The 144,179-nt window shown below is 40.7% G+C and overlaps 4 protein-coding genes and 1 pseudogene across 8 annotated transcripts; 1 reads left to right on the top strand and 4 right to left on the bottom strand.

The window, feature by feature from the left end:
- Nucleotides 1–8,083: 8,083 nt before the first annotated feature.
- LOC122644602 (protein FLX-like 1) lies at nt 8,084–30,623 on the bottom strand. 2 transcript variants are annotated; one of them, XM_043837985.1, is made up of 5 exons: nt 30,010–30,623; nt 29,602–29,765; nt 29,379–29,461; nt 27,473–27,478; nt 8,084–8,385 (listed from the first exon to the last, which is right to left on the bottom strand). In XM_043837985.1, the coding sequence occupies exons 1-5, from the start codon at nt 30,570–30,572 to the stop codon at nt 8,293–8,295; spliced, it is 909 nt and encodes a 302-aa protein (XP_043693920.1). In that variant the 5' UTR covers nt 30,573–30,623; the 3' UTR covers nt 8,084–8,292. The 2 variants fall into 2 exon arrangements, with proteins under 2 accessions (XP_043693920.1, XP_043693927.1); XM_043837992.1 differs by lacking the exon at nt 27,473–27,478.
- Nucleotides 30,624–50,627: 20,004 nt separating this feature from the next.
- Nucleotides 50,628–51,606, top strand: LOC122667838 (LOB domain-containing protein 12). The gene is made up of 2 exons (XM_043864289.1): nt 50,628–50,849; nt 51,209–51,606. Exons 1-2 carry the CDS (start codon nt 50,691–50,693, stop codon nt 51,560–51,562), a joined length of 513 nt encoding a protein of 170 aa, XP_043720224.1. The 5' UTR covers nt 50,628–50,690; the 3' UTR covers nt 51,563–51,606.
- A 7,284-nt stretch (nt 51,607–58,890) lies between these two features.
- Nucleotides 58,891–106,429, bottom strand: LOC122667817 (cytosolic endo-beta-N-acetylglucosaminidase 1-like). 3 transcript variants are annotated; one of them, XM_043864262.1, is made up of 11 exons: nt 105,981–106,429; nt 104,094–104,231; nt 94,597–94,706; nt 94,388–94,499; nt 94,183–94,290; nt 81,069–81,187; nt 76,211–76,292; nt 75,610–75,690; nt 73,639–73,694; nt 61,606–61,741; nt 58,891–59,851 (listed from the first exon to the last, which is right to left on the bottom strand). In XM_043864262.1, exons 1-11 carry the CDS (start codon nt 106,359–106,361, stop codon nt 59,084–59,086), a joined length of 2,091 nt encoding a protein of 696 aa, XP_043720197.1. In that variant the 5' UTR covers nt 106,362–106,429; the 3' UTR covers nt 58,891–59,083. The 3 variants fall into 3 exon arrangements, with proteins under 3 accessions (XP_043720197.1, XP_043720204.1, XP_043720212.1); XM_043864269.1 differs by lacking the exon at nt 104,094–104,231; XM_043864277.1 differs by lacking the exon at nt 94,597–94,706 and having other exon boundaries at nt 105,981–106,124.
- Nucleotides 106,430–110,344: 3,915 nt separating this feature from the next.
- On the bottom strand, nt 110,345–112,570 carry LOC122649833 (UDP-glycosyltransferase 87A1-like). 2 transcript variants are annotated; one of them, XM_043843083.1, is made up of 2 exons: nt 112,028–112,570; nt 110,345–111,249 (listed from the first exon to the last, which is right to left on the bottom strand). In XM_043843083.1, the coding sequence occupies exons 1-2, from the start codon at nt 112,560–112,562 to the stop codon at nt 110,369–110,371; spliced, it is 1,416 nt and encodes a 471-aa protein (XP_043699018.1). In that variant the 5' UTR covers nt 112,563–112,570; the 3' UTR covers nt 110,345–110,368. The 2 variants fall into 2 exon arrangements, with proteins under 2 accessions (XP_043699018.1, XP_043699025.1); XM_043843090.1 differs by having other exon boundaries at nt 110,345–111,243.
- Nucleotides 112,571–119,732: 7,162 nt separating this feature from the next.
- Nucleotides 119,733–132,214, bottom strand: LOC122649848 (annotated as a pseudogene).
- Between the last annotated feature and the right edge of the window lie 11,965 nt (nt 132,215–144,179).

Below are 144,179 nucleotides of genomic sequence, written 5' to 3'. Positions count from 1 at the left end.
AAAGGAATTGTCCCTTACAGCCTATTATGTTGCCTTGAATGCTCTCTCGCAACAACTGGATTTCTATCATCTGGTCCCCAAGGCTTGTACTATTGATGCCACTACTTTTCAGCATGAGTGTGAAATGGAATGCATCTATGACTTTCTTACAGACCTGAATCCGGAGTATGATCAGACTCGTATTCAGATTCTCAGCAGAGATAAGTTTCCTATACTCCTTCAAGCATACAATCTACTTCAACATGTAGACCGTCGTCGTTCTGTCATGATGCCATCTATTGTTCCTGCTCTTCAACTCTAGTTTCTACATCTGCAAACACAGACTCCTCTGATACTATGTTTGCACCTATTACACGAGAACCTGTCAAATGTGACAATTGTGGCAAACCCCAACACACCCGTGAGACATGCTAGAAACTCCGTTGTCGTCCTAAGGGGGGTGTGGTGGCAAACAGGGATCTACTCGCTACCAGGCCCATCTCTCTGAGACTACTGACAGCTCTCCACTTGGGCCTGCTCCACCAGACTCAACATCTACAGCGCCTTCCTTTTCACATCAGTTACAGGCACTTCAGCACATGATGTTTCAGATTGGGACCACTTCTTCTGCGCATAGCCCTGCCCCTACTTCTCACCTTGCCCAGTTAAATGTTCTACATGTCTCTTCCAATTCTAGTTCTTCTAGGCTCATTGACTCAGGAGCTTCAGATCATAAGACTAGTTCCTCAAACCTATTTTGTTCATACCTCCCCTATTGGGATAAGGACAAAGTTCAAGTAGTTGATGGCTCCTTATCATCAATTTCTAGTAAAGGATCTGTGAAATGTTCTCCTACTATTTCCTCATCGCATGTCCCCCACGTTCCTAATCTTTGTGCTAACTTGCTTTCCATTTATCGCCTTATTGTGGAATTAAACTGTTGTCTCATTTTATTCTATCCACTGTCTTTTCAGGATCTGGTGATGGGAGCAATGATTGGATATGGTAGGGTTCAGCCATTCAAGACAGGTTGTATTATCTGGATCCAAGTCTGACAATTATGCCTCCCCGACTTTCTGCTCATACTCTTCGAACCGACAATGTTCTCCAACAGTGCACCGGTGGCATCAGCGTCTTGGTCATCCTTCCTTTTGTACCTTGGGTTTGATGTTTCCTTCTTTAATAAAGGACTGTAGTCCGTACAAATTTCATTGTGATACTTATGAGTTGGCTAAACATACCCGTGTTTCTTATCCCCAAAGTTCTAATAAAAGTGATATACTTTTTTCTATTATTCACTCTGATTTGTGTAGACCTTCTCGCATTGTAACTAGAGATGTTTTCAAATGGTTTGTTACGTTTATTGATAACTGCACTCACCTCTCCTAGGTTTATCTTCTTCGGCATAAATCTAAGGCCTTCACCTGTTTCCATTCCGTTCTCACCATGATGCGGACCCAATTTGATGCCAAAGTTCGGATCCTTCGCAGTGATAATGGTACTGAAGACATTAATACTCCCATTCGTCAATATCTCGATGAGATTAGTATTCTTTACCAAACTTCTCATGTGCGCACTCCGAAAAAAAATGCCATTCCTGAACAGAAGAATCATCTTATTGATGTTACCCGTTCCCTTCTTTTTACCATGAATGTTCCTAAATTTTATTGGGGGGGAGGGGGGAGGGGGATGCTGTCAGCTGTCCTCACTGTGGCGTATCTTATAAACAGGGTCCCTTCCAACATTCTAGACTTTAAAACCCCTATTAGCTACCTTCTGAATCCTTCCCTAGCCTCCCATCTCCCTCATCGGGTATTTGGGCGTGTCTGTTATGCTCACTACTCCATACCATCCTGGTTCAAACTTGACTCAGAGCTTTCCATTGTATATTCCTTGGCTATTCTACCTCCCAGAAGGGCTACAAGTGCTATCATCCTCCCTCTCATGAACTCTTTGTTACCATGATGTTTCGTTCCATGAATCTGAACCTTACTACCAGTCATCTCTTGAGGGGGAGAGTATATTGCCAGAGACTCCTTCAAACCCTTTTGCTATTGACATTGTTGGTGTTGAGGGGGAGAAACCTCAAGCAAAGGGGGATAATGTTCCAATTCAGGAATTACAAAACCAAACTTGCTCACATACTCAAGACGGAAAGATTAGTCTAAGCAGCTCGTGACCGACCTATCATGTCCATCAGTAATCCCTGATCCACCTATTTCATCTCAGTCAGGTAATACGGATCCTTCCATTGATATTGATGACATTAATATCCCTACTGCTATTAGGAAAGGAGTTATAATTGTACTAAATATCCCATTTCAAACTTTGTTTCCTATGAATCTTTGTCTCCATCTTATCAGGCCTGCTTTTCATCCATATCCTCTGTTTCTAACAGGGATGGAAAGATGCTATGACTGATCCTAAGTGGAAGGATGCTATGTTAGAGGAAATGCAGGCTCTGAGGAAGTATGGCACTTGGAAGCTTATTGCCCGTTCAGAAGGGAAGAAGCTAGTAGGCTGCAAATGGGTATACATCATCAGCATAAAGCAAATGGAACCATCGAGAGGTACAAAGCAAGGTTGATTGCCAAGGGCTTTACACAAACCTATGGAATTGACTATTAGGATACTTTGGCTCTTGTTGCTAAAATGAACTCAGTCCGTGCCCTATTATCAGGTGTTGCCAATCTGGGATGGAACCTCGAGCAGTTAGATGTCAAGAATGGCTTCCTGAATGGCGACTTGGAAGAGGAAGTATACATGGACATTCCCCCAGATTCTGAAGCATCATCCACATCCAAGAAGGTATGCCGATTAAGGAAATTCCTCTATGGCCTGAAACAATCTCCAAGGGCTTGGTTTGGTCGGTTTTTGAAGGATATGCAAAAATTGGCTACAAGCAAAGCCAGGCTGATCACACATTGTTTGTCAAACATGGGGATAGTAAGGTCACTGCTCTCATTGTGCATGTTGATGGCATAGTAGTGACAAGTAGTAATGATGCCGAAATCTCCAAGTTAAAAGCCCATTTAGCAAAGGAGTTCGAGATTAAGGATTTGGGATCTCTCAGATACTTCCTCGGAATAGAAATTGCCCGATCCAGTAAAGGAATCTTTATTTCCTAAAGGAAGTATGTCCTAGATCTTCTCAATGAGACATGTATGCTCGGATGTAAGCCAGCCGACTCTCCTATTGAGGTTAACCATCATCTCAACGGCAAAGGTGGTGATCCAATTGACAAAGACAGATCACTTATAAAGACTTGTTGCTAGACTGATATATCTCTCTCACACCGGGCCCAACAATGCATATGTTGTAGGAATTATCAGTCGGTTCCTTCATGATCCCCAGATTGCTCATCTCGAGGTGTATTGGATCTTAAGATACTTAAAATCTGCTCCTTGAAAAGGAATCTTATTCTCCAACAATGGTAATCTCAGACTCGAAGCCTTTACAGATGCTTATTGGGCTGGCTCAGTTGATGATCGCATAGTTACCAAGGCGTCGCCCTGGGCTCCTAGACAGACGCCTTGCCGCCATAGTGATGTCACCTTGATTTTTGGCCCTCTACAACTCCATGGTCGCCTTCCGGCCTTGATAACTATGGATGCCCGGCTTTTGACTTCAGGATATTGCATATTCCTTGGAGGTAACCTATTTACCTAGAGAAATAAGAAGCAATCAGTGGTCTCTAGGTCCAGTGCTGAGGCAGAATATCGAGCAATGGCACAAGGTGTCTGTTAACTTTTATGGCTCGAGGTAATACTCAGTAATCCCGGGATAACTACTGATGAGCTTATGCGTCTTTATTGTGACAATGAAGCCGCAATCAATATAGCTCATAACCTGGTACAGCATGACCGGACGAAGCATATTGAGATTGACAGACATTTCATCAAGGCAAAGCTTGAGCAATGCTCCATTTGCATTCCTTTTGTCACCTCGGAGAATAAGTTAGCTGATGTGTTTACGAAGGGCTTACATTGTAAAGTTTTTACCCTGCTATATGCAAGTTGGGCATGCGTGATATATATGCACCAACTTGAGGGGGAGTGTTAAAGTGTCTAAATATGTATGTGTTAAGTGTCTAGATACAACGTATGCATCTAAATACATTGTGCACATGTTAGGATAAGGATTGTGACTCATCCTTTACCTCCCTTCTCCCATCTCTCTCCTCTTCAACTCCTTCTCTCATGTAGATACTGATTACCAGTGCCTGTATCGCCACATGGTATCAGAGCATGTAGGTACTGATTACCAGTGTTTGTATCGCTACATGGTATCAGAGCGCTCTTAATCGGTACCTAATCTCTGTTATTCTCTGGTTTGAAGTCCTCTTGGGTTCTTCCCTTTGTGGTTGCAGCAACCTATGCTGCCATGTCTACCTTATGGAGCCCTAGTTATGAACCACATGAAGATAAACTATGATTGGTCTCCACTTTTGTCGCTGCTTTTCTTCCCCCTTGCCTGAATCATCATGGGTTATACATCTACATCAAACTATCAGTTGTATGAAGGTTATTCCAGCAGATTTTACTTGCCATATTGATTCCATGATGTTCACTCTCTGCTGGTATTAATTTCTACTTTTTTATGTCCTAAGGTAATCAGAATTGCCCCTATGTGATACTCTGTTTTTTAAGCCTTTTTAACCAGATCGAGATTCACTTTTTTTCTGTCCATCTGATCTGGCCAAGTTTTTAGGGTTATATTCCTCTCATATCATGAACTTTAGCCCATGGTATGGTGTCAATCAGACACCTGAGTCTAATACTTTATGAACTCTCCCAAATCTGGTTCTGTATCCATCGCCCTTTGATAATTCAGTAATTTTTATTTGATTAACGACCTCATTGCTGGAGCTGTTATTGTCCACTTATAAGAGGCCTAGGTGTTACATGGTAGAAGTTCATGCCTAAAATTTCTGGTTGGTTTCGAGATCTGTAGAGGGAGTTCTTCCACCAGAATCAATCTCTCCTTACCGCTACCCCATGGTTTTTAGCCTTTGTCAAAGGTTGAAGGAGGAGTTAAATACTTCCATTAACCTTTACACCCGTCTCTTAATATTACAATAAATCCCTGATGCTGGAATTTTATCTCTAAATTGCTTTCCAGAATTGCCTTTTCCTTTTAGATTTAATTCCATATTAATTCTCAAATTCTGTTATTTACTTACAAGGACAGCTTCAAATATCACTGGTTTGCCACTGAACCCTTAATTTTAGCTATTTACTATTCTTGCGGGCCAATAGCGATCCATTTTGAGGGTTTCAGAATCTGGGAACGCATCAATTTGGATCCATCAAAGAGTGGTTTCTATGATCTCTGTTACAGTGTTGGTTACTGATCAGAATTCACCTGTTGATTTACTCAATCGGTTCCTCTGTTATTGGCGCTATTTGATTCTTTGTCTGGCACATTATTGGGTTGCTGGATATTATCTCTATCAGTGTGGTTGTCTATTGGCTGCTGGTTATTTTGCTTATATTTGATAAACTTCATCTATCATGGGTGATTCAAAACCCTACATGGACTCTGTCAACGTCCAAATAACTCCGTTTGTCAACTCAGGCAATCAGCTTGACGATTTGTTCACTAAGGTGTTATTTAGACCTGCATTTCCTAATAGTGGTTCCAAGCTGGGTATGGGAGATATTTATACTCCAGCTTGACGGGGATTGTTAAGCAAGGTACTAAAACTCGGATCTCGGTACCAACTCGGTCCCTTGAAAAACCGAGTCGAGTCGAGAGATCTCGCCGAGTTGGTGCATTTTTTTTTCCGACTCGAACCCTCAATTTGGTGGGTTTTAGACCTAGTTTGGGTCTGAAACTTGGTATTCAGCCTATTTTAGGCCATTTAAACACAATGGCACTATCAGATTTTGCAAAAACAAAGTCCAAATAGGAGTTATGTACCGGTCAAACTTAATTTGGTGTGCACGAATCCTGTCAAAATCGCTCTGAATGAAAATATTTTCTTGGACATCAAAACAAATGAATATTTTACTGCACTTTTGGTTTTTAGCAATGTTTTACCATAGTAAGATTTATGGAATTTTTAGATTTGAGAAAAACCCCAGCATTAGAAAGTTGAAAATTGCACCTATCGCCAAAAATCCAGTTTTTGTTCTTGAACTGGGGGGTTGACTTTTTTTCCTTTTGGAATTTGATTTTTTAACAATTTTCATTGGATTCAACTAGGGGGATATTTGCTTATTTATGAATAATATCTGAAGTAAATGAAATTCATTTACTTAAATGATATTAGGCATAAATAAGTGTCTGTCTTAGTTCCTGGCCTTAATAAGTGTCTGTATACCAAGGTTTGCATAGAAAGGTGTCTGTATACCAAGATTTTCCACCAGGATCTCGAGATCTGACACTCACATAAAGGAGTTTGGGTTGAGATTCTCGACATCTCGAGAACTCGGCGAGATCTCAGTCGAGTTGTTGCACTTTTGCAACTCGTATGCCAACTCGTCTCGGTTTCTCAAAAAACCGAGAAACTCGCTGAAATCTCGTGAGTTCTCGAACTATGGTGCTAAGTGTGTACCATGAGGGAGAGTTTTAGTCACTGTTAAGTCGTTTGTTAGAGTAGTTTGATGTTGAGTTTACTTTCAGTGATTGTTATTTACTTTCAACTGTAATGACTCTCAATAGGTTTCCTACTCTTAGTAGATTTCCTAATATACCTTGGGAATAGACCCAAGTAGGAATGATTCTTCTTCCTATCATGTTCCTATCATGGCTCTCTCATGTAGGTACTGATTACCAGTGCTTGTATCACTAAAGAAGGCAGACCCGATAATATTACAAGATATAGCACTACCTTTTACCATTTATTATATTTTATTTATTTCCTGGTGAGTGGAGGGGGAGTATTGGAGCAGGAAAGCAGGGTAGTGAACGAAGACAGTTTCTGAAGAGGTCTAGGATAACCATTAACTACCAGAGACTTTACCAGAAATGCAAAACTGTTAGAGAGGTTGTTGGAATATCTTAAGCCACATAACTAATTGGCAAGTAACATATTGACAAAGAATATCAGGGTCAAACAGCTTCCTGCATTCTTGTTTATAATATATGCTCACACCCCAAAAATGAGAAATTTCTGAAATTCTTCTGCTTGACAAATTCTGCCAAACAGTTAGAAATTTAAGGCATCCATGAAGATGGGTAGCAACTGCACAAGGTTTAAAACTCAGAATTGAGATAGGTCAGACAGGATTCCGATCTGAATCGGTTCAAGAATCAGGAATCTAAGCTATTTTATGGTGAAAATCAAATCGGTTCAGGAATCGAGAATCGGTCCGATTCAAGATGGATTATAAAGAAAATGACAAGGAATCAGCTGATCCAATTCCAATACAGGAAGCAACGATTAGTAGTAGTGGAAATCGGGATCAGTGTCAGCCAATTCACCTATCTGATTCCTGATTTTTAAAACCATGCAAGTGCGGAAGAACTGTCTGAGTTCATCGCCGGTTAAAATGGCAAAGTAATTGCAGAGTACAGAAGTGCCAAACTCTTTCAAAGGTCAAATACATAAGACTTGAAATGATAACATGTGATAAAGAAAATCCTTTTTAATAAAACTGGTTTTTCCAAATAATGAAAACAAACAACTACCTCACACTTGTAATATTAGAACCGATGCAACCAATAATCTGGAATGAACAAACTTGCTGGCATGAAGTTTCACATCATCCATTAAAGGATGTTGTTTCATGAAATGATCCTTGGAAGCAGCTAGATGATTCTATAGACTCTTTTTACTCAGTCCAGGATCATAGTTGGGGGAGAAGTGAATCAAAAGAATGCACCATTTTGGAAGAGCACAATAAGAATGAGTGAATCCTTAGGTCAACTAGACAGATCCTAGACAGTGAAGTGCTAAGCGATACAAAATTTAGCAAAGACATCCACATTAAGTCCAAAATAATTATTAATGATCTAACTCTATGAAGGAAAAAATGAGCATGCGAGAGATACAAACAATTCCCTTACACGAAGAAAACAAGCAATATGCATGGCTAAAACAGTTATAAGAATTATAGAAAAAATAAATAAAAGTGCAAAAGAAAAAGACAGCATCTGATTTTAATTCACACAAAGCCCATCTTTATAAGTCGATGAAAAGTTAAGGACATAAAAATAGTCACATAGTCACATATATTCTTGCAAACATGAAACTATGAAAGTGCCTCCAACAGAACCTGAAGACACTATGGAAGCCTGAGCTGATCCCAACTACCCCAAAACAAAAACAGACTTTGACGCCAGATTGTCACAACACCAACAGGGTGTTCATCTATGAATGTGAGTTCGCTGTATATCATAAGAACCATGGATTCCCGCTCCAGACCCATATTGAGGGCCAGCATCAACACCACCTTGAACCTGAAATACAGAACATGTGATATTTAGATATGTAGCAAGACTGTCCATCTATTCTAGAACTTGAACAGTACAACATGCTTTGTTGAACACTAAACGACATGCAAACTAGGGAATTTTGAGTAAAGATTTCAATTAAATCTCTCTTTTGTCACAACCTACTACTGTTTGTAAAGTTTAAATTGTCTTAAGTACAAGCTGAAGCAGGACTGAGTTTGAGAAGAATAATTTATATCTAATTAAATTTTGTAAGGATTTTATCAAGAAAAGACAATAGTACATGAACAACAGGGACCGAGGGGGGAACAAACAAAAAGAGAGAGGCAAAAAAAAGAGGTCAACTCTAAAGAAAATAGCTGCGGAAGTGTCAATATTCTGGCAAGTTAATGAGACGTATTGCTAGGTTTGGGTCATGGAGAGAAAGAGGCACACAATGAGGCATGAACAAATCTAGCTCTTTTGATACAAATGAGAGAACCTCCAAGGAATTTCAAAGGGAAATAATATCTAGCCAATATCCAAGAATGAATCACCCTCCAATTCCCATATAAGGTGTGAGAACCTCAAACTACCAACCAGAATCTGAAGAAGAAGAGAACCAAGAGAGAGAGAGAGAGAGAGAGAGCAATGGGATAAGGAGGGGAGAGTAATTGTTAAAACATGACAGGATAATTTTCCAATATATATAAATGCCAAGTCAAAACAGCTCTTAGTAGGGAATCCTACATAGACATCGAGTCTGATTACAAGTAGTTATAACTATAAAAGGAAAATAACAACTAATGAGCTAACCCAAAGCAAATCGAGTTATAACTAAAATACTATCCCACAGAAAACCACACTACCCACGAGGCCACGATACACTTTAACACTCCCCCTCAAGCTGGAGTATATACATCTCAAAAGGCTCCAGCTTGGAACAACAAGAACAGATATTAAAAGTAACACCAGTCTTGAACATATATAGCAATCATAGACGCCAATGAGCACATAGAGATCTTCTAATAGCAATTAGCAAATCAACTCAAGCACACCAATCATCAGCAGCAATAGTAGAGAAGTGGCAGAGAACAGCCGCAATCCAAAATATTATAAGCCCTTCTCAAAGAAGGTAAGTAGTAAGTACTAATTTTCACAAAGAAGACAGATAAAAGTGCATCATGCAACAGCTAGTCAGCTACATCATAGTCCCTTCTCAAGCAAGGCATGTAGTAAGCTTCACAAAGAAGACAGATAAAAGTGCAAATATTGATACGCTTATGAACCCCCCCAAAAGAGGTCACAGATAAAATTGCAGCATAAGTTGCTGCGAATCAGGTAAAAGTGCAGTATAGGTTACTGTGAACCAAGCATAAAGTTGCTGGAGACCAGACAGCATAAGGTTGATGTGAACCAAACAGCATGTTGTTGTAAACCACTGATAAATTGCATTGTTGCTGAATACCACAAATAACTATCTTCATAGATAACATTGTTGCTGAGGACACAAGCGGATGACACAGACAAAATAATAATAATATTCAGGTGATGATTTGAGCAGATAACAACAATAATCTTCAATCTCCCCCTCACATATATCACTACACGTGAACAAATAATGCAAGGGAGGCAATAAAGGATAACCCATCATCATATGGCAGCAAGAACCAGCATCACATAAATTCCACACCAACAACAACGGTCGCATATAAAATCCCAGATAGGTCAAATTGAAGCAATTTTGAGCAAATAACTTCCAATAATAACAACAGCAAAACAGTGGCACAAGGAGAGAACCAGCATCCAATATAATATAAACAATGTGCAGCATCCACTTAAGAGCAGCAACATAATCAACTCCATGGAAGTATCAGTATTGCAACACCAAACTGATGTAATCTAGAGGTCCAAGACCCTAAATTAGGTGTTGTGGGCCCACAAATGGCAATAGAAATTCATGTACAATGTAGAAATAGCAATTTCGTAATTATTGAGAGTAGATAGAACGAATTGAGAGATGAAGAAAAGAGTTTGTGCACAAAGGGTATATGATTAATGATTCAGGAGGCAAGGGTAAATTTGGAAAAGGAGCACAATAGGGGCAACTCAATAAAATGAAGTAAATGATAGGGGCATATCTGGAATAAAAAATATCATAAAAGGGTAGATATGTCTTTAAATAACAAGACGAAGAATCGTGAAGGGGGAGGGAACGTAAATCGTCTTCAACCTCTAGCTATTGAACCAACGGCGAAAGACCTCAGCTTCGACCAAGAAGAGGCGTTCGATGCTAGGGAGCCGACCACTCAAAGGAATGGAACTCGATTCTGACAAAGGTTTTCTAAGACCAGGTACACTATATGAACATTATCAAAATCTGGAACTCTTAGACAGTGGAAGGGAACTCAGCTACAGTTGCAGAGCTACATCTCACCACGTAGGGGATATGTCTTTAAATAACAAGATGAAGAATCGTGCAGGGGGAGGGAACGTGAATCGTCTTCAACCTCTAGCTATTGAACCAACGGCGAAAGACCTCAGCTTCGACCAGGAAGAGGCTTTCGATGAAAGGGAGCTGACCACTCAAAGGGATGGAACTCGATTCTGACTACGGTCTTCTAAAACCTGGTACACTATATGAACATTATCAAAATCTGGAACTCTTAGACAGCGGAAGGGAACTCGGCTATAGTTGCAGAGCTTAATCTCACCACATAGAGGTTTTGGGTTTGCAGAACTATATATATATAGGGCGTACCCAGCTCCCGCCACTGGGGTCTGGGGAGGGTCATCATAATGTACACAGCCTTACCCCTGCTTACACAAAGAGGCTGTTTCCAGACTCGAACCCGTAACCATTTGGTCACAAATTCACAATGGATCAACCTTTACCGTTGCACCAAGGCCCACATATATATATATATATTGTGACTTTTATGATGAACATGCAGAGAAAACGAAGCGGAAAATAAAATAAAACTTGAAGTAAATAACTTGAAATGTAAATTTGCAAAAGTAAACTTTTGTGTGTGCTTAGCAGGTACTGCGATCCTTAATTTGGACCGGTCACCGTACTCGGAGGGGGTAACCCTCGTTGGTCTACCGTTTTGCAGATAGTCTTCTGCTGTGCTTTGAAGGCGGCTTAGCCGGCCAATTTGAGATATGAAAATATTTGAAAAATAAAACTTGATTTATTACTTGGAGAGAATCTTAGTTATAGAGCTTGGGGTAGAAGAAGCTTGGGTGTACAGGTAAGGTTACAGGGTAACTTATTGGTGTACGTTGAAGAACACTTGAAGCCTGAGATAAAGGCTTTGGACTTTGAACACTTGAATTTTGATGAAGATCCTTTAATGGAGATCTTCAGTTACAGGACTTGACGGACACTTGACTTTGAGATTTTGAGTCTTTTACAACTTGAAAAAGAAAATTAAAATTTGAAGTTCTACTTAGAACTTTTGATTTTGTTCGAAGGTTGGAGACGAGTTGCAGAGCTGCTTCTCTATCTTCCAAAACTTCCTCCTCCTTCAACTGAGACGAAGAGGTCCTTATGAAGGCAACTTGGTCTTTGGCTTCAGCCTTATCCGAAACGAATATTCGGAGGCACGAGGCTCTTGTCGGCTGCTTTTGGACTTCGGAGGCAACTGGGGCCTACCCACCGAAAGCAGATGGTATCTTTTGACTTAATGGGCAAAGCCACCGAAAGTAATCTTGTCTTGAGGTGAAAGGAATAGTGGGGACACGTGGCATTCCATGTCTGAGGGACAGACTGTTTTCCACGGTGTGTCAACACTGTTTGAACTCAATGGTTTTAATTGCAGAGTTGTGGCAATAGTATGATAGGCACCAGCCTTACGTCATACTAACGTAGTCATCCTTTTCCCTTTCGGGTTGCCCGGATTGACCTTTGGCTAGGATCTATGACCCGGGTCCACGGGTTTTGAAATAGTCCCCTTTTTTTTTTTGTTGGGGCCCTCATCGGGTCCTGTTTGATCTGCGTGGCAGGTGGCTGACTGTGCTGCCACGTCCTCTCCCTCGACCCCTTGTTGTGGAGTGAGCAGAGGAGACAGATTCTCCTTGTTGGGTGAGCAGGTCATCCTGTTCATTTGGATCTTGGGCAAACTGCCCTTCATGGAGATGATGAGAGGACAGGGAGTCCATACTGAACCTTTCTTCCTCATCGTCTTCTTCTTCACTTGCTGGGCCTAGTTGGGCCAGTTCTTGTTCCAATTGCTTTCTTCTGAGACGAATCTCCTCATTAGAAGCTTGGGATTGGGTCACTTTTGGAATGGATTTTAGCCCAGTGATTGCCTTAATGATCTTGTCTGTGGTATAGTGGGTGATATTGCACCCATCCCACCATTTGACGTAGAAGATCCTGGCCAGGGTTGGCAGGGTCACCTCTTGCGTTTCCATTTCTTGGACTTGGTACTCCCAGTACATGATCCACGCGAGGTGGCACTGTAGGAAGAATCTTAGTAGATCCGCCTGTCTTGGGACCTTTTGGGTGATTTCACAAAACTTGGCATACACCTCCATGAGAGATGCAGGTAGGATTTCTTCTATTGGTCCGTAGGTGTGCCACCATCTCGAGAACCAATTTGGGATTTGGCTATTGAACTTGTAATCGAAGCAGAAGAACCACGAGTGTCTTCCCTTCTGATTTTGCCATAAGAATGCGTGGTGCCAGGCATCCACGTAGTCAAAATAATGATAACTTTTGGGGGTGAAGAGTTGGGAGAAATTCCTTTGAGAAAGGGGACCTGTACCCCAGTCTTCAGCACTAAGGATCTTGAGGATGGTAACAGAGGAATGAGTTACCAAAGATTTGTCAGTTTTGTCGAAGTTTTGTTTGATCCTGATCGAATCAGTATCTACAAGAATGAACTCATAGAATTCTTGGGTCTTTGTATGATTTGGGGAGTAGAAGTGCTAGTCTTGGTAGAAAACCCTCCTTGCAATGTCAGCTGCGGAGGTGCATTTTTCGATGTAATGGTCTTCTAAGATGGTAAGGTCTTGGAAGATTCCTTTGTTGATATACTGGCTTTTTGGAGTAGGTTTTGGTGGTTGATGGACTGACCTTTGAGTGGGATATTGGCCACTGATTTGGAGGAACTTGGTTTTGAAACTGTTTGGGATGTCCCTACGACCACATGAGAGAAAGGGACAAGTGCGGTATCTTGAGAGGAGCTTGCTATTTGTTTAGGCGGGGGAGCCTTGGCATAGGTAGCTTTTGATTTGACCCTGGAGAGGGGGTTGTCTTCTTTAGGAGGCATTTTGCAGATGAGATTTATGCTCTTTGGGCCCTGTAGGAATTCCCGGGTGAGAAAGTCAGGGATGGAATTTTGCTCTCCTTTTATATATTCAATGTCAAAATCAAAACTTGATAGTAAAGCTTGCCATCTTGCAAAAATTTGTTTTGATGCAATGTTTTGAACGTCATTTTTTATAACTTGTTTGGCTGCACTGCAGTCTACTCTAACAAGAAATTTTTTATTTAATAAATCACCTTGAAATTTTTGAATGCACAAGACAACGGATAAAATCTCCTTCTTGATTATGCTATAGTTCTTTTGGGCTGTGTTCCATAGTCCAGAGGTAAACTGAACAGGGTTCTCTTTTCCTTGGTCTACCTGTTTAAGGATACCTCCATAACCTAGGTCTGAGGCATCAGTTTCAACAACCTTGGGGAGGTCTGGGTTTGCTAAGGTTAAGCAAGGAATCTCCTTAACCAATCTTTTTATTTCTTGAACGGCTTTTGTTTGTGGCTCTCCCCAGGCAGGGGCTTTCTTCTTGAGCCTTTGGTACAATGGTTCACATATTTTGCTTATTGATGGGAGGAAGTCCCTTACATAATTTAGGCTTCCTAGGAACCTTTGTAGTTGTTTTCTTTCTAAGATTTGGTCAGGAAACTTGTTTGCGAACACTATGGTTCTTTCTATGGGGATGATCGTCCTTTTGTGAATATAGTGTCCTAAAAATCTGATCTTGGGTTGGAAGAGATCCATTTTCTTTTTTGAAAGGACCAATCCATTTGTTTTAACAACTTGGTAAAAACTCCTAAGGTGTTTGAAATGCTGGTTTATTGATTCTGAGAAAATTAGAACGTCGTCTATGTATACTATGGCATAATGGCCATAGGGATTGAAGATGTCGTTCATAATATTTTGAAACTCACTAGGAGCATTTTATAGTCCAAATGGCATTACGTTTCATTCGTAATGTCCAAAAGGTGTTGTGAAGGCAGTCTTATACCTATCTTCTTCATGGATTTGGACTTGCCAAAATCCAGACTTAATGTCAAATTTTGAAAATACTTTTGCTTGGTGTATTTTTTGGAGCAGGTCTTTTTTATTGGGATAGGATACCTGATCCATTGGAGGACCTCGTTTAAAGGTTTGTAATTGATTACTAGCCTAGGAGTTCCTCTTTCAATTTCTGAGTTTTTGTTGACGTAGAAGGCCGCACAGCTCCAGGGAGATCGGCTCTTCCTTATCAGTTTTTTGTCTAAGAGATCTTGGATCTCTTTTTTGCAGGTCTCTTGGAGCTCTTGGCTCATCTAGATTGGTCTTGCTTTGGTTGGGATGTTCTTCTCGTAGAACTCCTTATCGTAGGGTAACTTGACTATGTGTCTTTTCCTGTGCCAGAAGGCATCAGGGAATTCAGAACATAGGTTGTTTTCAATTTGGGTTTTTAACTTGGTTATTTGATCTTGAACTTCTTTCTTCTGTAGGGACAGTCTTTATGTGCATTATTTCCTGTTTCAGGAGTTTTAAATGCTTTTCTTTGGATTTGATTCTATTAATGGAGGGGTCTTTTGTTATGGCTAAGGTTTTTAAGTTCTTTATTTGCTCCATATCGGAGGGTTCTAAGAACTCAAAGCTAATTTTTTGTCCTCCTATCTTGGTAGTTAATCCTAGATTAGTAACTTTGAAGGGTTTGATCAGCTCTATGAAGGGCTGTCCTAGGATTACCTGACTATCAAGATCTTTGACTAAAATGAAGGGTTATTTAAAACATACCCCTTGGTTGCAAATATGGACTTCTGGAAGTTTGTATTGGACATCGAGGTAGGCTCCAATGGCCGTAGTTAACCTCTGTTTAGTCCTTTGGTAGTATTGGGTAGGGACAAGCCCCTCTTGGATACAGTTTAACTGTGCTCCTGAATCAATCAGGGCAACAGAAGTCAATTTGTATGATGAGTCAATAGTCATATTGACTTTGACAAACCATTTTTTAGGAGAGATACTCTCCACGTAACTTGTTTCTGTCTCCAGGTTTTCTGAGGTTTGTTTGGCTTTTCCTTTGAGTTTGATTAACTCTTCTTTGACTTCTTTAATTTCTCTTTTCAAGGGGACTTCTTTAATTTCTCTTTTCAACTCTTGAGTGGTTAGTTCAAGAGTTGTGATTCTTGTTTTATCTGATTTCTCAGCAGTTTTTTGTTTGTCAAACCTTCTGAATACTTGATTAATGTCATATGGTTTTTGTCTCTCCTTGTTTTCCTCAAGGGCTTGTCTAGCCTCTTCGAGGCATTGTTTTCTGACTTGGACGTCAACTATTTGTTCGATTACATCAAAGAATGATTGCTTGATCATTCCGACGCTTTTGGTCTCTGAGTATTCTTCAGAAGAAGAATATTCATTTAAGGCATTTGTGACACAGTTGCATGCAACTGCATCGGGTTCAGAGTCACTGCTGGACTCAGTGTCTTGGTTGATTTGGTTGACGTCATAGAAGATTTCATCTTCTGAGTCATCTGAGTCTGAATCAGACTTGGCGAAAATCTTGAATATTTTTCGCTGGGTTTCATGGTCCAAGTTTAGCAGGCTAACCTTCTTGGCTGCCTTGCAGTACTTTGCAATGTGGCCTAATTTGCCACAATTAAAACATTTTCTTTTGTCGAAGCTTGTTGAAGGTTTGTCCTTGGATTCTTCTTGGGGTTTCTTTGACTGAAACCTCTTCTTCTTTGAATATCTGGGTCTAGTATAAAATTCTTTTGTTGGTTCCTTAGAGTATTTATCTATGAAGCTTCTTTTGTTTTTGAAATGTTTCTTATGTTTTTTATCCTTCTTGTTTGAAGGAGGCTTTGGAACTGGGAATCCGTATTGTTCACAGAACCCACCTAGTTCCTTGTAAGACTTGGTTTCTTTTTTCATTTGTTTTGCTAATTTGAGGTTAGTGCAAAGAGCAATGCCTTCTTCATGGATGGTGTTTATTAAATCTCCATAAGTTAAGTTTTGGTATGGGATTTCACCGTTGTTTTCCTTCCTAAGTCTTTGTTTGATCTTCTCAGAGAAGACACCTGGAAGTCCAGTGATGAACTTCTCTTTCCAAAATGGAGAATTTGCATCCTCCCTTGTTAACACCTTCGTCATGAAGATGTCCTTGTACCATTTGAAGTCATGCAGTTTCCTGCATCTTAAATTTGTTAATTGTTCAGAGGACCTATCTTTTAATCTAGATGGGTCTCCTAAAAAATATTTGGTTATGTTGAAAATTAAGGTATTGACAGCGTCTTCAACGACTCTGCCATTTTCAATGATAATCACCCCGTCTTCAGTAGTCTGAACGGCGGTTAGAATATCAGTTTTTTGGTTAATGGTTAAGACATAGTCCCACCATCCTTTGAGTTGGCCGGTGAATCCTGAATCCAGGAGATCAGCGACAGTCTGGTCTGATGTTTCCTTGATACGGTAAGCATTGGCTACCATAGTCATTTCTTGAAGTTTATTGATAATGTTGTATTCGGACATGCCATCTATGTTCCATTCATAGACGACTCCGCTTTGATAGGAGGCCTGGGAATAAATTCCCCTGTTCTCCATTTGAAGGTCTGGGAAAGTTGGTTTAGGGTAAGACCTTTGAAAGTTATCTACTACTATTGCATTGATTGTATTTGATTCTTCATCAGAGTCCTTGTTTATGACTCCAACGGTTTTGGTATTGTCAGAAACTTGAGATTGGTTTTGAGACTCCTTCTGAGGTGTCTCAGGGATGACTAAGGATTTTAGTCTTTGTTCAATTTCCCTAAGGGCATCTATTTTGTTCAGGGCCTTAGAGTTCTTTTGGTTTATGTTGTATGGATTGAATAGAGGTCTTGATGAAGAACTTGGGAGGTCTTGTTTTAAGGAACTTGTTTTAATTCCTGGGTCTGGATCTGGAGGTTCAGACCTACGTTGAACTAAGTCTTCAACTCTAGTTAATTGTTTTCCTAAAGTTAGAAGATGTTGATTTGTGTAATTTGATAAACCTATTAATTTTTTCTCACCTTCAGAAGCACCATGGGTGGATCTAAATGGTGTTGCAGAAATCTCTGCGTCATTGATTGTTAATTTTAAATTTGCTAAGGGAGGAAGTTTTGGAAGATAGAGAAGCAGCTCTGCAACTCGTCTCCAACCTTCGAACAAAATCAAAAGTTCTAAGTAGAACTTCAAATTTTAATTTTCTTTTTCAAGTTGTAAAAGACTCAAAGTCAAGTGTTCGTCAAGTCCTGTAACTGAAGATCTCCATTAAAGGATCTTCATCAAAATTCAAGTGTTCAAAGTCCAAAGCCTTTATCTCAGGCTTCAAGTGTTCTTCAACGTACACCAGTAAGTTACCCTGTAACCTTACCTGTACACCCAAGCTTCTTCTACCCCAAGCTCTGTAACTAAGATTCTCTCCAAGCAATAAATCAAGTTTTATTTTTCAAATATCTTCATATCTCAAATTGGCCGGCTCAGCCGCCTTCAAAGCACAGCAGAAGGCTACCTGCAAAACGGTAGACCGACGAGGGTTACCCCCTCCGAGTACGGTGACCAGTCCAAATTAAGGATCGCAGTACCTGCTAAGCACACACAAAAGTTTACTTTTGCAAATTTACATTTCAAGTTATTTACTTCAAGTTTTATTTTATTTTCCACTTCGTTTTCTCTGCATGTTCATCATAAAAGTCACAATATATATATATATATACACCCTGCGAGGTTGAAGTCCTTTACCTCAAGAAACTCCTCTCCCAAAGATGAATATGTCATGCCCATAGCAGATCAGTTGGTAGATGCCGCAGCCAGACATAAAGTACTCAGTTTTGTGGATGGGAATGCCGGCTACAATCAGATTTACATAGCCGAGGAAGATATCCCAAAAACAGCATTTCGGGGCCCAGGAAATTTTTATCCACTTTGAGCCCTTCGATCTCGAAATAAATAAATAATATATATATATAATGCCAAGTCAAAACAGTTTTTAGTAGAGAATCCTACTAAGTCATTGAGTATGATTACAAGAAGCTATAAAAACTAACGAGCTAATCTAGATATAACTAAAATACTATCCCCACGATACACTTTAACATGAGGGACATAAAAAAGAGAAGGTTAGCTAAAGCCTGGAATTAATCTCTAAAGGAATCTGCCACATTGACAAACCTAGAAAAGTCAAAAGCAAAAGCAAGCAGTGGAGAAATAAGGCCAACACCATTGTTCCAGCCCTAGACAGAAAGTTAGGGCAAATTAATCTACCCACTGACCTATCCTCAATGACTATCAACACCAAATACAATAACGCAGCACATATCCAAAAAGAGGAAAGCCCCAACAACCCCACCCCACCCCCGCCACCCAAAAAAAAAAAAAACACGGCCACCACCAAGATATGCAAAAAGCGAAAACATTCAGCCGGGACTCTGGCCCAACACCCTCTGCCTTCACCCTCACCATGGAGAGTAGAGAAATAGAAACATAAAGGTCAGGACTGTCAGGAGGATTGAAAAAAATAAAAAGGAAATTTGATCAGCCTATACTTTAAATATGCTTCTTTTCTTAAAAAAAAATATGAAATGCACATGAATAACTTGCGAATTTTCACAACCATGGCCCCTACCGGCCACATATCTGGGATGCCTTCCAATCCACACAAAAAGGCTGCAGAGTCAACATTAGATGCCAATATAGGGGGACAAAACAAGTAAAGAATATAAATTGGGATTCTATTGAGTATTGGTACCTCCTTACCTTACAGTCCCTCTCTTAAAGGCTTTTAAAGAAGTTGAAAGTGTGTTCCTCCCTCAAAGGAAAAAGATGCCCATATCTTCCCATACCTTTGCCGCACTATGATGGTGTATGAGTCACTTTCTTCTGAATGCTGCATCCCTTATCGATCATCCCCTTAAAACATCCAAATAATTTACCTCCTGAAACAGATTTCTTTGTTTGATGTTCATCTCCTCCCCAGATTCAACTTACTGTAGCCCCAAGATCCATATCACTCTTGAATCTACTCAGATGACAGCAGTTTCTCAGCGACAATCCCTGAAATTAAAAGAATCGATGTTGCCAATGTAGCTCCTCTACAAAAAGAGGACACCCCAACATGATAGCAGGAGATCTTCATCAATGCGGACAACCTTATTTCCCTCAAACACCATCCAAACCTAACCCATTCCACACCCCCAAAATAACTATAAACATCAATTGCCTCAACAGTTGTCAGACCAAATAAAAGTTTCAAGTTCTAAATGCTCCCACTATAAAGATTTATAATCTGTCTTTAAATAGCTATCACATTTATTCCCCTAATAAAATGAAAATTTAAGGGGACAGGAATGGAACCCTCAAACCCAACAAAATCCTGTCTCAGACGAAATGCGGGTTGTGGGAATTAAGAGAAAAAGCCATCCAACCATCACTGAGATGATGAAACCTGCACCAGCAAGTTCAACCCACAACAATTGGATACCGAAGGATTGATTATCACTGGGAAGCAGTTCTGAATCAAGCAAGGGACCCACGGAGCATCTCATAAGAAAAGTTTACTTATCCCTAACCACCACCACGGTTGAGGACTCAATAAACATCTCTCTCCTTGATTCTCATCATCTTCTTCAAATCTAAGGACCATGGTATAACTGTATAAGTCCTGTTCAAACCTTCTCACTTGAGTTAGGTGCCTTACATCACCATTATGTAAGGCTCACCATCTTCTTCAAATCTAAGGACCATGGTATAAGTCCTGTTCAAACCTTCTCACTTGAGTTAGGTGCCTTACATCACCATTATGTAAGGCTACATTTCCTGCATTAACTCCCAAATGCCTTGTACATGAGGGAGGCAAGATTCTTCCAAATCACTCAATGAGAAAAAGAATTTCTAGCTCTAGTATGCCAAGAGAAAAAGACATGCATGAAGGGAATAATATACCTAGCTCTCCTCATGTCAAGTTTGGAAGTCTCCAAAGAATATAATGCAGTTAAGGTTTAACCTTTGATTTATAAACAAGTATTATAGAATGTGTAGTAATACAAGTCCCCCAACCCAGTGTTTGAAATATCTTATTGGTAGCCCTGCCTGACATCCAAACTTCATCTGTAAACTGACAAGTCCCAAAAACCTGCTGACTGATCCTTAATGCCTCTATTTCAAAGTTCAAAAAGGCATACATTAACCAGTATAATGGTTCAGTCAGGTTGAATTTGGTATTTGCTTACCAGAACCAACTAACAGACCTGGTTCTCCTGTCCAGGTTATCATATTTATAAAATGACCTTTTTCATAACTCGTAAGTACAAATCATTATATTGGCAAGGGGTGAGCTACACGCAGATCCTGTAAGTTGTTCCTAGTGCAGACCCCCAAAAAAAATCCCTAGCTTTCGAAACCACCCTATTGGCTGGTCAAGTTCCGTTGGTGGTGATGTTATCATAAGCCAATTTCCAGTCAAGCACCTCTAACTTTGAGGGGTTGAGAATTTGCATCCTGTACGGAAATAACTTCCACTGAGGGTTATCACCAAACAAAAAACTTTAAAGAAAGAACTTGCAAGAAAGCAGTACTCGATCCAAGAGTATAAAACACTACATAAAGGAGATATGCACCTACAGAAAACTTAAGGAATGAAGAACCCAAGGTTCCAACACATATACAAACCTCACAAATGAAAGTAATATCCAAGGTTACTGCTCAGGAGAACTCTCCATAAGCTGAAATCCCAAGACTTAAAGAAGGGGAACAACACAATTTAAAATATATGTACTATGTTCTTCGATGTTGAGACTCCACAAAGATGAGGAAACTCATTATCACAAAGATTTCTTATCCTATTCTTTTTCCTTCTTTTTTTTTTTTTTTTTTTTGGAGGGGGGGGGTGTGGATGGGGGTGTAAAGAAATTGGTATCCTCACTTCCATAGTTATTGCCAGAACTTTACCCAACTTCCTGACCCACAATTGCTCCCTACGAACACTACAATGCAGCAGATAGATTTCTAGATAAATTCAAATTTCCAAACAAGTATCCCAACCCATTAGAATCTATCCAATATGGCAATATTTGGTTTTAAGTAACCAGAGATCAGTTCATAAGGAATCTCCAAATAAATTTGCCTAACAATTCCATATTCCTTTGCTGACCCTCCTCAACCTATTACCACAATACCACCTTGGTCTTTTTTTTAAACACCTCCAACCACAAGATGAGTTATCAGTCCTCACCATGTTCTCAAATAATAAACTAAAAAAGACTAGTAATAACAATAATAATGGCAATCCCGTGCTAACCCTTCTTCTTCTTATCCTCCAACCACACACTTGACAAAAATAATAGTAGTAGTAGTAGCAGTAATAGTGCCATCATCATCATTGTTGTCATCATCTTGTTCCCACTTCCCAGCATAGCTGGCATGATGCCTAGGCAACCCAAGGCTATGGAGGGATCCTGGACGCAAGGTGACCAAGATGACCAAGGCGCCCGGATGCCTAAGGCGTCGCAGACACCTTGACAGTTGATCGGTTTCTTGCTTCTTTCTACAGAATTGCTTTGAAAAAACCAAAGGACCATTACTTTGCACTCAGGATAAAAACATGCTATTCATAATAACCACAAGAAATGCCTTTAGAGCCTAGACACGTGAACCATATGGTCACTATTCTATGACTATGGGACCTAAAAATCCAGCAAAACAGGTCTGGGACCCATAAGTTCAAGAGAACCGCAGCAATAGAGAAAAAGTGGGGAAGACAGAGGCAGGCTACCAATAAAAAATCTTGGGCAATAAGCATATGAACAATGAGGGGGAAAAAAAAGATCAGATAACATGTGCTCGTTATTTCAGTAAAAATTTTAGACCTGCGATCCGCAAATACTGAAGCAAAATATCATTAGAAAGAAAATAGAATAACAAATCAGTGAACCCATATCCCAAAACCGCAACTCAGTTTCTGTTAAAAATCCACAATGCCAAAACTATTGAACAAAATCCAAAAGCCAAACTTGAACCCGATTAGAGCCAAAACTACAAACCAATTAACAACCTCATCTGGATCTCTTTCAAAACTACAACGTCACAGGTGACTCTACTTCATCTGCATTGCAGATCACACTGAAGAAAATAGAGATCCACCGGAAATGGCAGATCTGGGAGCCATAAATGATCAATTAAATAAAATAAAAAAAGATTCATCATTGGCATCGCAAGTTTCGCTTAAATGGGGATAGGCAGATCTGGGAGCCAAAGCTACAAGGACAAACCTTAGCATACTCTCCCTCCTCAGCAATTGTTAGGCACTCTATCAAACTGCCCTGGCCCCTTTTATGGAAGATCTGGAAATGGTGCGCCCTAGATAATAATTTACCTCCACTTTATAGTACTTTCTCGAAAACAGGCAGCAGAAAAAATTAAGGTCCCGTTTGTTTGACGGTGATTTCGGTGGGGTGGGAGAATTGGGGTGGGAAAGTGCTGATGTGGCACTTTAAAATTCCACCCCAATCTTGTTTGTTTAACCTGAGGTGGTGAACTTACAAAAGCTCAGGGAACATCATTAAATACTTTGTCTGTTGACGTGGCACTTGAAAATCCCACCCTATGCTATCCAAAATCCCACAAAAAAAAAAACAAAGGACTTTGGTTACTGTTCATGGGAAAAGTAAAAATCCCAACCCACTACACAGTAGGACCCAGTCCCACAACATTCCCACCCCATTCTCTCCATCAAACAAACGGGGCCAAATAATTTATGGTAAAATTTTCCTTTCTGCTTTTTTAATGTTGAAACAAATGAACCCATGGAAACCTATTGATTACGTACTTAAAAATTTAAAGGAAAAAAATAAGGAAACCTATTGACGAGAAGGTGAAATAGAGGCCCCATTACATTGTACAAGCCTTTGAAAAACTGCAGAAAACTGCAATAACAAAACCAGAGGGGGGATTAGAGTCCCCCTAAAAATAGAAAACAAATCCTTCCCTATAATGCATGAAACATCAATACCCTCAAAGTAGGATTCCTCTAACATTTCCCAACTCTCAATAAAACTAAGTAAATCAAAACTCAAGTTTTATCCGAGAAGAGTAGGCCAGCATTAAAATGCAATAAAGAATACGAGTATGAGATTTAAGTAACAAGCGAAACCCGATGATATAGACTAGTCATAACGAATCTCTATAACATCTTTCTCCAAATGAAAACAGGGGAAAATAAAGCATACTGAAATGAAATAAACCGAATCACTACGAAAGAAAGAAAGAAATAAAGGAACAAAAACTTCAAAAAGTAAAGCTCAATATATAATACCTTTAAACGAGACATGGGGAAAAAATGCAACAACCTATATGCCATTAATGAAAATAAATGTGGAAGGAGAGAGAGAGAGTAATGCAATCCAGGGTTTGGAAACCCTGGTTCGGATCACTCGTGGGCCCAACCAATCAACAAAACTCCAAGTTTTAAAAAGGAATGGTAGTTTAGTAAATAACAAGAAATGTTAAGGGGTTGTTAGGTAGAAAGGGATTAGCATTTATCAAACAGGGACAGGAAAGGTAATAACACAAAGTAAGGATAAGGGCTGAATTAGAAATAAAGGGGAGGGGCATTGTTGGAAAGGGAATGGTATGGTGACAAATGAAAGACTGTCACCAGCTTCTTCTTCCAGCTCACAATAAAGGGCAACAAACCAGTGGAAGAGAAGATGCTTTCAAATGAAAGACCTCATATGGCCACTGTTTGACCTGAAAATTCAGGTGACGAATCGTTTCACTCAACCCTACTGAATCCAACAAGTACCAGTCCGGGCAACAAATGATTACTCTTAAAATAGACTGCTGAAATCATAGTTCGAGAACTCGCGAGATCTTGGCAAGTTTCTCGGTTTTTTTAGAAACCAAGACGAGATGGAATACGATACAAAATAATACAAGATCTCGGATCTCGGGTTGCCCCATGGAAATGACCAATCTACTATGTATTTATTTACCTAACTCGACATATCTCGGCAAGATCTCGGCTAGATCTAGAGTTGACCCATGGAAATGACCCATCTACTATGTATTTACTTACCTAACTCGACAGAACTCTTATATGCTTGTTGTGGAGAGCAACATTATGCCATGGGAAGACTATGTGACACTAGCGGGGACTGAATACTTGATTCAAAGTCATTTTATGTGATGATAGTTGTAACACTGTTAAACAGTTTAATGTATCACTTTAACATTTCTAATTCTTATTTAAGTTGTTTAGATATTAATTGAATGTTTTGCTTGCTTTCTATTACTAAATTATGTGTAAAGTAGGGCATTTTAGTACGTCATCGCCGACCAACCCATGGTCCGAATTGAAACTCATATTTGGACTTTGTTTTTGCAAAATCTGATAGTGCCATTGTGTTTAAATGGCCTAGAATAGGCTGAATACCAAGTTTCAGACCCAAACTAGGTCTAAAACCCACCGAGTTGAGGCTTTGAGTCGGAAAAAAAAATGCGCCAACTCGCCGAGATCTCGACTCAACTCGGTTTTTCCAAGGGCCGAGTTGGTACCGAGACCCGAGTTTTAGTACCTTGGCTGAAATCACAACTGGTAGAAGAGTTCAAGTCAATCTGATTGAAGGTTTTGATTTGCGTGGTAGGGGTGGTCTTTAGAAAAAGAACCCTAGGAGTAGGATCACCTATTGAAGAGAAACTAATGTAGGGTGGCTATGAAGCAAGAGAACAACACTAACACTCCCACAGAAAATCAGGATCTCAATGAACTAACACACTGAATCTAAAAACAGAATATGAGAAATTAAATAACATGATAACCAGCAATCAGATGTGGCTGAAAATCAGGTTGACTAGAATAGGGATCCTGCTGATTATATGCTCCAAAGATGGGGCTGATCTAACGGACAGATTTGCTGTAAACTCACAAAACCAGAATAAGAAAGTAATAAGAAACAAATCAAACTCCCAATCAGCTAATCTGATGAACTTCAAATTTTAGACATCATTAACTCCAACAGTGAGGAACATCATATTAAAAGGAGGACTCAACCCAAGGGGTGGATTGTCCATAATAGAACATTTAATCCCTGCTGCCGAAAATAGTAAGTAACAATAACAGTATTCAAAACTCTTCTGAAACAATGGACAACATACAACATAGAGCATTCGATGGACAGAAACTATGGACTGAGAGGAACATAATCAGTCAACACATGCAGGTTCAAGACATGTCAACCAACTCAACAGATCAAAGAACTTTGAGCTGCTGAACCGAGATTGGATAACCCAGAACAGAATCCTGAAGCAAAGGTTAGTTAAACAGCTATGACAACAGTTGAGTAAACCAAGGAAAACAACATAGAACTCAAAGGATCAGTTGCAGGATTGCCTTGCTGGAATGTTTACCAGAAAATATGAAGAAAAAGCAAGAGAAAATAGAAGATAAGAAGGATAGGGATAGGGAAGGGCCTCTCACTGTTAACTGTCTCTCACAGTAACTGTATCACAAAGCCATTCTTTTTTTCAACATCAAAACCGAAGGGGTTAATTCCCTTTTCTTGTATTTATAAAATAAATTAATTACAAAGCTGGACGCTTCCATGCATAAGCCATAGGCTGCCAAATTCAATCTAAATTCCCCACATAAAAAATAGAAAGTGAAAGAAATAGAAACTCCTAATTGCTATTTACTAACTAACGATCACAAGGAATTAGGAAGTTATTGAAAATAGAAACTAAATTAAAGCAGAATTAAGATAGGATCTTCCTCCACTCAATATCTCCCAATGGAGCCCACAAGATATTCTAGAGATTTTCCCCAGGCAAAGGTAGTTTTCATCTCTTGAATACCTTCCATGCAATGCTGTCCATATGGGCCCACACCACTGCCATGTGAATGGTAACACGTGGACAGTGTTCCATGAACAGTAACCTCCTTGAACTGCATCAGAAACTTATGCCCAAAATTTCAAGGCATACCGATTTGAGTATCAAGGAGATCGAGATCAAAGTATATGGATGTAAAGTACCGTCCAACAGAATAGGGACAAGAATGACAGTATAGAAAAAGAAAAGAGGGAAGATGGAAGAGGAGTTGTACCTAACAAAGGATGAAGAGAGGTGAAAGCAAGAATAGGAGGAAGGGGATGATTGACCAACCTGATCACAAGCGACTCCACAACGGGAGGTAAAACCCAACTCAAAATTTCATTCCATCATTCATTTATCTCCATCCATTACATGCATATAAATAAGAAAAGAAAATGACTCCAATACATATTCTAAAATAGAAAATATAGTAAACTCAGTAAACACCTAAAACCAAGAAAATAATCTCCTACATTATCCTAGTCCCCATAAAAATAAAGATTGAACGAAAATTTCAAAAAATAATAGAACCTCTAAGTATCCTACTAGACCAAAACTAAATTTGGACCCGGATCATCCCAGTTTTGGCTTCCAAACGGGTTTGGGACGGTCCATGGAAATGCTACTGCATCAGAGAGAGTAGAATTACAACTTGGTGACCTCTCAGAAAATGGGAGATATAGAGTTGTAACCATTCATTATGAAAAAAGAAGGCTCTGATCAGGGAGAGAGGAGAAGAAGAGATGAGGGAGGTGGGGAAGGGATCGGCGGATCGCACAAACATGCCACACAGGCACTCACAAGACTCAACTATCAATTCATTCTTTCAATCTGTTTGTATCATCGGTTACAAGCCAATATATAGAGATAACTCGGAACAAGAAATAGAAATTAACTCAACTAAGGAAACTACTATCTCACTACCAAATACAAATAATTAAAAGATTGCATATCACCCTGATAAAGAAACTATCTAATCTTTCCTACCAGACCCAAATCCCAATTCGGACCTGGTTCTCAGACGGAGCTCTTAAACAAGTTTGGCCCGGTCCAATGAACTGCTCCTGCATCAATAGGGATTTTCCTTTTTTCTTCTAGTTTGGCTACTCTAGAAGGTTAAATAGCAGTCATGTCTAATTCTACTGCCAGATTAATAGGCTCATTAATTAGACCTGCAATTAACATTCATAATTAGCCCCTTCCACATAAATGATCTCAAATTCAAATTTCTGACAGCTTGCCTTGAATAAATTGCTACCTGTTAGTTGATATTAGTAGCTTCATAGTTATAGACATTTTACCCCCCTTTATTTAGAAAGCTAAATCTAGAAAGTTTAATAAGATAATGTAATTTATTTTAATTGAGTGGTAAGATCTGTGGATTTTTTACATGGGTCCATGTAGCCGACCCCATTAAGTTGGGGTCAGGCTGCGTTGTTGTTGTCGTTGTTGTTGATGGTGGTGGGGGTGGTAAGAACAGTGGACTGAACCCCTCACTAATATCTATTTGTTGAACCCCAAGGGGGTAGCTCAGTTGACAAGGATCAACACCTCACAATTAAAAGGTCATGATTTCAACACTCCTTGGGACCTACCTATCAAAAAAATATCTATTTGTTGAGAGAGAAAAATGGTATACAAGTGCAATTGCGCATTAAGAGAGATAATTGGTTAGTGAGAACTAGCACATTAGTTGTCTTATCCCCCCCCTCTTCACAAAGATGATCACAAATTAATGAAACATGCATATATAGTATTTTTTAGTTTGCTTATTTCATCCGGTCAAGTAGCTTTGACTGAAACCAAGACTTTTGGGTCCGATCAGGTCTTAAAACATTGGGAATGAAGGAAATTTGATGAATTCTGTAAATTGATTCCATTTAAGTCACAGAACTATTCATTACCATTCATATACTAAGGAAAATTGTAAGCTGAAGTAAGCATTGGGAACCAGTTCATTGCAAAGTATAACAAAGGATACCCGAGCCAGATTTAGAGTGAGAACATCAAGCCAAAAAGGAAAACCAAAAATTAAGACATGAAAAAATATTGAAATTTAAATGTTCAAAATAGTCTTGGCTTAAGGAAAGCATTCTGTGAAAGTGCCGCTAAGAAATTATCACGATCATAAAACCAAAGTTCAAAAACTCGCCTCGACTCGAAGTCTCGATCAGGTCGAGACAACCGAAATCTCGAGATCTCGGCGAGATAGTTGTTTGTTTCTAATGAGATTTGATTTGGACCTATTAAATGTCCAATGTCCAATGTTGAATTCATTTCAAAGGTATTCCCTGACTTTGCCATGTCAAAAAACAATTCAAAACTACCTCAACTTTTTTAGACCAGGTCCAAGTCAAGAAGCAATGATTAAACGCATTGTTTTATCCTATTTAATAAAGTTCAAATAAAGTCACTAGGATCTCTTGAAAACAATATGATCATTCAAGATTCATCCATCCACAACAAAGTTGCCAATTCAACATATTTCAGGGACAAATTCAGCAAAACAGCCGACAAAAATTGGAATATGAGATTCCCATGCGAACTTCATGAGTACCTAACCTCAATATGAATCTCAGCTCCACTTAAGTGTTTTGTATTCAGAAATGTCCCAAGTGCCGTGCAAAGGTGGCCTTCAGGTTTGATAGTCATAAATACCACTGAACAATATGGAATGGACATCTAGAAAAGTACAGTACTATCTCTATGGTACACAGTACACTCTCTTACAAGTAGATTACGTGTCATCAACAGATGTTTCAGCATTTCAAGTTCTATAATCAATGTTTCAGACATGAATAAACCTTCTCTGCATAACATGGATACGGAGTTTTCACAGCATCAATAAGAAAAAGTTTCTGGTTGATTATTATTCATATAAATGGAGAGCAAACTGAGGAAACATTGAACAAATACCTGGTGCATGCCATGAGGATCAGCATATAAACTTCCTCCATACCCCATGTCGGGATTTCCATAATTTCCAACAAATTCAGGACCTATTATAAAAAATAAAAACAAAATAAAAAAGAAATCATAATAATGTTGAGAAAATCCAATGGCCACCAGGTCAGACAAGACATCAGTCACTAAAAGGTGTTCCCTGGAGAAGAAACAATAAAACAAGGAAACACCATACCGGGGTTCCCTGCAGCAGCAGCTGCACGAGCTCTCTTCTCCGCGTTTGCAAGCTCAGCGCGTAACTTCTCAGCTTCACGAGCCATGGAAGCCATATTTCCCTCCATCGCCCGACCATGTTCCAGATTTTCAGCATGCACCTTCTTCTCGTACTCAATAGCAGCCCTAGTATATTTTACATTCAAACGGGAAAAAAAATAATAGCCCTGGTTAAATCGAAAGAGTTAACAATTTAACTGATTACTAAACCGCAGCGATCGACAGAAATAGTAAGTTAAATATTATCGTATCTGAATCATCTGATAATTAATCTACAATCATGCAACGACAGCGACATCAGAATGCAGTGATTAAAAACCCTTGACAAAGCCAATGAGATGTAAAAATGGAGAAATGAAAACGAACTTACCTTCCCCTTTGTATCTCGCGACGCATATATTCGATATCGGCCTTGATGGCGGGCGCCTGCTGCAAGTCCGCACGGGCTCGTGCGAGGTCACTGTCGATGGCCTGCAACTGAGCAGTGAGGTCGTGCCTAGCAGCACTCAATTTCTGAACATCAACTCTGACCTGAGCCAACTCCGCATTAAGAGCATCAATTGATCGGATTTCCGACTCCATCTTTAAGGACCGCTCGTAGACTTCTCGTATCTCGGCGTCTCTCCCGGCCTTCACGTTGGTAGCAGCCGCCGATAAGTGGCGAAGCTCCTGCTGGGAGGCGACGAGGTCCTGTTTGAGGGCGACATGGGTCGCCGCAAGCCGTTGATTGTCGAGGAGGAGGGCCTGTATCTCGCGGTTCTGAGCGACGAGGTGTTCTTCGATGATCGCTGGGTGGGGCCGACCAGCACCGGCGGATAAGGGGACGCGATGGTGGAGGGGTAAGGGCTCTTCCATTAGGGAGGGATGGGGAAGGGGTCTCCCGTGATATGGCACCTCTCGCAGACTATGCGGGAGACGATTTCTTCCGGCCATTTCCACCCGCAGTGTTGTCTCTCTCTCTCTCTCTCCGCTCCCTCCCGTACTGTAGCTGAAGCGCGACTTTCCTAATGCGGACGTTTTTACGTTCTAACGCTAACGTTTCGAGATTTCTGGGGCTCCGATTCTCCGAATTCGAGTATGGACACTCTGAGACTCTGCGTCGACGTTATGTCGGTACTTTGGAGTATGTGTGTTAAAACCTAATCCAAACGTTTCATCAAAAAAAATTAAAAACCTAATCCAAACGTGTAAAATTGATCGAACCCGACCGAATAAATTCAGATTGAACCGAACCAGCCCTTATTGAATTACTTTTGGATTGAATGTGACGGACCGGTTGAAAACTGGATTGCACCGAATCAATCGATATCCGGATCAAAAACAAACCAAGTGACACCGAAAAAACAAAAAAATAACCATTGAATATGAAATTATAAATAAATGATTTGATTATTTATTGATTTCAATTTTTATTTTTATTTTTTTGGTAGAATATTGATTTCAATATTAGTGAAACAATTTTTAGTTACAAGGGGAATTGTTACAAATCAATGAAAATGATATTATGAATAAGGATTTTTATTTTTTATTTTTTTGTAAGGAGGAAATTAATTTATAACAATGCTTCCATTGATCTCCTTGTTCGCTACAAAATTAGTTGGCCAATTAAATTATTGTTTTGATAGTATAGTTCATTTTGTAATTTCAAAACTAGTTATCTTCTCATTAATTAGTTATTCATTGATTTCAATATTAGTTATCTTCCTTTTATAATTGCAATGATAAACAATGATTTGATTTGTTATTTGTTACAATGATTTCACTACAAAAATTTTAGTTATCTTCTACTTACAACTTATTCCTCTTTGTTTATTGGTTGTTTACTTGGGAAAGATGATTTAAAGTGTTTTTACCGAATTTTTCCTCGATACCGATTAAGAACATAAGATTTCATTGTGGTTCAAGCCCGAAAACAAATTGATCTAAATCGATATTAAACCGATGCTAAAAAACCGAAATAAACTAAAAATGTACCAGACCGAAAATCGAAGTTCCTTAACCGTTTGGTTTTAGTCTCTCATTCCCATATCCAAACCGGTTCAGCCCAACCAAAACCGGTCCAAACCAACCATTTGACATCTCTTCTTCGGAGTAGGGTGTCAACTAGTCAATCCGGGACGATTTCGATCAAACCTATTCAGTCCTCCCCACTTTAGGATCCCGCATAATAAGTTCTCATAGATTAGGCATGGTCCCATATTTATAAACGATCGGTCGGATACCGGTCTTTAATCGAGCTTCCACTAATCGGGCATTTGAACCATTTATCTCTAAACGAGCCTTAAATGAGATATTTATTAAATGCTTTAATTTTCAAAAACTAGTATTAAAAGATAATAGTCTAGGTGGTCTGTCCCGATTAGGCAATCGTTGGGCTGGACCCTTGCATTGGGAAATATCTGAATTTTATTCGATTGGGGCCGGTCTCGAGTTTTCTCAATTGGGATCAGTCGGGCTAATAAGTGCGGGCCTATCATTGACACCCTTGCTTTGGAGCATGATTTTTTTTTTTGGGGGAAAATTACATGCTTAGCTACATTTGGGTTTTCATTTACAAAACTATCCACCCTATGTTTGAGTTAACAAAAATAGACAAAAACAAGTTTAGTTTACAAAACTAGACAAAACAGTGACTCTCCTTCCTTCCTCGGCAGTTCCCCTCTGAAAAAATCTCTTTTTTTTTCCTCTGTTACTTGGGATAGCAGAGAATGGCGGTGGTTGAGACAAGGGTAAGGTTGTAGGGAACGGAGGATGCCTGAGCAAGAAGGCAATGACAGGGGTAAAAATGTCTAAAAAATTAAGTGTGGGAGGGAGAGACACCTTAACTTGTTTTTATCTATTTTTGTTAACTCAAACATAGGGTGGACAGTTTTGTAAATGAAAACCCAAAAGTAGCTAATCATGTAATTTTCCCCTGTTTTTTTTCCAGACCAGATATTGTGAGATTTAGAATCGACCAACCCAATGTTCATTTCCTTCTCATGACATTAGAAACAAATTGGAGGGAGACCTACATGCTAGTGGAGTGTAATGGATCTCACACCCCCATTATCTTATTGACCGTCGGATGGGATGAGAGGCATCTTAGTTGTTCTTGTCTCTGCCTGGCATCATTCATGATCCACCACATTGCATCCTTCGCAACTCCATAGTAATGAGCTTCATGCCACCATCGGAGTCTACTTAGGCATCGTCGACACATCCTTCCTTTGCGGACATGGTGGACATCCATGCTTTAGTGTGATGCCATTGCATCTCTCTATCTCTCTGCCATCGATGCACCCTCTGCATATCTCTCTCTATCCCTCTCTCTCGCACTCAAAACCCACCTTGGCACTACCCCTTGCATCCCCCTTCTCCCTTGCTCTCTCTAAGGCCCAGCTAGAATGGATTTTTATCCTCTCCATTTATCAATCTGTTATTTCTTGTAATTTCCCCTTTAAAAACGTGACACCTATCCATCTATAATCCAACAGTTAAAAGTAAAGACAAGTTAAAACCCAACCCAACCAACCCTAACTAGGGTTTCAAACCCAACTCTCTCCTCTCTCCCCTCTCTCTCTCTTTTGCAACTCTCGACGACGACAACCATCGTGGCGGTGACCCAACCCTCCTCTCTCGCTACCTGTGGCCCAACAGCTGCCTCCTATCTATTTATTTGTCCCTTTCTATTGATTCTTCGTTGTATTTTGGTGTTTTGGGTACTAATGATTCTTTTCCCCCTTTCCATTTTTTTTTGTTTTAATCTTTGGAGGGAAAAGTTGCTAGTTGAGATGGTTTAATCAGTTAGATCCTAGGATTAACAGGAAATCTTTCAGTGAGGTAGAAGAAGAGAGGGAAGAGATGTGTAGTGATCAGAACACAATATCACTTTTTCATTTGGAGATTGTGCCTATTCCAAATGAAAATTTGAGCTTTAGATTTAAGTCGTTCGCAGCCTTTCCAAAGCCGATGCGTAGTGATCAGAACATAAATCCCCTGCTTTCTTTCCCCCTTTCCTTACTTAACAGATCTATGACCTAAACGCCAATGATTCTTCTTTATTTAGTTTTCCTCTTTAATAATTTTCCTTTAAGAAGAAGAGGATGGAATTTACCCATTGGAGGGTTTTTTTTTGGCATCTTCAGTGGTTTGAAGCAAGAATTCAAGTCCCCAGTTGGTTTCACTCCAGAGCTGTGCTTTCGTTTTGATGGTGATAGAGAGGTCAATCCCTCCCCAGATCCTTATATTGGCGAAGGCATTCTGGCTGATGACCCTACCCTGTGGCTCCAACACCACAAGGATGGGCTTGTTGTGGAAGTGCCACACCTCCTTTTTAAGTTTTGATAGTTTTCCTTTTTAATGATTCTCCTTTAACCTTGTTATGTTTCTTACTTTCCAGATCGCAACTTAGAAATCTACAGGGGATCGTTCCTTAAAGGAGTTTATGTGAATCGATTGCCATCAACTGCCAAGTGCGAAGAAGAAGTCGGTGTCTCCTCTCCGAATAGTAGGATATCAAGCTTTAGCGGAAAGCGAAGATTGAGGGATACAAACGGAGAAGAGCTTGAGATTGAAAGACCCTATTTGAGTGGAATCAATGATGAAGAAGACGGTGACGGATCTAGGAAGAAACTCAGACACTCGGACAGAGAGAGAGGAAGATTGGGTCGTCATCACATTGGTTGTCGTCTCCAAGAGTTTGAACAGAGAGAGAGAGGGGAGATGAAGGTTGGGTTGGGTTTTAACTTGTCTTTATTTTTTACCGTTGGATCATAGATGGACAAGCGAAACTCTGCCTCTCTTCTTTCTGTCTCTAGATTTCTTTGATGGCTCTTCGCAGACGTCCTAGACATTCATCGCACGGTCCTCTATTGGGCACGACCGGTGGGGATGCACAGGCCGGCTGGTACGTGACTGGGGACACTTTGAAGGACACCAGTCACCACATCTGCGGCGTTATTTGGGGGCAGTCTCCATTGGTAAGTTATTTATTATCATTTATTTATTTATGCAATTGCAATATTCAATTTATGCCATTAATTCTAGCCTAGATACCTTTCGGCATGTAAGACAAACCCAGGCCATTAGATGCCACCTTAGGCTCCTTTTGGCACACAAAACGAGGCATAACCTCCAAACACCACCTTAGGTACCCTTTGGCACGTAAAATGAGGCAAAAATATGAGATATCATCTTAGGCACTTTAAGGCACATAAAACGAGGCAAAACCATTAAATACCATCTTAGGCACCTTATGGCACGTAAAACGAGATAAAACCATTAGATACCGTCTTAGATACCTTTTGACGTGCAAAACGAGGCAAAACCATTAGATAGATCTTAGGTACCTTTTGACATGCAAAACGAGGTGAAACCATTAGATATCATCTTAGGCATCTTATGGCACGTAAAACAAGGTAAACCTATTAGATATCATCTTAGGTACCTTATGACACAAAACGTGGCAAAACCATTAGGTACCATCTTAGGTACATTTTGGCACATAAAACGAGGCAAAACCATTAGATATCATCTTAGGTACCTTTTGGCATGCAAAACGAGATACTTACAATTTTTTCTTTCTTTCTTATATTGTCACTTACAATGATGCTTTCAAATTTTTGCAGGAGGAACCCCTTTCTAATCTGAAGTACTGCTACACCGATAAGGTGCTCTCCTAATACAAGGAGCTTTGCCCTGAGGTCCGATCCAGAGTACAACGGACTGGCCTAGGGCACATAGCCACCCACAGCTCACGGGATCTGGACAACGCGACTGCTCGCGTGCTTGTGGAGAGGTGGTGGCCGAGTACCCACACTTTCCATCTACCCGTAGGAGAGGTGATCACCACACCTCTCGACTTCTACATGATTACTGGTCTGTCTTTCGGAGAGCAACCCGTCACACTGACGGCGGAGGATCAACTCGAGACTTCGGATCATCTCAAGTACTTTCACAGCATGTTGAGGATCCCTGTGACTAAGAGAGGGATGTCCACCAACACCTTGAGGGGGCATTGGAGTGGTAGGATAGTGACTGATGAGTCACCTCCCGAGGAGCATGATCAGCTGGCCAGGTGCTTCCTGCTTTACCTGTTGACAGAGGTCGTGTTTAGCGACATGATCAAACTAGTCTCTGATCTCACCTACTGTCGCTTCTTCGAGGACTTTAATCAAGTGGAAGAGTATGATTGGGGAGGCTGTGCATATGCACACTTCTTGTGCATGATGGACTTCTTGGTTCTGGGCTCCCCGAACCTCATTGGATGTGCCTACGTCCTATGGGTAAGACCAGTACTAACATTTAATATTTTCTTTTTTTTTTCTATTCTATTTTCCTTCATGTGATTATTTATCGTTTCCCCTTTTCCCTTTCTTTTATTGATGTGTAGACATGGAGTTATGAGGTTCTCCAGTTCCGGATTCCCTCCTTCAAGCCGGGTGCTGATCCTGGTCATTCTTTCCCTCGAGCAACTCGTTGGGTCAAGGGGATTTGCCCCAAGAGCGGTCGTCACAAGGACCTGCCCTCAGTGTGCATCCTCTTGAATGAGTTGAGATTCGAGGATGTAAGTTCCAAAAAAACATCGATCCTTACTTTCGTTTCTTTTCTTTTATTTTGATTTCATTATTCCTTATTATTTCCTTTATAGGTTATTTTTCAGCCTTATCTCCTAGAGTATCTCCCTGAGCCCGAGATGTATGACAGGGCTGCCATACTTTGCTCTCGATGGATTTTATTTCAGGGGCCTTGGGGGTACTCTTTCTACTTGGAGGAACGAGTGTCCCTTTAGTGGTATGAGGTGAGACTTGTCCCTTGCCTACCTCCTGCTCAGATGCATAATTTTGAGCTTCTCCCGCCTGAGGAGATTCTTCATTTGAGAGTAGGGGAAGAGGCGACACATTTGAACATTGACGAGGATGATTATGGTACCTTCCTCGTCAAAGAGACTATCTGCATTCCTTTCCACTCGAGGTCCTCAGGTAAAACGAAAACCTTTTCTTGTTTTTTTTTTTTTTTTTTTTTTTTCCCTTTTCTTTATTATTATGGATCTGATCTCTCTTTTCTTGTAGTACCCTAGTCGTACTCTCTATCTTGGAAGCTTTGGTGGCGGACAGTCATCTCATGCCTCTCAGACTGCAGCTGGTCACTCTGAGGCGGGACCTCAGGGCCTCAGGGGGAGGGCCCCATTATTGGATAGTTGATATGGATGACCATCCTCAAACTCCCGATAGTGACCTCGCCCTTCCTCTCCCCTATGATGGGGTAAGATTCCCTACTCCTCATTTATTTTATTTCATTACAAGGTCAAAAACTTACTTGTTGAGATTTCAGGTTAGTGCTGCGAGGTATGCCGATATGCGATGTATGATGTGCAGCATGGATGAAGCCATCATCTCGAGGGTCGAGATGAACCAATATTGGGTTAGCCTCCTGATGAACTTTTATTATTTCTTTTTATTCTTTGCTCATCTCCTTATGTGTTTTCTTTTCTTTTTCAGAGGGGACAATCCGCATTCCATCAGGGGGAGGCTGAGAGATATCGGGCCGAGTCTGAGAGGTATCAGGCTGATCTAGTGGAGGCCAGGCTTGAGATAGAGACCCTAAGATTGTGGGGGAGCGGATCTGGGAGCGGCAAAGTATATGGCAGCCTCTTAGTTGATGATCTAGACGTCTGACTTTCTTCCCCTTTTCTTTTATTATCTTGTAAAAACAAATTGTTTACTTTTGTATTTTATATATATTATTTTTTTTTGTTTTTTTGTTATATTGTCAAACAAAACAAGTGTGGATGTAATTAGAACTTTCTTCTTTCTTTATAGAGGCTCAATTCCCATAATAAATGCATTCTTTTTCCTCAAATTTTGATTACATGGACAAGGGAGGGGATTGATTAAATATCAACCCGATATCACTTGTTTACAACATATTTCCACCACAATTCAGATAAAAGGATCACCAACTCTTCGGTTAGAATCTCTGGAGTCTTGAAGTTCTTTAGCTCAACTTGCCCTTGTTCTTGAGGTATTAGAGAAGGTATGTAGAAGCTGGTGTGAGTTAAACCCATTAGTCTCACATAGTTACACCCTCGTGTACGTTTCTAGTACCTTCAACTTTGTCCTCATCCAATGGTAGTCCCATTGAATCTCCTGAGCAGTTCTCTTACCCAAACAGTCTTCCCAGTCTTGGATCTTATAGAATTTTGTGTCTCTCTCTGTGTCTGATAATGTATAGGTTGGAGATGATTACATGGAATGGGTTCCACCAGCCATAATTTTTCCACTAAATACATCTGGAACACTGCCGGAGATCCATAAAAGAAATCTGTTATATTTATGAGAATGACACATGAAGTCCAAGCCTTTGAAAGTTTTTGCTAATACCGTGGGAACAATGTCGCATCCTTCTTCGAGTTGCTTGACGACTTCTGCTATCATGGGAGACATGGCCTTCCCTGGAGTTTTCAAGAGATGTCTTCGGATCATGCAAAAGATATAAGCCCTCTTCCTGCTTTGGATTTGAGATTCTTCTTCTGATCTATTGCTGCTGAAGATCTTGATTACTTTACTACATCCACATTGTCATAGTTGAGAATTTGCTTAATTTCCTTATTATTCATTCTGAAGAAGTTTTCTAAAGCTTCATGGAAGTGGCCTTTTTGTACTATTGGGTGAAACAATCTTCCCTATGGATGTGACAACATGCAAGCCCGAAATTCTTCAATGGTCGAGGCTATCTTGATTTTTTCAAAATGAAAAACATGCAGCTGATGGTTCCAACACCTAGATGTTTTTTGAATTAAATCGTGGAGCTTGAAACACCTGATTCTCCTTAGTATGGGTAATTTGACATCTTCTAGCAATGTAGGGCCATCCACGTGCATACGAAGAGTCCATTGACGCAACTGTTCGTCTAACCCTTCTTTTTTCGATTCTCTCATGATACCTGCATCGAAGATCCTGTTAGTATCCTAGACAAGGGCAAGTCTTTGGTCAATAACCAGCTCTTAGTAATCCTAAACAAACCATAGGTCAATACATAGGGAGGGATTTTGAAGGCCAATTGGCAGAACTTACCGTTTTTACAGGGGGAATGCTAGTCGGCAGAGTCATGAAATGAACTGACACTTGCTCTTTATTTTTATTATTTTTTAGACCGCTCTTGAACATGCCAAGTTGCCTACGTATCCCTTGAGAGGAATCAGGTCAAACGTAGTTCAAATTGATCAAATGTTCAGCTGAAGTATTTCTTCAATTGATTAATATTGACCAATCCTCAGAGATCTTCTCCGTCTAAGTCCTTAAGGTGTACTGCGTTGCCTGGTAAGACCACCTTCACCCTGTATGGACCGCTCCAATTGGGTCGGAATTTTCCTCTTAGGTCATGTATCGGAGCCCTTTACTCTCTCAACACCAAATATCCCACATCAATGTTCCGAGGGCGTACTCCTTTATTGAATGCTTTGGCCATCCTTTGCTGATATTTCTTGAGATTATCCATGGCTTTCATCCTCCTTTCATCTAAGAGATTGATTTCTTTATACTTGGCTCTCATCCATTCTCCTTCAGGAAGCTGACTGTCGAACAGTTTTCGGAGAGAAGGCACTTGTATTTCTACAGGTAAAACAACCTCTACTCCATAGACTAGAGAATACGAGGTTGCCCCAGTTGAAGTCCGGATAGAAGTCCGATAAGCCCACAAAGCTAATGGAAGTTTATCTGTCCAATCCTTATGTGTGTTAGCCATTTTTTGCAATATGACATTTATATTCTTGTTGGCGGCCTTCACTGCACCATTGGTTTGTGGTCTATATGTTGTAGACCTGTTACCAAATTTGGTATAAAGTTCTTCTGTCTTCCCTTGGAAGTGCTTTCCTTGATCTGAAATCAGCTTATAAGGCACACTATATCTGCAAATGATGTTCTCTTTGATAAATTTTACCACCTTGGCAGCTGTCAGGATTGCATAAGACTGAGCTTCCACCCATTTTGTGAAGTAGTCTATGGCAACCAGTATGAATTCATGACCATTAGAATCCTTCGGAGTTATCTTCCCAATTACATCTATGCCCCAAGTTGAGAATGGCCAAGGAGCATTTAACAAATGCAGCTCTGTGGGAGGGATATGTATGACGTTGGCAAATATTTGGCATCTGTGACATTTGTTGACAAAAGTGATACAATCTGCTTCCATGATTGTCCAATAATAACTTAACCTGAGTATTTTCTTGGCGAGCATTCTTGCATTCATATGTGGCCTGCAGATTCTTTGATGGATCTCTTCCATGAGGGTTTGAGCTTGCTCCTCATCTACGCATAGCAATTGTATGCCATCATAAGATCTCTTGTTAGCAGATTCTCTTGAAGAATGAATTGTGTGGCATATTTCCTCAACCGCTTCTTTTCCCCTGTTGTGAAATATTCAGGATATTTCCTTTCCCTGATGTAATCAATCACAGGCGCGAACCAAGCTCTCCCATCTGCTGTTAGTAGATTCATGGATTCCCCATATGCTGGACTAGTCCTTCTTTCGACCAAAAAGGGATATTGTTGAGTTGTAATGCTTATAGTTGTTTTTTCCTTTTCTAGTTATTCCTCTTTATTGTAATTAGACTTAGACTCTTAGTAGGATTCCTACTAAGAATTGATTCTATTTCCATCGTGTTCTACCTCTCTTTCCCACTTCTCAGTCTCCATCGTATTGTCCTCTCTTCCTCTCTCTCTGTTCTCTTCTTCTTATTTATTTAATTTTGCTACAATGTCGATAGTAGAGATATCCATCTCCTCTCTGCATTCCTGAGAGAGACAAGAAACCAGAAGCACTTCTCTCCAAAACCTTCTTGTCTCTCTCTCAGGTAAGGCAGAAGATCTGATGCCATCCTTGAGGAGGTAAGTTCCGTGACCCTCCTCCTTCGGTAAATTTTCTTACACCATAATTTCGTCTCTTCTCTGATTACCTAAGTAGAATGCAGAAGATCTGATGCTCAACTTTTGGGTTTGAGCAATCTCCAAGTCTTCTCGGGAAGTCTGTGGACGCTTTCTCAATTCCTTATCCGTGACAGTTATGGTATGATATTAATTTGGTCTTTCGTATTATCTTTCATTCTCTTGGTTGGTATTAATTTGGTCTTTCGTATTATCTTTCCTCTGTTTTCAGAAGACCTTGTAATCCATTTGGTGATTTTTGCTGATTCTTCAGTTCAGGCACAGATATCCAAATGCTTGAATGAGAAAACAGTTCAGCAGAGCATAAGTCATGGTTTATGTACAACTAATAGACAATGTAAAGCAAGTTCAATGCTCAGAAATGGAACTAAGAGGTGAGACATGTGGAAATTGCATGGACATCAAAGCAGCATGGAGCAAAGTACTACTGAAATATATTACAGATCATCCAACATATTCTTGGGATTTTTCATAAACTTAAATGTTTTTTTCTTGAACATCATAACCTAGATCTCTTGGCATAGCTGTCACAATGATGAAATGGCTGTCTTAATTCAAATGGAGGCAATCGGTAGGTAAAGTTGTAAGGAATTGAAGAGTCTTGAAGGTGTATTCACCTCTGGATTAATTGTTTAAGTGGTCAGGATTCTCCTATCATCATTATGGTACATGCAGCATACATGCAGAGTTGGACAGACCAATTTTAATGGTCAGACCTGCAGAATTGCTAGAGTTAATCAGTTAAAACCAATCAGAGATTCAGATGGCTGTCAATGTCCATCTTCTATTCTCATGATGTGTTATTGACATTCTTTTGCCTCATTGACATTGTAAAGAACAATTTAAACATGCAGGGCCATATACTAAAGCCTCCAGACAGCATGGATAAAAGCATGAAGTGGTTGGGTTTGGTAGGAGAGCCCATGCAAATTGTTTGGATTAGATGCCTCTCTTTCCTCCTCTTCCCTTACCTGCCCTGATTTATTTACTTGGAATCCACTATTATGACATCTCTCTCTCAAATGTTTCCAAAATCTCCTCAAGGAATCCAGTCTTGTAAGAAACCACCCATGGTTCCCCAATTGGAAATCCCTCCCTGTGAAAACCTCTGTTGGTTTGGAAAGCTCTCCATCTTTTAATCATTTACTAATTTATTGTTGCAAATTCTAATGCTTGGGTGTATTTCAATAGGCAATTCTTTGCATGAAACTCTTTATGCAAAAAATGATAAGATAATGTTTTTATTAAATAAAATACTAAGAACTTGGTCATTGCTATCACTATTTTTCATGGATGAAAGCTAATATATAATATATCTAATAATTAATAACTTCTGTGTGGAACAATTATTAGTTATTATTGACACTATTTTATTTGAAATGTTGATATATTTGGTTTAAGAGTTTAGTTCCATTTTGATAAGAGTTAGTGGTGAAAATCAACACTCTTGCTTTCAAGAACACACTCTCACATCACAAAGAGGTACAATGTTCAAATTATTGGGATATTATCATTATAGGGAGAATGTTTTTTGTGCCGGTGACACAGGCTGTTCCCAGACACATTGGGGTGGGCAAAATGATCAACCTGTCCCCTGAATGGCAGACTCATGCATGTGTCTAGGCACAGGCTACGCTGCGGCATAGAGAACATCACCCCCATCATTATTTTATGTTTCTTTGAAATCATGGACCACACTTGCATTCTAATCAGTATAGAGACTCACAAAGCTACGATTTGGAACCAAACAGCCCTACATAAATATCATATACACATTCTAGCTTAGAACTTGTATATTGTTTGACCTGCAAATTTTATTTATTTATTTATTATTTTTGGGTTTTGGGGGGTTGTGGTGGGGGGAGGTGGTTGGTGGGGATGTGGACAGATATATATATATAGAATGAGTATTGCTTATTCTCATACATTTCATGTTTTTTTTTTTCTTTTCTTTTTCTCGATTGAAAGGTCAACTTTCTTACATCTAAGTAGATTAATCAATTGGTTACTTTGGCCGACTTAATTGGTCAAGAGTAAGTATTCAATCTAGAAGGTGGTTTATGGAGAAATCTGACAGATCTTTAATTTATATAGCAAGATATGATTCTTTAGAGTTCAGCTTTTGGAAGACTACTGAAAACTGTTAAAGTTGAAATCAACAACAATTTGTGGCATTAACAAATGTAACAAGTTGTCTAACCTATACAACCAAATGGTCTATCCTATTTACCCAACCATATTGGGGTTTAGTATCCTCCAATGTCCTGGTAGCATGGTTTTAGTGCACGGTATCGGCTGTATTGGACAAAAATATTCTTGAATTTTTAAAAAAAAATGAGTTTTTTGACCATTTTACTCCTTGTTACCATGCTACTGATATAATATTGGCAACTAACAAAACCGATATGCATCATCCGATACGAACGATACCATACCAATACATAGAACCATACCTGGTAGGATGGAAGGTGAGGGAAGCAAACGACATGAAAGAATTAATGGAGAATGAGATTATGCAGGTACTGTGGCCTTGGGTCATGAACGAAGTGCATCTGAACCCCAAAGGCCAGGGGATCAAACAATTAACTGATTGACATCTATGGTTGTCAAAAAAGCTTGGCTAATGGGTCAACTTGAGCCATGTACACGAACATATAAAAAGTTGATTCAAACATGCATGGTCAGTTTTTTAAATGTGGGAAAATTTTTTGTATCAAAGTTAGGCGAAAAAGTTCTAATCTCACTCTTTGTTCTTCAGTACAATTGGTAGATTCTGAAAATAACATAATGGCAAGTGAGACTAAATTTTTATTGAAGACCTTTTTTACCCATGATTTAAACAACTTTGAAGAATAAGATTAGGGAGAATTAAAAGAAGTTATAACTTTTGGTTACTGCCCGGTCAGGTTCGTAGGTTCCTTTCATAGGGGGCCAGAAATGACGACCTCACTCCCTGCCCAAACACATTGCCCGGGTGGGATGAGGTCGTCATTTCCGTCTTTCCTATGAGAGGAACCTACGAACCTGACCGGGTAGGGAACCTGAGAGGAGAAAAATTCATAACTTTTTTATTCAACAATTTGGTTACAACAAGATGCATCCTAAATATTTAGAAAACATGATAAAATGTTGTAAGTCTGAATCAATTGCGAATTGCAAAAATGCATTATGCTGTAAGGTTGTCAGCTCGGACCGAATAAACCGAACAAAAATAAATTTGGTCAAATCTTGGTTATGAAATATGGTATTTTACTTTGGGATGGTTTGGTTCCAGCTTAGGAACCATCAGATCCAACCTAAACTGTACCAAAGTGGGATATTAATATATAATACTATATTAATATAGGCGAAAAGAACTACCTGGTCGCGTGGTCCGTGTGGCTCCTGCGTCTAGATGCCCTAGAGAGACACATGAGTGCATGAAAGTACTGCCCTGCTCTCCCATCAAATAAAATTTGTCATCTCTTGACCCCATGCTGCGTACATTTCTCATTGGCCTGCACTAGTGCAGTCGTTCGAAGTGCAAACAACGATCTCTTGCCCATTAATATATTATAGTATATATTACTACTATTAGTATTAGAGTTTATAACTACTATATTATACTATATATATATAATATATGGGTGAGAGAATGATGCTTGGGCCTCCAGAGCTTGCACGCGCACGCTGGCCTACGGGAGCACACGTGAAAGCATCGACTTGGGTGGAATTTTTGTCTTTTTATGAGGGTAGGACGGTACTTTCCATGGGAGCATTGTGGTATTGTGTCTATGCACAGACAACACGCACTTAGGTGGAGACCCACTGCCATGTGACCAGGTAGCGTTCTTTTTCCCATAATATATATTAATATTTTATAATATTATTACTTTTATTTTTGTTTTCCATTGTTTATTTATCACTTTCCATTTTTTATTTCCCATCCCTCTTTTCATATCTTTGTATTTCCTTCTTTTGTCTAGTCCTTAGTTTTACCGACTTTGTTTGAATGGATACATGTAGTCGATCCCATTAAGTTTGGATAAGACTGAATTTACTGTTGCTATTGTATTACATATAGTATATGAATGAATACAAGATTTGGGAAAGAACTGTGTAAGAATCAAAACCAAATCGAACCGAGTAAAAAATTCAGCTTGAGTATGGATTTTCAGAATCGATTTAGTTCTCGGTTCGGTTCTGGATTACACCAAGGCTCTCTGGAAATCTGGACCGAAGATCCGGTTCTGACTTAAGATCTCATGTAAATATAAAAGACGAAATGAGATGAGATGCTTAATTTTTAACACCTTCCTCCCCCACCTCCCTAAAAAAAAAAAAAAAAATGATTAACAAAAGAATCTCGAAAACGAATCTTTATAATCACAAGTGCATTTAAAGCTGCATTGAAGCTAGCATGTTTTCTTCTTCTAAGATGGTTAAAGATGTCTGTTTCTTCTCTTACTTTATATTAATACACAAGAACAAGAAGCAACAAGGTTCTCACCCCTTTTAATTTCTCTTCTTCCTAGAGCTTTATAGAGGGAGTTGAAACTTGAAACACTTCGAAAAACGTAGACAATTCAGCCATGGATGGGGACCTGATTATCTTATTTGTTTCTATAACTGAGGTGTATAGAGTATAGACTAGAGAGAATCAAAACAACTCAGTTTATAAGATATAAGATATTTCTACAGTTGAGAAACGAGGACAACAAGGAAAGGAGAGCTGTTCTCCTCGGAAGAGAAGATTGTTGAGCTTAGAATCATGTGGAGTGCATTAAATGCAAGAGGGTGGAAATACGTAGAGGCTTAGGGTTCTACAAAACTCTCATTTTTCAATTTCAATCTCCCTCGAAAATGGGCTTTATTTTAATTAATCTTCACACCTTCCTTTGTTTGATGTTGGATCTCATTAAGTGGACCTCATTAATTACTTGGTGGGTGTTTTTCTTCGGTTGGTGTTAAGAATCTTGATGGTCTGTGCTTGAGCAGTTATTTTCTGTAATATTTTAGGTTGGGAGAGGATGCTGATTAGTGGTTAGTTTGTTAAAAGGAAGACGGATCTTGAAACCTGGTCTATAATCCATGGTACGATTCACTGATTTTTCAAGCTTTTTCAATTATTCATGGATGCATCATGGTCATTGATTTGATTCATCTAAGATGTGGAAATAAAAATTTGGGAAAAAATTCTGTGTCTGGGAGTGTGGCCTATGCCTGCACTTCCTTGAGTCTATCTCTCTCCTCCTCATTTGAAAAGACACCTCTGCTCCCTTGTTTTGAGGAGGAGAGAGACAGACACATGTGAGTGCTGGCATAGGCCACACTCCCGGACAGAAAACTACTTCCCTAAAAATTTTTAGCACTTCGAATTGAAGCTTTGCAGAAAATATATAAGGGGTGTCAATCGGCCGGTTAGGATCGGTTTCGATTCGGTTTCACTGGTTTCGTTGTGAGAATGAGTGAGTCTAAGCAACGATTTTGATTTGGTTTTGATTTCTTATAGATTTCCTATTGATTCAGGTTCGGTTAGGATTTGGTTTACTAAGTAAATATATTCTTAAGTATGAAAAAATGTGTTGTGTGTGTTTTTTTTAATGAATTTTGGGGTTGGTATTTGTTTTTTATTATATCGGTTGGGTTTGATTCTGGTTTGATTTTCTAAGATTGGTTCGATGTCTTATTTGTTTCAATGCAGTCTGATTTGGATTCGGTATCGCAAAACCCCAATCCAAAACATGATTCAATGAGCTCATATTGGTTTCGGTCGATTCGAGCTAACTTTTGACACCCCTACTGAAATGTTATTGATAATTAGAAATTGTTAAAATATATACTATTAAATCAACTTATAATTGAAGAGAGAATCTCTTTATCAATAACTTTTATTGTGCTTTGATGGAACTCTAGGAACAGTGAAGGGCATTTTAGACTTTCAACATATAGGGTCAAGAGTAATTATAATCCTTGATACTTGGGCATTCTCTTCAACATGGGTGAAGGAAAACTTTCACCTTACTAGCTTATTTGTGCAGCAAAAATCTCAAGAAAAAAGATTAACAATTCTCCCCCTACCACTTTAGCTGGACAGCTAGAATTTTCACCAGAACAAGGATAAGAACAAAAATTAATGATGAGTTGCATGCAATACCAATAATTATCTTTATTAAGGTTTTAAAGTTCAATTTTGGTTAAGCTAAAAAATGAATTCTTTCTGTAGTTGATAATATTCCTTAATAAACCATCATCTTAGTGTTCCAAGGGATCTGAATTGTGTAGCGGATACTCCGGCAAGGAGGACTCAGTCAATCATGTGTCTGACAGATTGATCTATTTTCACTCTAATTCCAAGATTATTTGTCTAGAGCTTAAGGTCTTTTATATGATCATCAATAAATCTTCTTTGTACAAAAAAAAAATAAAAAAAAAATTGATGATTTGTTATAAATTAAAAAATGTTTCACAACTATAGTCTGATCAGTTCATCTACTCAAGAAAAGAAAATATAGAATTATGTTGTTCATAATTCTACAGGAAAATGAACTTGTATTATCTTGCAAAAATAAAAAATTGATACTTATCTTCGAAAATTGATGGATGACCGGTCCTAGTTTACTGCTTTACTCACTAAAACAAATAGTGAAAGAACAAAATGAAGAAGAAATTAAGGTCTAATAATAAAGTTGTTCAATCACATCCTAGCAAGCAAAGACTTTCATTGATATGAAAGTTCTTATTTTTGTCTTTTTTTAATCAAAAGCTTACCAACCCATAGGAGAGAAACAATGTAGAAAAATTAAAAGAATTGAATAATGTGGAGGAATTAAAAGGCAACGATTTCCATGATTTATATACCCATTGGTTGGTACACACTACACACCCATGTGCTCTTGTGGTCATGTGGGAGTGCATGTGCGTGTGCGTGTGCGTGTCCGTGTGATGTACGTGCATGTCTGGACACCCTCTTGAAAATTAAATAAGAATTAATAATGGTGACATATAATGTGGGTGGCATTTTAATTCCTATATTGCCCTTGTAGGCCGGAATTGATGATTAATGTCACTTAATTGAATAGTTCAATCAGCTCGATCTTTGTTGTTTGAAAAGACCCTCTACTTCAATTGTCGTAAAATTTTAAATTGTTGTTTTAAATTTAAATTGATTATGTTTCGCTTCTTCCTCAGAGAGACAATCAAACAATCCTCAATCATGATTCTTATAGATCAAAGGCTAATTCAGTCTTTTCAGATGAAGGTAGAACCGTAAGGTTAAGTGAAGAATTTAAATAGGTCGGATCTAATGTTGTACTTGCACATTCAAGTCCATGGTTTAGTTGCAAGTGTTTAAGAATAGACTCGGAACTAGAATGAGCTTTATTTGATTTCGATCCAATTCCAACGAGTCGAACAAAGACAAAATTTGGCTACAAAGCCCAAATTGCCAAACTCTTGAAGGGTTTGGATAAGATAACTAGAGATTAGGACTTTCCACTTATTTCTTTAAGCATATTTGTTTCTTTTATTTGAACAATGTTTATTTTTATTTTTACATGGATCAAACTTGATTGTCACTTCATCAAGTTGTCTACGTATCCTTAGATGGATGCAATTTGAATTGGACTAAATTGATCTGAATCGATCAATTCTTCCAGCTTAGTAGGTTAGACTAAAAGCAGTCAATTTTTTTTATAAAAAATAAGAATATAAAATAACTCAAAAAAGAGGAAATTTAGAGATCAGTCTATTTATATGTTTATGATAAATTATAATTATTAAACATATGTAAGCATGGATGCATAGGAGAAAAATCCTTCAAATTATGTGGGGTGATGTAAAATTTGTCTAAGGTAAACAAAAATTACAAGAAATACCATTCAAAAACACATTCTCACTGTCTAATCCCATTCAATTTCATATTAAATTATTAATAAATTCATAAATATAGCCGAATGGGTTCCATAGCCTTTCCAAGAAAACTTACGATGCCAAGTGCACACAATGTAGGAAATTAAATTCTAAGTTATGCCATTATTACATTACACATCATTATTGCATTAATTTTATATTTTTAGATTTAAAAAAAAAAAAAGAAGCAAAATTAATATTCATTTTGTAAGAAATATTTAAAATATCTTCCTAATATGACCATCAAAAACATGATTTCATGACCTAAACATGTAGATCTATAATTTATGGGAAAAAGATCTCTACTTGGTGGTGTCTCCTATGCCATCTCACAGGACACCGTGAAATGATGCTTCTGCCCCTGGGAGAATACCCAAGTGTACTCCCCCATTGGTCCAGACGCTTGTGTAGACACCATGTTGAATCAGGGGATCTTTATCCTCTCAGGTTTCCTATCCGGTACAGTCATACGGTTCCTCTCATAGGGGGTGGAAATGACCACCTTATCTCTTGCCCGAACACACTGTCATGGTGGACTCCACCCCGCTCTTATCAGAGGCACTAGGGAACTGTACCGGACAGAAAACCTGAGAGGAAAATCTTTCAAACCAGGGGTTTTTGGTGGATTTTGATAACATAGATGCATAGATTAGGGAAAATGACATGAGCAGTTTATATTGTCAAACAAGGGAGAAATCGGTGGAAAAAAATGGTGTAGATACCAATTTTTAGGGTTTTTGACGTAGGATCGGTCGAACCGTCCTTAAGTAATTGGGTAAACTTAGAATCGAGACCATCCAATTCAAGTCCGATTTTGAAATATTGCTTATATTTTAGTTTTGTCAAAGTCCAAAGAAGCAAAAGCATTGATTTGCAAAAAAACTCCTTGCTTCTTCTTTCCTTTTCTAAGATTCAAAATCGATTTCGTCTTAATTAAATCAAAATCGTTAGAGACATTCTAGATTTTTAAACTTTAATTGGAATGTAGAATACAGAAGGAAAAAGTTCATCACCTACAGCTGTATGCCACATCATAAGTTTAGTACTATAGTACTTATAACGGGTGAGGGTATATTTGTCACAAAATTATATTTATTCATGTGCATTTACCAAGATACCCTTCAAGACGTGGGGGAGAGAAAGAAAAAGAGAGAGAGAGAGAGAGAGAGTGTGTGTGTGTGGTCGTGTGGATGTGCGTTCACGTGAATGTCTGTTGCAAACATTCACGTCGAGCCCTTGTCTCTCGGGCCCTAGTAGGGTTTTTTTTTGTATCGAGGATTTGATTATAGTCTTTCAACGGCCTTTAAAGGTCCTAAACCCTAATTACTCTTGTCTGATCTCATAGGTCTCCTTTTTTCATTTCATATATACGATCTAATCTAATTTAATCTAATCTACTCTACTTAATAAGTCTAATCTACACTCTACACTGTACACTCTACACACACACACACACACACACACACCGCTTTGCTGCTCATTAATAAGTGTGTGTCGTGTGCGTGTGCCAGTAGTGTGTGCGAGAGGAAGAGAGAGAGAGAGAGAGGGTCAAAGGGGAACGTGGAAGCCAAACAAGTGCATGGATTGCCAACCTTTCACGCGCATCGGCGGCGGTCAACCTCACCTATAGGCCCTCCCCCCCTCCGGGCTTTTCACGACCACGACGTGTCTCAAACTCACAATTATTATATATATATTCAATTAAGATCTGCTTAATTAAATGATCAAAATACCCTTTGTAGTTCTTATTAAATAATCTTATATTCGAGGTTAGAATGGTAAAATCGAGTGAAGCTGAAACATGGTTATTGTTAAGTGTAAAAACGTTTTTAACTAAGGCTAATTATACGTAAAAGCATCACTTCTTTGTTAACTTTTAATTTAAAGGGAAAGTTTAACTTTTAAATTACCCTTTTAGAAGATCCGTTTTCTATGTTTCTTTTTATATTTGGTGGAGGATCCTTTTGGAAGGTAAATTCGGAATTTCCCTTTTGAAGGCAAATTTTCCATTATAAATACTCGTTCAAATCCCCTCCCCCACACCTCCCATGTTATCCTTGGTAAGTCTTCTTCTTCTTCTGCTTGTGTTCAAGTTCATCATAATAGGACAGGACATAGACAGTACCACCAAAAGCATATTCTCTTTTTTTCTGCTCTCCTTCCCCCACTCTCTTCTTTCATCGAAACCAGTTCTCCTCCTTCCAGGGTTAATTTTCTCTGATCCATTTTTTCCATAATGGGTGGTGGCAGTTCCCCTTGTGCTTCCTGCAAATTGTTGAGACGTCGCTGTGCCAAGGACTGCATCTTCGCTCCTTACTTCCCTTCTGATGATCCTCATAAGTTTGCCATAGTTCACAAGGTCTTTGGTGCCAGCAATGTTAGCAAAATGTTACAGGTTTCTCTCTCTCTCTCTCTCATAAATCATAGATTCATGTTCATAACTTGTTTTAACAAGAAACCCATCTCACAAATCTTTGTTAGAACTCATCCTTAAAAAGCTAGATTTTTAAGGTTGAGTTCTACCAAGTCCCTAACAAGTGGTGGTATTCATAAGTAGTTTTGACAAGAAACCTATCTCGTAAATTTTTAAGGAGTTCTATTAAGTTTCTAACAAGTGGTATCAGAGCCATAGACGGAGAGAACGAGTTTTACACAAGTCCCAAAAATCTTAAGTTTTTTTTTGGGAGGGTTATTAATTTACATATGGTTTCTAGGGTAATTGTTGACTTATTTTTCTGTGTTTGTATTACACAGGAGCTTCCAATTCATCAAAGAGCAGATGCAGTTAGCAGTTTAGTATATGAAGCGAATGCGAGAGTAAGAGACCCAGTTTACGGTTGCGTCGGGGCTATATCCTACTTGCAGAACCAAGTCTCTCAACTGCAGATGCAACTAGCAATGGCTCAAGCAGAGATCCTTTGTATTCAGATGCAGCAAGAGCCTGCCTTACCTACTACTACTACTACTCACCAGATAGACCACCCTGCAGATGACAAATCTCTTCTTCTTCATAGTAATAATCTCAATAACTTTCCCCAATTCCTCAACTTTGCTTCTTCCAGCAATGTAATTCAAGATCCACCTAAGAGAGAGTCTCTCTGGACTTGACTTGGTTTCCTAATGAAATGGTTTATGATTTCAAACTCTTTGTTCTCAACTATACTGAACATCTTTCATATTTAATATTAGAGAGAGAGGGCAATAATATAAACAATAAGAATAGAGGTAAAATGGAGGTGGGGTAGAAAATAAGATAACTGGATTGATCAGGTCAGGTCAACCCCAGCTGCATGTGAGAGGTTGAGTAAATTAGGGTTTTAAGAATTGCTTGAAAAACAAACAAAAGCTAAACAGGTTTGATTAACGCGTTGGGGAAGGAGTCGGTGCCTGCTCTCTGTCTTCCAAACATTTCAAGAACGAATCTTAGTTAGTATTTCGGTGAAGTTAGAAATTTTTTGGTGTTATATATTCACGTGGAGGCCAGTGCAAGCAAGTGATTAACTCTTCTTCTTCTTATTAATTTTTTTTTCTGAATGATTCTCTCTCCTTAACTTGTACTGTTCCAGAGAAATTAAAACAAAAACCATCACCTGACTTAAAGATTCCCTCTTTTGATTTCTTTTAATTTCTTTTAATTTGGAAGCATTTTCTAAGTCAAACCCAGCCTCCGCTCCCCTCCTTAACCTTCTTCGTCTTTTTTTGCTTTTTGTCTCTCAAATTTTTCTTCAGAGTTCTATCATTTTCATACCTGATGGTGATGGGAATGTGACTTCCACTAGTCTTCACGCTCTTTGGTTTTATCAATAATTTTGAAATATTTGTAACTCTCTCTAGCTATGTATTAGCTGTGTCTAAAGTGTAAACTATTAAGGGTATGAACCCTCAATTTGTCACTAACTAGTTTGCTAGTTATTTTATTACATTAGATTATCCTTTTTCTGACCTAGTTATATATGTTGAGGAATTTTTAATAATTTTCCCCACCTCCTCTAAAATTTGTTTATGTCTTAATGCCCCCACAATAAACATAATTTTAATCCAATATAATAAAAATGTGTTCTTACAAATATATCTTTGACCATTAATCTATTTGATTTTGAGACATTTTACTTCCTTGATTTCAAAAATAAAAAAAAATAAAAAAATATCAATGAAATTGGATAACACTACAAAAGGTATGGACCGGCCAATCTAGGGTTAATGATTCATATGAAGCTTCCTGGTGGGGATTGGTGCATGAGAGGGTGGGGTGTGGTGTGGTGTGGTGTGGGAGTTAATGAAGCTGAAAATGATTAAGAAAAGACATATCTGAAAGTACATAACAAGACAAATTAGAGCCTTCTCTGTTTCAATCTCGATCTTTGCTTCTTTTCGAGAGGAGTCAAATATTGCAGCCCTTTTCCTCTTTTGAGGGCTCGAGGATAGTGCTTCCAATGGGAAGGTTGCTTGCTTGCTCCATGTCTCTTCTCGTTATTCACCTTCTTCTTCTTCTTCTGCTGCTGCTACTATCCTGCTACATCTTCTTCTTCTTGTTGTTCCTCTTTTTCCTAAGCTATTAAATTAAGCAAATCGAGGCATTTGCTTCTAGTAATTAAAGGATAGCAAAGTGGTTAGTGGCCGTTAAACTAATTTATTTAGTTACCCTCCATTTTAAATTGTTAATCAAACCATTCAGTAGTGATCATATGCTGCAAGAAAGTAGTATCAAATGTCACAGCTTATCCTCTCTTAAAAAATGGGTAGATGTTAAAAGATGGAGTTATCCTTCACCCATGGTGAAGAGAGAATCTCTTAATCAATGGGTTCTGATGGTTGGATGAGAGTCCTAGAATAATGCCAATCAAGGGCATTTCAGACTTCTTACGATACAAACGGAAGGAATAATGACACCCTTATTGTTATTTGTTTTCCATTTTCCTTTTCCCTTCCCCTCCAGTCCTCTCTTCTAAATCTTAGAAGTTTTTGGTTATGAAATTAATGGTTACTTGGTATTATGGTCTTAATTTAAGCACCACCACTTCCATGGTCAAAGAAAAGAAGCATAGGACCTCCATGGCTATGTTGCATATAAACTAAACTATTAGGTAACTGTTTAATTCAAGCCGACATTGCCATTTTCCCTCAGCATTCTTTGGGAAACCCATATAGCTCCATACTTGACCTAATTTTGTTTGAATGAGAGGCAATACATTTATCTTAAAAAAAAAAAAATCATACTTTCAATAAGTTGTAGGATGTCATAGTTGACAAGGAACATTTGTCTCTGGTCTCATTATAGTATCCCACTATATATTATTTGGGGTCGAAAGGAATCGTTATCCTCTTCTGTCCGTTGCCCGGACAGGACCGTTCTGTCCCCTCACATGGGGGCGTGAAATGACAATTTAGCCTTGCTTGGACAGTGTGTTAGGGCAGGGGGTTAGGTCATCATTTCGTGACCCCATGTGAGGGGACAACACGATCCTGTCCGGGCAGCAGACAGGAGAGGAAAAAATTTCAGGTCGAAAATACCCCTCCCCTTGGGTATGTACCGATATTCATGATAAAGAAATTCTTCTTTCATTCGACCCTATTTTTTTCTAAGTCAAAATTTCTTGGGACAAAAAGTTTTAAGTCTATATCCTTCATAATTATATTGGGTTTTGAGTTTCCTTTAACTTACCTAAACCCGGATCTTGGACTGCTTTTGGGCATGGTAGTTAGTCAGTTTTCGTTAGTTTTTCTTGTCTTTTTATTTATCTTTTAGGGTTTTGTCTTTTGTCCTTGTTTGATCAGTAGCAATTAAAGCAAGAACTTAGGTTGATATCTTAATCTAGAACTAATTAAACATGGGTTTTATTAATTAATCACAAAAGAGTTGACCTAAGATTCCATATAAAGGTTAGGGGGTCCAACCCAGTCAGGGAAATTCAGGTTCTGTAGAGTGCTTTAAGACCTAAGCCACTCCCTTTCCCCTACCTTCTCCCAATTCACCATCTATGCATGCTCAGACATTTTGGTTCCATTCTTGTCCACCATCTGATTCACTAAATTTGCACTTTCATATAATTAATTTTCTTTTCTCCCTATTCACCAAAGTAGTGGTCCTAAAAAATTTGAAGTTAATGAGTACTTAAAAGATAAAAGACAAAAGTTTTGAATTTTCTAATTTTCCCTTGATCTACTAAAAGTGATTTTTGTTTTTATATTTAATTATGGTTATTTTTAACTTAAAATTCAGAACTTAATATTAACATTTTAGATTATTAATCTAAAAACTCCGCAATTCTAAGTTTCTTCAAGTCTTACAAGTACTGACTAATAGGTCTAAAAAGGATCAAATCGATATTGATAGACCGAGTATCTGCTACTACGAAGTATTCTAGAGATCCCCATTATTTGAGTCTGAGTTATTGGAATTGGAATAAGTTCGGCAACAGATCACGAATCTTGGCGATCTTTTTGAAATCATCCGCCCCTGCACACACCCCCTAAGTATATATTTCAATAGGAATCAAACAAGGGTGGATTGATACAACAGAAACCTAATCTTGTTGATGGTACAACTCTAGGCCTCTTGTTCACATGCCAAGTTTGAGTCCTAGCAGAGTTTTCCACGTGAAAAAATAGAGCTTTTAAAATCCAAGGCTATTAGAGAGTGCACAACTGTGGTTGGAGTACCATACATATGCACAGACATACATAAAAAATACATACTTAGAAACGAGAGGGTACTTGACTGAGTTAGGCACTAAAATTTAGCACGTGGCAGTATTAAAATTGCCACATCATCTATCCATGTGGCAATGTTTAAAGTAGGCATGAAGGAAGGTTCTTATGACAAGCATGTGGTAACCTTTTTCCAAAACTCTTAAAATAAAAGAAACATTCATTAGTCTGGTCTGGCCTTGATAAGCTTATCAAGGTGGTCCATCTCATTGTGCCACTTGAAATAAAGATATGATAATTATGACGATTGGCTAGCTAAGACATGCCCTGGATTAGCCATGTGTAAATTTAGCATTCAATCCAACCAAATACCCTCTTTGTCCATGCATTTTTACCCTATTCTAATCACTATTATGCACTCTCCCATTGTAATGACTTTCAAACCTCTATTTTGTCATTTGACAAACTTTGTATTAGTTGAAAATTTACATATGAACATGGTTCTTGGGATCTACTTGTGCACAAAATTTGGGACTCTCTTTTCCACGTAGCAATTATTCTGATTGTCTTGATAAGAACATAAAGTTTTGCCTTAAAAATAAATGGGAACTTCTAGCTGTAATCGCATTAGTACAAATTAAACTATAACAATAGCCCTGATTCTACTACATACATGAAAGGTCAGATGAGGCTGAAAATTTACAGACAAATAGACAAATAGATCCTAAGGTCTCCCATTCACATATCAAGTTTTAAACTAGTTAGAGTTTTGCCATGTGGCCAAACAAAATTCATGACTACTAGAGGGTGCATGGGACTACAGTGGGGTACCTGCATGGATATACATGAGAGAGAATGATATTTGAGTCCAGATCCCCTCCCCTGTAGGTAACCATCCCAACCCATCTCAAACCATCTATGGGGTATGGTCCGAGGGAGTTCAAATTCATCAATGGCATAAGATAGAAAAGATAAATAATTGAATTTGAGATTGAAATTTGACACGTGGTCAAACTAGGTAATTCCCTGAATATCTAATGATCAAATTTCCTACATCATTCTTCCATATCAGGCCATAGTTACCAATGTAATTATAACCAATATGGTTATAATTGGATTTTTCCAAAATAAATATAGTGGGAGCAGTTTCCATAAAGGCATGTTTGGGTGGTACTCTGTTTTACTGAAACTTATATTAATGTAAGTAAACAAACAGTGGTAGGATGAAAATTGTAGAACAATAGACTGAATACCTTATGAGCCAGACTATCACTCCAATGCATTAAATGATGATAGGTATACTTTGGAAACACAATTTGCTAAGACAAAATTGGTCAAGGGCAATTCTTAGCTATAAATCATTAAAATTAGGACTGTTTTCTCACCTTAATCCTCCCATGGGCCACCATAATGCCATCTTCTTGCTGGTCCCAGTATGGTACCAGACAAATATGTAACAGAGAAAAAAAAGTATATATAAGACCATAGAAGACTCTAGGTATTCCCTCAAACTCTCTGCCATCATATTCCACAGGCACAGGGCAGCTGTGACTACACTGTTGGTTTCTTTTGAAATCCTCAGGAAGCTCTTTTGATTCCATTCATGCCAAAGGGTCAATCCACACAGTTACAACAGGAATCAAACTAAAAAAATTGTCAATTGCCTACTCACTCTGTCCCAGAGTAATTCTGACTGATTCTTGCTGATTCGAATCAGAATTTGATCAGAATCGGTGGCAAACACATAAGCAGACAAGGGTCTCTATCTTTCTATGTCCGAAAAAGGAAGAACAACAAGTGCATGATTTTGTTATTGCCGGATCATCAGCAAAGAATGGGAAAGATGGTAATCATGTTTTGGATGAATTGGAACGTATTTTAGGCAATCAAGAAGATGACAAGAGAAGCATCATTTCAGATTTCCTAAAAAATGTATTCTAACTACGACTATATCTACTTCAGCATTTCAAACGTACAAACAGTATAAATGTAACACAATTTCCTCACCAAAACTCAGATGAGCAAGAATCTTATTTTTTCATAGCTAAATAGGTTTTTTATGACATCAAAGTATTAAATCCATTACATTAATAGTACATTTGTATAAGGTTACCCAGAAGCATGTACTGCCACTCAACTGATGGTCAACCTGTAAGAGGGGATTTACCGCCCCCCTCTTTAAAAAAATTAAAAAAAAAAAGAAAAAAGGGTGAGAAGTGAGTGTTGAAATAATCCTATGTTAGAAAATTCTGGGACCTTAGAAGCCTTTATATACTGGTTTGGTCTCTTCACCTAATAACTTAAGCTTTTAAGGAATAAGACAAAAGAAGCACAACTCAAAGAAGAAGAAACAGACCGAACAACAACGACAATTATTACACTAGAGTGTGACATTGCATCACAAGGTTCTCCCACGTGGTTGCACCAAGTGTGCAAGCTGTTAAGTTGCGCTATTGCAACCTATTGGTAAGGTGCACTGTCAAGTGGATTTCAATAACCATCTCTCATAATTTCATAGTATGATTCATTAGTTCTATGCCTCTATAGTTATTGCAGCTCTGAATATCACCTTTATTTTTATAAATTTGAACCATGATGCTTCTCTTCTATTCATTTGACATTTTCCTTGTGCTTATAATCTTATTAAACAGCTTGGTTAGTCAAGATAAACCACATATTCCTAAGCTCTTCCATAATTCTATTGGGATTTCATATGGGTCTTGTGCCTTGCCTGCTTTTATCCTCCTTAAGCCTTCTTTTACTTCAAACACCCTAATTCTATGTATATATCTACGGCATGTGGTCTTGATGGATAATGCAATCTTCTAGAACACTTACTCGAAGTGTCTTCATTTAGTAGGCTGCAAAAATAACCTTTCCATCTCTTCTTAATGTCATCATCCCTTATTAGTACTTTACCATTTTTACTTTTAATACATCTAACATAGTCGAGATCTCTATAGCCTTTTCCCCTTCCTTTGTGCTCAGATTGTTATAAAGATCTTAATATTTCTCCGCCATTACTTTTCCCACAATCTTCTTAGCTTCATTTCTGACAAATTTATACCTTTATAGATCCTCTACATCCTTAGTCCTTTGCTATGTCTTAAAAGCAACTTTCTTTGTCTTAATAGTCGTTTAAAAGCAACTAATCTATGTTGTGTGCTTAGGCTCTCCCCTGGTATAACCTTACATTACAGTCTTTACATAACAATCTATCAGACCTTATAGTTAGGAAGAAATCTATTTGACTACATTGATGTCCACTTTTGAAGGTAAATAAATGCCCCTCTCTCTTTCAAAGTAAATATTTACAATGGATAAATCATAAGCCATGACAAATCTAAATTGAGATCCCCTCCTCATTCCTCTCTCCAAAACCATATCCTCCATGTACACCTTCATATCCTCTACACAAATTGCAGTATGTGCCAGATTAAAAACATTATTAAATGCTTCCAAAATTTATACAACACTTAATTACAAATTACAAATACGTAAATCACATGCATAAATTTGTTTTAGCTAAGCCACAAAACAAAATAAAATAAACAAAACAGATACGGAATTACTTAACCTGGAATGTTCTCACTGAACCACACTCCCATTAAAAGAAATAGAAATAATATGTTTAAATCGACCAGTATGTAAAGATAAAGTTACATATACAGAAAGAAAATTTAAAATGTACTTATGGTCATGTTATACACTTATTTTAGACCTGATGGTTCTAAAATTATGGCCAGATCAAAGAATTGTATATACATCAGAATAACTTGTACCACTATTATCCTGCAGTATGTGCCAGACTAAAAACATTATTAAATGAAGAAAGATCAAATAGACTTTGTGAAGGGAGGTAATCTAAATCCAATCGCACCTGCTTTTATTCACCCCAAGCTTGAATTGGCATAAGTCAACTCGTCTAATAATTGGATTGGGTAAAACCACTAGGGTTCATTTCCGACCAACAGAAGGCTTTTATATACCTTCGACATCCAATAATAATGTTGGAGAATTATCGAGCTGCTGGCAAACCCCATCAACACAACAAACTTGAATGAAGAATTTGAGACTGGAAATACCTGGGGGAACCACGAGATCAGAAACATAGAAAGCTTGCACTCGTGCTACACCCAGATAGTCCTTGATTTCTTCACTTGTGGCATCTGCAACCACATTTTCTGCAATTCTCTGGACATACATAATATATTTAGGAAACACAGAACTATCCCCTCCTTTCAACATCCAAACAATCTTAATACTTACTGTCCTGACACCTTGAGAGTTTGAGGCCCATGAAATATACTGACCCTTGACCTCCCAAGATAAGGAAGGTGGGAAATCTTTCTGCTCATAATGTCTAATGCTGATATGACCAAGAGAAGCATAATACTCTGATGGACTAGTAACCAATTTTGTGGCTTGGTCATCTGACCTGTGGACTTGCTGTAATCTCAAATCATTAAATTCAGGCTTTAACTTATAGCAGACAACCCCGATTTCTGTTAAGGTGTAACCATTCATTGCGATGCTAGTCTCATGTATGACCCATCCTGGGACCGCCTCAGTTTCTTTTGTCATATGTCTAACTTGGCGTGGCATAACGACTTTATCGAATTTGCTTGAGAACTGGTTCATGGTTTCTAAGGTGCTCCCCCAGGAAGCAAGAAGGACCAACTCTTTTCCACTTGTGCTAGAAACTAACTCAAGGACGAGTCCCAAACAAGAGCTCCCATCTGATCTCACCTGCATGGAAATATGATGATTGTTCAAGGGACTGGACAATGTAAGTTACTCAACCTAGACAGTGATTGTGCTCAAGTACTGCTAGTTGAGAAAGTCAAGATTTGTTTCTTGAGAATCAAAGTCAAATACTCAGATTAGCTTAAGCGGATTTTTAATTTATATTATTTTAGATTTTACAGTATTTAAAAGTATTGGTGGATGGGACCTCCTCACCAGAAATCTACATGAATTCTAATATTAGGACTGCAGAGCGGTAGGGTAGGGTTGGACATTGGCCTTACCATTTCCCTCTTAGGTAGTAGAAACCTTTTACCCTTACCATGGGAGTAGGGTAAGGGCAAAGGTTACAAAATGCCACTGCCCAGGAAGTAAACGGGTAAGGTGGGTAAAGCTATATTAAATTCTGATTCACCTAATGTCCTAATACTAGTTACCAATATTACATTATTCCATCATGTATGAGCCTTGGGTATTACTAGGGATGGGCCTAGGGTGGGATGGGCTAAGGAAGGGCCTAAAACATGCACGTTGGGTTAAATAAAACCTGGGCAGAAGTTGGGCACGCTGCCTGCTCCAGGTATGCAGGCGGCCTTGACCAATGGGTTGGGTGGGATGGGACGGATAGGGAGGCCCTTTCCATGGGGGGTGGAAGAGATAGACAGAGGTGGGCACCCCGGCAGCGTGCCCACTCTTTTCCCATAAAACATAAATATGATATATGGAGAAAAGTTCTCTGTGAGGGACACAGGGGACACGCCCAGACACAGTGCCCCCCCCCCCCCCCAAATGAAAGGCGGAAATCCCGCCCCCCGAGATGCCTGCGCATGTGCTCTCATTGGCTGCCGCATGCGTGTGGCCCCTGCACTCCCCCACAGAGAACACTCCCCAATAATATATATAATAATTTACTTACTTAGTATTATTAGGTGGGTAAATGGGTATTTAGGAGGGTCGGAACAAACCTTTTACCCTTACCCTCCATGGGAGGGTCGAGTAAACAGGTTACTTACAGCCCTAACTAATATCCTTTGCAGCTGCTGATACAGGTTAATGTTCTACACTTATACTACAGATCAACCATTCTGGTGGGGGTAACCTGGTCCCCAGATGGACTGGCGGCATTGAAAGAGGCTAACTTCATTACTAGGCAATGAAAAATGACACCCTCCCCCCCCCCCCCCCCCCAAACCCCAAAAAAAAAAAGATGTAATCATATTAAGGTCCAGTACATTGGTTTTAAGCAAACCGTTTAACTAGCTCACTGGTTTGACTGGCTGCAAAGTTGAATCCAGTTAATATAGTGTTTCCAGATCAAGGATTGATCAAACTGCATAAGAGTTCAGTTCCAGGGCAAAAGGTCCAACAGAAGGAATAAACTGGGTTTCAAACACTAGTACACTAGTTATTGCCGTTCGGAGGAAAACTGTGGTCTTGGGTTCAAATTCCAAACCAGCTGACTGACATGTCAATAGACATGTGAGTAGAACTCTGGTTAAGATGCATTATAATACATGTGAAAATCGAGGACTTTTGACATGCCCATGTTATATGCTGGGTGGACATCTCCATTTGGCACAGTATAAAATCATTCCAAAGGTTAGACTTTGACAAATCAGGGCATGAGATCCATTAAGTGACGGAGAAACTTCCATGGAATTCCTATTTCATCTCTTTGTATGTCAAGGACATGTTTTTTGTTCAGTTCATACCAAAAATGTACTAGTCATAGCCAGTACCAAGTGCTTAGTGCTTACAGAATATGTAAAATGAACTGGTAGATCAGCCAACGGTAGTTTCCCGCAAAAGAGCTGTGTTGTGAAATAACCACTGTCTTCGAGAGTTCCTTTAAATGTGATGTTCCCTCCTCCACTATAAGATGCATCTTTAAAGCTACCAAATGCAAATAATTACTTATTTAAACATAAATTTTCCATTAAAAAAAGTTTCCGAAACAACAAAGCAAAGATGGAAATAAATCTCCACTCACAGTTAATTCGCAGTGTGATTTCCTTTTGTTTTCCAGGAAAGCAAAAGATAAGAAAAACGTTGAACAGAAAACATAAAATTTCCTAATGAAGAATTCTCTGACACACACTCATCATGGTAAGGACCAAGGAACAGAGAGACCAAATTAAATGTTAGTTTTGAGTGTTGTAATATGAGTTCAAGGGTAGTTTGGTCTTTTTTATTTTCAGGGGTATTCTTGTCCTTGTACCTATTAGAGAACATTCTCTCATCTATTATAAATAAGAGTAATTTACATGGACCCCCCTTGACAAATGCCTAAATTACACTTCCCACGTGTTTCTAAAAATTACAGAGACTACCCCTACTTTCCAACTTAATTAACACTTAAACCCAGGCCGTTAGTAAAATCTGTTAGTTACTAACGGTAGGAATTTATATTAGTTTTTATGACCATTCTACCCTTGAGAGGGTAGAATTAAAAATTTATCTTTATACTTACCCCTAACCCACCGCCACCTTTGCAACTCAACCGCACCCCCAACCCCTGTTCTTCATCCCAATCCACCACCCCACCTCCATCCCTGCAAAACAGCCCCACTCCCAACCCCTATTCTTCATCCCAATTCACTTTGACTTGTAAGATGGAGGAGGTTTTGGCGATGGAGTCTGAGAACCCAGGGAGGCGGTGGTGTTTTTTCATTCTAAGCGTAGACCAGCGCAGGTTTGATGGAGATGGCTCATCAATCCATCAAGCAGAAAGAGCGTTGTAGTATTAGGCATTCCTTTACATGAAGAACCACAGCTCGAATCCATGGCCTGGTCTGTGTTATTCCATTAACTCCCCACAGTACCGAAAATTGGCATTTTGTCAGGGCTGCGGCTCTTGGGTAAAAATGAAAACTGAAAAGTAGCATCATAAGTTCTAGTAAATTAAAATGGGACCCCAAAACCCTAAAAGAGAGAGAGTGAGAGAGAGAGAGTACCTATGCTCTGGTTGGGCTATGATCTCTGGCAAAGAAGAGGAGAACTAACTAGCGGCAACAGCCGTCAGAGGAGAAGAAGAAAAACTAGACAATTAAAAACCCCAAATATAAAGTGAGAAACAAAGAATAATATAAGCATAAGTTATCAATTCATATCAGAAAAAAACTCCTATTTATTTCCTTGTTAAAGACGAAACCTCCTCTCTCTCCGATCCGTCACATACCTTGATGTGTTCCTATTCAAAACGTCCTCAGCTCTCTCTCTCTCTCTCTCTCTCTCTCATGGAAATGCCGGAGGAGCAGAGGAAAAGAGCTGAAGCAAACTGACTTGCAGCTCTGGCAAAGTGTCCTCAGGCAGCAGTGAACAAGAGAGAAGACCCAGAAGCCGAGAGCTCTTCAAGTGCTGCAAGATTTTGCTGGAACCTAATCTTCTCCAAAAACCTGAAATTGTGTCCTGTGAAGCTATGTGCAAGATTCTGGCTGCTTCTAGGCTGTTACCAAACCTTGAAATTTTTTCACTCTCCAAGATGAAAGCTCTCAATTTGCAGGAAGAATAGAGCTGGGAGGAGTAGCAGCTCTCAATTTGCAGATTGCCGAAACATTTAAACCCAGGCCGATGGTTAGTTGCAGGTCACTGGAGAGATTGGTGGTCGCCTGAAATGGAGTTGTAGGCAATCCTCCACAGTCGAGAGGATGGGGTTGAAGTCATTTAGAAGTAAGGGCAATTTGGTCATATATACATTTAATCTAATGTTTTGGGTCCCAAGGGGGTACTAGGGGTTACGTCTGTAATTTTGAGAAACACGGGGAAAGTATAATTTAGGCATTCGTTAAGGGGTCCGTGTAATTTACCCTATAAATAAAGTAGGGCTGTGATCTCAAAGACACAAGTCATTATCCCAAGAATTTCATCATGGTATCAGAGCTAGGATGACCCTCGAGATCCACACCCTAATGCCTCTAGCCGCCGCCATTCAACCCTAGCACCATCTCTCTCTCCCTTTCTTGCCTCCGCCTCTCTCTCTCTCTCTCTCTCTCTTCTTGTTTTCTTCTAGCGCCACCATCACCTATCGGCACCTCCACCTCTCACCCTCAGTGGTGATTTTCTCTCCCACCGAGGGCTCTTTTCTGGTTCCCTTCTAATATTTTGAAGAGATCTTAGGGTTTCTTTCCGAGATTCATGATTTCTATGATGTTTCTCCCGAATCTGTTTAAGATTTGAAGATTTTCGGATATTTTGTTCTATTGTTGTTAGAGCCTTTGTTCGTGATTCTTTCTAACCAGCAGCCATGTCAGACATTACTACTGCACCACCTGTCCAGGACAGAGTCAACAATCGTGCCTTTCCTTCGTTCCCTATCAGCTCCATCAAACTTGATGTGAGCAATTATTTGATGTGGTCTAGCTCTTGCTTCCTTTCTATTGATTCCTGTCGTTTTTCTGGTTATCTTATCTAGGAATCTGAGAAGGCTACTGCTACTGGTGCTGCTCTGCGAAAATGGAGTTCAGACAACTCCCTTGTCATGTCCTTTCTCATCAACTCCATGAACCATAACATTGCTCGGGGTTACCTTTTGCTGGATTTGGTTGCCAAGATCTGGAAGGCTGCCAAGGATACCTATTATTAGAGTTGGCAATGATGCCCAGGTGTATGAGCTACGCAAGAAGATCCATGAAACCAAATAGAAAGAGATGACGTTTTCCCAGTACTATTCCGAGTTGAGAAGTATGTGGTAAGAGTAAGATTATTATGATGACTTCTCTGCTACTTGTTCCATTCATAGTTCAAAATCTCGCGAAATCTCGATCGAGATTTCGAAAATTTCGACCTCCTCAAAACAAAATGCCACCTCGAATAAAAAAAATACAAAAATTCGATCGAAATTCTCGAAATTTTGAGATATCTCGAGATTTCAAGTTTCTCGAGAAATTGCTTTATATACATGAACATGTTTCGTCAGTCTCGGTCGAAATTACAGCTCTGGTTTTGCACTTTTGCTTGGTTTTTGAAGGTTTTTGCTCATTTCTTCTCCATTCTCCCACTTCCCACTTGAATCCTTGCTGCATCTACGCCGGAATCACTTGGAGAACAAACTTCTTAGCACATCTGTGAAGCCTTTCCACTATTCCAGGTAAAATCATATTCTCAAAATTGATTTTTTTTAGGGAAATGCATGATCAACATGTTTGTTTGTGATGAAATAAATATATGTTAGACACCGGAAGCCGATCTACGACTTCACGGTGTCAAATTTTTTTTTTGGTATATATATTATTTATTTATTTTTCTGCTTCAAAAATTGGATTTATTTACAACAAAAATAAAAAAATAATAGGGGTTATGTATATTGTATGGTGATGAATTAAATATATGTTAGACACCATTGGGATCTACGGCCTCATGGTGTCAAAAATATTTTTCTGCCAATAATTAATTATTTTAATTTTCGAAAATTATAAAAAATATTTAAAAAATTCAAAAAATAGAAAAAAATAAGAAAAAAATGAGGTTTTTGTTTTAAAATTACTGAAAAATATCAAAATAAATTGTACATACTTCTTATTTGCTGCCCATTTACATATCTTTTCAATTTTGTTGTGCTAGGCCAATAATTATTTGAAAAATATTTTAGAAAATCATTTTTAAATATGAGAAAAATATGAGGGTTAGGGGAAAAATACAAAATAGCTATAAGTAAATTCTACATGTTGTTTTATTGCTGCCCATTTGCATAAAATTTCGGTTTTGTTGTGCTAGGCCAATATTCATGTGAAAAATATTTTTAAAAATTGTTTTTAAATATGAGAAAAATATGAGGGTTAGGGGAAAAATACTAAATAGTTATATACTTATATACTTGTGTTAGTGCTCTTAAATCTTAATTCTTAAACATTTAAACTAAAAGAATTGATGTGCTTCAGTGATTAATGAATTGTCTTTTATTCATGCAACAGTAAACTAGTCCGATTATGGCGAACCGTGGTAAACGACAGAGCCAGAGGCAAGAGGGGCAGAGGCAGCCGGCCCAGACCCAGGGGGAGGGGAGCACACCCAGGCGCACTAGGGGTGACATTGCATGGTTGCATGGCACTCCAATTGATGGGGATAAAAGAAAATCCCAATGCAACTATTGTCACATGCAGTTTTTGGGAGGTGGTGCCACTAGACTCAAACAACATCTAGCTGGGAATTCTCCTGAAGTGGTCGCATGTCATATGGTCCCTGTGGAGGTATCTAGGGCTGTCATTGATTACATGAAGGGAGGGAGTAAGAGGAAGGCTCAGAGGGAGAAGGCAAGAGTAGATCTTAACGAAGCAGTGAGGTGTACAGCGGGAGGCCAATCAGACCATCGTGATGATGATGATGATGATGATGACAGTGATGATGTCTATGTTCCTAATGATATAGAGACTGAGCGAGAGGCTAGGGATTGGAGACAAGCACAGATGATGAGCAGAGCCAGTTATCATAAGGATCAGGAGAGACAGAGAGTAGGTTGTAGTGGAGGAGCTGGTACCTCTAGAGCTGGTGCTAGTGGTAGTAGAGGAGCAGGTACAAGTGGAGGAGGTGGGTTGCCTAATCCCTTTAGGAGATCACAGAGTACGAAGGCAGCTCCCCCTCCGCCTCCACCAACATGAGATGACCCAGCACTTCACCAAGCACCTGGTGTTTATAGAAAGAAAGGCAACAAACAACCAAAAATCAAGGGAGCATGGAAAAATCTGAAGGGGATGGTGAATGAATCTATAGCTAAGTGGATGTTATACCATACCATCCCGGTAAATACAGCACAAGGCCCCTTTTATCAGACTATGATAGATTCCATTGTTGAGGCTGGCCTAGGGTATAAGGGGCCTACCCCATATGAGATTATGAATGTGTATTTGCCCCAGCAGAAGAGAGAGCTTGAAGACTACATCAATGAAATGAGGGGGCTATGGGAGAACTATGGGGTGACCATAATGTGTGATGGTTGAACTGGTCCTACAAGAAAGTCCATCATCAACTTTATGGTGTATTGTGATGGGAGGACAGTCTTTCTGAAGTTTGTTGATGCATCTAAGGAGAAAAAGGATGCAAAACATATCTACAAATTGCTGAAGGAAGTGGTAGAAGATGTAGGAGTGGGGAACGTTGTCCAAATTGTAACGGACAACGGAAGCAACTACAAGAGTGCCGGTGAGAGGTTGATGCAAAACAATAAGTACCAGTTGTTTTGGACTCCATGTGCTGCCCATTATATAGACCTTATGTTGAAGGACATGGGAAAGATCAAATTGGTACAACATGTTGTGGAAAAGGCAAGGCATATGACCAATTTTGTCTACAACCATGGGTTTGCACTAAACCTCTTGAGAGAGAAGTGTGGGGGTGACTTAGTGAGGCCAGGCATAACTAGATTCGCCACCAACTACATTGCACTCAAGAGTATAGAGACCAAGAAGTCTGGACTGAGATCAATGTTTGCTTCTGAAGACTGGTTCAACTGGAATGGGTCCAATACCCGTGGTGGTAGGGAAGCACAAGCTACAATTTCATTAGATGATTTTTGGTCTAAGTTGCATAAAGTGGTACAACTTCTGGACCCAATGGTCAAGGTTTTGCATATAGTTGATTCTGCTCTCAAGGGACTAACCATGCCACATCTATATGCTGCCATAGACTTGATGAATGAAGGTGTTTACAATGCAAATCCACGAGGTAGCAAACACTTTCTCAAAATTATCAAGGAGCGCTGGGAAAATCAACTTATGCATCCACTGCATAAGGCTGGTGAATGTACACTCTTTGTTTTTCATGCAATTACATCTTTTAAAGTTAATTTGAAGGATATATTACTAACTAGTCAATATGTAATGTAAATTTCAGCATATTATTTGAACCCCAAGTACCAATATAGTCATAGGCTTGGGTTGAATAATAGTCTTATTAATGCAGTTAAAGAAGTAGTTGCCAAGTTGGAGCCGAATTGTAAATTACAGGCGATATGCAATAATGAGGTGAGTCTTATAAGTTATAATTCATTTGAAATTACTCAATTAAATACTAAATAGTAATGAGTCATTACTAATTTTAAATATTTTCCAAATGATTACAGTTGAAAACTTTTAGGGATGCATTGGGAAGTTTTGGAACCGATGCTACAGAGCAAGGCCGGACACGCGGTGATGCCGGTACTCATTAGTCATTACTTCATTAGTCATTACTCAATTCAATCTCTTATTCTTTTGAAATGAAGGTGACATGTTTCTTTTGTTGTAATGCAGCTGAATGGTGAGTGTGGTATGGGGGTTTGGCAGACAATTTAAGAAAAATAGCAATCAAGGTTCTCTCCCAGACATGTTCAGCATCTGGCTGTGAACGGAATTGGAGTACATTTTCTCTCATCCACTCCAAGAGGAGAAATAGATTGGGTTCTGAACGTCTCTTTGACTTAGTGTATGTGCATTATAATTTGAGGTTGAAGATGCAACACATACGCATGGGACAAGAGGGTATCAGGGAAAATATCGATCTCGCTGACATTTCCAGGTGGAGTCAGATGATGAAGATCCTATTGTTGATTGGGTGAGGGATAGAGGTGAGCCAGTGTTAGATCAGCCTGGAGGTAGACCTGACCCCATGATAGCTGAACACATAGAAGCTGATGTGGATGACTTCATGGCTGCAGAGGGTGAGGTACATGAACGGGACGCGTCACCCATACCGTTCCAGCCTATTGGTGGTGTTGATGAGGAGGATGAAGATTGGTCTATGTCATTTGGTGGAGATGGTGGTGGTGGAGATGGTAGTGGTGGTCCTGGTGGAGATGGTGATGATGGAGGTGATGATGAAGGTAATGATGGACGTGATGATGATGGTGATGGTGGTCAAGCATATGAGGGAACTAGAGTCCCGTTTGTGGTACAAGAGCAGTAAGAGGCAATCTGTGCCCCCACACCAGCCACACGGCCCTCATCGTCCACCTCGACCTACTCGAGAAAGCAGCGTGGCCAGTCCCGTCCTGGTGGTCGTGGTAGTTGTACTAGTAGGCAGGCTGAGCTTATGGGCATTGATGCCCTATCTGGCTCTGTTGGTGGACTGAGTATTGGCGATAAAGACAGTAGATCGAGTGGGCATTTCCGCATTCATCTTTTCATGTAGATAGCAGCCATCTCCATCTTTCATCTCATTCACATCCATATGGCGATAGCAGGCCAACGCCCGATTGTTGTGTTGGTCATCTCCGACTCAAGGAAGGGGCTCACACCCTCCACACCCTTCCTGATCATAGATGCGACATGTTCACGGTTCATCTCCTTCCGCATTCACATCCAAATGATAAGGTTCAGACTTCTGCGAGGCGCGCGACCGCCCGCGCCGCGATCCGAACACTTCACCGACCATTCATGGGTAGGAGCGCGTGTGTACAAGGGTAGGCGAGTCAACGCGAGCGATGACTCGCGCTTACTAGGAATTCCTCGTAAGACCAACAATCGCAATGATCTATCCCCATCACGATGAAATTTTCAAAGATTACCCGCCGTCGCCAAGGCTATAGACTCGTTGAATACATCGCGTAGCGCGCGCGCCCGTAACATCTAAGGGCATCACTGCACTGCTATTGCCTCAACTTCCGTGGCCTAAACGGCCATAGTCCCTCTAAGAAGCGGCCGTGGAGGGTACCTCCACATAGCTAGTTAGCAGGCCGAGGTCTCGTTCGTTAACGGAATTAACCGAAAAATCGCTCCACCAACTAAGAACGGCCACCACCACCCATAGAATCAAGAAAGAGCTCTCATCAATCCTTACTATGTCCTGGGGCGTGAGCCTATATTTTCTCCATCCATTCCCGCTTTGAGTATGACTCCCACTCACAGGGATATAGTGGATTGTCTTTTGTGCATAACTTCTTTTCCTACCCTGGCTACCCAACCCACCAGCTGCAGCCGTACAACCCGTACATGCTCCCAGAGCCATTATATGACTCATATCATAGTGGATCAGTGGGTAGTACTTCTTCACAATTTGGTGACCTATATCCTAGGATAGGTTACCTTCAGCATGTTGATGATGCAGTTTACATGGCCACTGTGGATGACTACACTCGCTTCTTCTCCCAGACTATGACATGGCATGCATTTGTCCTACAGTCGGAGAGCAATACACGTCGGCTCCAACGGACCATGAGTGGGGTTGATCCTGGATGGCGGAGTAGTTATTATTAGCAAATTTGTAAACATTTGAGATGAATGATGACTAGTTGATTACTTGACTTGTAGTCTTGTAGGGGACAATTGGGGATATTGACATATTGTGATTTGAAATGTTTGATATCATCTTCTTAAATCTTAACTCTTAAGTTGTTATTTGTTAACTTGTTATTGACTTGATGTCTTATGTACTTAATATTATGATTTATGACTTAACTTATGAGTCATTATGTTTCCAACTTAGTTCCAAGTCAATTTACTTGTTTAATGTACAATGTGTATGTATAAATGTGTAATTAACTAAGTTATACATTAGGGTTCGACCGTACGTTGCCAATCAATGGTGCACATCCAAAACACCATTTTGGGTGACTATTTTTGCAATTTGAACATTTAAATGTGTTTATATAGCCTAAAATAGGGTTTCCATGAAGTTTCAAGCCTTAACTTGGCCTAAAACCCACCGAAATGACCTATCGAAACATACCAGAAAAAATACAATATTTTGATCGAAATATCCGAAATTTCGAATATTTCGGATATTTCGGTCAGCCCGAAATACTGAAACGAAACGAGTTCTCGAACTATGGTTCCATTCCTGCCACAAACTTCAAGCAACGGGAAGACAAGCTCCGAGTGTTTGATTTTTTGGCTGGTTCAGAATCTTCATCTCGTGGGGGGTTTCTCTCGTGGTTCTAGTGATCGTCCCATTTCAGATAGGGAAACGATGAAATGTGATCACTGTGGGAAGGAGCGCCATACCAAGGAATTTTGTTGGAAGCTTTATGACCGTCCTACAAATGGTCGTGGCCATGGTTCAGGATCAGCTTAGGCACATCATACCAAGACCTCTGACACTACTCCCACAGGGGCGTCTCTATCTCAGGAGAAGCTGCTGACTCTCCGTCGTCTGATGACCAAGTTCGAGACATCTTCTTCACCCTCTGCAGCCTCAGTTGTCTCCCTACCAGGGACCTTTGACCCAAACTTGTCCCATTCAGGTATTCATCTCCGGTGACGTATTCATAGAGGCGTTGTCCAGTCAGATAAGGGACAACCTGTGTCTTCCAATAAATAAAATTTTTGGAAGATTATTTAATGGATAGGTAGTGATGAGCGCCAGAATTAGGGGTAGGAGGGGCGGTTGTTGAAACAATGGAGGTATTGGGAATTTGGGTCGCCCATAGCTTCCACTCATTGGAGATGGAAAAGAAAGAGAAGGGATTAGAGAAGAGGAGCTCGTTTGAGCATATGGCTCTGAATACCATGACAAGATTTGAATTGTGATTGATTTCATTAACCTTGATTGTCTCCACAGTAGTAGAGATATATGTAAGAGAATACAAGAGATCCCAATCGAATAGGAAGTTACATCTTGTGAGATCTTTAGAGATCCACATGCAATAGGAAACTAGAGATTTATACAATAGGAAACTATAAGGGAATGCACCACATGTGATAATAATATAATAGGAAACTATAATGCACCACATGTGATAATAACCAATTAGGTAAGATCCACTTCACCAAGGAAACATGTAAGACTATGGCAAGGGATTATCTCGGCCAGCTCTTGGTTGTTAGAGAGAAAATAGGGAGAGAAGATATTGACCTCTTATCTGATACTCGGTCAGCTCAAGGTATCTTCCTTTCTCAACGGAAGTATACTTTTGACCTCTTATCTGATACAAGGATGCTAGGCTGCAAACCAGCGGATACACAACTCAAGGCAAATTCCCGTCTTAAAAGTAAAGATGGTGAGCCGGTTAATAAAGGAAGCTAGTAGAGATTGGTTAGAAGATTTCAATCTCTCGCATACTCGACCAAATATTGCATTTGTTGTCAGCCTAGTTAGTCAATATATGCATGATCCCCATTCCATGTTCTTGGAAGTTGTGTATCAAATTTTGAGGTATCTCAAGTTGGATCCTGGTAAAGGTGTTCTTTTTTCTCCTCATGATCACCTACATAGATAAGCCTTCATTGATGCTGATTGGGCTGGTTGTCCCGACGATAGAAGATCTACCTCAGGGTATTGTACTCTTGTTGGTGGCAATCTAGTCACCTAGCGAAGAAAGAAGCAGGCAGTAGTTGCTAGATCAAGTGCAAAGGCTGAGTTTAGGGCTATAGCCCATGGTATTTGTGAACTCCTGTGGCTCCGAGGTCTTCTTCAGGATCTTTGTGTTCCGGTTCAATTGTCAATGCAACTAAACTCAAGGTTTAAAGCATCGGTATTGCGTATCGTATCGGTGTGGTAATTTTAAGAGACACATTGTATCGGATCGGATCGGAGATACGTATTGCATGCTATAGATACGCATTGAAATGGTCAAAATATGCATAGACATACACTTTTGAAAAAAAAACAATATAAATAAGCAATATTGCAGTTTGTTTTCTTGATTCAACCAAAATGCAGTTTGTTTCCTTGATTTGATTCGTTTTTCAGCAAGCAATCAAAGCCCCAAACATGAAATTTGAAAGATGCCACAAAATTGAAGTTTTAGATGAAACTTGTCAGTCCAAATGCTGTTGATGCTTTCTGGTTTCTGGAATCACGATTTTGAAGTCACATGTGCCTTCTAATGTACGTATCGGCCGATACAATGTGATACATACCGATACTTTAAAAAAAAATCAACCCCTAAATCAATTGTATCGAGAGTGTTAGTACGTATCGTATCGATACCCTACGATACCGATACGTATCGGCCAAGACAAGATGAGACGAGACGGTGAGATACATTAAACCATGGCTATACTGTGACAGCAAATCAGCCATCAGCATCGCTCATAATACGGTGCAGCATGATCGAACGAAGCATGTTGAGATCGATCATCACTTTATCAAGGAGAAGCTAGAACAAGGAATTATTAGTGTTTCCTTTGTTAAGTCTGAGAAGCAATTAGCGGATATGTTTACTAAGGATCTTAGTGGCAAGATTTTTCACCCAATCATATGCAAGTTGAGCATGTGGGGCATCTATGCACCAACTTGAGGAGGAGTGTTTAATATGGGTTCAAGGGTAGTTTGGTCTTTATTTATTTTTAGGGGTATTCTTGTCCTCGTAACTATAATAGAATATTCCCTCATCTATTATAAATAAAGTAGGGCGGTGATCTCAAAAACACAAGCCATTATCCCCATAATTTCATCAGAGAGTTTTCAATAAAAGGTAGATTAATCAACATGAGCTTATTGATTATGCTTCTAACTATAGAAAAGAAATGCATTTCTTCCTAATCTCACAAACCATGCATGAAGTTTACTACCTGCCTCAACAGTCAGCACTCCTGACATTTTCAGTAAGTAAGCCATCTCATGGGTGAGGCATGGTTGAGGGTTAAAAATGTAACAGATTTTGACCATCCAATTTAAGGCACAAGGTAGGAAGGCTAAAAGGTGAAGAGGCTAAAGTTCAGGAAAAGGTGCATGTCAGCTGTTAGGATACATCCAGGTGGAGTAAGTTTCATACAACAAACTAAAAAATATTTCTGAAGCATAATTTCATTGGCTTGTTTATCAGTTTTACCACAAGAATAGATCCCATATAATTTTGACATGAGAATCATTGAGTTGGAAGTATGATAAGTAGGTAAATATCATAATAAGAAGGATATCAATGGGCAAAAACATCTTACTTGACAAGGACCTGTAATGTGTTCAGTGTAGAATCCACATTATTGTCAAGGACGGGCTGCAAACAATTAATAAATAAATGATTTAGAAAGTTTGAGCTTTAGGTAATGGAAAAGTCACTTGAGCATTATCAACAGCTTCACAGATTCTTGTGTATACAGTTTCAGAGGCAATAGAACACATGCTAACTAAAACTACCAAATGCTTATAATTGCAGCTGATAGCAGGATTTAGGAGCAATATAGCAAATTAAAGCATTTCTACAATGTGATACATTATGTTGTTGTTTTCAAAGACCACTAGCCCAGAAAGCAAGGAATAAGTTTTGAAGTATAAGCCTCATGCTTGACTCGACTAATGTGAGGTAAGCTCATGAAAATCAATGAAGCTCAAATTATTGATAACCCTGCTAACGACCATCCCAGTAACAGTTGACATACCTCAATGACATGATACGGACAAATTGGGTTACAGGCACTTACCTGTAAGTGCATGAAGATCAAATGGTTATGTGTGTATTTGGACACATATTGATGCAAACTTGAAGGTCTATCGCAGGAGGTCCAAGAGGGCAGCTTAACATGGCCTAGTAGTGTCTCTTAATTTTGCTTTTAACACAGTTTATTTTATGTTAAGTTGTTTTGGTTCAGTCCAATTGAACCATGGTTCAATGGTGCTTCAATTGAAGTTGTCTTAATTATTGTCTTTATTTATTTTATTGTCATAGAGTCCACATCACACTTGAAGTTATAGGCATGTTAGGACTTTAAGTTTGACTAGGTTTTTGTGAAGCGGATTTGGCTAGGAATCGACCAAGCCCACTCCCAACTCCAACTCCAATTCTAGTTTTTTTTGTCAATAAAAGCAATGTGCGGGAGGCTCATTAGCTCACCCACGATTTTAAGAAAAACCCCGCTGCTAAGAACTCCTTGTGTCTGATCAAAGAAACCTTGTGTTTGATCCATCCAACCACCTTGCAATGTAAAGCCCGGGCGTTTCTCTATCTCAATACTATTCTTCCATCCTTCTTCCCTCCATTAACAAGTAAGTTCAAGTTCTGGTTATTTTCTGCAATTCATCTTCTAGTAAATTCTGCTCTAGTTGAAATTCATATGCAAGACTTTTTTTGCATGAATTCTGATTAGGAGAATCCAACCATTAGAATCTCTTCAATTTATGATCAGTTGTTCTTCTTCCTTAAGAAGAACTCAACCAGAGTTTGGCCCAGATCAGACCAGCTGATCTGGACATATTTTGAAATCTCTATTCTGCCCTTAATTGTCTTACCTACCGTTATGTGCATCTGAGTACTGATTTGATTAACTGTTATTACTGATCTGTTTTGAGCAATTTTTATACCCTATAAGAATTAAAATACCCAATATCATTCTGTTCTCTGATCTATATTTCGATTGGCCAATTTACAAAATTGCCTTTCTCCTAGTACTAGTAGGATTGGTCCATACTTGCTGATCCAACCTGTGGATCACATCTGAAACTTTCAGCACGTATTCCATCATCTGAATAGGCAACTCGATTTGAGTTTTAGCCTAATCTGACCTTTTGATTTGCTGCTATTTAAAATCTCCCTAACCAGAACTTATTCTTTGATAAAAGATCTTGTTAATTGGTACTGTTTTGAGTCTACAAATACAGTACTACATTACATATGTTGAATGTTTCATACTTTCAGATTCATATTGGAAAATTGGATAAACTTTAAAGTCTGTGTGTCTATTAATGGAGCTTAGTGATTTTCAGGATGTCAGCATCTTTAATAACATAGTTAGGAAACTCATTGCAAACGACAATAGTATATTTCAATAAAACAACAAGGTACAGTTTCACTAGTCTCAGAGATTCAGAAAATAAATAGATCTACAAATACAAATGCCACATATATATAAATGAAGGTATGGTTTCATGTCACATTAAGATGTGATAGAGAAATAAGAGAACTATCAGCTAGATACCTGAAAGCTTTGACAAGAAATGTTATACCAAGGATCATCTCCTACTTGCGTTCCTTCGACAGAGAAATGGCAACCATGACCCTGACCAGAAACAAAGACAAAGAAAGATGTTCATAGATTGACCAATAGCTGACTCATTCCTCATTATTTTGTTTTTTCCTCCTTTTTCCCCACTTTGGAGAAGTTCTGTTCAGATGACCAAATCCTTCCATTTTCTGTATCTCCTACTGTTCACAGTTACCATCCTTGATACTATTCACTGGTATTGTACATGCGCCACTATTCATTTTCTTTCACTCGTGGTGTTTTCCTTATTCTTTAAATCCTAGAATGATTCTCTGTTTTCCTTTGTTAAGAGGAGGGGAAGAAGAGAACACACACACAGACACTCAGAGTCATCCTTGATAGAAATCCCAAAGAGAATAATTCCCTTTTTACGGGGAAAATAAGGATCATCTGAAAATGGAAATCTTAAAAGTTTCTCTCTCTCTCTCTACCGCATGCTAACAACTCCCTCTTATATGGTTCTGTGGCTGTGAGAAGTTTTGTTACTGAGAAACTGTATAATAATACAAACAGTGACAAGAAGGGAATCAGTTACCTGATCAAAATTGGAGTAGAATGGTAGAACCTTTGGGTAGAATTGAAGTATTCCCCATGATTGCTCAATAAGGTCCCACCAACTGCGAAGTCAAACACAATGGAGAAGGTAGTCAAACAATTTATCAAGCCTAAGAGATAATCATAAATAAAGATAGACCAAAAGGCTAGACAGTTGACATACTGATAGGAAAATGAAAAACATTAACAACACCATAGGGAACAAAAGATGATCAAACTCTTAACACCAAAATTGATGTAACCAAGAGTTCATGTAAGAACACCAAGTAGTGGTCTTTATTTGTTGTGGGTCCAAACTACAATGTGATGAATAGAGTATATCATGAAATGAGGATGGTATCAGACACATGATGATGTAGATCAAAACCTGGAGAAGAAGAGGCCAAAGCACTGTTCACATTACTGTTCACGTGAACAGTGTCACAGCCCCTTATTGTGAATATTACTAGAAGATTGTGGAGGCAGAATAGTCTTTTATTTATTAGAGATTCAAGTTTTAAAGTGAAGGGTATATTTGTCTCTTTGAGTCTAAAGTATTTAAAGGCTGCTGGTTAGAATCAATGGAGCTTTATTCTAAGATGGGGACCACCAATTAAAGGAGCCGGCAGCATCACTCAACACTCAAGATGGGGCCCACAAGAAGCAATGCATCGGGTGGAGATTTAGAAGATTCTTTTGAAGACTTCAAGATTATATCTAGTTTCTATTTTTGAGTCAAACCTAGTTACTATTTTCTTAGTTTATATTTTCAAGTTTAGTTTCTAATTTTCAGTTTTGTAGTTTCTATTTTTTCTTGTAACTTGAGGTGGAAGCATAGCCCTCTACATATTATGTAAAGGCTGTAGAAGCCTCCCCACGATTTATGAAGATGAATAAAATTTACTTTGCTTTGTTGCAAGTGAGCTTTCTTTCTCAAGTTGAGTGTTAACTTGAAGGGCTGCAGGAGCATTGCTGGGAGAGCTAAATCCTCTTATCCCTATACCTTCTATTTTCCTATTCCTTTCTTCCAACTCCCTCCTGCATCCAATCGAGCTTACTTCTGCTGTGCTGCTGTGTTCTGTGATTTTATTGCAGCTGAAGATCAGAAGAGTTCCACCATTCAATCAATTGATTGCTGCTGCTGATCACCACCAGAAGAAGAATCGAGGGCCACCACTGCAGGTCCCTTTCTGCTCCTGCGATCCAGTCTGGCTGCTGCAACTTCTGAGTGTGATAACTCCTTATCTCTCCATCAAACCCTGCTGGGTTTTTTAACACCATACCATCCCACCATCCACTCCACTCGATCTCACTTTCACTCCATTCCACTGGCTGGATCTCGCCTGCACCTTAACCTTCTATTTTGGGATCAACCTATATATCTCTCAATCACACCATCAGAATTGGCTGGGATTTTCGGCAGAGCTCCTTCCCTATACACATTTCCTCAACCTCTCTTCTTCTCAACTTGGTATCAAAGCCCAATACTTTGGGTATTTTTTATTTTTTTGCTACAGGACAGCCCTACACTTTCAAGGCTTAGGCCTCCAAGGCTGAGCATGATCTCCTAAGGTCGTGCAGCCTCCATTTACCACTGACCACATCATGGCCCCACGCCCTCACTTTGTTCCTTCCCACTAAGGGCTCCTGCCCTTCGTACCGTACACCACCAAGGGCGCAAGGCCCAATTTTTTTTTCTTCTTCGCAACTCACCTTAGGCCTTCTCGAGGCCCCACAGCCTGTCTGACACATCCAGGTCCTGGCATCTTATCGTGCAAGACTCACAGCCTCACCGAGGTGTTGGAAGTTAAAGAATGTACAAGAAAAAGGAGAAGGATGAAAGTAGAAGGCTAGAGAAGAAGAGGGAAGACGGTGGAATGCTGTGTGTGAGAGACTAGTCTCTACCACACCAATATTACTTCAATAATAAGATGAAAAGAATTACATACACCTCCCTAGAGAAGTAAAAGGTAAAAAAGATAAAATACAATATAAAACAACTAGACAACAAACTAGTTCCCAAAGTACCCTTATTACATAAACTCTAACACTCCCTCTCAAGCTGGAGAATAAATATCATGCACTCTCAGCTTGCATAATAGGGTATCGAACTGGTGAGATGTGAGTCCTTTGGTGATGATGTCTGCCAATTGATCACCTATCTTCACGAAAGGAGTGCAATGCAGCTAGTGCCTATCTTCTCCTTGATAAAGTGTCAGTCCACTGCTATATGCTTTGTTTTGTCATGTTGCACCGGATTGTGAGCAATGCTCATAGCTCCCTTGTTATCACAATAGAGCCGCATAGGTCCTTCAATATCAAACCGCAACTCCTGGACCAATCGTCTCAACCATATGAGTTCACAAACTCCATGAGACATTGCCCCTGAATTCTACCTTTGCACTGGATCTAGCTACAACGGGCTGTTTTTTTGCTTCTCCATATGACCAAATTACCACCTACAAATGTGCAACAGCCAGATGTAGACCGTCTGTCTGAAATGGATCCAGCCCAATCAGAATCTGTGAAACCTTCTATCTTGAAGTGGTTGTGCATGGCATACAATAGTCCTTTCCCTGGAGAGGACTTCAAGTATATAAGAATGCGGTATACAACATCCAAGTGCCCACTCTTAGGAGCATGCATAAACTGGCTCACCACTCCCACTATCTAAGAAATATTTGGGCAAGTCATAGACAAATAAGTTACGGCCGCCGTTCACTGGGGCTTCGGTCGCCGACTCCCCTATCATCAGGTCACCAACTTCCTTGACCTTCCTGCACTGGACAGGCGTCAAATGAGCTTCACCACTAGCCTCTGGTACTTCCCTGCTTTAACAAGAGAGGGACCACAATCTTCTCCTAGCTTATGATTCTGCTCAATAGGAGAACTTGTTGGTTTGTAGCTCAACATCCCTGTCTCTTTCAACAAATCTAGAACAAACTTCCTCAGACATATGTTGATTCACCTCTTGGACCTTGACACTTCAATTCCCAAGAAATACTTCAAGGGTCCCAAACCTTTGATTTCAAACTGTTGGGCCAGATAGGTCTTCAACCTAGCTATCTCAGCCCCGTCATCTCCAGTCACTACAACGTTAATCAACATAGACAATTAGGGTTGTAATGGTGCCATTGCCTCGCCTAGTAAATAAAGTGTGGTTAGCTAAACTCTAGGAATACCCATTCTTCAGGATAGCCTGGCTGAACCGCTGAAACCATGCCTTTGGGGACTGCTTAAGACCACATAGTGCCTAGTAAACAAGGTGTGGTTAGCTAAAATCTGGGAACCCCTATGTTTTATGTTTGTAACATTGAAGGATATTTAACAAAATTGGAAAAAAGTGATTGCCTTGGTGGCACTTGTGAACAAAGTATGGAGCCTAATGCAGCCTAATGCCAGGTGCAATCAAGTAGTCCACAAAGATTTTAAAAAAAAAAGAAAAAAAAGAGAGGAAATAATCGAGCTCATTAGGGGTGTATACACATTCTTCAAGGCCAACAGAAGATATTTGGAAAGATCATTATGGGGTGCTTCTACATGCAAAGAGTTCACAAATATGACAATTTCAGCTATTAGAAGAGACTGGAAAACTCTTTATTTAGGGTATTGATAGCATAGTTGTCAAGGCGTCAAGGCGCCAAGGCGATCCAAGACGATGGAGGGGTGCCTAAGCGCTTAGGCGACAAGGCACCCGCCTAGGCGGTGCCAGGGCGACCAAGGCACCCAAGTGTCATTATTTATTTCCCCTCTTTTCTAACATTATTTAGTATGTTACAATATATACCTTATATCATCAAAAATCAACATTAAGCCACATCAAGTCATTAAAAATAAACCTTAAGCCACATCAAGTCATCAAAAATGAACATTAAGCCATCAAGTCATCAAAAATCAACATTAAGTCACATCAAGTCATCAATACTCAATATTAAGCCACAAGAAGTCATCAAAAATCAACATAGAACTAGAAGACAACAAAACTAAAGAAGCAAGCTATTGGAAGTTTGAAACAATCAAAACATACAGTCGGTTTATACTGTTTTTGGAATTGGTCATTGTCATGGAATATCTAGCCTCACATTTGGTTTATAATGTTCTTAGAAAATATGATCTTATCTATAACTAATTAAATTGCTCTCGATTTAGAGAAATGTTCGTGCTCTCTAAGAAGTTTGACTGGTCAAATGATTTTATTTTTACATGAGACTTTTGTATTATGTAGGGCACAAAACCAGCTTTCCAACAAATGCAAGATTGCTTAAATCTGATTTATATTGAAAGAGTTATTCTCCCATCAAACCTTATCTGGTGTGCTTGAATGTTGTTAAAATCGCTCTAAATGAAAATATTTTTTTTAGATATCAGAACAAATGAATATTTTACCACTCTTTTGAATTTTAGCAATGTTTTACCATATTAAGATTTATGGAATTTTTAGATTTGAGAAAAACCCCATCATTAGAAAGTTGAAAATTTCACCTACTGCCTAAATTCCAGTTTTTGTTCTTGAACAGGGGGGTTGAATTTTTATCCTTTTGGAATTTTATTTTTTAACTATTTTTATTGGATTCAAATAGGGGGTATTTGCTTATTTACGAATAATATCTTAAGTAAATATTTGGCATAAATAAGGGCCAAGGTGTTCGATACCACAAAGGTGACAACCGCCCAAACCCCAAAAATCTGCCTGAATGCCTAGGCGGTCATAACTATGCTTGATAGTATTCTTCTTAATAAATTTCACTGACACAACAAAAAAAATAGAAAGAAAAAAACAACTGTGAACCAACTGAAACATAACAATAAACTTTTACCAATTGGTAAAATTTTGCAAAATTAAAAAAGAGGTACATTACCGGCTTTGTGCAGTTTGAAAGTCAGGCAATTGCTTCGTTTCGTAGACCCATCCAGGAGCAAATATGGCAGCTGAGACACCATCGCCATCCTTCTTTAGTACATCGAGTGCAACTTTGCTCTGATGCAGAAAAATAAAGAGTCATTCCAATTGCAAAAACTCTCCTTGAAAGGGAAACTAAAAGTTTGAAACCTAAAAATGGGGAAAACAAATAAAAAATTGATCTATTACACGTCATAAAAGTCCCTCACCCACCCCAAGAGTAAAAGAAAAGCCTCCTGAAGGACACTTGAGTAATGTTAAGAGGCAAAATTTAAACAAAGCACTTTGGTTGCAGAAGCAACAGTCACCCATCACCAATAGGTAAACTGTGAGGATTGTCTATTGTTGATGTATTGACGCTGCCCTTCCCTTATAGTTCGAGCTTTTAGGTGAACCAGTAGCAAACATGGTATCAGAGCAGGGAGGTCAAGTGTTCAACTCCTGGGAAGTGCATTGGAAGAGTTTTCCCGACATTTCTTCTCCCTCGGTGCCACGCGAAGGAAATGTCATGTTAGCTCCATGTACAAGGACCATGGGATCTTGGCCAGCACGTGCAAGAGAGTGTTGATATATGCATTGACGTTGCCCTTCCCTAATAGTTCGAGCTTTCAGGTGAAACAGTAGCGAACATCAACCTTAGCCAGTCTTTCATTTTCCATTTTAAGAAATAATAATATGAGCCTTTCTTGGTGTACTCTCTCAGCCAATACTTGTTTGTTAGATACCCAAACTAGTATTCTATTATTCTAACTTCCACGTCCTTTACAAGTTAACTCCTTTGGACCCCTGGATCACTTAGCTACTCATGAATCTTCCAGTTGGCAGCCGAAATGTGCCACCCGATGGCAAAATAAATCTTTCTTCGTTGCAATTTTTATTTAAGAATCTGAACGTTGATAATGGGTATTATAAATGGTCCAATGGATGGTGGCCCATATGGTTGATATGCACAAGAGAACTGGACACGTGTACAATCTAGTTGGCCCTATCTTACAGATGGTCCAGAATGGCGACAAAATTGCTCCTTATGTCCACAATAGGAGACGTCACCAAGCAGCACAATCCAGATCTTCCCACATTTTTAGGCGCCTGTTGCGGGTGAAAACCTCCGATGCCCAGTTCGCCCACGGATGAGCCTGCAAAAACCAAGCGATGAGCACAAGAGAGCCGGTGTGGCTCCGGCCTAGGACTCTCCGATGCTCAAGTCAGGTCTCCACTGCAACAGCGTAACTGCGTAGTAAAAGCAAGATGAGAAATGGTGCTCCATACCTGGGTATTTATAGAGTGAGGATGAGATGAGGCGGTTGGGAGAGTCCTAGTATGGTAGGAGTCCTTCTTTCGGAAGGTTCTCTCGCGTAGAGCGGAGTGGAGAGCTATTTTCGGGGTCGGGCTCTTATTAAGGTAAGAGTCCATGTAGAGTGCGATTCCGTGTTGCGCTGGGATTGTGGCTCGATCCTTATCCCGTGATTCTCGAGATGCGGACGTGGCCGGAGATCCCCGGTGGGGCGCTATGGCGACTTGGTGGAGGAGGGCTCGGCCTCGGAGAATGCCTTAGGAGGCGGCTGATAGGTCGGTCTTGGCCGTCACCTCAGCCTGGGAGGTCGGCCTTGGCCGTCACCTCGGCCTGGGAGGTTGGCCCGAGAGGTCTGTCTCAGCAGTAAGCCCGGCCGGGAGTATATGGCTGACCTGTATGAGCTCGGCTCAGAGCTCGGCCTCAGCCACCGGCTAGCTTGTGCGAGTCTGGCTCTGTCAGGTGACTTATCGGAGATGGGGTAGGCCCGGTTTCCTGCTCGGCCCAATTTGGTTCTCGGACTGAGGTCAGGTCGGCAATGTGGCAGCCTCTGATAGGTAGGCTGTTTTATGCCTCATCACAGGCCCCCCCCACTCATCAGGGGTCGGCTCGGCACTGATGAGTGAAGTTTCCTGGCCTGTTTGCCTGGAAGATTTTTGAGGTCGCGCCGAGCTTATTTTTTTGCCGCGGATTTGACGTTGCACGGTCTGACGGTTGGGTGTCAATGCCACGTCAGCAGAGTCATTATGGTAGGCTCGGGAATTCGAAACGTCCTTTGATCTGGGCCGTTGAATTATGCTGAGCTCTGCTCGGTCGTTGGATTAGTTCAACCCAAGAATTATAAATAGGCGACTCCTAACTATTCATTCTTCACTGCTCTAAGTTATTGACTCTTCGGCAAGCTCGGATTCTTGGCTCAGTAGCGCTCGGTGTTTCTTGGTTCGTGATCGGCTCGGCCTTTGCTTCGTCCGCTCGGCTCACCTCGCTCTTCTTGACGATGTAAGTCTTCTCCCTTGAGTATGTCGATTGGTAGTAGTCTCGTGGCGAGCTGTTCGCCGGGGCGGCAGAGGGCGCTAGTCCGAGCCGAGAGCTCCCTGCTCGTTCTCCCACCATAGACTTGTTGGGCTCGACTTCGGATGAGCCCGATGTAGTAGAGCCTCGTCAGGCTGAGGTGGCCGAACCTCCGTTGCTCCTGGAGTTCTACCACGCGGCCGAGCCAATTGCCACGGACCGAGCCGAGAACTCTGGGTCGTCCTCATCCGATGAGGAGTCAAGTGAGGGAGATTCGTCCGAAGTGGGGGTTGGCTCGGTCAACTCGTCCGCTGACGCCCCTGAGCTCGAAGAAGGGAGTGCTGGCACCGTTCCGAGCACGATCACGGATGCCGACCTCGACTATCTGAGGACGACCTATGCCATCCCCGAGGACATCCAGCTCCAAGCTCCTAACCCAGGGGAGATGGCCTGCTACATCAGGCCCGGCGAGGTGGCTTTGTACGAGCTGCCCTTCAGTATGCGTTCAGGCTCCCCGTCCTCGGCCTGGTGGACCAAATCTTGGACCACTTCCATTTGTCCCCGGGTCAGCTGGTGCCGAACTCCTGGCTGGCCGTGTACGGCTTCTACGCCTTATTTTGTGAGTTGGGCCAAGGTGCAAACGTGGCGCTCTTCTCTTGGCTCTTCTTCTTGAAGAAGTCTCCAGAAAAGGGGTGGTATTATTTCAACCGCCGATCCGGGAAGAGTGCGTCCCTGGGCGACCCACGAGTTTTTTGACGCACGCCGAGCTGATAAGCGATGGAAGCCCCTTCTTCTTTGCTTCGATCCCGAACAGCCCTTTCCGAGCCGAGTGGAAGGAGATCCATTTGAATTATGTCAACAGGGTACTACCCCTGACCGAGAACGAGATGACCTCGCTTGACCTGATCCTCCAGCGTCCGCCCTTCGATGTCCTCCAGCTTCAGGACGAGGGGTTTCTTTAGAGGTGGCATATGACCCCTGGTAGGAGCCCGAGCCGAGCCCGTCTCTGTTGTCCGAGTTGACCCTTTTACTTAGTCTTCTTTTCTTTTTCGACTCATTTTTTATGTTCTCGGTTTCTCTTGCAGTGGTCGGCCACATTCCCCCTATGGATACAGCTCAGCTAAGGGCCGAGACCCTTGCGGACCGAAGGAAGAAAAATACAGAGAAAAAGTCCCGGGGCGAGTCCTCCAAGGCCCCCAAGGGCAAGGCCATGATGCCGGGCCCGTCAGACGCTGTGGTCGGCCTTGAGGCCGAGAAGAGTACGGGCCCAGCGGGGTCTCCGAGGAAAGGGAAAGGCCGAAAAGGCGAGAGGAGCCCGCCGAAAGACACCAAGCGTCAGAAGCTCTCGGTCAATCTGACGAGTGGTGGCCTTCCGCCAGTGGCTTCACCCCCTAACATTTCCCGATATGTCTTGGGGAGGGCCTCGGCAAGCAACATTCCTGTGAGGCCGACCTGGCGCCTCTTCCCAGGGGACTCGGCATTGACGTCGGCCGCACATGCCAAGGAATGGCCGACGCAGCTCATTGTCGTCACCGACAGGGAGAAGCTTGAGGCGCTGTCTGACCCTGAGCTCCTCTCCACGCTGTTTCAGGATTTCAACATGGTGAGTTTCCTGGTCGGCTCTTGTGATTAGGTCCGACCTGTGTAGTCTATCCTAACTTTTATTCTCATGCTTTTTTGTAGTGCTTCACCAAGGCAGTGGAGACCATGCTTCGCTTTGAGCGGCTCCTGACCGAGAACCACTCCTTGGGCGTCCAGTGCAAGAAGGCCTACCAGGATGCCCAGGATGCCGTTCAGAGGCGTCAGGAGACCCAAGAGAGGCTTACTGCCGCCGAGGCCGAAGTGGAGAGCTCTCAGGCCGAGGTGATCAGGCAGAAAGAGAAGGTCCGGGCTCTACAGGTTCAGCTTGCCGAGACGAGGGAGAAGGCCAAGGAGGACCTGGCTATGGCTCGGGAAGAGGCGATCAGCGACTATCTCCAATCGAAGGAGTACGCTGATGTGTGCCACGAGATCAGGAAGCCTCCCTTCGCCGAAGGCTTTGAGGCAGGCCGGGCTGATCTCTTGGCTGAGATCAAGGCGGTTTATCCCGAGCTCAATCTCTCACGTTTTGATGACGACGCGACTACCTTTGCCGGGGAGTTGGGAGATGAGGGAGCCGAGGTCACCCAGGCTCTGCCCCTCGAGGAACCTCCACAGGCCGACGTCTTCCCTCTTGACGCTAAACCCCAAGACCCACTTGCCGAGCCTACCGCCGTGGATACCGCCAAGGTCGCCTCCAAGTCCAACGCCGAGGAGATTGAGATGTAAATTTTTGTTGTTTTTTTTTTATTTTTTTTGTTTTTTGGGCCGAATTGCCCATCTTGTAACCATGCCGAGCAGTCGGCTTATAATGAATGAAAAAATCTATTTTTGTCAGAATTTGTCCAAGTGTTTTAGCTCAGCACTCTTAACCTTCTCTTCCTTGTGTACGTTGTTCTATTTGAGGTTGTGGCCGAACTGCCAAGTCGTTCCGCTAGCCAAGCTTAGGAACTTGTCTCTTTTTTACCCATGCTTCGCGTGGTCGGCGGCTCGGCCATGCCATGCCCGAGGTCAATGTGATCCTTGCTTTGGTTGGTTAATTTGTCATTCCCATCGGTCCTATTGGACAGGCTATAATATAAGCGGACGCGTGGCCGATTAGCCTTCCTGGCAGAGCGTAATGCCTTAGCTTAGTTTCAAACTTTGTTAGGCTCGGCCAAAGGGGGGGTTTGCTTTTGAGAGGTCGGCCATGTCTATGAGGACCGGTCTTACGACCTTGCTGCCGACCTATGAGGGTCGGTCTTCGAGGTCGGCCAGGTCTATGAGGACCGGTCTTACGACTTGGTTGCCGACCTATGAGGGTCGATCTTCAAGGTCGGCCAGGTCTATGAGGACCGGTCTTACGACTTAGTTGCCGACCTATGAGGGTCGGTCTTCGAGTCGGCCAGTCTATAAGGTGGTCTTACGACTTGGTTGCCGACTATGAGGTTGGTCTTGAGTCGGCCAGTCATGGCGGTAGTCTTACGACTTGGTTGCCGACTATGAGGTCGGTCTTGAGGTCGGCCGGTGCATGAGGACCGGTCTTACGACTTTGATTTAGGAGCTTGCAAATACGTTAAGTGGTGGAGAAAGACTTTGACTTTATTTAATTGAATCAAATGTCGGGGCTTAAGCCGAATACAAGCATGCTCAGTTATTGAAAAAACTTCTTCAAATTTTCCGAGTTCCAAGGTCTCGGTACCTTCTTGCCCCCCGGAGTCTACAAGCGATACGTGCCAGGGCGAATTTGCTTGGAGACTATGTATGGGCCTTCCCAATTTGGTGCTAACTTTCCTTCTTGCCTTGGTGGGATGCGTTGAGTTTTACGAGACAGGTCCCTTGACGGAAGTGCCGCTCTTTGACTCTTGAGTCGTAGTACTTTCGCCGTCCTCTGTTGGTATGCCGTGTTCGGAGTAGGGCATTTTCTCGAACCGTCGAGAAGTCCAGGTTGGCTCTCGATCCATCTTCGCAGGTCTTCTCATCGAAGTTGGCGCTCGGACGCGATGCCATAATTTTGACCGGGGTGAGGGCTTCGGTCCCATAAGCGAGGCGAAAAGGACTCTCCCCGGTTGGTGTTCTTACTGTCGTCCTATATGCCCATAGGACACTTGGGAGCTCTTCCACCCATCTCCCTTTGGCCTCGTCTAATTTTCTCTTAATGCCGGCTAGTAAAGTTCGGTTGGACACTTCTACTTGTCCATTTGCTTGCGGATGAGCTACTGAGACGGGTCGGAAGTCAATAAAGAAGTGTTCGCAAAATTCTCGAAAGGCCGGGTTGTTGAATTATGTGCCATTATCTGTGATGAGCACTTTCGGTAGCCCGAATCGGTAGATGACCTTATCTCGGAAGAATTTCTCCATGTTCTTCTCGGTGATGGTTGCAAGGGGCTCGGCCTTGACCCACTTGGTGAAGTAATCGATCGCCACTACCACGTACTTCTGTTTCCCGATGTCGGGGTGAAATCTCCGAGAATATCCATTCCCACATAGCGAAAGGGATTGGGCTCGGCGTGGTCGGCTTTGTTCTTTGGTCGGCTTAGGATTGGTGCAAGCATTGGCCTTCTCGCACGTCTTCACATACCTCATGGCCTCTTCTTACATTCTTGGCGATAAAATCCTTGCCGAAGTATCTTGTATGCGAAGCTCGGCCGCCCATGTGACTCCGCGTATTCCCTCGTGCGCCTCGGCGAGGCATACTCGGCTCCCTTGATCCTAAGGCATCGGAGAAGAGGGGCCGAGATTGCTCTTTGTAAGCGCTCCGTCGATCGTGGTATACTTGGCGGCTCGGATATTGACCTTTCTTGCTTCGTCTCGGTTCTCGGGAGCGAGTCATTCTCAGTAGTTGACAATGGGGTCCAACCAGGTCGGCCCGTCCTCTTCAATGTGTTTTACGCTTTCTTGTTGTAAGGAGGGCTTCTCCAAGATTTCTATGTATACTGATCGGCTCAGATATTGGAGGTCGGCCTTGGCCAACCTAGACAAGGAGTCAGCCGCGGCATTCTCTTTTCTCGGTATTCGAGTCATCTCAAAGTGCTCGAGTTCGAAAATCAGATCTCGTGCTCGGCTCAGGTAAGCTATCATCCTTTCGTCTTTCGCCTCATAGTCTCCATTGACCTGGTTGACCACGAGTTGGGAGTCTCCTCGTACCTTCAACCACTTTACGCCCATTGCTTTGCTAACTCGAAGTCCAGCTAGGAGGGTTTCATACTCGGCCTCGTTGTTCGAGGCGGGAAACTTGAACCTCAGGGCATATTGGATCAGAAACCCTTCGGGGCTTACCAGTATCAGGCCGGCCCCGCTTCCTCCGGAGTTGCTTGAGCCGTCGACATTCATGGTCCAAGTCGGGTCGGCCGTAGTTCCGACCTCTTCTACTGTCTATTCTTCCCCGACTTCAAGGTCGGGCCCTGTGCATTCGGCAATGAAGTCGGCAAGGACTTGTCCTTTTATCGCCGTCCTCGGACGATAGCTTACATCGTATTCACTCAGCTCAACCGCCCAGGTGATCAGCCGTCCCGAAACGTCGGGTTTGTGCAATATCTTCTTGAGTGGCTGGTCGGTCAGTACCGCGATCGGATGAGCTTGGAAGTATGGCCTTAGTTTCCTTACGGCCGTAACAAGAGCGAATGCTACTTTCTCGAACCCAGAGTATCTTGTCTCGACATCAACAAGAACGTGGCTGATGTAGTATATGGGTCTTTGAGTTCGACTTTCTTCCCTAATCAATACCGCGCTGACCGCTACAGGGGTAGCAGCTAAGTAAACTTGAAGCTCCTCTTTTGGTTCGGGTCGGCTGAGAAGAGGCGGGTTCTCCAAACATTTCTTGACTCTTAAAAGCTTCCTGGCATTTGTCCAGGCCGGAAAAGTCCTTTGGGTTTCGGATATTCTTGAGGGCTTTAAAGAAGCGGTAGGCGCTTGTCGCCCGATCTCGACATGAATCGTGCTAATGCCGCCACTCGTCCGTTTAGCCTCTGTACACTTGGCGGGCTTTAGCTCTGATTTTTGCCGGATTGGCTTCGATGCCTCTGACAGAGACCATAAAGCCGAGGAACTTTCCCGAGGTCACGCCGAATGCACACTTGGCGGGGTTCAGCTTCATTTGGTTCTTCCTCAATACGCCAAAGGCTTCTTCCAGATCGGCCAAGTGGTGTTCGGCCTTCAAACTTTTCACCAACATGTCGTCCACGTAGACTTCCATGTTTCTTCCGATTTGCTCGCGGAATATATAGTTCATGAGCCGCTGGTATGTCGCTCCGGTGTTTTTCAATCCGAACGGCATGACCTTGTAGCAAAAATTTTCCTGGTCAGTTCGGAATGCCGTGTATGACTCGTCCTCCTCATGCATCATGATTTGGTTGTAGCCGGAATACGTGTCCATGAAACTCAGCATCTCGTGACCTGCCGTGGCATCGATCAAGAGGTCGATTCGAGGTAACGGGTACTCATCTTTTGGACAAGCCTTGTTAAGGTCGGTGTAGTCGACACACATTCTCCACTTCCCGTTCGGTTTGGGGACCATGCCGACGTTAGCCAACCAGGTCGGGAATTTTTCTTCTCGGATGAACCCTGATCAGCGCAACTTCTCCACCTCTTCTTTGATCGCGGTTTGTCGATCAAGTGCGTAGTTCCTTCTCTTCTGCCGAATTGGTTTTCGACCTGGATCTACGTGGAGCCGGTGTTCAGCTATATGCCTGGGTATGCCCGTCATGTCGGCAGCCGACCAGGCAAAGACATCGGCGTTCGCCCTAAAGAAAGCTCCGAGCTGATTCCTTTGATCTTCATTCAGTAATGATCCCAGCTGGATCACCTTTGCTGGGTCATCTTCGCTGAGATGAAATGGGGTCAGGTCTTCCACGGGCCGTCCTCTCCTTTCGATAAGCTCATCCCACTGATCCTCGGGTAGGTGTTCGACGCACATTGCCATTCCTCGGACATTACCTTTGTTTTGCTTGACAAAAGTAGCGTAGCACTCCCGCGCCTTCTTCTGGTCGCCTCGGACCTCGCCGACACCGTTCTCGGTGGGGAACTTCATCTTCAAGTGTGTCGGGGAGATGATGGCTTGGAGAGCGGTCAATGAAGGACGGCCGAGTATGGCGTTGAAAGCCACTACCGACCGTACTACCATGAATTTGACTTGGATCGTCGCCTGGCATGGAGCTTGCCCAATCGTGACCAGCAGGTCGATTGAGCCCCTGATGGTCGCGGCAGCTCCCGAGAACCCGTGTAGTGAGGTGCCTTCCGGCTTAAGCGCTTCGTCGTCGAAGCCAAATTGTCGGTACGCTTCTAGTGACATAAGGTCCACAGATGCGCCGGTATCGATCAATACACGGTGGACGGGTCTCTTCGTAATTTCTACCTGCACCACTAAAGCATCATCATGACGTAAACTTATACCTTCAAGGTCGGCCTCGGTGAAGGAGATCGTCGCCGTTGGCTTGAGCTTCTTGGTGGGCATCTCGGCAACTCCGATGAACCGTGCGTTTGCCTTAGCCTTTCGAGTGGTCTCTTGCCCGGGCCCTCCGAGGATAGTGTATATGGGAGCTCCCTTGTCACTGCTCGGCCCGAACCCGTCCTCTTTCTTCTCAGCTCGGATTTTATCTTCATCTCGTTCGACTCGCCTATTTTCGGGCCTCAGCTCGGCTCTTCTTCGCTTCTTTGCTCCCGCTCTTCAGGCCGCCGACCCCCACGCTCTTCTCGGCCTCCTTTGACATATTACTTCAAATGGCCCGCTTTTATCAGCTCTTCGATTTCTCTTTTCAGCTGATAACAATCCTCGGTGTCGTGACCGGTGTCCTTGTGGAATTGACAATATTTGTTGGGATTCCGAGATGACCCCGCTTGCATCGGTCGGGGTCGGCGGATGTACCCACCATCCTGTATTTGCATCAAAATCTCCTTGCGCGAGGTATTCAGTGGGGTATAATCGGGGCTCCGAGCTCGATCCGACCTGTCGGCTCGGCGATCCGTCCTGGGCCGTTTGTCTTCCCTACGGTAGTCTGTTGTCGGCCTTTTCTTCTCGGGTCGGCCTTCGTTTCCCTTCCGGGCCTGGAGGACCTTGGTCATATTTGTAAATTCATTGCATCTCTCTAAGAGCTCGGCCAGGTTTCTGGTCGGCTTCCGGGCCAAGTCCTTGATGAGGTCCATGTCGGCAAGCCCGTTGCTCATAGCAGTATGGGCCGTGGCCTCATCCAAATCCTTGATGTCTAAGGATTCCTTGTTGAAGCGGGAGACGAATGCTCGGATCGACTCGTCGGGCCTTTGCTTCACACTGAGGAGGTTGACCGTTGTCAGCCTTTTCTTTCATACTACTCTGGAAGCGCGTGACGAAGGCTCGACAGAGTTGAGCGAAGCTTGTTATAGAGTTCGGCGGCAACCAGGAGAACCATGAGGTCGTCGCGCCCCTGAGGGATGCAGGGAAGGCTCGACAAGAAACGATCTCGGTTCCTCCGTACATGGTCATCATCGCATTAAAGTAGTTAATGTGATCCGTCGGGTCGGTCGTCCCGTCATATCGGTCGAACGGGGGAGGTTTGAACCCGATCGGCAGCGGCGCGGTCATGATCTCAGGAGGATATGGGTAATGCCCGACCAACAAATAGGCGTCCAGGGTCGCTTGTTTCTTCAACCCCTCCACTTGCTCCACCAAGTCTCCTAGCCGCCTCTCCAGCTCGGTTTCAGGTGCTTGGCCAACCGGCTCTTCAGCCCGAGGTCGGTAGGGTCGGTCGTCCCGTTGTGGTCGGCCATTCTGGTCAGCTCGGTTCGCACCATCCTTCCTTGTTCTTCTTTCCTCCTGGAAGTTGGACCCACGGGGGCTCCCCTGTTCTTCTCGGGGAGGCAAGCTTTGATGCCGGGGGGTACGACGAGATCCTTCTCCTTGTCTCGCCACGCGCCTTTCATTCAGCTCTTTCCTTTGTTCTCAGACTCTCCTCGGCTGTCCGTCCTCTCCTAGCCGTCCAGAAAATACCGACCTCCTCACTACTGAGCCGGCTAGTTCGATTTTCTGCCCTGTTCCCGGGCTTCGGCGATGCTCTTGCTCATCCCGCCGAGCACCTCTACTAGGGCGCGGAGGTGGAGTCTTCTGGCGAGACGGGTGTGAGGATGCGGCTCGGCTAGGCTCGGCCCTACGTCGGCCATCATTTTGCTGTAAGTTTCTCTCTGCGCGGACTGGGGCTGGAGGGGGCGCCTCGGGCCATCTGGTTCATGAAGGTGCGCAGCATCTCGTTAGTGTGGAGCATCTGCACTGCAAGTCGATAACTTGTCGATTATTTGCGCTTAGTCGATAACTTGTCGATTATTTGCTGAGGGAGTCATACCCGTTTATCCCCTGGCCGATCCCGAGGCTTAGAGCGATGATCTCCTCGTCGCCGCCAACGAGTTGTGGCTCAAATCCTTGCGGGAAGTCGAGCCATGCTGCCCTGATCTCGTGTGCACCATTATTGTTGCTCTTGAAGTTGGTAGAAACGACGATGCTTGCTGATGTTGTTCCCACAGACGGCGCCAAATCTGTTGCGGGTGAAGACCTCTGATGCCCGGTTCGCCCACGGATGAGCCTGCAAAAACCAAGCGATGAGCACAAGAGAGCCGATGTGGCTCCGGCCTAGGACTCTCTGATGCTCAAGTCAGGTCTCCACTGCAACAACGTAACTGCGTAGTAAAAGCAAGATGAGGAATGGTGCTCCATACCTGGGTATTTATAGAGTGAGGATGAGATGAGGCGGTTGGGAGAGTCCTAGTATGGTAGGAGTCCTTCTTTCTGAAGGTTCTCTCCCGTAGAGCGGAGTGGAGAGCTATTTTCGGGGTCGGGCTCTTATTAAGGTAAGAATCCATGTAGAGTGCGATTCCGTGTTGCGCTGGGATCGTGGCTCGATCCTTATCCCGTGATTCTTGAGATGCGCTGACGTGGCCCGGAGATCCCCGGTGGGGCGCTATGGCAGCTTCAGTGGAGGAGGGCTCGGCCTCGGAGGTCGGCTTAGGAGGGCGGCCTGATAGGTCGGCCTTGGCCGTCACCTCGGCCTGGGAGGTCGGCCCGAGAGGTCTGTCTCGGCAGTAAGCCCGGTCGGGAGTATATGGCTGACTTGTATGAGCTCGGCTCAGAGCTCGGCCTCAGCCACCAGCTAGCTTGTGCGAGTCTGGCTCTGTCAGGTGACTTATCGGAGATGGGGTCGGCCCGGTTTCCTGCTCGGCCCAATTTGGTTCTCGGACTGAGGTCAGGTCGGCAATGTGGCAGCCTCTGATAGGTAGGCTGTTTTATGCCTCATTAGCGCCCTAGGCATGCATTAATGATAAATGTAATATAGCAATGATGATTTAATATAATTATGTTTATACGCAACATAGAAGTCATATCGATGCAATATAATATAATTATGATAGTAATGGCCTAATATGAGAAAATCAATATATAATAAACAAAACATAGGATATAATATAAGCATATTCATAAAAAACAAAAAACGCAATAAATATAAATCAACGCAAACTTGTTAAGTGTTAACAAGCTGTGTTGTCGCCTTGGACCCAAGAAAAAACCTGGACTTGACAACTATGATGCCTGCAAGCAACAGATCCAGTCGAAATCAGCCTTGAGACCTAAGCCTTGGCTTGGACTTTTGAAGGCAACATTTATTTATCTGAGGCATAAACCTGACTCTATGAAGAAATGTTGATTAAAAAATCAATATTTCCTTCAATTTAACATTTTAAAACCTCACTACATCATATGGGACTTTAGTTTACTTTTCTTTCTTTTAGTGAGTGTTGATATGGAACTCGGTTATTATGCTATATGACTACAAAATATATAATTAAGAGAAACAACCTCCTTTTCACTCATTTGGTACTTATTCTCAAGATCATACCTAGAGAACACTCCATTCTTTTCCATATGTCTGCACTGATACTAAAAAAGTTCCAAAATCAATGAATAATATTATTGGTAGTGGGACCCTTAGACTTCTGAGTCCTAAACCTTGTCTTTTAACTTCTACAAATTTTCAATGATCAAAAGGTCCAATGCATCACCAATATGTAATTAGAAGACCATTACAATGGTCTGTGCAGGACTGCAGCCAAGCTTAGAACTCCACAGATTTTACAAAGTACAACACCTTTCATTGAGAATCTGATATTGAAACTGAAGTAACAAATAAATGGCAATCATACATGTGTTTTAAAGGATAAAAGCTAAATATATCCAGAGGTTCAAATGCATTCTCACATTCCATTGTCCACCACCATATGTATTCCTTCCAAAAACATCAATACCCATGTACACATCAGACTTCCTCTCACCAGCAGCAGCTGCTGAAAGCTTTGGATAATTTGCCTGCAAAATATGGGGGGATATTTAATGCTAGAATACTTGTTGAAATCACATTTTCTTCTTTCAAATAAAAAAAAAAAAAAAAAACAGACTACATTACCTTCCAGGTATAATTTACAAATATGCCATCACATAAATCAAAAAAAGGCTTATTGTACTCGTTCAATTTATCTTGCCACTTAAGATGACCATTTATGGTAACACTGTCATACCTACATCACCAACAATTAAGGGAGTAAACATGGGCCATAAAGAATGCCACTGTTGCAGCAGTTTCAACTGAGAATGGGTTGTATCTCGAAGATTCACCATATAACCAAAGATCCAGGAACTGAGGAGTGCATTGCGTTAGTTAAATGACCAAGAAATTCTTTCATATTAGGGATTTGCCATGAGTCCAGTCTATTCTCCACATTGATCTGCAAGTAATCTTCTACATCAATTCATCAAGTGTATAAGGACAGTAAGAAAAAAGAACCTCCAAAAAAATGCATCACAACAATATAATAGAAGGCAAAGACAGCATAAGAACTATTTTTGCACTCTCTAAAATTATAGATAAACCCAAATATTTTTTGCACTCTGTAAAATTATAGATAAATCGAATCCTATCCTATCTCTTTTCTATAAATAAAATCTTATCCTTTTTCCTTTTTATTTTATTCTATTTTTCACATCTTGTCAATCTTTAGTAAAGGATCACACTTCTAGTTGATTCCATTTTTATTTTTATTTTGGGGTGAAGCTATACAAAACCTCTGGCCCTAGGAAGAAGGGTCAAGAGGCTAAAAAAGAGAAATAGGTAAACCCCAGGAGACAACAATACGCCTGTTCCTTGCGGAATCAACAAGAGAACCATGAGGCAACATGTGAAGCCTAGAGCTAACAAAGAAGATGGCTTTCCAAATCATATCAAGAGAACTACAGTTGGAGGTCCATCTTCGAAGATTCTGCTCCATCCAGATGTGGGAGATAACAACACCAAACGCAAGCTTACCTGCAGTATCACAACTACTGCTTCTAGAGAAGATCATATCCATCCAAAGCCACTCCCTAGAGAAGGGTAAGGGTCTTCTACTGCGGGGCCAACAAGATCCCAAAGATTTTTTCCAAACAGAAGAGGCAAAGGGGCAAGAGAAGAAAAGGTGGTTGATGTCCTCAAGACCATTCAAACAAAGGACACAGGAGGGGGAAACAGGCAGCTGGCGGTGAAGGAGAAAGGATTGGGTGGGGAGGCAACAGTAGAGGGCTCTCCAGACAGTGAAGCTATGACAAGGTATGTGACCTTTAAACCACCATGGTACAAGATTTCGCGATATATCGGAAAATTTTGGGAATTTTGAGTGGACCAAGACAAAATGTATAGGCAAAATGGAAAAGTAACAAAACTCGATGAAATTTTGTGATATTTCGGCCTATGACCGAAATATTGCCGAAATGTGACAAAAGTCACTAAAAGCTCACGTGACCTTGGGACTTAAACATAGAATCTCGCAAGTCTCAGTCGATATTTCAACCGAGACCTGCAGAGGCTCTTATTTCTTCTTCTCTTTGCTTTTCTTCCACTCTCCAAGCATTGTTCTTCATCGTTTTCAACGGATTATCGCCGGAAACACATCGAAGCCTCATCCAAGCACATCCTCCAAGCATTTTTCATTATTTATGGTAATTCTTTTCTCTAAAACTAATTTTTTTTAAATAGTATGTTCAATACATGTTGGATGATGATGAAATATTTATATGTTAGACACTGGAGGCCGATCTACAACCTCAGGGTGTCGAAATTTTTTTTACATATGTATTTATATTTTATATTTTTTTATTTTAAAAATTGATTTTCCTACAACTAAAATAGGAAAAAATTAGGGGTTCTATAACTTAGATGGGGATCAATTAAATATATGTTAGACACCAATGGCCAATCTACGGCTTCACAGTACTGAAATTATTTTTTTGCCCATAAATAATTATTTTTATTTTCGGAAATTAAGAAAAATATTTTTTTTTTTTTAAAAGAAGAAATAAATAACGAAAAAAAATTAGTTTTAGGTTTGAAAAAATATGAAAGTAATTTCTACATGTTTTGAAATGCATTAGATATATATTATGTTTAATCATTTTCGGTTTTGTTGTGTTAGGTCAATATTTATATTAAAATTATATATAAAAAATTGTTTTTAATTATGAGAAAAATATAAGGATTAGGGGAAAAATATTAAATAGCTATACAATTGTTTAAGTAGTCTCAAAGTGTCAATTGAAGTGCCTCTACATTAAGTTTTTAATTATTTGTTTTACTTACATTGCAGTAAACAAGTATTATTATGACTGATCGTGAAAGATAACGTGCGAAAGGAAAGCAACAAGTAGGGCAAAGTAGTCAACAGAGGCCAGAGAGGGAGCAGAGAGAGCAGAGGCCACCCAGGCAGCCTAGGGGTGACATTGCATGGTTACATGGCACTCTAATTGATGGGGATAAGAGAAAATCCCAATATAACTATTGTCACATGCAGTTTTTGGGAGGTGGGTCCAGTAGATTTAAACAACATCTGATTGGAGGATCTAAAGATGTTGTAGGTTACCATATGGTACCTATGCAAATAGCTAGGGAAATTGGTGAGAGTTTGAGGGGAAAGAAGAAGAGGAAGGCTGACAAGCAGAGGACAAGTGAAGAACTTGAGGATGCAGTGAGGAGTTCAATGGGAGGAGGAGGACAATACCATGATGATGATGACTCCGGTGATGATGACATCAATGTACCTGATGATGTACAAACAACAAAGGAGGCTAGGGACTTTCAACAAACTGTTTCAAGGAATAGAGTTAGTTTTCAAGAGGATCAGCAGAGACATAGAGTAGCGGGTAGTGGAGGAGCTGACACATTTAGAAGTTCTAGATCTTTCAATCCTTTTAAAAGATCACAAAGTGTAAAGGCAGCCCCAACACCTGTATCGGTACCAGTACCACCATCAACATCAAATCCTAAACTACATAGGAAGAAAGGAATCAGTCAACCAAGAATCAAAGGAACATGGAAGGGGATGAAGGGGTTAGTTAAAGAATCAATAGCTAAGTAGATGCTATACCAGACCATCCCAGAAAACACCGCATAAGGCCCCCATTATGATACCATGATTGATACAATTGTAGAGGCTGGCCTAGGGTTCAGGGGGCCCACCCCATATGAGGTAATGAATGTTTATTTACCTCAACAGAAGTCTGAGATTGATGAGTACATTGGGGAGATAAGGAGTATGTGGGAGACATATGGGGTGACTATAATGGCAGATGGTTGGACTAGGTCTACAAGAAAGTCCATCATCAATTTTATAGTATATTGTTATGGGAGGACAGTTTTCCTAAAATCTGTGGATGCATCCAAAGAGGTAAAGGATGCAAAAAATATTTATAGCTTGTTGAAAGAAGTGGTTGAAAAAGATGTAGGAATAGAGAACGTTGTCCAGATTGTAACGAATAACGGAAGCAACTTCAAGAAGGCCGGTGAGAAGATGATGAATAACAGTAAGTACCGGCTCTTCTGGACTCCTCGTGCAGCCCATTACATTGATCTAATGCTGAAGGATATGGGAAAATTAAAGTTGGTGAAGACTGTGGTTGAAAGTGTAAGACAAGTCACCAACTTTGTATACAACCACTCCTTTGCACTAAATCTATTGAGGGAAAAATGTGGGGGTGCGGGCATCACAAGATTTGCCATCAACTACATTGCCCTAAAAAGCATTGAGACAAAGAAGGTTGGGCTGAAAAGTATGTTTGCTTCTGAGAAGTGGTTTGGATGGAAGGGTTCCAATATTGCAAATGGGAGGGAAGCACAAGCAACCATGTCATCTGAGGACTTCTGGACAAAGCTAAGCAAAGTGGTGAAAGTTTTGGAGCTAGTAGTTAAAGTTCTACATATAGCGGACTCCGCTCTCATGGGCCCCACCATGCCAGTCCTATATTCTGCAATGGACTTGATGAAAGATAGTGTCTACAGTGTGGCTTTCGTAGTAGCAAGCACTTCTTGGATATCATCAATGCTTGATGGGAGAATCAACTTATGCATCTACTGCATAAGGCTGGTGAGTAAATTTGTTTATGTAACTAATTCATACTTTCATAGTATTACTAATTACCTATGCATTCTACATATAACTCATTTCTATATGTCAAATTTCAGCATACTATTTGAACCCCAAGTATCAATTTAATAATAGGCTTGAGTTGAAAACTCAACTTATTGATACTATGAAACAAGTAGTAAAGAAGTTGGAGCCAGATGGTCAACTACAAGCTATATGCAGAGGTGAGTCTTAGAATTCATTTGAAATATAATTAGTAAGTAGTAATTACTAATTAGTAATGAGTCATTACTAATTTTCCACATGGGTGTAGATGAAGATTTTTAGGGATCCTATTTTCCACATAGGATGCTATTGACCTCGCCGACATCTTTCAAGTTGACTCAGACGACGAGGACCCTATTCTGAATTGGGTGAGGGATAGAGGTGAGCTAGGAGGGAGGTAGGCCAGACCCCATGACAGCTTCTGAGATTGGTGCTGATGTGGATGATTATATGGCTGACGAGGGTCAGATACACGCACGGGAAGCATCACCCATACCATTCCAGCCTACTGGTGGCAATGCTGATGAGGATGATGACTGGTCTAGGTCCTCAAGTGGTACTAGTAGGAATCAAACTCAAACACATACTCAGACTGGAACTGATGGAAGTGACTCTGATGATGGTCGTGGTGGTGGTGGTGGTGGTGTAGCATTTGTAGGAATACGAGAGCGTTAAGTGGTAGGCGAGGATACAGTGGCTGTAGAGCCAGTCCGATTCACTGGAGAAACACAATTTGATCATGCCACATAGGATACGGACCACAGTGCACGTGACCCCGCAACCCCACCCTCACAAGACCCTATAAAATCATAATCCAGGAAGCGTAGGGGTCGACAAACATAGGCTGCTGATTATATGGATATTGATGACTTATCTAGCTCTGTTAGCGGTTTGACTATAGGTGATAGGGAGGGAGGATCGACTGGGCATTGGCGTGCCCCATCTTTTGACGCACATACCACTCCATCACAACCTCACGGTGGATATGGATATGGGTAGTTTAGTGGGGTAGGGGACTATGACTCCTAGTCCCAGTCCCAAGGACATATTGGATCAACTTTTGTGGATGACATCTTTGCATACCCTAGCTACCAACCTCACTAGCCACTAGGGGTGTCAATGGGTCGGGTTGGGCCGGGCCTGCCTAAACCCTAACCCTGACCCTGACCCTAGAGGCCTTAACCTAAACCCTGACCCTGACCCAACCCTGGCAGGGCCAAGAAACCCTCGACCCTAACCCGACCCTGCCAGGGTTGGGCAGGGTTGGGTTGGCCCTGATTGACCCTGTCCCTTACCTGACCTTAACTTTGATCTTCGACTAAAGCATACAAATTCTTTTTTTTTTTGTAAAGAAAACATAAAAATTCTTCAATCAACTGAAATGTTCTAGCAAATGAATCAAAAGACAGCAAAAAAAAATCATTGATTTTGGGACCAATTCCAACATTTAGGGTCTCCACCAATTCTGATTTAATATATAATAAAACAGAGAAGAGAAAGGAAGAATGAAGAGTGCCGACCTCTGAGAGGAACATCGATGAGTTGGCCGGCCGGAAGTTAAGTCTGATTGGGCAACAAGAAGCCATTGACTTGCAACAAGGTAGCTGTGGTAGTTCCATACTCCTTAGCGATCTGTCCCACCGAGACGGAACTCTCCTCCTTAGATACCACGTGTGCATAATGAACTACCTGATCACCTCCCACTGTGTCGCAGCTACACGGCAGCGGAATCCATAGCTTCATAGCAACAAGGATCATGTCGGGGTCGGAAATACCATTCACAGTGGCGATATCCTGGTAAGTCACCAACCCAGTGAAAAGGGAAAAAAAAAAAAAACGAGAAATAGCGAAGAGAAGAGAGCGAGGGAGTCTTCAAGACATCGCAGTCCGCAGAGGGAAAGAGATGGAGTTTCGACTTTCGAAGGGAAAGAGATGGGGTTGAGTTAGAGGTCTTCAAGACATCGCAGGCCGCAGAGGGAAAGAGATGGGGTTTCAACTTTCGAAGGGAAAGAGATGGGGTTGAGTTAAAAGTTGAATCGCTTAGGGTTTTGATGCTTTTGAGTGTTTTCTTATTATATATAATGTAATTAAATATTGTATATATAAAAGTGTATATATATATATATATTATACGATATATATGTTTATAAAACAATCCAGGGTCGGGCAGGGCCAGGCCGGGCTCAACCCGAGGCCTAAACCCGATCCCGACCCAACCCTGCTAGGGTCAAGCTATTTCTAAACCCTAACCCACCCTTCGGGCTGAAAAATCAGAGTCGGGTCAGGGCCGGGCTCAGGGCGGGTTCGGGCCGAGCGGGCTTTTTTTATACCCCTACCATCCATACATGCTGCCAGTGCAAGTGCCAGCGCCGAGTCCGCCGACATCATATCATACTGGATCATCTTCCTCCTGGGCTGGACCGATTGGTAACCTTGTCCCTAACCCATATCCTAGGATAGGTTACCTTCAGTATGTTGATGACTCTATTTACAAGGCAATTGTGGATGACTACACTCGTTTCTTCTCCCAAACTATACCGTGGTCCACATATGACCTTCAAACAGAGAGCAATGAACGTCGACTCCAGCGGAGCATGAATGGGGTCGATCCAGGAAGGCATAGCAATTATTACTAGGATTAGTTTTAAACTTTTATACTTGTATGCCAGTTGTGACTTGTGAGTCTTATGAGTCTTGCACTCTTGTAAGTTGTAACTTGTAACTTGTAAGTTGTGATTTGTGAACTTGTGACTTTGTGTATTGAGTTATTGACTATTGAGTCTTTGACTATTATGGAGTTTATGAGTTATGATTTATGACTTATGTCTTATGAGTTTTCATTAGTTTGTTTAAATTTCTTTTACTGCCTAATCAATGTCTACTTAACCATTTATACATTAGGGTCGGCGACCGTATACTGTCAATCCAGGGTGCAAACCCAAAACACCACTTTGAGTTCTTTTTTTTGCAATATGAAGGTTCAAATGTGTTTATTAGGTTAAATAAGGGTGTCCATGAAGTATCAGCCCTTGATATGGCCAAAAATCCACCGAGATGGACTGCCGAAATATGGCAGAAAAAATGCAATATTTCAACGATATTTCGGAAATTTCGGGATATTTCGGATATCTCGGTAGGCCCGAGATACCGATATATCGCGAAATCTTATACTATGTAAACCACACAAGATTATGCCAAGGGACAGTGGAGACATGAAGTCTAACAAAGTCCAAAGCAGATCGGGAGGTAAAGAGGCCATTTGGAGAGGGGATCCAGGAGACCTTGTCAGATAACGAGGGGTTGGGGGGAGGGAGAGGGGGAGAGAGGCCCAGACCTGGGAGAGACTAAGAGGGGACCAGGAACCATGGGAGATGATGGCGGAGACCGGGGCAAATTTAGGGATACCAGAAGAGTACACCGTTCGGGCACCAACTGTGTATTAGAGAACTCCTAAGGGGTGCCAGTGGTCAAGCCAAAGGGAGGTAGATGTCCCATCAGCAATCTTGGAGATGATAGCTCTAAGGGCTATTGGGCAGAGGAGGATTTTGCGCCAAACCTAAGAGGAGTCTACAGATTGGGGAACTGTCCAAATGGAGTTTTTCTTGAGGGGGTTAGGAATAAACTCAGTTGACCCAGATAGAGTCATGCTTAGAGGAGATTTTCCAAAGCAATTTGAGAATACCCACAATATTGGAATCAAGGATTCTAAGCAAACCAAGACCACCCTCATCTTTGGGGAGGCAAGAAGCAGCCCAGCTAAGAGGATGGAAGAATTTGGAGGATTCCATTCCTTTCCAAAGAAAAGCACAGAATAAGGATTCCAAGGCATTGATGGTGGATTTAGGAAGCCCATAAATCCCACACCAGTAGATGTAGGAGGATTGGAGAACTGATCTAATCAACTCAACTATTCCATATTAATCTTCTAATATTAAGTTACAGGGATTATGTATCTAGGTGTTTACCCAAAAAAAAAAAGGATTATGTATCTATGTTTAAGAATAAGAATAAAAGTGATACCAGAAGTTGAGCTCAATACAAATAAAAATGTGTGACAACAATAGGAACTTGTATTTCTCTGACCTTGTTTATCATTAATTGGATATCTGAAATTCAGATATTCAAATGGAGATGAATGCAAATCTACCTAAATTCACTAAGTATTCGGTCCATTTACAGCCCCACTACACAATTTTTGTTAACAAGAATCTTGAGGAGCATTTTAGTATTTTGATTAAGGGGAAAGGTGGTCTGAACATGGAAGACAAGGTTGCCTTTGTTTCTACTCTTTTTGCTAAGTTTTGAAAGGGTAGGGAGTATTCTACATATTTAGTAAGTAGTGGTAGCTAATAGGATTTGAGGGTGGGACCTCAGCGCAACAGTAAGGTTGCTCCATTGAGACCTAGTGGTCGCGGCTTCGAATCAGGAAACAGCCTCTTCAAGAAGCAGGGTTACTGCATACATTACGACCCTCCCCAGACCCCGCAGTGGCAGGAGCCTCGTGCATTAGGTACGCCCTTCTTTTGGTAGCTAATAGGACTTCCTATTTTCAGCTTCTTAAAGTGGTTCAAATCTACAGAAGGGGAGTTTAGGGACATGGGAAGACTGGTAGTTAAATTTCTTATGCTTGAGTTTCAGACATTAGAAATCTCATGAGTTCTGCATTGAGTTTTGATGCTCAATTTACTTGTTTAGTTGTTTCTAGTTTCTCCTGGGCATTTGGTCTAGTTGCTGGGATTTTAATGGTTGGTGCTATCAAAAAGTCATTCCAGTAAGAACCAATCATATTGTTTCTTATTGAAATGTCTCACTTTCTGCAATTAAATTTGGGGTTGTGAGATATCAGCTCTTTGGGCAGATTAGAATTATAGGTTCTCAAAGCCCTAGCCAATCTTATCCATTGAGCTAAAGCTTTGGGAATTAGTTGTTTCACAAGTCTCCTATCAAACCATAAAATTTCGTAATTTTTTATGCACAATTGATTTTGGGAAAAAAATATATATAGTGTTCTGGTCTTCAAAAATTGAAATTGCAATACTCTACTATAGCCATATTGGAGACCAACCTAGCCTCATCTGTCCAGACTAATATGTCTGATCCTTTTCAACTTAGCCAATTTCCACTGATTAGTGCCATGAGAGATTTTGAGAGCCTATTATGATTTTTGGAGGGTCAAACCTAGTTAGTTTTGTAAAAAATTTGATCATTTTGGTCATTTCGGCCATTTTGCACCCCGAAATGGCCAAGTGAAATTCACGGGAAAAAAAATGCACTGCTTCAGTCGAAATTTTGGTCATTTTGGTCTGACCGAAATATGAGTTTTTGAACTGTGTCCATGACATCCACTCCCCCAACCAAAGAAAAAAAAAAAGCTCTATAATGCTAGGTCAAACAAAGATACCACCGCAAAGCGAAAAAAACTTCAAGCATATAGCAGGGAAACCAGCTGGAAGCAAAATAAATCCTACCTCCAGGCCAGTATTTCTATGATAACAAAAGTCCTAATTGAAAACTTCAATGCTCAGAAGGTAAATGCATCAAAAACTAAAATTGGATCAGTCATATGCAGGCTCATCAAGCATTCAACTATTCAAAAGGAGAAAAAATAAATAAACTTTATGAAAAGGGCATAACATAGAATAGTAAAAACAACAAACTAAATTGAATGAAAGCATTTACCAGCCAACCATCAAAGCCCAAAGCAGCAGCAAGCTCTGCCAGGCGTTCAGCATACATTTGAGCAGACTCCTTTGATGACAAAAGCTTGTCGCAAACAACTTTCCCTTCCTTCCACTCTGTGATGAATGTGCCCAGTACCTTTTTTTTCATCCATGCAATCAATCACAAAATCAAATGCTAAAACAAACCTAAATTTTTTTTTTTTTTTTAGGGGGGGGGGGGGGAGTAGTTGCATCCCAGGATGGCTAGATTGGAAGTTAAGGAATTTTGAACGCAAACAGAAGCTGAACTTTCTCATAGACTGGCCCAAGCTGCACCCTACCTGGAATTCTATTCATTCCTCTAAGGTTAAATCAATTGAGTTAAGAAAAAGGAAGGGGGACACCACCCCCACACCCTCCCAAAAAAAAAAAAGAAGAAGAAAGGACCAGAACTTAAAATTTCAAGAATTCAATGAAAAGAAAACTCCTAAGTCGATGCAACATTCTGCTTCTTGTTGTTTTACAGGAGGCACAGCCCGTGAGCTTGGCCTCTTGGGTACATTATGCAAATCAACTAAAAACACGAAACACAAGGCTCTGTTGATGCATGTTAAATGATAATGAAACGAAGCAAATGTAGCAAAGAGAATTTTAATATATCCATTATTCATGCCAAAACCTAGAACCAAGAAAGAGCATAATTCTCCATAGATGCTAAACTTGGAGCATTTCAATCAGTTACGAATAAATACACGAGTTAACAAAGACCATTTTACATAATACTCTTGATAAAATATTTTGTTAGAATTTATAGTGTTTGCTTTGGTTGGACTAACACATAACGGACTATTTTGAAGCAGGAGAATCATCAGTGTAAGCCATATGTGTTTCACCACATAAACATTAAAGGGTGCTTCATCTTCCAAGAACTATTGGGAGTCTATGCAACTGAAATGATAAAGGCTTCCATCAAGGGAATAGGTAAAATAATCATGGGCAAATGGAATAACTTAGGCAAGAAGTCTCAATTCTTTCTTTATAATGTGTTTGTCTTAATGTACATCGGGTCATTTTTACTATTACAAGTTTACCAATTTTCAGTAAATTCTGATTCAATCTTTGTCTCTAAATCCTGATTTAGAAATTACAGTAAGTTATAGAAACTATCAACTAAAGTCTGTATAGTTTTTACTAATTTTACTTTTTAGTTCATGTATCCCAGATAGTTTACTTTAAATAAAGGGGTAAGGCACTTCAGCTAGCAATAAGAAGATCATTGTTGCAACCCCCCCCCCCCCCCCCACCCTTTTTTTAACAGTTGCTGCAAACTTTTTAATTCCAATAGAAGCAAGATTTGATCATGCCAATAGAAGGAGTAGCTGGTAATGTTTTGGGATACCGCTTGTTATTTTGAAAACTAAAAATGATTGTTTGAGAGAGGTTCTCCTAAAGAAAGCTCCGTCGTAATGCTACTGGCTATATTTGGAGACTGACAACAATGGGAAGGACAAAGAAGGCCTGGATTGAAAGGTAGAGAGGAAGAACATAAGTACTCATATGTTACATTTGCTATAGCGTAAAATAAATGGGGAGAATGATGATAACTGGATTTGTGTAGCTGAACAAAGTAAGTCGATGGAGGTAACTCAAGCGACGAATCCTTCTCAGTTTGAACTTCAAGAGAAAAGCGCTAATTTTCCGAAATGCAACAGCTCCAATAAAAAAAGAGGCGGGGAAGTTTCGATTCGCGAAGTTGAATATCTCACTCATTCTCAACAATGGAGTGAAATGGGACTTCCCTTCAATTGTAAACAAAGCTGAAACTCGAACCCACTGATTTACCACATCAATGCAAGCACAAAACTAGAACTCACAGGCTCCAATTGAAGAGAAAATTGTAGCTTACCTTAACACCATGGGTGTGGGCAGTGTTTGTCCAACACGGCGGCGGGATTGTAACCAGAGTATGCGAGAAGTAAACGAAAATATCCATCAAATACCAATGCCAGATGGCATAGCCTTCAGAATTACTCCCTCCCTGGATCCACTTGTCGTCAAGGTACCCTCCCGCCATGTCATGGCAGACAAGAATCCTGGAACGATCTGGCAACGAAGCCGAAGCAGAGGGAAGAGGAACAGAAGCTTTGTTGAAAGGAAAGTGAAAGGAGTCGAAGTACGACCTCGACTCGAGATCATCGAGGTTTCTAATAGGGAAAGAAACTGGTGCGGAAGGTTTTAAAGGATCGAAAGCAGGAGTATCAACATCAACTGAAGAAGACGACTCCATTCTTCGGAAGAAGGAGAAGAGGTAACGAATGGCTCTGATGAGGTGTTTGGAAGAGGAAACTAGGGATATAAAAAATCGAAGGAGATTCACCATAGGGAGCAGCGAGATTGACTTCTTTGACTTTGACAATGTCCATCTTTGTTTTTGATAACGCTTTGACAATGTCCATCAGTGACTTGGAGGCCTGTCTTTGCGTTGGTAAAGAGGTTTTCTGGTTTTTTTTGTTTTTTTTTTTTTTTTTGGTGGTTGTGGGGGGGGAGGGGGATAAGTCACAAGTGGTAAAGATTCTTTCGCTGCATTGGTGGCGGAAAACGGTATTGCCTTGCGTCAGGCTCGGATTCCCTCTCACATTGTTTAGAAACATGGAATCGGGCATCCGGATCGGTCGGCCGGGATCGCCCCCATAATGACCCAATTGCAAGTTTCTTTTATAATCTTCTTTCGTTTCATTTCGTTTGACTTCAAATTACCATTGATTCTTTGTACAATTCAGATCGTCTACGACACAGCTGTCTGTAGCGGTATGTGCGGTGTAAATTGGGCCGCGCATGCAATAACCGCCTTACCTCTGTTTAGGCAAAGCGTTTGGACAGGGGTAAGACAGTCTTTACGAGTGTGACTCAATCTACACCGCTCAAACCGCTACGGACAGCCAATATGATTATGATTTACGATAGATTTTGAAATTACATCTACAGTGACACAACCTCTAGATTGAGAGTAGCACGTCATAGCGATAGCTTACATACCACGCACGTATAGATATTGTTTTTTGCAAGGATTGGTTCTGCCTATGTCACTGGTCTCGAATCTTCAGTGACTTTGCCTGGGTTCTACGCTGAGAAAGACTCTTTAAGGAGTTCTACACTGTTCACAGAGATTATGGTAATTTGAAGACAGCAAAGTCATCCTTTTGTATCATTGCAATGCTTGAAGAGAGAAAGAGAGAGATACCAAGGAAGAGAGGAAATAGAGGGAGGTGGCCAGTGGAAGTAGGATTTTTTTTTTTTGTTTTTTTGATGATAAAAAGAAAAGTGGAAGTAGGAATTGCAATAGGGGTCAATGGCCGAATGAAGAGTATGGGGAGAAGAGAGAAATAGAGAGGGAGACATTAAGATAAAAGAAAGTACATACATGTGAGAGGTAACCACCTATCCTTTTTGTTTTTATAAATACCTCTCCCCACCTTGTAAATGGCAGTAATAGAACAAGGGGTGGCCTCTCACATGTAGATGATCCAAACTCGTTAAAGGATGGATTTAGTAGTGGGTTTCTTGAATCTTGAGGGATAAATCCGGTAAGGGGAGAGTCATTACTCAAGAGTGAAAAGATGACCAACAACAGGCTCTAACGCACTGATACTAAAGGTGTCAAAACCTAGCCCGAACTGATGAGATTGATTGAAACCGATCAAAAAAATCCGGACTGAAACGAACCGATCTTTATCGGATTGGTTTGGACTGGGGTATGATGGGACCATTTGAAAACCAGACCACATCAAATCGAATCGAATGAAACAGATAAAAAAAATCATTGAGTATAAGGTTATGAATAAGTGACTTGAACATCCATTGAATTCATGAATACAATGAAAAGAAACCTCTTAAGTCGGTACAACATTCTGCTTAGTGTTGTTTTACAAGAGGCACAAACCGTGAGCTTGGGTACAATATGCAAATCAACTAAAAACATGAAACACAAGGCCTTGTTGATGCATGTTAAATGATAATGAAACGAAGCAAATGTAGCAAAGAGAATTTTAAGATATCCATTATTCATGCCAAAACCTAGAACCAAGAAAGAGCATAATTCTCCATTGATGCTAAACTTCGAGCAAATTCATTCAGTTACGAATAAATACACGAATTAACAAAGACCATTTTACATAATACTCTTGATAAAATATTTTGTTAGAATTTATAGCATCTGCTTTGATGGGACTTGTTAGATTTTCCATGGGTTTCATCAAAACCCTAATCCCAGATGTTTGTAAGAATAACTAGAACACAAAGAGCCAAATAAAGAAACATAAAAAGAGATTATGATTTCGTTTAGGTTCTACATACATTATCTCTATTCCACGCATTAACAAGCCTGAAAGGTGAAAGTTCTTTTTGTTTTCTCTTTGTTTCTTTAGGCAAAGAAGCAGTCTAGGAAATGATTTGACCATGAAGCAATAGCATTAACAACCATTATAATCTCTAATTGGGAAAGAGATCGCTGCCTGGTTGCATGGCACCAGCTCCTACAGGGGCATCACACATGGATGGGATTTTTTATTGGCCAAATGTTCTCTGTGCCGAGGGCACAGGCGGCATCCAGACACATGGGGGTGAGCGAAATAATCACCCTACCCGCTGAATGGCAGGCCCATGTGTCTGGGCACAGGCTGTGCTATGGCACAGAGAACATCTACCCATAATTTCACAGAGGGCGGATGATAAGGCAGCATATTTTTTTGTTCCCATGTCAACTACTAAAATCATGTACGAGTGACAAAAGTTCGTTGAAAGGCTCCTTAAGAAGACCTAATCATTGCTCAATATTTAGTATTTATTTATTTTTATTTTTTTATGTTTTAACTGATGAACCAAAAGCTTATATTAAACTAAACGGTGAAATTTGTACAACCCATGAACAAGGGATTGGGGGAGGCTAATTCAACACAAGATTTGAGATAAGAAACAACAGAACAGTTAGTTAAGGCTTTAAAAGTAATTCCAGACGTTTGATCCAAAATCTTCAAAAAATAGGGCAAGACTGCATAAGGCCAAGGCGAAAGGGATGGAGTTGGAAGAAGTCCAGGTATCAGGCAATTAGCGCACCAAACTTCTTTCAGCTGCAAACCCTTCACAGCAGCAAGATCAAGACCATTAAGAATGGCAATCAACTCAGGTTCCAAAAAATGATCAGTTTTACACCTTCCAGCGGTAAGAAAATGAATTTTCCCTTGTACCAAAAAACCAAAAGCCCATCCAGGTTTACCTAGATCTTTGGACTCGAACCCTGCGCAGAGCAAAACAAGGAAATCTAAGGTAGGTAAATCCATTTGTGAACCGATGCTCAATCAGCCACCTCACTGGCTTAATATTGTATCAAATTTTCAAACAACAGTACAATCCTTCTGTTCAACTTCTTTTCATATGCCAAAACATATTTGCATACTGTAAAAACCATAAAAAATATAGTAGAAGGTGTTGGCTGTCTCAATTGGACTAAGTTTTGGAAACGATTCAATTAGGTCTATAATGAACTTTAAATGGCTTTTAAGATCTGAGATTAGTTAGGGTTGCAACAGAGTCGAGTTGGGCCGGGCCATTTAAAACCCCAGCCCAACCTTAAGTCCCCTTAGCTGGGTCCAGGTCCAGCCCAATCCTGACTCGAGGCCAAAAAAATCCAACCCTAACTAGCCCTCAGGGTTGGGCTAGGTTGACCCTGATTGGCCTTGACAATGGGGGGAAGGGAGATGCATTGGCTGGCTAGTCTGGGAAGAAGAATAAGAAATTTCTGATCTGGTTAGTGTTTTGACATCCTGAATTGAGGTGGCTCTAGAGGAGAGCAAGAGAAAGAAGAAGGAAGATGGATTGTTTTTTTGTTTTTTTTGGGGTGAATAGAAATTACATTACCAAAAGAGAAGAGAAAAAAGAATTACAAAGGACCCCTTAGGGTAAAAGAAAAAGCCAACCAGCCTAAGTCTTAGCTAAGGGATGCCGAAGCAACAAAAGATACATTAGAGAGACTCCCAGACAATGAGCATGTTCCTAGGGGTGTCTAAACAACTAGAATGAGGAACTAGAGATAACTTTGCTTTAATTTCAAAAGAAATGGAATCCCACATCTTCTGGTAAGATCGAGAATTGGAGGTTCATTTCCTGATATTTCGCTCCATCCAAATATGGTTGGGAGTTGCACAAAACACCATCTTCCCAATCGAATCACAAATAGAGGAGTCAGTATAGGTCATATGGATGATTGTTGAGAACTGAAAAAACTTAAAGGAAGTAACATTAGGGATGATACTGCAGAATGTCCTGAACAAAAGCGTCCAGGTTAGTTTCCGACGATCCACCTTTCTCAATTGCTTGTCGGCAAGAATCTTGCAGTTCTCTGGCTCTTCTTCTCATCTCTTTATTTTCTTCTTCGTTGGAGTTCATAAAGCACTGCACTGTCCTGCAAATTTCCTCTCTTTTCACAAGCTTATCTATGTCCATCTCTCTCTTAACTCTCCAACCAATTCTCAAATCATCTGCAATCAATTTACTATTGGGGATTTGATCCCAAAAGATGGGAAAAGCAAGTATGGGCACACCTACAAACACAGCTTCTAGTGTCGAATTCCATCCACAGTGAGTCCAAAAGCCTCCTAAAGAAGAATGACAGAGGACCCTTAACTGGTTACACCACGGTATCACTAGCCCCTTATCACCACAAGCTTTCTGCAAGCGTGAAGTATCTTGCTGCGCAACCCACAGGAATGGAACACCACTGTCATGTAACCCTGCTGCGATCTCGTCCATCTGAGCACTTGAAACTGATAGAAAACTACCCAATGAAACATACAAGACAGATCCTGTAGATTGAGAGTTTAACCATTTCATGTAGTCATCGTCACCGTCAATGGTGTCTTTGAGTGTCATGTGAGGTATGGAGGGGCCAACAGGGTAAACTGGGAAAGGGAGAATTGCCCTTAAAGCGTCTGTGGCTTGGGTATCGAGCTCGTAGAAGGACGTGAGTAGGAGGCACTGTGCTTTAGCGACCGAGGAGGAGATTTTCAAGATTGGTTCCAGCACTTCTTTAGTGGGATCATTGGAGCCTCTTGGCAGGTCCGCTAAGCAAATAGAAGAGACCCCTGGGATGTAACTGATGCGTTCACCTTCCTTCTCTGGTACTGCAGCACATGATAGAGCCATTTTGATTAGGGTGTAACTAGGGCCTAGGGGTGCAAGTTTTTCCCTGTCGGCCCGAACCCGCCTTGTCCTGCCCTGAGTTTGAACAGGACTTGGGCTGAGATGCCTGCCCTGAGGGTGGGTCAAGGCTAGAAATTTCTGGCCCTAAGTCAGGATCAGATCATGCCAGGGTTGAGGCCTCGGGCTAAGCTCAACCCAACCCAATCCGACCCTATTTTAAGTTATACTATAAAATATATATTGATAAATTCTATATATTATAAATTTAAATGGCACATATATTTTATTATATAATATATTATATATAAAGATAATAAATGATAATATATTTTATTATAATGTTATTTTATATAAAATTGATAATTTTCTCCCTAACCCAACCCAACTCAGTCCAATGACTCTAGTGCATGCATTCTCCCTTCCCCCACTCAATGATTAGAATCAAACAATCTGGCCCAAACCTGAGGGTAGGTCATGTAGGATTTTTCTAGCCCTGAGTCAGGGCCAAATTAAGCTTGGGTCTAGCTAAGGAGATCAAGGATTAAGCTGGGATTTTAAAAAGTCCGGCCCAACCTGACCCTGCACTAGCAGTCTCATATGTGCGTGCACGTACACGTGCGGAGGAACTGGACTCATGAACTACGGTTGTAAGTTGTAACGATTTATTTTTTGGACAGAATTTCCTTGACAAGTGCCTAAGTGGTTTGTAACTTTCTATGCAGTAAGGAGTTCTTAGGACTATGCGTAATGGAGGAGTACCTGATAAGTCGACAGGGTAATGTCCGTTTTGGACAAGGAGGTCGAAATGGTAGATCACCGAGAAGAAAGAGGGCGAATTGGTACAGAGCGATGCCACCGAAATATTCCTGCGATTCCCCACCGCCACTGCCCACGACAAGTAAGTATCGGTGATTATAGCCGTCGGTGGTGTCTCGAGCTGGTCCAGGAGCTCCTCGAATGGACCTTCCATCTTCGTCATTACAGCTTTGATGAAGCCAGCGAAGTCACCGGCACGGCCCTTCTCCGACGGTATGACGTTGGGGATGGAGCGTAGCTGTATGTTAGTCGGCTTGGGATCGGAGCCTATGAAGCTCAGCCACTCTTCCGTCACCACGAAGGTGATGACCATGTCACCCTTCTTCTCATCATCATCACCGCTTCTGCCTCTTGCAGCTAGAAGCTTGCAGAGGTTCATCATGGGGTTGATATGGCCTCGACCTGGATACGGCATCGCCACCACATGGCACGACGACCCACTAGTGATCTGACTTCCATCTTCTTCGACGGAGTCCATGATCGTTGGTCTGAGAGCACGGAGAAAGAATGCTCTTTCTTGGTATTATAAGTTTTTATAAACGAGCTATGAACCATGAATTCCTTATCAAAAAACAAAAAAAAGCTATGACCCATGAATTGCAAGTGAATTCCCCATTGCCACACACATGGCACACAGTTTTAATTGCCAGCTATTTTCAAAGATGAGATCAGATCAGCCTTACCTGCTCTCAAGTCTCAAGTCTCTAAGTCTCAACACACTAAAAGGAGCTTCAAAAGAGTGGATGCCAGCTTAGTAGGAAGAAAGGGGAAATGAACTATCCCATTTTCTTGGCTGCCAGAACATTCCCAATCCTCTACGTCACTGCTTTCATAAGCAAGAAGTACAGAAACAATAAAACTCCATTCAATTGCATAGTTTGGAAACTGGGTTTTGATTAGAACGAGTCGTTCGAATCAAGTCAAGTTTTAAAAAATATGATCAAAAGTCATGTAAAGTAAGCTAAAATAAAAAAGGATAAGAGTGGGTCATAAATGATCCAAGTCAAATAAGACTCAATATTGTTTTCCCAAATCATGACAAAATTGTCGAATTTAATTATTTAAAAAAAAAAAAACATAAAACCAGTTCACTTACAAACGGAGGTAACTAAATAGTAAATCAATAATCTAAAATAATAAGACAGCATCAACTTCTTGACTATCTTCTCTTAGTTCAATGGTATAAACTCAAAATGCATTGATATTTTCTAACTAAAAAAAAAAATGCATTGATATGTGATTACTTTTTTTTTTTCAAAATTTTCTGTATTTTTATGATGTTTTATTAATTTATACATATTTATTGCATTATAAAATTTTAAAAACATGACTCATTTTGATTGAGTTTGACAAGATCGAGTCACCATGTTTTTATAGAAGACGAGTCAAATCAAAAAACCTAATTTTCCAACAATATTCAATTGTACAATTTAATGATTATTTGTTATCCTCTAATTCTCTTTATTTATGGCAAATTTTAAAGCTTACCCCACTACTGGGGACTAGAAGTAGCCTTTTCTTCGTTTTTCCTTTGGTCAAAAGTAATCTCTCTTTCATTCCTTAATTTCCAAGGAAGGCCCACCCGATATGACCCAAGTTTCGTCCTGACTCTCACCAACTTGCGCTAGAGATGCAGCCCTGTTGTTGGTCATCTTTTCACTCTTCGAGTCTTGAGTCTTGAGTCTTCAGTCTTCTGTCTTGAGTCGTACTCTACCTTCCCCGGATTGTACCTGCTATCTGAGATATATATCAGATAAGGGTGCAACTTTGGCCTAGATGGCCCAAGCTCGCCCTGAAGCCGAATAAGGCTTGGGTTGAGATACCCTGGTCCTGAGGGCGAGTTAGGGTTGAAAATTTCTAATCTTAAAGTCAGAGTCAGAGTCAGGCCAAGGTTGAGGCCTTAGGATGAGTTTAGTTCAACCCAAGCCAACCCTTTCTTCTTATTCTTTCTTCTTATTCTTAGATAGTCAAAGTGGAATCCATGGAGTATTTGGAAAATTAGATATTTACAGTTCATATTGGTACAGGTGTCAGATGTCGGATCAGTATATATAGATTGTATCAGACAGTTTTTCCCTAAAAAAGAATATTGATATCATATGGTATTTTGACAATTACATTCTTGTGTCTCTGTCCATGCACCGATCCAGTATCGATGTTGGTCAATATGGCAAATCCGAGACCAATACCTAAATCCAATTTATTATTTTTTGGAAAAATTACTTAGATCCACTAGATAAGAACGAAAAATTACAAGATAAGTAGGTTTCAAATTTATTTTACATCCACTATTTTCTATTTTAAAAAGAATTACTTAATCTGCAAAGTTGGTTAGTACCCATGCCACGTTAGGATAAAATAAAAGAAAACTTTCAAAACTACCCCATCCTCATTTAACTATTTTAAAAAGTATGAAATCCAATGAAAGTGCACCTTAATTGTAGGAGTAGAAATCAAAGCGGTTATTATCCCCCAAAAAAAAGCAAATCTATAGCATTGAGTCCAAAGGGAAGTACTTCTTAATTGTAGAAATAGAAAACAATAGAAACATATTAAAAAAGGGCATCCTAAGGTTCACCAACCCCTCCTAGGGTTTTAGTATGTTCTAAAATACCCTCTCAATACTTATTCCCACCCTATAGTACTGTCACAGTTGGTGGAAGGAAACTCGGTCAAAGAAAAAAATAAAGTGAGAGAAACAATAAAAAAATAAAAGCAAGTAGAGAAAATTGCACGCCCTTTCCCTCCTATTTTCCTCATCGTGGTTTAAAAGTTTAAAACAAAATTTTGGGGCAATTTTGAAAGTTTACTTTTATTTTACTCTTGTGTGGCATGAGTATTAACTAACTTTGGGGATTGAGTAAATCTAGTAGATCTAAAAATTATCCCTTTTTTATTCTCTTTATTAGAACTATGTGTAGGGGTGTCAATAAAGCCCGGCTGGCCCGAACCCGCCCTGAGCCCGGCCCGGGCCCGACCCTGATTTTTTGACCCTGAGGGCGGGTTTGGGTTTAGTTATAGTCTGACCCTGGCAGGGTCGGGTTGGGTCAGGGTTTAGATCCTGGGCCTAGCCCGGCCCGGCCCGACCCGACCCTATATTAATTATAGGTATATAATATTACATATATATATATATATATATATATATATATTATATACTTAATATAAGTATTTTCTTGACCAAAAAAAAAAACAGAAGAGAATTGTACATAGATAACTACTAGCTTTGTCATCATCATGAAGTGGGAACCCATAAAAAGAGTAGATCATCTACTATTTTGATCAGGACCATAAAAAGAGTCACTGACATGATTGTTATTTAGTTGTAGCCCCTATAAGCTTCCAGGCCTATTAAGGGGACATTGTTACAATTGTAGAGAGAGAGTTTATACACACGCCATTTTTTTCAACATATTTATTAGCTGTCCCATAGGTTGAGATCCTATGTTACAAAAACATGGTCTAATGAGACACGTGGATGGTGCCATAAATCAGGACCAACCCGACCCGGCCCGACCCGACCCTGGCAGGGTCGGGTCAGGGTTGAGAGTTTCTTGACCCTGACAGGGTCGGGTCAAGGTCAGGGTCAGGGTTAAGGCCTCTAGGGTCGGGTCAGGGTTTAGGCAGGCCCGGCCCAACCCGACCCATTGACACCCCTAACTATGTGGGCTCTATGTTGATGTGGTGTGCTGCAGATTCTCTCACATTACGTTGTGGGAACCCTCTCCTCCGGTAGCTAAGGGAAAATGAATTATGTCCAAGAGCATAGTGGCCGCAAGTGCTTCCCTGAGTCTATCTCTCTCCTCCCATGACTAAGAGCTTAATATACACTACGCTTCTAGATAGAGAACAACTTTCCATAATTCTCAGAAGGGGCGATATTTTTTGCTCGGGAGCGTATTTGAGCGCAGCCTGCACCCAAACACATGGGGCGGGATTTTAGTCATTTAGGGGGGCGGACCGATCATTTCACCCACTCCCCATGTGTCTGGGCACAGCACCCTGCACTCCTAGTGCAAAGAACTTTATCCCTTATCCGAATCGGTGTGATCTACCCTTTTATTTATTCTTTACCTCCTCAATTCTTAACAGCATAGAAGGCAAAAACACACTAGTATGTTATCTTCCAACTAAAGATATCAACAGATATTCGAAAATCCGTATTCGTTCCGCGTTCATATCCGTTTAGGAGAATTCGAATCCGTTCGAAACTAATAAACGGATACAAATATGATAATCCCCCTGTTCGACCGATTATTATCTGATTTGTTTAGCAATCCTATGGTGATAAAATATCTGAAATATATCATGCGTCTGTCTATCCTTTTAAGTTACCTAATTGGATTTTGTTATCTTATTTTTATAATTTTATAAGTTAAGATAATGCGTTCTTTTTCTATAATTTATATTGGTTTATATATATTATTTTATACAATGTGATACATGGAATCAGTAGTTGTTGAACTCTCAAGTCTCAACCCTAACCCTCATCATAAAAACAGTAAAGATGTCAACGGATAGTCGAAAATTATAATATGATCTACGTTCATATCTATTTAGGAGAATCTGTATTCAAAAAATCACTATCCAAAAACTATCTGAATCCATCCGAAAATCGATAGAATATTATCTAAATCCGTTCAAATATAAATGGATAAAAATATGATAATGCCACTATCCAATCGAATTCAATCCGTTACTATCTCTACTTCCAACTATAAAGTTTTTGGTTAGGCAAAAAAAAAAATATTCCAAACTACAAAATATTTTGATAGAAAGAAATGAGAGAGACTTGGGCATACAGCCCGTTTTAGGTAAGCAGGCGGTCTTACCCAATGGGAGAGGTGGGATGAGAGGGGCAGGGTGGTCCTTTTTCTTAGGGAAGGGGAGAGAGAGGCAGGCTGGGAACCCCGGCAGATTGCCCACCCTTTCCACAAAAGATAAATAAAAAAGCTACAAAGGAGTGATGAGTGGGACCCATTCCTATATGTTCTCCTAAATAGATAATGCCACTATCCAATCGAATTCAATCCGTTACTATCTCTACTTCCAACTACAAAGTTTTTGGTTAGGCAAAAAAAAAAATATTCCAAACTACAAAATATTTTGATAGAAAGAAATGAGAGAGACTTGAGCATACAGCCCGTTTTAGGTAAGCAGGCGGTCTTACCCAATGGGAGAGGTGGGATGAGAGGGGCAGGGTGGTCCTTTTTCTTAGGGAAGGGGAGAGAGAGGCAGGCTGGGAACCCCGGCAGATTGCCCACCCTTTCCACAAAAGATAAATAAAAAAGCTACAAAGGAGTGATGAGTGGGACCCATTCCTATATGTTCTTTGGTTGACGTAGCCTTAGGAATTGTGGGATATGCGGATCAGATTTTTTTTCCTTTTTTTTCGGTAAAAGGGATATGCGGATCAGATGAGGTTAGAAGAAAATGTTTCCCACTTATAGTGATGCAGCAGCTTTTAGTAAAACCCATCCCCCCAAAAAAAAAGGCAAAGGCCATCCGATCTCATCTTTGAATAAGGCGCCGGCTGGCTCCTGACCTATGTGACCTGTGTGTGGCAATGGGGAATTCACATGCTTCACAGTTCACAGCTCGCTTATTAACTAAAAACATGACATGTTAAATGATAATGAAACGAAGCAAATGTAGCAAAGAGAATTTTAAGATATCCATTACTCATGCCAAAACCTAGAACCAAGAAAGAGCATAATTTTCCATTGATGCTAAACTTCGAGCAATTTCATTCAGTTACGAATAAATACACGAATTAACAAAGACCATTTTACATTATACTCTTGATAAAATATTTTGTTAGAATTTATAGCATCTGCTTTGATTGGACTTGTTAGATTTTCCATGGGTTTCATCAAAATCCTAATCCCAGATCTCTATAAAAATAATTAGAACACAGAGAATCAAATAAAGAAACATAAAAGGAGATTATCATTTCGTTTAGGTTCTACATACATTGTCTCTGTTCCACGCATTAATAAACCTGAAAGATGAAAATTCCTTTTTTTTTTCTCTTTGTTTCTTTAGGCAAAGAAGCAGCCTAGGAAATGATTTGACTATGAAGCAATACCATTAACAGCCATTAAAATCTCTAATTGGGAAAGAGATCGCTTCCTGGTTGCATGGCACCAGCTCCCACAAGGGCATCAACATGAATGGGATTTTTATTGGCCAAATGTTCTCTGTGCCGGGGGCACAGGCTGCTCCCAGACACATGGGGGTGGGAGAAATGACCACCCTGCCCCCCCCTGAATGGCAGGCCCATGTGTCTAGGCACAGGCTGCGCTACGGCACAGAGAACATATCAGCCCATAATTTCACAGATGGCGGATGATAAGGCAGTGTTCTTTTTCCCTAGTTAATAAGTTTCACCTCCAGATAGAGACCACATCTTCTCAAAACTCTGCTAAGAGAAGTGTATTGAGATCTTCTGTAGTTCATGTTACTCTTCATTGGGGCCTGCATATAATCACAGATTTTTTTGTTCCCACGTCAACTACTAAAATCATGTACGAGTGACTAAAGTTTGTTCAAACGCTCCTTAAGAAGACCTAATCATTGCTCAATATTTAATATTTAATTGATTGGCTATAGTTATATTTGGAAGCTAATAATAATAAGCCTAAATGAGTTAACTCGTTAAAACTCTTCTTATTTCCAATGTTTCAGAAACCATTTGTGAACCGATGCTCAAGCACCCACCTCACTGGCCTAATATTGTATCAAATTTTCAAACAACAGTACAATCCTTCTGTTCAACTTCTTTTCATATGCAAAAACATATTTGCATACTGCAAAAACCATAAAAAATATAGTAGAAGGTGATGGCTGTCTCAATTGGACTAAGTTTTGGAAACGATTCAATTAGGTCTATAATGAATTTTAAATGGCTTTTAAGATCTGAGATTAGTTAGGGTTGCAACAGGGTCGAGTTGGGCCGGGCCTTTTAAAACCCCAGCCCAACCCTGAGTCCCCTTAGCTGGGTCCAGGTCCAGCCCAGTCCTGACTCAGGGCCAGAAAAATCCAACCCTAACTCGCCCTCAGCCCTCAGGGTTGGGCCAGGCTGACCCTGATTGGCCTTAACAATGGGGGGAAGGGAGATGCATGGGCTGGCTAGTCTAGGAAGAAGAATAAGAAATTTCTGGTCTGGTTGGTGTTCTGACATCCTAAATCGAGGTGGCTCTAGAGGAAGAGCAAGAAGAAGAAAGATGGATTGTTTTTTTTTTTTTGGGTAAATTGAAATTTCATTACCAAAAGAGAAGAGAAAAAAGAATTACGAAGGACCCTTAGGGGAAAAGAAAAAGCCAGCCAACCTAAGTCTTAGCTAAGGAACGCCAAAGAAACAAAAGATACATTAGAGAGATCCCAGACAATGAGTCTGTTCCTAAGGGTGTCTAAACAACTAGAAAGAGGAACTAGAGACAACTTTGCTTTAATTTCAAAAGAAATGGAATTCCAGATATTTCGGTAAGATTGAGAATTGGAGGTCCATTTTTTGATATTGCACTCCATCCAAATATGGTTGAGAGTTGCACAAAATGCCATCTTCCCGACCGAATCATAAATAGAGGAGTCAGCATAGGTCATATGGATGATTGTTGAGAACTAAAAAAACTTAAAGGAAGTAACATTAGGGATGATACTGTAGAATGTCCTGAACAAAAGCCTCCAAGTTAGTTTCCGACGATCCACCTCTCTCAATTGCTCGTCGGCAAGAATCTTGGAGATCTCTGGCTCTTCTTCTCATCTCTTTATTTTCTTCTTCGTTGGAGTTCATAAAGCACTGCACTATCCTGCCAATTTCCTCTCTTTTCACAAGCTTATCTATGCCCATCTCTCTCTTAACTCTCCAACCAATTCTCAAGTCATCTGCAATCAATTTACTATTGGGGAATTGATCCCAAAAGATGGGAAAAACAAGTATGGGCACACCTGCAAACATAGCTTCTAGTGTCGAATTCCATCCACAGTGAGTCCAAAAGCCTCCTAAAGAAGAATGGCAGAAGACCCTTAACTAGTTACACCACGATATCACTAGCCCCTTATTACCACAAGGTTTCTACAATTGTGAAGTATCCTGCTGTGCAACCCACAGGAATGGAACACCACTATCATGTAACCCAGTTGCGATTTCGTCCATCTGAGCACTTGAAACTGATAGAAAGCTACCCAATGAAACATACAAGACAGATCCGGTAGATTGAGAATTTAACCATTTCATGCAGTCATCGTCACCGTCAATGGTGTCTTTGAGCATCATGTGAGGTACGGAGGGGCCAACAGGATAAACTGAGAAAGGGAGAATTTGTTGGATCTAGGTGATCTATGCTTCACATGGCTAGAATACAATCAACAAATAATAATAATAGAGAATGTGTTCATACCTATTCCTTTCGTTTGTAGTAGATCCCAGCTTTCACAACGAGATCTCCAAAGATCTACTCCTCATGGTTAACAGCTACACGCTCTGTCTGCCCTAGATTTTCTCCCGTCTTTCCCTATCAATATTATCCCTTTGTAACTCCGTGAGTAAAGTCACAAAATTGAGTTGGGAGACGGCAGAGTCCCAGGGTTGCTATAAATAAACCCCAAACCTAATCCATCCCCACAATGGACAGTCTGGATTAAATCCCCTTTAAGTGATTAATATGGGCCCAATAAATTAAGTCATAATAATTGGGCCCAAAACCCAACAATCTCCCACTTGGGCCAAATTATTATAACTATCTTTTTATTGGTATAGGCCATAATAAATCCCCATATTGTTCCATCACTTGTAACATCTTTGATATGACTAATAAGCTGCTTACATCGAATATCAGTAGAAAATATGCCTCAATAAATGGCATACCACTATCTAACTATCATGAATGCAACCAACTCATTAATACAAATCACTTTGGGATATAGGCAAGGTAATGAACACAATTTGTGATCACATGTAGTGTTCTTTCCTTGCAGGTCCATTCCTGATCAGAGATCAGCCTATCTTGAAAACCTCACAGATAGTGAACTTTGATATTAACCATTACTTTGGCAAACCGCCCATAACTTTGGCAAACCGCCCATGACTTTGGTTAATACCAGACTTTGGCATACCGCCCATGGCTAACTGCCATAAACTTTGGCATTAATACTTCCTATGAACTTTGGCTAAATACCGCCATAAACCATGACATGTCAGAAACAAACAATTCACTCAAAGACCAACAATCATATAAATAATCAATTGAATAGCCAATACAGAGTGAAAATAAAATAGCTCAAACTGAGTCACAAATAAAACTCAAACCATGGGTATAAAACTCTCACTAAAAAGGCATATGAGTACAAAACTCTCACTAACCAAATACATCAAAAGATTCTACAACACCCATGCTAGACACATGTCCCTTGAAGATTCCCACAGCAAGAGCCTTGGTAAGCGGATCAGCCATCATCTTTTTTATCGAGATATGCTCAACCTCAACCTCTTTACTGCAGACTTTCTCCCTGACCAGAAGATACTTGATCTCAATATGCTTTGAACTACTTGTCTTCTTGTTGTTCTTGGAGAAGCAAACCGCCGAGATGTTATCACACCATACTCTCAAAGGCCTGGAGATCGAATCAACAACCTTCAGCTTAGAAATGAAATTCCTCAACCACACAGCTTGCTTTGTTGCTTCAAAAAGTGCCACAAATTCAGCCTGCATGGTGGATGAAGCAATGATGGTCTGCTTGACACTCTTCCAAGAAATAGCTCCACCTCCCATCAAAAAGATGTAGCCAGAAGTGGACTTCATGTCATCGGTGCATCCACTGAAATCTGAATTAGAATAGCCAACCACCTTGAGACTCTCGCTCTTGCTAAATACCAACTTGAAGTCCTTTGTCCTCTGCAAGTAACGCATCACTTTCTTGGCAGCAGTCCAGTGTGCCAATCCTACATCTAACTGGAACCTCCCAAGAACACCAACTGCGAAATCAATATCTGGACGGGTGCAGACCTGTGCATACATCAAACTCCCAACAATAGAAGCATAAGGCTTATCCTTCATGGAGTTCCTTTCAACATCATTCCTCGGACACTGTCCCTTATTCAACTTGTCTCCTTTACTAATGGGTGCATCACTCCCTGAACACTGGGACATGTTGAATCTCTTCAAAACTCTATCAATGTATGCCCGTTGGGACAGACCAAGAAGTCCTTTTCGTCTGTCGTGATAAATCTCAATCCCAAGAACATAAGTACTCTCACCCATGTCCTTCATCTCAAAATTTTCTGAAAGAAAACGCTTAGTCTCCAGGAGCAGCGTCATATCACTGCTTGCCAATAGAATGTCATCAACATATAGCACTAGGAAGATGAACCTGCTCCCACTGACCTTCAGATAGATGTAGTTATCAATGACATTTTCAACAAAGTCAAAAGAAGATACAACCTCATCGAACTTCTAGTACCATTGCCTGGAAGCTTGTTACAATCCGTAGAGAGACTTCTTCAGTCTACACACCATGTGTTCCTTCCCCTCTTCTTCAAAGCCTTCTGGCTGCCTCATATAGACTTCCTCAGCCAGATCCCCATTCAGAAAAATAGTCTTTACATCCATTTGATGTAACTTAAGGTCAAAGTGAGCTACAATGGTCATGATGATTTTGAATGAATCCTTCGAAGAAACAGGAGAAAAGGTTTCTTTGTAGTTGATGCCTTCTCTCTGAGTGAAACCTTTCGCTACTAGTCTAGCCTTGTAACGTTCCACCTTCCCCTGAGAGTCAATCTTGGTCTTAAAAATCTACTTTGATGCAACAGCCTTGCATCCCTGAGGAATCTCAACCAATTCCCAAACACCATTTCTCTGCATGGACAACAACTCATCCTTCATAGCTTCCAACCATTTGTCAGAGTGTCTATGGTTGGTTGCCTAAAGAAAAGTAACTGGGTCTTCCTCTTGTCCAATATCATAATCGCACTCATTCAGATTTTAAATAATCTGAATGCAGGGTAGACTTGCGTGCTCTGGTAGATCTCCTCAAAGGCTCAATATCAGCAGCGGAATCAATAGGAATAGGTGCTTCAGCCTCTGAATCTACAATAATCTCTTCAATGGGCAAACTATCAACTGCAGGAATGGTGTCGTCCACAATTACCTCAAACGACACTATAACAGGTAAAACATCTCCAACGGGCCTAGCAAAAGAAGTCTCAGTCTCTCTAGAACTCCTAGCACATGGCTCCTCAAAAACCAGATTGCGAGAGACAGACATCTCACCCTCACACTTAAGAAACTTTGCATGGGTGGTCTCAACAATCCTATTTCCTGAGCCTGGATTATAGAACCTATAACCCTTGGATCTCTCTGGATATCCCATGAGGGTTAAAGAGCTTGGCTTCTCATGAGGGTTAAAGAGCTTGGCTTCTGCTTGACATCCCCAAACACGAAGATATCTAAGGCTAGGTTTTTTACCAGTCCAGAGTTCAAATGGGGTCTTCCTAACTGACTTGCTTGGTACTCTATTGAGAATGTGAGTGGCAGTTTTAAGTGCCTCACCCCATAAAAATTCTGGCAAGCTGGAATTGCTCATCATTGTCCTTATCATGTCTTTCAGGGTTCTATTTCTTCTTTCGGCAACCCCGTTCTGCTGAGGAGTTCCAGGCATAGAATACTGTGGAGCTATCCCATGTTCTTGTAAGAACTTGACAAAAGGCCCAAGGTGTTGACCAGCATCACCATTTTTTCCATAATACTCTCCACCCCTATCAGATCTGACAGACTTGCTGGAATAGAAAACTTATACCTCAGCCTTAAAGATTTTAAAAGCATCCAGGGCACTTGACTTATCCCTAAGCAGAAAAACATACCCATAACGCGATAAGTCATCAATAAAGGTGATAAAATACTGGTGGTTCCCAAGTGTTGGAGTTGGAAAGGGTCCACAAATATCTGTGTGGATAAGATCCAAAACTCCATCACACCGGGAAGCATCCTTCTTCCTAGAAATAGTCATCTTCCCCTTGATGCAATCAACACATGTGCTCATGTCCTTAAAGTCAAGTTTATCCAGTATTCCTTCTTCCACTAGCCTGCCCATTCTCTTCCTAGCAATGTGACCAAGCCTTCTATGCCAGAGCATTGAGGACTTCTCATTAAACTGAGGGCATTTCACTCCAATATTCATAACCATAGAAGAAGCTAAATTTAGTCTGTAGAGACCCTCAGACACACAACCACATCCAATAGCGACAGAATCATAAAGTAATGTGAAGCCATTCTTAATGAAATTAACAAAATATCCATCCATAGTCAATTTAGAAACTGAAACCAAGTTCCTCCTCATTGAGGGAATGAAAACTACATTCTTCAAATCAATAAAATGTTCAGAATTAAAAAAAAAAAATCTAATAGTTCCTATGGCTTCCACATCCACTTGCGCTCCGTTTCCCACGAACACGCTCACCTCACCCTTGCTTGGCACCCTCCTGTTTAGAAACCCCTGCAAAGAATGAGTGACGTGAACAGATGAGGCAAAGTCCAACCACCAAGAATCCAATGGTGCATCAACCAAAAGGGATTCAAAACAAACATAGGAGAGGTTCATACCAGTGCCCTTCTTCTTTTTAAAGTAGTTCTTTCTCTTATAACAGTCCTTCTTCATGTGCCCTTTCATCTTACACCAGAAGTACTGAACATCCAGGAAATTCTTCTGCCCTGTATTTTCTGTCTTCCCTTTACCTGCCTGATGAGTCTTCTCCTTAGCATAAGGAGTGTACCTGTTCTTCTTCAAGAATCTTCTACCATTTCTGTGAGGCCCCTTTGATGATGCACCCTTATGATGATGAGTTAAATGGGCACTTTCCACCTTATTCCTATTAATCATCCCTTCTTCCTGAGTTACCACTTTAATCAGATCATCAAGATCCCATTTGTTCTGCAAAGCATTATAAGTGGAGTGGAGTGTGTCACACCCCGGCCCAGTTATTAAGGGCCAAGTATGCCGGGATGTCTCTGACATCCAACCAATCCCTAAGGATCACAAGTGCAGTACCCTATTCATAATCATTACTCACAGATACGGTAATCAGAGGCAGCGAAAATAATTTAATTAATAGAGATAACATCATTAGTAAGAGAAGTCTAAATGATATTTCATTTATATAAATGATAAGGCTTGTGATACAACTATACAGTTCTCAAAGGTAGCACAGAGTAAAAGTACACAAGAAACTATTCTATAACTATATAAAGCATTTATAAAGCATAAAAGAGTGGGGAGGTAGCCTGGACTATCAGGCCAAGATCAGGAGGTTGCCCAATCATCATGTGCGCACGAAGTATCGTGCACTTCAAACTCCAGCGCCATAAATCCAACATTAGAAGTAACTAAATCACCTGAAAAATAAGGATATCCACAGGGATGAGCTCTCAACTGAGCCCAATAAGGGGGGTATAAGCATACAAACACAATAAATCCATGATGCATGTGCTAAACTAACATGTTCCTAGCATAGATACTAAGTCTTATGGGGTATAAGTACTACTACTAGTGGTAGATGCTAACCTCGGTCCTGGAACTAACCCTTCGGTCACCCGATCGAAATCATTCTACCACGGTGAGGACCCGCCAGTTCCGAAACTAACACATCGTACCCCGACAGACCCCCAAATGACCAACCCTGTCTGTTTATTCTCACAGCGGAATTAGGGACCCGCTAACATGTGCTAAACTAACATGTTCCTAGCACAGATACTAAGTCTCATGGGGTATAAGTACTACTACTAGTGGTAGATGCTAACCTCGGTCCCGGAACTAACCCTTTGGTCACCCGAGCGAAGCCATTCTACCACGGTGAGGACCCACCAATTTCGAAACTAACACATCGGACCCCGACAGACCCCCAAATGACCAACCCTGCCTGTTTATTCTCACAGCGGAATTAGGGACCCGCTAATATGGGACAGAAGATGGCATCCCGGAACTAACACATCGGTCTCTGCCACGGGTTATCCAACACCTTTTCCCCTGTTGGTAAGGGGCGCAGTACTGGATAATGAATATCAACCTAGCCCAGTGCAATCTAAACATGATGAGGCAAGCATGATCTGAGTTATAAATTACCGAATTCCATCATCATAAATTCACATCATATAATTAATCAATGCAAATGCAATGCAGTATGTCTTTATGCAACCTATTTTACATGCAATCTAATGCATTAAATAAAAGCTAGAAAACTACATGCTCCAGGTATAGAGGTAATGATGCATGAGCATGGCATTCAGCATAAAGTTGAAATTAATGTGATAAACACGCAGGAAATTAAGGTCGAATCCCCTTACCTGTAGTTGTAGCTAGCCTAGGTGAATAAACTCCAATAGGCAGGCAAGAACAGACCAAGACAGTCCTAAATATGAGACAAGAATATTATAGATTAGTTATAAAAAGAATTCTAGGCCAATTACCCACCAACAATCCAACAAACTGACTAGAAAATAATAGAAACAGCTCTAAACAACATACCAAACACCATGCAGTAGGTTCTGGGATGGCCCAAGGTCAAGTCCCAAGAGGTCTAGGTCATAAGGGCACAAAAATGGGGGAGCCGGATGCAGACTTCCAGGGAGCCGGTCAACCACCCTTGGGCCTGCAACTCCATCCGGGAGTGTGTCTGAATTTGGGGTTTTTCCTATTTTTGGGTAGATCTTCACATGCAAGGAAGAAACTAAGTGTTTTAACATTATATAAAGGTGGGTCTACCTATATGGGAGTTCAATTTCATAAATAACTTCATAATTTTGGTAATTAATCAATTAAACCTAATTAATTAGTTTAGGGTTTATAAATTGTCATTAAGAACAGCAATACAACTTTCAGACTTGATAAATTCCCAAATTTCAGGTCTTAGAGACTCAAAAACTGTTTCAAATCAGTCTAATTATGCTCAATTTCACAAACCCAAGCTTGGTCTCCAAGCTTTAATGGCAGAAATTCTTAATAGGTGAACTAGAGATAAAGAGGAAGACAGCAAGTATCCAAGGCTTACCTCAGTTATAGGAATAGATTTATAGTGCAAGTAGCTTTCTAATGGAGATTCTTGGTTCAGCTCCAAGTGTTGAAGATAAGCCCTAAGGTAAGCTTCCCTGTTTTTCCCTCTCTTCTTCTCTTCTCTTTTCCTCTTTCTTTCCTTCTCTCCTAAGCTGGAACGAATTTCTTTAGCTCCCTTAGACTTGTGAATAGTGATCAATTGGAAAGGCTTTTGATATTTATCTAACTACTTAAGCACTAAGGGGTAAATCTATCTTTTGGATAGAAATTAGATTTAAACTAATTTCTAAAATAGTTTATAAACCTGAATTCGTATTTATTGGTCTATTCTATCCATAACTTGATGTCGGGCGACATTAAAGGTCATCCAAACAAGGGTAATTGTTTGGAACAGCATTCCTCACTGGGGAACTGGGTCCCACAGCGATAATTTTACTTAAATACCCTTCTAACTCTATTTGGTCGTACAAAACATTTTAAATTATACTTACATTGAGTTTAATTAAGGGGAGGTCCTGCACTGTCACGCCAGAGACACTGCATACGTAGCTCAAGTGGGGTCCCACAAGGTAAAAATTACTATTCTCCCTAATACACTAATTAATTAAAAATACAACATACATACATATAAAATGGGATTCTTACCTGGGATTCGGCCTAAGACAAAGAGAGGCTTCGCAGGCCATCAATCCAGCATGCCAAGCTTATGTGTTATCTTCCACTAGACACCTCAGACTCATTTAAGGCCATGGTAGTTGGCTGATCGGAATGCCTTTATAGACGAGTCATGAAATAGGTCTGAATTTCTTAATCAAGACGGCCCACAACTTAGAGGCTAGTATGGGCAAAGTTGAACCAGAACTTGAAATCACACAGATTCCAAAAGTTCAAATTTATTCGAAAATTTGACCGGGTTTCACAGAGTGACTTGTAGGCTTCAGGGAGTGAGTTTATAGCCAATGTTACCAGGAAATCATCATCAAAGTTGATGTCCAGTCCCTTGATCTTATTGCCCAGAGAAATCATCTCAAGAATGTGCTCCCTGGCACTGCCATTTCCATCAAACTTGGAAGAGGTCAGCTTGCTCATTAAATCTCCTGCCTGAGCTTTCTTTGAGGAATCAAATTTGGCCCTGATGGCCTGTAAATACTCTGTGGCAGTTTCAGGAATTTTAACACTATCCTTGAGTGTTTCAGTCAATGCACTCTTGATTACTACAACAGACTTCCTATTAGAAGTTTCCCAGGAAGCATATTCATTTTTCTCAGTTGTAGTGCTGGAGTTAGTCAGGTCTGCAGGCTTCTTTTTCCTAAGGCATAGATCTAAGTCCTTGAGACATAAGTAGACTTCCATCTCTTCTAACCATTTCTTGAAGTTATCACCAGTCAGTAAGGGGATATCAAGAACACCAGTATTGCAGGCTTTGGAAGACATCCTGATTGATAAAATTATCTAAGTAATTACTAGTGTTTATCAAACTAAAAGGATAATAATAACTTAGATATTTAATCAATACCAAATCCATGCTAGTTAAGACAGAACAAACTAGCTAAAACAAGAGTTACAACAATGTCTATATTTCTAACCTATGGGTTTTGAAATGTTGTGGTCCTCTCAAAACTTTGATAACATCACCTTTGGGTGATCAGCCACCTACTTTGCAAATCCTGCTTGATAGTTTTGATGACATCACCTTTGGGTGATCAGTCATCCACTTTGCAAAACTACTAGACAACTCTAACCTTAAGAGAGACCATCACCTTTGGGTGACTAGTCACTTTTAAGATTAGGATTTTCCCTACCTTGTATGCATTTTAATTTACTTTGATGACATCACCTTTGGGTGATCAACCATCTACTGTGCTGCCCTTACTATAAACTTTGGATCATATGTACTATAATCGAATTGGACCTTACCACTTTGGTGGGTTCAGTCATATTCAACCATAACCCAATATGACCCCATAAACTGCAGCTAAATGGGGAATATACATTCATTATAAAGCATTTATAATTTTAACCATGCATACATTCAGTTTTGTACTCTACATTACGTGTCATATCAGCCTAGCTACTGTTCCATGCTCATTAATATTAATGAAAAAATCCCAAATAAGCATTAAAGTACTAGAAATGAGAGCAAAACTGCAACAAAAACGACGCATTTATAGTCCCAAAACAGTTCTGAAATGTTTTTGTGTTCTGGAAACAGAAATCTGTTTCAAAGCAGAGACAGAAAGCTGAAACAGAAACACCAGAAACAGAAGCACAGAAACACCGAATCTGTTTCTGTAAACAGAAACACCTAATCTGTTTCTGTTTCGCTTTTCCCCTTCTCTGTTTTTTTTTTTTTTTGGGAATATTGCCGGTCAATGGCCGGAATTTCGACCACCGGTCAGATTTCGATCGGCAACCCGATGGGTCAAAACCTGGGTCAGACTGATCCGACTAATCGGATCCGGGTCCAACCATATTTCTCTGGTCGGTTATCAACTCGGGTTAGATCCAGACCGGTCCACTTGGATCGGGTCTAGGCTAGCTCACCTGGGTTGGACTCGGTGTACCTGAGCCCGACTCTAACTCGCTAGCCCATCCGGGTTGAGTCAGAAACCCAACCGAGTCAACCCGATGATGATCCAACGCCGCCACAGATAACCGTTTTTTTTTTTTTTTTTTTTTTTTACATTGGGAATCTAAAATACTCCCCACTGACAACTTTCCAAACTTACGTTATCCCGATTTAATTGGAAAGGTGACATTCAATTAGTAACCCATTATGAATCCTCTTCTTAAATGAGTGACACATGGCATGGTGGTTATTAAACCACATAAAAAAACCCAAATGCCCTTCATAATAACTTAAATTTTCATCCCACTGAAAATACAAGTATAACTTTTGACTAACAAGGGATTGCCACTTGTCATGGTAGTTATGATTATCCCTGAAAAACCAAATAGTCCTTAAATTTTCATAAAATTACAGATAGGGTCTTGTCTTCATCCCACAATCGACTGCAAAAACCAATCGGCCATGGCTACTGCTATTCCTTTTTTTTTTTTTTTTTAACTCAATCATAGCTTAGACTATGGTTCAGGAAAAAAATAAATAAAAATTCCTTTGAGATCTATCCGAATCTCAAGACAAATATTCAATTCATATTTCTATTATGAACAATTGATCTAACATGTGAAGAAAACCTGACTCTGATACCACTGTTGGATCTAGGTGATCTATGCTTCACATGGCTAGAATACAATCAACAAATAATAATAATAGAGAATGTGTTCATACCTGTTCCTTTCGTTTGTAGTAGATCCCAGCTTTCACAACGAGATCTCCAAAGATCTACTCCTCGTGGTTAACAGCTACATGCTCTGCCTGCCCTAGATTTTCTCCCGTCTTTCCCTATCAATATTATCCCTCTGTAACTCCGTGAGTAAAGTCACAAAATTGAGTTGGGAAACGGCAGGGACCCAGGGTTGCTATAAATAAACCCCAAACCTAATCCATCCCCACAATGGACAGTCTGGATTAAATCCCCTTTAAGTGATTAATATGGGCCCAATAAATCAAGTCATAATAATTGGACCCAAAACCCAACAGAATTGCCCTTAAAGCGTTTGTGGCTTGGGTATCGAGCTCGTAGAAGGACGTGAGTAGAAGGCACTTTGCTTTAGCGATCGAGGAGGAGATTTTCAAGATTGGTTCCAGGACTCCTTTAGTAGGATCAATGGAGCCTCTTGGCAGGTCCGCTAAGCAAATAGAAGAGATCCCTGGGATGTAACTGATGTGTTCACCTCCCTTCTCTGGTACTGCAGCACATGATAGAGCCATTTTAATTAGGGTGTAACTAGGGCCTTGGGGTGCAAGTTTGGCCCTGTTGGCCCGAACCCGCCTTGTCCCACCTTAAGCCCGAATAGGGCCTGGGCTGAGATACCTTCTCTGAGGGTGGGTCAAGGCTAGAAATTTCTGGTCCTAAGTCAAGGTCGAGTCAGGTTAGGGTTGAGGCCTTGGACTGAGCCCGACCCTATTATAAGTTATACTATAAAATATATATTGATATATTTTATATATTATAAATTTAAATGACACATATATTTTATTGTAGTGTTATTTTATATAAAATTGATAATTTTCTCCCTGACCCAATCCAACTCAGTCCTGTACATGTGTTCTCCCTTCCCCCACTCGATGATTAGGGTCAAACAACCCGGCCCAACCCTGAGGGCGGGTCATGTTGGATTTTTCAGGCCCTGAGTCAAGATCGGGCCAGGCCTAAGCCTAGCTAAGGGGACTCAAGGTTGAGCTGGGATTTTAAAGCCCAGCCCAACCCGACCTTGCTAGCAGTCTCATATGCACGTGCATGCACGTGCATAGGAACTGGATTCGTGAACTACGGTTGTAAGTTGTAACGCATTAATTTTTAATTTTTGGACAGAATTTCCTTGACAAGTGCGAAGTGGTGAGTAACTTTCTATGCAGTAAAGGAGTTGGGATTATTCTTACCAAAAAAAACAAGAAGTTAGGACTCTGAGTAATGGAGGAGTACCTGATAAGTCGACAGGCCATGGGTAATGTCCGTTTTGGACAAGGAGGTCGAAATGATAGATCACCGAGAAGAAGAGGGCGAATTGGTACAGAGCGATGCCACCGGAATATTCCTGCGATTCCCCACCTCCACTGCCCATGATAAGTAAGTATCGGAGATTATAGCCGTCGGTGGTGTCTCGAGCTGGTCCAGGAGCTCCTCGAATGGACCTTCCATCTTCGTCATTACAGCTTTGACGAAGCCAGGGAAGTTACCGGCGCGGCCCTACTCCGACGGTATGACGTTGGGGATGGAGCGTAGCTGTATGTTAGTCGGCTTGGGATCGGAGCCTATGAAGCTCAGCCATTCTTCCGTCACCACGAATGTGATGTCCATGTCACCCTTCTTCTCATCATCACCGCTTCTGCCTCTTGAAGCTAGAAGCTTGCAGAGGCTCATCATGGGATTGATATGGCCTCGACCTGGAGACGGCATCGCCACCACATGGCACGACGACGACCTAGCTACTAGTGATCTTACTTCCATCTTCTTCGACGGAGCCCATGGTCGTTGGTCTGAGAGCACGGAGAAAGAATGCTCTTTCTTGGTATTATAAGTTTTTATAAGCGAGCTGTGAACCATGAAGCATGTGAATTCCTCATTGCCACACACAGTTTAAGTTCCAGCCATATTCAAAGATGAGATAAATTATTCCATTTTCTTGGCTGCCAGCTTTAAAAAGAACATTTTCAACAAAAATTTTCCTAACACACTAATCCTTTACGTCACTGCTTTCATAAGCAAAAAATATAGAAACAATAAAACTTCATTCAATTGTACAATTTAATGATTATTTGTTATCCTCTAATTCTCTTTATTTATGGCAAATTCTAAAGCTTACCCCACTACTGGGACTAAGAAGTAGCTTTTTCTTCGTTTTTGCTTTTGGTCAAAAGTAATCTCTTTCATTCCTTAATTTCCAAGGAATGCCCACCTGGTATGACCTAAGTTTGGTCAAAAGTAATCTCTCTTTCCTTTTCACTCTTCGAGTCTTGACTCTTGAATCGTACTCTACCTTCCCCGGATTGTCCCTGCTATCGGAGATATATATCAGATAAGGGTGCAACTTTGGCCCAGATGGCCCGAGCCTGCCCTGAACCCGAATAAGGTCTGGGCTGAAATATTTTAACCCTGACAACGAGTCAAGGTAGGAAATTTCTAATCCTAAAGTCAGGGTCAAGTCAAACCAAGGTTGAAGTCTTAGGCTGAGCCCGACTCAACCCAACTCAACCCAACCCAACCCAACCCAATCCTGTCTTCTTATTCTTTCTTCTTATTCTTAGGTAGTCAACGTGGAATCCATGGAGTATTTGGAAATTAGATATTTACAGATCATATCGGTATAGGTGTCAAATCTCGGATCAGTACATATAGACTGTATCAGTTAGTTTTTCCCTAAAAAAATATTGATATCAGATGGTATTTTGACAATTACATTCATGTGTTTGTCCATTCACCGATCCGAGACCGATATTGGTATCGGTATTGATCAATATGGCAGAACCAAGACCAATATCTAAATCCATCTTATTATTTTTTGGGAAAATTACTTAGATCCACTGGAGAAGAATGGAAATTACAAAATAAGTAGGTTTCAAATTTGTTTTACAACCACTACTTTCTGTTTTAAAAATGATTTATTTAATCTCCAACGTTGGTTAGTACTCATGCCACTGTTAGGATAAAATAAAAGAAAGCTTTCAAAAATACCTCATCCTCATTTAATTATTTTAAAAACTGTAAATCCAATGAAAGTGCACCTTAATTGTAGGAGTAGAAATCAAAGTGGTTATCATCACCAAAAAACAAAGCTATAGCATCGAATCCAAAGGGAAGTACATCTTAATTGTTGAAATAGAAGACAATAGAAACATATTAAAAAAAGATGATGGTTCACCCTCTATCCTAAGGTTCACCAACCCCTCCTAGGGTTTAAGTATGTTTGAAAATACCCTCCCAATACTTGCAAAAGTGAGAGAAAACAATAAAAAAAAAATAAAAATAGGTAGAGAAAATTACACGCCCCTTCCCTCCTATTTTCCTCATCGTGGTTTAAAAGTTGGGGCAATTACTATCACTACCCTACACTTAGCCTATAATTACTAAAACTACCTTACCTTAAACTTCTTTTCTAATACTACCCTACTTTTAAACTTTTACATCTCCTTCTACCCTTATGTTTTTAAATATCCGATTGCCCTTCCTTTTCACCTAGTAACCTGCTAATCTATTTAACCTACCATTCTTCTTCTATTTTTTTATTATTTTTGTCATTAAAATAGTAAAAAATGAAAGCACCCACCCGCTTTTCTCTCTCCCCTTTTCTACTCCATTCGTTTTTTTTTTTTTTCTTCAGTTTTTCTATTTAATTATTTTTTTATTCAATAGTTCATCCTCATCGTTTTTCTTTGAACTGATCAACCTGATCCTCACTGTGGTCCAGTTCTTCTCCTTTGTCTCCATTAGAAGTGTGTTCCCTTCTCTGAAAACCAATCCATCTTTCATGGATTCTCAACTGAAATCGCCAAGAAGGCAGAGACAATTTGATGATTGATCTTGTGCCGTTCTATCCTATGGCTACGAGGTTGAGGAGAGATGAAGATGGTCGTGTATATATCAATTGTAATGGAGAGGCAAGGTTGCCTTATGCTTCTGCAAATATCAAGAGGGAGAAGAAGAGTGACGACTCAAGAATCGCGTTGTAGGTTAATAAAAAATAAAAAACACGGAAAGGTGAATTGAATTAAAAGAGGAAGAGAGAGAAGAAGTGGGATGCTTTGAAGAGAATCGATCTGCTCCATGGATTTAGTGCACGGTATCGGAACGGGTATCGATAACCTACAAAATTGATACAATATCGATACGGTATCGGCTTGGATTGGCTGTATCGAACAAAATTACCCCTAATCTTCTTTAAAAAAATAAGTTTTTTGACCATTGTACTCCTTGTCCGTACCATGCTACCGATATGGTATTGACATGGTATCTGTATCGGTGACTAGCAAAACGGTATGTATCGCTCGATACAGGCGATACGATACCGATACTTAGAACCATGATCTATTTGAAGAAGAACGATGAGGATGAAATGTTGAATAAAAAACTAATTAAATTGAAAAATTAAAGAAAAAAAATGAGAGAGAGAAAAAGTGGGTGGGTGCTTTTATTTTTTACTATTTTAATGGCAAAAACAGTAAAAAAATAGAAGAAGAATGGTAGGTTAAACAGATTAGCAGGTTACTAGGTGAAAAAGAAGGGTAATCTGGGTATTAAAAAACATGTGGGTAGAAGGAGATGTAAAAGTTTAAAAGCAGGATAGTATTAGAAAAGAAGTTTAAGGTAGGGTAGTTTTAGTAAATATAGGCTAAGTGTAGGATAGTGATAGTAATTGCCCCTTAAAAGTTTAAAACAAATTTTTGGGACAATGTTGAAAGTGTACTTTTATTTTTTTCTTGTGTGTATGAGTATTAACTAACTTTGGGGATTGAGTAAATCTAGTAGATCTAAAAAATTATCCCTTTTTTGTTCCCTTTATTCGAACTATGTGGGTTCTATGTAGATAGTATTCTTCAACGTTGATGTGGCATGCTGCAGATTCTCTCACATTACGTTGTGGGAACCCTCTCCTCCGATAGCTAAGGGAAAATGAATTATGTCCAAGAGCATAGTGACTGCAAGTGCTTCCCTGAGTCTATCTCTCTCCTACCATGACTGAGAACTTAATATACGCTATGCTTCTAGATAGAGAACAACTTCCCATAATTATCAGAAGGGGTGATGTTTTCTTCCCGGGAGCGCATTTGAGCGCAGCCTGCACCCAAACACATAGTGCGGGATTTCAATCATTTAGGGGGGTGGACCGATCATTTCACCCCCCCATGTGTCTGGGCGCAGCACCCTGCACTCCTAGTGCTAAGAACTTTATCCCTTATCATAATTGGTGTGATCTACCCTTTTATTTATTCTTTACTTCCTCAATTCTTAACAGTATAGAAGGCAGAAACACACTAGTATGTTATCTTCCAAGTTCCAACTACAAAGTTTTTGGTCAGGCAAAAAAAAAATTTCCAAACTACAAAATATTTTGATAAAAAGAAATGAGAGAGAGTTGGGCACACGGCCCATTTTAGATAAGCCGGCGGTCTTGCCCAATGGGAGAGGTGGGATGAGAGCATGGTTTTAGTGCACGGTATCGGAATGGGTATCGGCAAAATCGATGCGTTATCGATACGATATCAACCTAGATTGGATGTATCGAACAAAATTACCCCTGAATTTCCTTAAAAAATGAGTTTTCTGACCATTTTACCTGTTTTCTGTACCGTGCTACCGATACGGTATCAGCACGATATCGATATCGGTGACTAGCAAAACTGGTACATATCGCCCGTATACTTAGAACCATGGATGAGAGGGGTAGGGTGGTCCTTTCCCATAGGGAAGGGAAGAGAGACGTAGGCTGGGAACCCCGGCAGCTTGCCCACCCTTTCCACAAAAGACAAAAAAAATACACAGTAGGGATGAATGGGACCCATTCCTACATGTTCTTTGGTTGACGTAGCCTTGATATGTGGATCAGATGGGGTTAGAAGAAAATGTTTCCCACTTATAGTGATGCAGCAGCTTTTAGTAAAGAGTACGTTCAGATCTGCTACCCATCCGTAACCAAAAAAGGGTAAAGTGTCTCATCTTTGAATATGACGTCGGCTGGCTCATGAACTATGTGAACTGTGTGTGGCAACGGGGAATTCACATACTTCACAGTTCACAGCTCGCTTATAAACTTATACCAAGAAAGAGCCTTCTTTCTCCGTGCTCTCAGACCAAAAAATCATGAGTTCCGTCGAAGTAGATGGGATTAAGTGTAAGATCTAAATATGGGTTTTCACATAATCCCTAGTGGTGTCCAATACAAGAACTAGAATACGAGTCAAACAATCAACGGTGTATGGAAGCGTACCTTGCACCGTGGTATATTAAAGACGATTCGATACAGTTCCCAATGGATTTCTGCTCCCTGATCCTGGATCTTCCACAGCACTTCAAGCTTCTTTGTTTGCTCTCTAACTTTAGTGGTAAGTGGAGAAGAACGAATGAGTGCTATGGGGACCCAGAATTAAGTATATATAATAATACTGTCCTGACCCTAAACCCTAAACCACCATGGGTTGGGCCAGCATATCCTTAAACTTGAGAGTGAACCGAACCGGTCTGTGTAACTTAATTCCCACCAACTGATCAACCCAAATAATTAATTTAGCCCATATCTTACAATCTCCCACTTGGGCTACATTAATTATGAGGATGTCTTTCAATTGGTGTGGCCATGGAATCTCATTACTAAAATCACTCTTACTTTGATCCTGTTGAAAAATCCACTCATACTTTGATCTTGTTGAAAAACCCACTCATGTCGAATAACAGCAGAAAATACGCCTCAACATACGGCATACAACTTTCTGTCATTACAAACATAAATGAATTTATCAACGTGAATCCTGTGAGATATTAACATGGAAACAGTGACATGCACTGTATTTTGACAAATGTCATTCCATGCAGGTCCTTAACTTTGATATTAACCTATACTTTGGCAACCGCCTATAATCTGGGGTTAATATCTAACTGTGACAAAATCGCCTATGAACTGTGGCAAATATTGCCTATGAACTGTGGCAAATACTGCCTATAAATTGTGACAAAACCTCCTATGAAACCATAAGTACCAACAAACAAATATATGATGGAATTCCTTTGCATAAAATAAATGCAGATGTCAGATAATGAATACAACCAACATCCATCAAACTATGCTCAAATAAACGAGCTAAAATATCAAACATAAAAGAATAACCAACAAGAAGTAAAACTCCCACTAACCAAGCATATCGAATAACTCAGTAATACAAATGTCCGAGACATGGCCTTTGAACACTCCCACTGGCAATGCCTTAGTAAGAGGATCTGCCAACATGCTGTCAGTCTTCAAGTGCTCAACTGAAATTTATTTTTCATTAATTTTTTTTCTCACCAAAAGATACTTGATCTCAATATGCTTGGAACTGCTAGACTTCTTGTTATTCTTTGAGTAGAAAACGGCAGAGCTGTTATCACAATATATCATCAAAGGTCTTGATATGGAATCCATGATCTTCAACTCAGAGATGAAACTCCTCAACCACACAGCTTGTTTGGTAGCCTCATAAAGTGCTACAAACTCTGCCTGCATAGTGGATGAAGCCAAAATAGTTTGCTTTGCGCTCCTCCAAGAAATGGCACCCCCTGCCAACATAAAAATGTAACCTGAAGTAGACTTTAGATCATCAGTACACCCACCATAGTCTAAATCTAAATACCCCACTATCTCAAGCTGATCACACTTGTGGTATACAAGCATAGAGTCTTTGGTCCTTTGCAAATACCGAATGACCTTCTTGGAAGCCGTCCAATGAGCCAAGCCAGCATTGGATTGGAATCTACCCAACACACCTACAGCAAATGCTATGTCGAGACAAGTACAAACCTATGCATACATCAAACTCCCTACTGCTGAAGCATAGGGTATGTTTGTCATGGAACCGTTTTCAACTTCATTTTTGGGACATTGCTCCTTGATCAATTTGTCACCTTTGTTGATAGGCACATCTTCAGCTGAACACTTAGACATATTGAACCTGTTGAGAACTCGATCAATGTATGCTCTCTGAGATAATCCCAAAAGTCCTCGCTTTCTTTCACTAACAATATCAATGCCAAGGATAAATTTACTTTCACCCATGTCCTTCATCTCAAATTTCTCAGACAGAAAATACTTCGTTTCGAGAAGCAAAGCCATGTCACTACTAGCTAGAAGAATATCATCAACATAGAGCACCAGAAATATGAATCTACTCCCACTGACCTTCTGATAGATATAGTGATCCATGGCATTCTCAGCAAAGCCCAAGGATGTAACAACATCATCGAACTTTAAGTACCACTGCCTTGAAGCCTGCTTCAAATCATATATCAACTTCTTGAGCTTGCAAACCATGCTCTCTTTCCCCTTACATTCAAAATCTTCTGGTTGAAGCATATAGACATCCTCATCCAAATTTCCATTTAGGAAAGCTATTTTAACGTCCATCTGATGTAGCTCCAAGTTATAATACACCACAAGTGCCATGATAATCCTAAAAGAATCTTTTGATGACACCGGTGAGAAGGTCTCCTTAAAGTCAACTCCTTCCTTCTGTGTAAACCCTTTTGCCACCAGTCTTGCCTTGTAGCGATCAACATTGCCCTTAGAATCTTTCTTGGTTTTGTAAACCCATTTGCAGCCTATGGCTTTATAGCCCTTTGGTATTTCAACCAACTCCTAGACACCATTGTTATTCATGGATAACAATTCATCCTCCATTGCTTCTATCCACTTAAAAGAATTCTTGTTGCTAATGGCTTGCTCAAAACTAACTGGATCTTCTTCTTCTTCTATGTCAAAATCACATTCATTCAGATAAACAATATAGTCTGAAGGAATGGCTGGCCTTCAAGCCCTAACCGGTCTTGTAGGTCTTTCCGTGGTAATGTTGGTTCAACCTCAACTACAGTACATCCGCAAAACTCGCGTCAACAATCACATCATCACCATTAGCCTCAACAACAGGCTCTAGTAAATTATCTCTAGTCATCAAGGGTAGCTCAATAGAATGAACTGTCTCAACTGGAATCTTAATCCTCTCTTCCTCAAACATAAGATTGCGTGCCTCAAAAATTTCAACATCATCTTCAATGAATTTAGCAACATTAGTCTCAACTAGTCGGTGCCCGAGTGAGGACAATAAAATCTGAAGCCTTTTGACCTCTCGGGGTATCCCACAAAATAACAACTCGACAGCTTTGGGATCAAACACCTTTTCGTTGGGTTGTACAATTTTGCTTCCGCCCTACAACCCCAAATATGCAAGTGTGCTAATGGCTTGCTCAAAACTAACTCGGAACTTCTTCTTCTCCTATGTCAAAATCACATTCATTCAAATAAACAATATAGTCCGAAGGAATGGCTGGCCTTCGAGCCCTAACCGATCTTGTAGGTCTTTCTAGTGGTAATGTTGGTTCAACCTCAACTGCAGTACATCCGCAAAACCGTGTCAACAATCACATCATCACCATTAGCCTCAACAACATGCTCTAGTAAATTATCTCTAGTCATCAAGGGTAGCTCAATAGAATGAACTGTCTCAACTGGAATCTCAATCCTCTCTTCCTCAAACATAAGATTGCGTGCCTTAGAAATTTCAATATCATCTTCAATGAATTTAGCAACATTAGTCTCAACTAGTCTGGTGCCTGAGTGAGGACAATAAAATCTGAAACCTTTTGACCTCTCAGGGTATCCCACAAAATAACAACTGACAGTTTTGGGATCAAACACCTTTTCGTTTGGGTTGTACAATTTTGCTTCCGCCCTACAACCCCAAACATGCAAGTGTGCTAATGGCTTGCTCAAAACTAACTGGAACTTCTTCTTCTCCTATGTCAAAATCACATTCATTCAAATAAACAATATAGTCTGAAGGAATGGCTGGCCTTCGAGCCCTAACCGATCTTGTAGGTCTTTCTGGTGGTAATGTTGGTTCAACCTCAACTGCAGGTACATCTGGCAAAACTGTGTCAACAATCACATCATCACCATTAGCCTCAACAACAGGCTCTAGTAAATTATCTCTAGTCATCAAGGGTAGCTCAATAGAATGAACTGTCTCAACTGGAATCTCAATCCTCTCTTCCTCAAACATAAGATTGCGTGCCTCAGAAATTTCAATATCATCTTCAATGAATTTAGCAACATTAGTCTCAACTAGTCTGGTGCCTGAGTGAGGACAATAAAATCTGAAGCCTTTTGACCTCTCAGGGTATCCCATAAAATAACAACTGATAGTTTTGGGATCAAACACCTTTTCGTTTGGGTTGTACAATTTTGCTTCCGCCCTACAACCCCAAACATGCAAGTGTCTAAGGCTGGGCTTCCTTCCAGTCCAAAGCTCATAAGGGGTTTTGGAAACCAATTTGCTTGGTACCCGGTTAAGAATATAAGTGGCAGTCTTAAGTGCCTCACCCCATAAAGATTCTGATAGACCACTATTGTTGATCATACTCCGCACCATATCTTTCAAGGTACGATTTCTCCTTTCTGCAACACCATTTTGTTGTGGTGTCCCAGACATGGAATATTGATGAGATATTCCATGCTCCTATAGATATTTGGCAAATGGTCCTAGATATTGATCTGTATCACCATGCTTCCCATAGTACTCACCACCTCTATCAAACCTGACAACCTTTATTTTCTTAGAAAGAAAATTCTCCACTTCAGCGTTAAAGATTATGAAAACATCTAGGGCATTAGATTTTTTAGAAATAATATACGCATACCCATAACGAGAAAAATCATCAATAAAGGTAATAAAGTATCGATGACCTCCATGGGTAGGTGTAGGGAAAGGCCCACAAATGTCTGTGTGAATTAGCTCCAACAATTCCTTACTTCGAACTGCCTTCTTTTTTCTAGACTTAACCATTTTCCCCTTTATGCAATCCACACATACACCCATGTCATGTGAATCAAGTTCAGTCAAGATGCCATCCTTCACAAGTCTATCTATCCTCTCCTTGGAGATATGCCCCAACCGTTTGTGCCACAAGGTGTAAGATTTTTCATTCATAATAGGGTGCTTGGTGCCGACATTCATCACCCATGAAGACTCATGATTCAATTTATAAAGCCCATTGTAAGTACCGTGGTCCCTCGAGACGAGGGTTCCTCAGCCCTTATGGTATATGGTGACATAGGGTTTTGGGAGATGTATGTGTGTATGTATATGGATATGGACAATATTGTCAATGTATAATATTGATAAATAGGGGATTGGGATCATGCATTAAAATATGCTAATATAATGAGAAGTCGTCACCTAGGATTAGGGCCTAGGACCCATTAAGTGTAGCCCTACCCGTGGTGAGAGAAATCGGGCCACATGACTCCATATGGTCCGACCAAAGGTTTGGGTAAGGGGTCAGGTTACGAGTGTGGGAAAGTGTTAGGCACCCACCTCGCCCGGCCCCAACCGGTCTCTCTGTGTTAGATGCTACATAAGGACGAATGTTCTCTCTCTTTTATTACGGGGATGGGGGATATTATGAACTACATTCAGATGCTATGAATTGAATTAAAGCATAATAAACTACATTACATATGTGCAAAATATGGACTAAAACGATGAAATATGAAAGGACTACATTGAATCAACAAAAATATAGTAATTATACCTGTATGGTTGTATTCCCCTAGCTCAGGGGAGATAAACAAATGCACTGACGCCGATTCTTTCTCGACAGAGTAACAGATCTTTCAAGTGATTTGGAGAGGGGTAAACAGACAAAATAACATCTGTAATAAAGGAGTTTTGATGGTTATCCGTGCACAGATGGGATAACAACGCCAATGAGCAAAAACGCTCTATACTCAGAGGGACAATCAAAGAATCTGTCCGCCACAAGAAAACTTCAAGCACTCATACTCTAATGAGAGAAGGAGAAGAAATGAGGGTGAAAAGGGAGAAAAAGATGCTAAGAATCACTTGGGGAGGGTCTCTCCACCCAATCTTCCTTGGGAAATGTGGGAGGGAACCCTCCTATTTATAGGGAGAGACCCCTTCTCTGTCCTGGCCGGATAAGTCCTCCACGGAGCCGTGGAGGTGTTCACTGTGCCGTGGGGGACTTTTCCACGGCGCCGTGGGTGATGTCAGCAGGTTGATGTCACACCCCCTCATGGCATCTTGAAAATTCGGTACACATCCCCACGGTGCTGTGGGAAGGCGTCCACGGCGCCGTGGGAGCACAGTGCCATTTTTCCTTATTTTTTGACTTAAAATGGGTCATTTTGTGTTCAACATGGTTCTTGGTCTTATGGGTCAGGTATCTTGGGTCTAAAAAAAGGGAGAGTGCGTCATCCATCGTCCATGTCCCGTTGTCATCATCGCCAATTAGGGGGTGACAAAAAATCAGTGTCTACACCCATTAACTAAGCATCCATTATCAATAATACTAGAGCCATGAGATAATGTAAAGCCATCTTTATTGAAATTAAAAGAATAATCATCTCTAGTAAGAGTAGAAACCGAAATCAAATATCTCCTCATGGAAGGAACATAAACTATATTGTTCAAATCAATAAAAAAGGCTGAACTCAAATAAATCCTAACTACTCCAATGGCTTCAACTTATACTCGCTCTCCATTGCCAACAAACACGTGCACCTCATCCTTGCTTGGCACTCTCTTGCTTATTAGCCCCCGCAAAGAATGAGTGACATGTATTGAGGATGCAGAATCAATCCATCAAGAATTCATAGGAGTATCAATAGCAAAAGATTCAAAACAAACAAGTGACAGATCAATACCAGAATTCTTCTTCTTCTGTAACCATCCCTTGTAAATGAAACAGTCCTTCTTGTAATGTCTCTTCTTGTGGCACCAATAACACTCTATATTGCCTGTGTCATTCTTATCTGTGGAACCCTGAGCATTCTGCGATGCCTTGGACTGTTGAGTGCCCCTTGTCTTACCATAAGGATTGAATCTCCCTCTCTTGGTAAACTTTTTGTCCCTCTTAATTGGTCCACCACTAGATCCCCTATGAAAAGTTGCATTTGTACTCTCAACTTTGTTCTGTTTTAACTTTCTCTCCTCTTGGATGCAAATGGAGATAAGCTCATCCAAGCTCCACTTGTCCCTCAGTGCACTATAAGTAGATTGGAGAACCTTGTATGGACCAGGAAGGGTATGCAGTGCAATATGCACAACAAGATCATCACTTATTTTGATGTCAAGATCCCCCAGCTTGGTAGCAATAGTAGCTAAGCCCAATATGTATTCCCTAACACTGCCTCCATCATAATGAGGATTCATCAGTTTACTCATCAAGTCACTTGATTCAGCCTTTGTGTTAAGTTCAAACCTAGCCTTTATAGCATTCAGGAACTCTACAGCAGTGTCTTTGACTTCTACATTCCCACGTATAGTCTCAAGAACTGCCTTTTTCACAACTAAAATGCACTTTCTGTTTGCATTATCCCATTTCTCAAACTTGGCATTTTCCTCAGTGGTACTATTATCAGTGAGACGACTTGGTTTAGGTTCCCTGAGTGCCAAGTCTAAGTCTAGGAGACCCAAATGCAGTTCCAAATCTTCCACCCATTTTTGATAGTTATCCCCAGTAAGAATTGGGATAGAAGACAAATAACTGGAAGGAATAGCCATCCTACAAGGACAATAATCAACACAATGTATGCTAGTTTAAAACATGAATCAAAATTCAAAACAAGCAATAACAGCAATGTGTTTTCAATAAGAGTTATAATATCAACTGTATCCCTATCCTTTGGAATAGGAATTTACTGGTCCTCTTTTTTTTTCTTTTTTTTT

Source organism: Telopea speciosissima, chromosome 1, assembly GCF_018873765.1.
Source record: "Telopea speciosissima isolate NSW1024214 ecotype Mountain lineage chromosome 1, Tspe_v1, whole genome shotgun sequence".
NCBI classification, from domain to species: domain Eukaryota; kingdom Viridiplantae; phylum Streptophyta; class Magnoliopsida; order Proteales; family Proteaceae; genus Telopea; species Telopea speciosissima.
This window is presented reverse-complemented; position numbering and strand designations above follow the sequence as displayed.

Bases quoted from the DNA above. Each gene is read 5' to 3' on its own strand.
- LOC122644602 (XM_043837985.1), bottom strand. From the start codon at position 30,572: ATGGCCGGAAGAAATCGTCTCCCGCATAGTCTGCGAGAGGTGCCATAT. The intron at 29,766-30,009 runs GTAAGTTCGTTT...AAAATATACTAG, and splicing joins CGCGAGATACAAAGGGGAAG to GGCTGCTATTGAGTACGAGA. The intron at 29,462-29,601 runs GTATGGTGTTTC...TTTTTATAATAG, and splicing joins TGCTGCTGCAGGGAACCCCG to GTCCTGAATTTGTTGGAAAT.
- LOC122667838 (XM_043864289.1), top strand. From the start codon at position 50,691: ATGGGTGGTGGCAGTTCCCCTTGTGCTTCCTGCAAATTGTTGAGACGT. The intron at 50,850-51,208 runs GTTTCTCTCTCT...TGTATTACACAG, and splicing joins ATGTTAGCAAAATGTTACAG to GAGCTTCCAATTCATCAAAG.
- LOC122667817 (XM_043864262.1), bottom strand. From the start codon at position 106,361: ATGGAGTCGTCTTCTTCAGTTGATGTTGATACTCCTGCTTTCGATCCT. The intron at 104,232-105,980 runs GTAAGCTACAAT...ATGAAAAAAAAG, and splicing joins CCCACACCCATGGTGTTAAG to GTACTGGGCACATTCATCAC. The intron at 94,500-94,596 runs GTGAATCTTCGA...TTGGTGATGTAG, and splicing joins CCTGGATCTTTGGTTATATG to GTATGACAGTGTTACCATAA.
- LOC122649833 (XM_043843083.1), bottom strand. From the start codon at position 112,562: ATGGACTCCGTCGAAGAAGATGGAAGTCAGATCACTAGTGGGTCGTCG. The intron at 111,250-112,027 runs GTACTCCTCCAT...CATGTGCTGCAG, and splicing joins TTACCCTGTCGACTTATCAG to TACCAGAGAAGGAAGGTGAA.